Here is a 132,504-nt window from a genome sequence, read left to right on the forward strand (position 1 = left end):
CCCCTGCAGAGTTAGTTTAAACCCTCCCAAAGAGCACTAGCAAACCTCCCCCCAAGGATACTGGTGCCCCTCAGGTTCAGGTGTAGACCATCCTGTTTATAGAGGTCCCACCTTCCCCAGAAAGAACCCCAGTTGTCTAGAAACTGGAATCCCTCCCTCCTGCACCATCCCTGTAGCCACGCATTTAATTGTTCTCTCTCCCTATTCCTCGACTCTCTATCATGTGGCACGGGTAAAAAAACCAGAGACAACAACTCTGTTCGTTCTAGCTCTGAGCATCATTGAGTTCTGTATTCAAGTGCATGATGGAGACTAAAACCACTTTTCCAAAGTTGTTCCTAGACCTTTAACAGCAATATTTATTTATTTGTGTATACACACATTTATCAAGCAGTTTGTTCTATAGCTACAGCTTTCCTTGAGCACCACGTAAAAAAAAATTACTGGGATCAGTAGTTATTAGTTTTTAATTTTAATGAAGTAATATTTTATCAGTATTCCAGTAACACTCAATTGCTACCCAATATCATTGTCAATCAGATGTCAGGGAGAAGTAAAGCTAGTGTCATGACTCATTGGACTGGCAATCTGGAAATTACACCCTGCTCTACCTGGTGTCATCACAAAAGTTAAAGATTTTAAAATAAGGCCACAAAATTCTCTAATTCACCTGATTTCCAGACCCAGTTTAATAAGAGTATGGACCATGTTTCTGTTTTTAACAAAAATAATTAGTTATGTCAAGTACTATGTCAATTATCTATGTCAAGACTGCATCTACAAGTAAATAGATTTATAACACTCCAGATTAAAACTGGCCTTTATCCACTGCTCTTTTTTATTTTTCTATACACACACACATACACAAACAGTCAGGAAAGAATAGCTAATGTGCAGATGAAAACTTAGAGGCAATTCAGTGGTTCCCATTCACAGGTTACTGAGATTACCTTTATCATTGTTACGCTGGTCAGAACATTGCTTTTCAGTTGTTTTTATCCAGATATTTTCACTGATTTACACGAGACATCATGTGGTTGGCTCATTTATAAAAGGTATCTGCTTTATGAATTGAAAGCTGAAAATGTGTTGCTGGTTAAAGCACAGCAGGTCAGGCAGCATCCAAGGAACAGGAAATTCGACGTTTCAGGCAAATGCCCTTCATCAGGAAATCATGAATTATGAATTGAAGGTCACATCTTACAGCAACTGCTGAAGGAAAGATAAACTGGATTTTATTCAGTGTGTTTCGACTGCAGAGAACAGTCTGCTGCTGAGCTGGTGGAGATCAAATTCCTTCTCTCCGTATCTTGTTCCCAGTCCTAAACCATTCAGTTACCTGAGAACTACAGTTATTGGTAGGCAAAAGGGTTTTGTCATCAATAACTGGTCCTTTTTCATAGACCAGTCAACTTCCTACTGTTAACTAAAGCTATAGCTGTACAGAATCCCTTGGCTCTAGTTCACCTACAACCTAGACTTTACTGCTTGTTCAAACAGCTGTACAAACAAAATGTTTACAATAGTGTTTGATTATTTGATTTACAAAACATGCAGCAATCCTTTAAAACACTGATTTTAATTTTTATTTCTTTATAATCTCAATTTTTTTTTAGAAAAACACAAAAGTAAAGTCACAGAGTCATAGGACTCAAGAGCATGGAAACAAACCCTTCAGTCTCATTTGTCCAAGCTGACCAGATATCCTAAATGAACCTAGTCGCATTTGCCAGCACCTGGCCCATATCCCTCTAAATTCTTCCTATTTATACATCCATCCAGATACATTTTAAATGTTGTAATTGTACCCGCCTCCACTACTCCCTCTTGCAGCTCATTCCATACATGCACCAACTTCTGCGTGAAAAAGATGCTTCTTAGGTTCCTTTTAAATCTTCCCCCTCACCTTAAATTTATGTCCTCTAGTTTTGGACTCCCGAGGCTTGAATTGAACCTGGGATCCTGGTACTGTGAGGCAGCAGTGCTGACCACTGAGCCACCGTGCAGCCCAAGACTGGAGAATCTGGCTTTTAAAGGCATTGCTGGATGATATGATGTGACTCTTACTATCCCTCTTGCATTTAAAAAAATTGTTGTTTATTATCACCAGCCTTGCAAAATCCAGGATAGCAGCTGAGGATCACAAATTTAGATTCATGTTCAAGACCATACTTAAAAGATTCTCCTACCCAATCAGTGGAAGCATTGCTTGAGCATGTTGATTGTCTGTGGAATAATATTTTTGATCACAGCTAGTTGTATGTCAGCTCTGCAGCTATGTTCAATTTTCTGACAGGAGTCACATTTAAAGTGCATAGTCCTAATTGCTCATTAGTCAGTCTGTAAAATGACGGCTGATTAAGGTAGAAAATAACACAGGGAACTGACACAATATGAATAATGATGAAATTTGAGAATCCTCTCACTCCTCATGGAGGTCAGCAAGCAGGAAAATTGTGCTGGAAGTCATAGAAGCAGGTGCAAAGATGCTGGCACAGTGCCAATTGCCTGCTGCAAGTATAATGTCAGTGGTGAGGAAATAACAAGTAGCAACTCATTCTTTGTCCACTTAAGACTCTTAACTGTTGCTGGGCTAATGGGTAAGGCCCTAGGTGTACTGCCTCCAATTAGACACTTTGTCCAATCATGAAGGCCTTTTCTAAAATAGTTTATCTTTCTCAAAACCATGATTCTTTTTACCACCATCATGTCTCACTGGGGACTGCCAACTTTTCTTCAATAAGACTCCTGCTTATTTCACTCCCTGCTCCGTAGTTCCTCTTTCTTGCGGACGAACTGTAATGTCAACATTGGCCACTGTTGCAGAAGGGTGTTGTTGGGGCTAAAGATCTGGCAGCTATTTTATTGGCAAATAGCTCTTAGAGGTGGGACTGCCTCTGAGATTGCACCAGACATCCTGCCTCAATCCAGTTAATACACCAGTGGGCATTAAATCACTGTCAGACAATCTGTGTAAAAAAAACATTGTATACCCCAATTCTTCAGCAAGGAGTGAAATAGGCCATTTCACTTCCATGTAAAATTCCTCTGTGAATGTCAGGAAATCAGACATTGACCTGTATGATGCATTTGCTGCCTATGGACAAACAAGACATTGACGGAGTGAAATCTCTTTCTATTCAAGTAGGTACTGGCTGGTAATAGAAAGTACCCAAAGCAATATGGGTACACTCTATGGTACTTTGTATCTTTTCTGGTCTACATTTGGGCAAACCTATGAGTCTTTCACCCTGCTACTGTCCTTGGTAAAATAATATCATTTGTTTCTGATTTAGAATGTTTTGGTAGCCTCCCTAGAACAACAGTGAATGGCTTAGAAGGGAATCTCTTTGTTCTGTGATATAAATGCTAACAGCCATTATGATCTTGACAGCCACAGGTACTGCCATTCATGCCTCACCCTAGGTCTCAAGTTGTAGTTGCGAAAGGTGATACAATAGTGATAATGTCTGTGGTTCAGTGAAAGCACTTCCACTACTGCTTTTCACTAGCGGCTAAGCAGGATGAATGTCCCTCAAATAGCTGGCTTTACATTGTCCTTCTCCTCTCAGCTCTTGCTGCTTTGTCATATGAGGAGTACTTTGGTTGACTGGGTCCAAATCCTATATTCAGTGGAATTTAGAAGAACGAGTGAATCCTAATGATACATGTGAAGTTCTGACAGTGCTGGACAGACTGGATATATGGATGATGTTTCACCAAAACCAGGGATGATAGTCTCAGGATACACAGTAGACCATTTCAGATTGAGAGGAGGATAAATTTCTTCACACAGTGATGGCAAACCCGTGAAATTCTCTCCCACAGAAGACTATGGACATGAAGTTACTGAATATATTGAATAAACAAATAGATTTCTAGAAGCTAAAATTATCAAGCGTTATGGGAAGAGAGTGAGAGTTTGGTGCTCAGATTGAGGAAAACCATAATCATATTGAGTGGACTGGATGGCCTACTTCAGCTCCTATTGAGTGGATCGAATGGCCTACTTCAGCTCCTATTTTCTACGTTTCTAAATCTTTGTCACCTTTGCTGCACTTTTTCAACCTCCAACTGCAAAGGCATACCTGTCAGACCAAGCATGATTACAATAGAACTTTGGTGAACACAGTCCGTACCCTCAAAATGTCATTAGGAGATGTCATTAATCAATTGTAGAAAGCAGAAAATAGGCAAAATAATGTCTAAACTCACAGCCAACCAAAGGAACAACAGTAATGACCGTGTATGTAGTCAATGTCTCTTTTAAATCACAGTGCTAATGAAATTTTATTGCCTATCAATGACCTGAGTTGCTTAGTGAATTTACCATGCAGAAAATCAGGCACAAGGGGAAAATATATTTCACAAAATATCTTTGCCTCCAATGCAATCCCTCTCTTCCACCTGCCCTACTTCCTTCCCATCACATCTCATCCTTTATCAACTTTCCACGTTGTTCCTTACAATCCTCCTGCTGATCTCACTTTCACCCATGGTGTTCCTCCCATCAGGACTATCCACTCCTGGCCTTGCTGTTGCCTCAATGCTATTACTCCCTTCCAGAGTTTCATCATCCCCATTAAGTGATGTCTTTCTTTCTTCCAACTTTCCATGTCATTTCCATCCCATGCTGCACAAGTTTGTGCTCTGAAATCATTTTTCTCAGTGGATGCCCACAGCCCAGTCCGGAAAACTGGGAAGCAGTAACAGCTAAGGATCAATCGATAATAACTCAGGCCAGAGAGCAATGAGAATTGGAAACCTGTATAGAATCTTCATTGTAATTTAGGTTCACTTTTAAAAATACAAGCAAGTTTTAAATTCAAATGATTTCATTTGTTTCTGTTGATGGTAAAAACAGTTACAGTATATTTTAATTGTCTTCATGTAAAGTCAGTAAAATGGGATGAGGAAGCAGACAGATTATGTGTTCTTATTCTAATTTGCTCCCTTGTTAAACCAAACAAGGACATTTAATTTTGAAATTAGTTTTGGAGACATGTGAGAACTCAGTTGATGATTCGTGCTGGCCAAATGCAGATCAGAAGTGATTTCTCTTTCTGGGAAGGAGATGCTTATACAAACCTAACAGAAAGTAATGTGTAAACAGCGAGGAACCCACTGAATTTCTCATTATTCTTATCTCCACAGAAACCAAAGACAAGAAATATTCCCTGCATAGGGTAAAAAAGAGCCTGAACCTTCCAAATGATTTTTGAGCATTCCATTAAGTAGGTCACTGTGTACACACTTGTTTTTGTGAGGATAAGGGCAATTTAAAGTTAGATTTTGGGTTATGTCTTCAGAATAACAGTTATAACATGGTAAAGGGCAAAAGATGTCAGAATTCTGAAATTGGGCACTGGCTGAAAAATATTCTTTGAATGTGTAACATTTATTAACATGTAGGAAATTAAAGTTGTTTAGGCTAGACATCGGGCGGATGATGGTTGCAGTAAATCCATTCATTATCTGCCCAATAGCACTATTGACAGGACCAACTATTTTTATGGGGAGGCCTCTTTCCAATACTACTGGTTGGGGAATTTCAAGACTAGAGGGCACGTTTTTAAGGTGAGAGGAGAGAGATTTCAAAAAAGACATGAGAGGCAAATGTTTTACACAGAGGATGGTTCGTGTGTGTAATGAACCTTCTGAGGAAGTGTATATGCAGCTACAATTACAATGTTTAAAAGACATTTGGTAAGTACACACATAGGAAAGACTTGGAGGGATACGGGCGAGGAGCAGGCAGGTGTGACTAGTTTAGTTTGGGATTATGGTTAGCATGTACTGATTGGATCGAAGGGTCCGTTTCTGTGCTGTATGACTCTGTATAAGTGTCTATTGCCCAATTAGCACTGGGCAGGGGGAGCAGTGGTAATGAGACAGGGCATGGGTTTTTTAATATGGATTATTGTTCTTCAGACAGACTCCAGTCAGACTTCTAGGTTACTTTAAAGCAACATTTATGAATAAAATGCACATGATGGCAAAGTTACAAAGCTCCATGCTCTGAACAGTATAAGTCCAACTTTCTAGCAGAGTCTTGACACATCAGAAACAGACACATAGAATATTGGAGAAACTCCTAAATGAATTATTTCCATCAGTGTTTACCATTGAGAAAGACACAGACACTAGGGAACTTAGAAAAATAAACAGTGATATCTTTGTGGATGCTGCTGCTAAAACACAGATAGATTGCTAACTTGGCCAAACAGCAAGGAATGCTGGGTACATTGGCCAAGTAAAACTCTGAAACCACAAACCCACACACCAGACATAGTGCGAACACAGCACCCAGGTGCTAATGATATTAGCATAATGTAAAGGCAACAGTTATCCTGGCTATCCAACAACATAGCCACCAAACAAAGGAGAGCTCAGACAGAAAGGCACTGGGTCCAACCACACAAAGAAACTAACAGTGGCAATCCACCTAAATGATTAACACTATTTCAAATTATTAAGTGTATCTTCCTGATTGGCCAGAACTATAGAAAGTTGCAGAAAACTATCTTTAAGGTATAAAAATAGGGTTCACCTACAGACCTCTCTCCTGGAATTGTTTGGAACATTTCTTGGAATCTCCTGAGGCCTTGCAAGGAGACAAACATGGCAAGAGACAGAGGCCAGCTGACCATCCAGACTAAGAGAGGAAGAAAGTAGCTTTGCAGACCCAGACATAGAGCCACAGTCAGAGCAATTGCATAAATTTACAAGAGAGTCAGGAAGTATTGGAACCTTAAGGGGCCAAATAGGATGAGAGATAGTGTGTTTAGTATTAAAGGTTATTGTATCTTTGTTTCTAATAAAGTTGGGACTGTTTTGCATTGACATTGGCTCGTGTTTGTATTGATTTGACTGCATTACAATATCTGGGCAATCATTCATAACATTCCTGTTGAATCTGTCTAACTTATTTAAAGAGATACTAGACAACATTGTGAAGACAGTCCATATTACAAAAGAGGAGGTGCTAGAAGTCTTAAAATACATTAAGGTAGATAAATCCCCAGGACCTGATGAATTGTATCACAGTACTTTGTAAGAGGGTACGGAGGAAATTGCAGGGCTTCTAGCAGAGATATTTGTATCATAGACAACCACGGTTGAAGTGCCTGAAGATTGGAGGGTGGCTAACGTGCCATTATTTTTAATAGGCTGCGGAGAAAGCCTGGGAACTGCAGAAAGATGTGGTGGGTACATTGTCAGAGAGAAGTCTGAGAGATAGGATCTACTGGCATTTGGACAGGCAAGGACTCACTTTGGATAGTCAGCATGGCTTTACACATGGGAAATCGTGTCTCATGATCTTGATTGAGTTTTTTTGAAGGGTTGACCAATAAAGTAGATGAGGGCAGCATAGTAGATTTTAGCAAGACCTTTGACAAAGTACCACATGGTAAATTGTTGAGTAAGGTTAAAAGTCATGGGATCCAGGAAGAGCTAGTCAATTGGATACAAAATTGGCTTGATGGTAAAAGACAGAGGATGGTGGTAGAGTATTGTTTTTCACACTGGAGGCCTGACACAGTGTGCCACAGGGATTGGAGTTGGGTCCACTGTTGTCATTTATTTAAATAATTTGGATGAGAATTTAGGAGGTATAGTTGTTCACAGATCCAAATGTTGAGGGGTCTTCCTGACCTAATCATTTGAAATTGTATAGAAGAATGATGCCTGAAGGCTGGTCTGAAATTGTACTTTCAGCAACATAAACAAAAAGAGTATGATTAGTAACATCATCTTAACTCTCATAATGTCAATGGGCTACTCTATCAGCTACGTCTTTTCTAGGGCCTACAACTTCAGCTTGAGTAGATGCTAATTAGTCTGAGCAATTTTTCACAGCACCTTCCATCAAAGAGAAAAGCTTCACCATTAAAGAAAAGCTTAGCGATATCATCGGTAAATTGCAGTAGCAATATAATTACATTGAGATTCTGGTACACCATTCTCAACTTTAGGATGAAGAGAGTACTGAATCAATGGGAAACTGTAGAATACAGATTTACTTTTCAAATGACTCATACAGGATTGTGAATGATTAACAAAAATCTTGTCAGAGATTTACTGAGTGATTTACCATCAGGACTGTTGACACTGTGACTGTAGTACATTCTAGCTTAAAAACAATAAATGAAGAACTTTAACGTTGCTGCCGTGTCTGAAAATATGACTGGATCACTTGACAAAGAATTTTTTCTGACTTCCAGCATCCACAATTCTTTGTTTCTTTTGTTTAACAATAAAGCATTTACTGGACTCCCATAAAGAAGGAAAAGTTCATGCTGTAGTATTGATGATAAAATTTCACACTTCTCTGTTGTCTATAATATTGTGCAACTTCACCAGGTCCTGTATTTTTGGTTAGTTAAAAGATAATTGTGACACCTGCCCTAAGTTGTAAGTACTGGTATTTCCATCACATCTTCAAAGGAGATATGTAACTGTTGGTCATGGAAACTGGCATTATATAAGAGGTGAAGAATGAGGAAGACTTAATTGGACAGAAGTTTCCCAATTCAACAAGAGTTTGTTTTGGTTCTATAAGGCATCCATAGGTTTGTCAATACCTATATCACTGTAGATACATGTTGCTTCAAAATGACCTTTAACTATAACTGTGTAGCCTGAAGAAACCTGGATCTTGATTATTGATGGCTGAAGATGCATAGTACAATGCTGTTTTAAATAGTCAGGTGACACAGTAATGGCTGCCCCTGAATAATAAACAAAGTAATATTGTTAATAATCAATATTTTGAAATAATCCAGAAGTCTGGTCCGAGTTTGTATCAGAGCAGAAGTATCCTTACTTGAAAACCAGTCAGCCAGAATTGTCTCACTGAATCCTCACCCTGACCCATTTCTTGATTATGTGCTTACTTTTGGCTCAGTTCTAATTGAAAGTTTTTCCCTGTTGGAAAACTGTTGATCAGTGTTTATTGTGCATTGGAAACTCAGCAGAAGTAAGGGTGCTCTGGTTTCCTGCCACACTCCAAAAATGTGCAGATTAGGTGAATTGGCCATACTAAATAGCCCGTAGTGTTAGGTGAAGGGGTAAATGTATGGGAATGGGTCTGGGTAGGTTGCACTTCAGCGGGTCGGTGTGGACTTGTTGGGCCGAAGGGCCTGTTTCCACACTGTAAGTAATCTAATCTAATCTAATCAAAGAGGCCTCATGACACAATTCTTTACCATCAATGTTACTGACTAATCATCCTGGTCCAGATCATCATCTTTGTTAGATCAATACCTTAACTCCAGTGGCCATGCCATTAGTTTGTAAACCTTGCTATCCTGAGTTAATAAAAAGCTGTCAACAAAAATATTGAAACTTTCAAAAGACCCAGTGCCCACAGCCATAAGGTGTTAAGAATTCCCAATTTCCATTATTATTGATTTCACCACCAAGTTGCCTAGCTCTAATGTTAATGCAGCATTGCATTGGCAACAGGGAGACTGTTCTGTCATTCTGTAATCTGTGTAAATTTCCTCTGGCTGTTGGCTAGCTGAGATTTCAATGTTGTAAAGTATCAATAACTTGGGGCTAGGTTTCACCAGTATTTGGCTAAGTGTTAATTTTGGTGCGTTTAAAGGAAGGTTTCTCTATCATGAGGCCATGCAAGTTTTCTGAGGCTCATACTTCACTGTCTATGATTACCCATTCATTGTGTTGTCCTACTTACCACAGGTGGAAATACTCACCATTTCTGGGACCTTCCAGGATTCCTGGTGCCAGCACCATCTTTGAAACCAATAATGCACTGAGTCAAGTGTTGATAGTCCAGAGCCATCCTGCATGGTTCCTCTTAGTTAGCCCAGAGATGTTGGACACAGGAAATTTTGCAGCCGACTTTGCCAATAGGGACCTCAAAGTTGTGTTAAATGGGGTGGTGCAGACAGCAGCCATTCATATTGCCCAAGAACAGCACAGGAGACTATGACACCAGACATTGTGAATTTGGTCTAAGGTTGAAACCTGCTTCAGTACTAATGGCTCGGAGTAATGCCCACTCATGGTCTAGTATTTTATTGAATGTAATATCTTCCCTCACTCATTCTTACCCAATCACACCCCCCACTCTAGTAATAGTGTGTGGCCTCTATTCATCACACTCACTTCTTTGGGAGATCTCACCATCTTTCCACCACTTGCACCAACACTAGCAGCTGTGTAGACAACTTTCATCTCACTCAATCCCTCTCTTTTTCTTAGCTTAGAAGAAAGTAACCTACAAATTGGCTGGAGACAGCCAAGATGGGTAATGGGGTACCTGCCATTTGGCTCCTCATTTACTTAGAAGAGAGGATCCTGGGCCTGGCCAGTGAGGACAGTAACCAATCATGTGGTAAGGCCGAAATCTCCATCACCCAACAACTAGGAAAGAATTGATGTCTATTGCTGTGCTGCTCTCCCATTGGTGCCACATTGGATGTTTCCTTCATATGCCCAAACATACCACCCTTACACTCCATGCTTTCTCCGTTTTATCTCCTGCAGATATAAGTGGCAATTGCATGGCCAATGAAATACATCTCCTCCTCCACTCTGAGGGAGAAGCTACAGATCTCTCAGAAGATGCAGTTGCAATGCTGCCTCCTGCACCCTCTACCAACTCAGATACTGACACCTCGATGGACATTTTCTCTAGATCAGAGTCTGGAGAACATTCTGGTGAGCACGTCATTGCCATGTCTCTGCAGCTGACTGAGGAAGAAAAGACCCAGCTCACTGGCCCTCAGAGGGTTTGAATGAGCATGTAGGAGGCATGATTAGTAACTTTGTGGATGGCAGTGAAATTAATGGTATTGTGGACAGTGAAGAAGGTTATCTAAGATTTCAAAGAGATCTTGATAAATTAGGTCAATGGGCTGAGAAGTGGCCCATTGTTTAAATGTGAGGTATTGCATTTTGGTAAAACAAAGGAAGGACTTATACAATTAATGATAGGGTCCTGGGTAGTGTTGAAAATGTGTTGCTGGAAAAGCGCAGCAAGTCAGACAGCATCCAAGGAGCAGGAGATTCGACGTTTCGGGCATGAGCCCTTCTTCAGAAATGAGGAAAGTGTGTCCAGCAGGCTAAGATAAAAGGTAGGGAGGAGGGACTTGGGCGAGGGGCGTTGGAAATGCGATAGGTGGAAGGCGGTCAAGGTGAGGTTGATAGACCGGAGTGGGGGTGGGGGCGGAGAGGTCAGGAAGAAGATTGCAGATTAGGAAGGCAGTGCTGAGTTCGAGGGATTTGACTGAGACAAGGTGGGGGGAGGGGAAATGAGGAAACTAGAGAAATCTGAGTTCATCCCTTGTGGTTGGAGGGTTCCTATGTGGAAGATGAGGCGCTCTTCCTCCAGCCATCATATTGCTATGGTCTGGTGATAGAGGAGTCCAAGGATCTGCATGTCCTTGGTGGAGTGTGAGGGGGAGTTGAAGTGTTGAGCCACGGGGTGGTTGGGTTGGTTGGTCCAAGTGTCCCAGAGGTGTTCTCTGAAACATTCTGCAAGTAGGCAGCCTGTCTCCCCAATATAGAGTAGGCCACATCGGGTTCAGCGGATGCAGTAAATGATGCGTGTGGAGGTGCAGGTGAATTTGTGGCGGATATGGAAGGATCCCTTGGAGCCTTGGAGAGAAGTAAGGGGGGAGGTGTGGGAGCAAGTTTTGCATTTCTTGTGGTTGCAGGGGAAGGTGCCGGGAGTGGAGGTTGGGTTGGTGGGGGGTGTGGACCTGACGAGGGAGTCACGGAGGGAGTGGTCTTTTCGGAACACTGATAGGGGAGGGGAGAGAAATATATCCCTGGTGGTGGGGTCCGTTTGGAGGTGGCAGAAATGATGACGGATGATACGATGTATATGGAGGTTGGTGGGGTGGTAGGTGAGGACCAGTGGGGTTCTGTCCTAGTGGCGACTGGAGGGGCGGGGCTCAAGGGCGGATGAGTGGGAAGTGGAGGAGATGTGTTGGAGGGCATCATCGATCACGTCTGGGGGGAAATGGCGGTCTTTGAAGAAGGAGGCCATCTGGGTTGTACGGTATTGGAACTGGACCTCCTGGGAGCAGGTGCGGCAGAGACAAAAGGATTTGGGGGTATGGGATGGCGTTTTTACAGGGGGCAGGGTGGGAGGAGGTGTAGTCTAGGTAGCTGTGGGAGTCGGTCGGTTTATATCAAATGTCCGTGTTGATTCACCTGACATAGAAATGGAAAGGTCTAGGAAGGGGAGGGAGGAGTCTGAGATGGTCCAGATAAATTTGAGGTCGGGATGGAAGGTGTTGGTAAAATGGATGAACTGTTCAACCTCCTCGTGGGAGCACGAGGCAGCGCCGATACAGTCATCGATGTAGCAGAGGAAAAGGTGGGGGGTGGTGCCAGTGTAGCTGCGGAAGATAGACTATTCCACATATCCTACGAAGAGGCAGGCATAGCTGGAGCCCATGCGGGTGCCCTTGGAGGAAGAGGGAGGATTGGAAAGAGAAGTTGTTCAGGGTGAGGACCAGTTCAGTCAGTTGAAGGAGGGTGACAGTGGAAGGGTACTGGTTGGTACGGCAGGAAAGGAAGAAGCGGAGGGCTTTGAGTCCTTCGTGATGGGGGATGGAGGTGAACAGGGACTGAATGTCCATGGTGAAGATAAGGCGTTGGGGACCGGGGAAGCAAAAATCATGGAGGAGGTGGAGGGCGCAGGTGGTGTCCCGAACCTAGGTGGGGAGTTCTTGGATTAAGGGGGACAGGACCGTGTCGAGTTATGCAGAGATGAGTTCGGTGAGGCAGGAGCAGGTTGAGACAATGGGTCGGCCGGGGCAGTCAGGTTTGTGGATTTTGGGCAGGAGGTAGAAACGGGCGGTGCGGGGTTGTGGGACTATGAGATTGGAGGTGGTGTACACTTCAACTTCCCCTCCCACTCCACCAAGGACATGCAGGTCCTTGGACTCATCCATCGACACACCATAGCAACATGACGGCTGGAGGAAGCATGCCTCATCTTCTGCCTAGGAATACTCCAACCACAGGGGATGAACTCAAATTTCTCTAGTTTCCGCATTTCCCCTCCCCTCACCTTGTCTCAGTCAAATCCCTCGAAGTCAGAACCACCTTCCTAACCTGCAATCTTCTTCCTGACCTCTCCGCCCCCACCCCCACTCCTGCCTATCACCCTCACCTTGACCTCCTTCCACCTATCGCATTTCCAACACCTCTCCCCCAAGTCCCTCCTCCCTACCTTTTATCTTAGCCTGCTGGACACACTTTCCTCATTCCTGAAGAAGGGCTCATGCCTGAAACGTCGGCTCTCCTGTTCCTTGGATGCTGCCTGACCTGCTGCGCTTTTCCAGCTCTGATCTCCTGCATCTGCAGTCCTCACTTTCTCCTCCTGGATAGTGTTGTAGGGGTTCTTTGAAGTTTGCATTACAGGTGGTTAAGAAGTCATTCGTATGTTTGCCTTCATTGCTCAGAACTTTGAGGAAAGGTGCTGGGATGTCATGTTGAGGTTGTACATGATAGTAGTGAGGTCTCTTTTGGAGTACTGCATGCAGTTCTGGTCGCCGTGCTCTAAGAAGGATATTATTTAAATTGGAGAAGATTCAGAAAAGATTTACCAGGATGTTGCTGGGAATGGAGGGTTTGAGCTACGAAAATAGGCTGGATAGGCTGGGACCTTTTTCGCTGGAACCTAAGAGTTTGAGGGGAATCTTACAGAGATTTGTAAAATCATGTGTCTAGAGAAGGTGAACAGCAAGGGTCTTTTCCCTAGGATGGGGTTCAAAACCAGGGGGCTCCACCATTGTGTAGGTTTCTTCCATCTTGCTGTTGCACCAAGACATAATGGGAGGGAAAGAAAGAAAAGGTCCAACTGAAGGCACATAAATGGCACAAGTGAAACTGCACTGTGTATAAGTTCTTACATTTATAAACACATGTTCACTTCTTATCTTCAGCTGTGTGAACAAGTGTGTTTAATTAGCTGCAACTCAAGAATCAAGGTGCAGAGCCTATCATTTTAGCAACGTTTTATGGTCAAAGCTGTGAGGCAATGAAGTGCCAAAACATATAAGACTATTGGCCAAATGCTAAAAAATGGAATTAGAATATTTAGGTGGTTGCTTTTGACTCACACAGACACATTGGGCCAAAGAGCCTTCTTCTGTGCTGTAGTCCACTTAACTTTATGACTCTCAGTGTGCAAATTGGGCACCATGTACAGGTCATGGGATCTTTGAAGGTGTTTGCTACTTTGGCAACCAGGATCAAACTCTTCATGTTGCAATACATTGCTTGTGTCCTTTAGCCATTAGTGGGATTGATTTTTGATACTACATGATGTTGTCAACAGTGCTTGGGAGCCAGGGTTTTGACTCCACACAGTAAATCAATGCTTAAGGGTCACATGCAACATTGAGAGTTTGCAGGTGTCTTTCACCTGTACTGTGTGTCTGTTTACTACTATTACTGCCTTTTGAAGTGCCTCACATCACACAGAAATGGAGCCCTGTTCCTTAAAGAAACAAATACTTAACCTGCCCACCCTGCATGTGGTGGCAGTGATTTTCATCCTCATTGTGTACTTGTTATTTACATTACGATGGAAAAAAATACTCTGGAGGTGTTTCATGCAGTGAGTATTGGCATTGATGTTCCTCAAGTTCCCACTTTACTCATTTATTTCACTGCTATAGGCATATTGGCTCATCATTGCCAGACTGCGGTACTGTATTGTCCCCCATTGAAGCCAAGGTGGAGCTAATGATAACCCTCCCTCCTGCCTTACACTCTTCTCTCGATGCTCTATTTTCTCCACTGTGTTTCTTGAGTAGCCCCCACCACCTCCACCCATTTCAAAGTTATCCCCTCTGCTGCATCTTAGCATGCTGCCACGTTTCCCCCAATGAGTTCCCAGCTTCCCTCCTGTCCCAGTGGCCCCTAAATAACTCCCTTGACTGAAAAGTCTGTCCCATGAGTTGACTGAAAACTACTCACTTCAAATTTTAGAGACATGGCCATTTGTTGTTTGCAATGTATTTGGTGCAAATGCTGCCAGCACATGGTGCAGGTATGGGACTGATGTAGCAATAATGATGTGCAGAAATGTGTGTTTTAGATCTGCTCTAATTGGCATGGCAACACAGAATTACTGTGAGCCTTTAGGACCTGGCTGATGGGGCAAAGCAGAAAAGAGACAAGGCAAGAGATGCAAAGCAGACGTGCATGGAGCATGCACGCACACTGATTGAACATTAAAATAGCAAGCAAGAAGCCTGAGATGGAGCCTGGTTGAATCCATCTGAATGCAGTGTCCTGGTAACAGCATTCTAAGAAGTGCTGTTGTAATCCAAAATGCATGATTACAGTGTAGTGGGCCCAGACATGTACCTTGATAATGCACTGACAATGGTACTTGTCTGATAGCCAACATCTTCTAAGATGTTGTTGACCGATGTCTAAGGCTGAAGGTTCAAGCAGCTGGGTAACCGGTCTGACTTACATGTTGGGAGTTATTGCCATCTAGTTTCTATCTGGTGGGTGGAAGAATGGAAACTGCATATAAATAGGCTAAGAATAACTAATAATAAGATGCTAATACATACAAGTAGGCCCCTTGCCACTCAGCATTTAATAATTGGTTGGAAAATGAGACCATTGCTGAACTCATACAATTTTTACAACTAGTCCACTATAACCCATGTCATTCAGTCAATAGGAAGATTGTGCTCCTAATTTATTTTCCAAAACTTTTATTTACTTATCTGATATATGAGTGCATTGCCTCAAGAAATATTCAGTTCTTTAGGTAACTGTTGCAATGTATGGATCAACAAAGGAGTGCACAATTAGTATTTCACTTCATAAATTTATTTGTGGAAGTTTCTTCAATAAATGGTGTCTAGAAATGTGCAGAAGCCCCTCAGTCGATATTCTATAACCACCTGTATGGACCTTCAAGACTACATTGGATGATTTTGTTTTCTAGTTTCCACGTTCTCTGTGTAGCTATGCTTAGCAATTGATTGGCAGGTTGACAAGAATTCTGCACTATGTAATTCACATTTTATAATTTACTATATTACTCAACTTCATGGCAGTGGCCAGGAACAAAAGTAAAAACATGCCTGCCTCTCAGCCTACAGTTGGTCTTTGATCTTTCAGTGTCACCTGGCCTCAATTGTTAGCAATTTTGTCTCAGGGTTAAGCGAAGAGCTAAAAACCCACTCTGGAAGTTAGGCATATGAGTTCCCCAGTATCAACATCCTGGGGGTTACCATTAACCAAATGCAACGCTAAGGCATATAAGGCTATGGGCCAAGAGCTGGAAAAATGGGAATAGAATAGTTAGAGTCGTCAAGTCATAGAGATGTACAGCATGGAAACAGACCCTTCGGTCCAACCTGTCCATGCCGACCAGATATCCCAAGCCAATCTAGTCCCACCTGCCAGCAGCCGGCCCATATCACTCCAAACCCTTCCTATTCATATACCCATCCAAATGCCTCTTAAATGTTGCAATTGTACCAGCCTCCACCACATCCTCTGGCAGCTCATTTCACACACATACCACCCTCTGCATGAAAAAGTTGCCCCTTAAGTCTCTTTTATATCTTTCCCCTCTCACCCTTAACCTATGCCCTCTAGTTCTGGACTCCCCGATTCCAGGGAAAAGACTTTGTCTATTTATCCTATCCATGCCCCTCATAATTTTGTAAACCTCCATAAGGTCACCCCTCAGCCTCCGATATTCCAGGGAAAACAGCCCCAGCCTGTTCAGCCTCTCTCTATAGCTCAAATTCTCCAACCCTGACAACATCCTTATAAATCTTTTCTGAACCCTTTCAAGTTTCACAACATCTTTCTGATAGGAAGGAGACCAGAACTGCATGCAATATTCCAACAGTGGCCTAACCAATGTCCTGTACAGCCACAAAATGACCTCCCAACTCCTGTACTCAATACTCTAACCTAAGAAAGCATACCAAACGCCTTCTTCACTATCCTATCTACCTGCGACTCCACTTCCAAGGAGCTATGAGCCTGCACTCCAAGGTCTCTTTTTTTCAACAATACTCCCTAGGACCTTACCATGAAGTGTATAAGTCCTGCTAAGATTTGCTTTCCCAAAATGCAGCACCTCGCATTTATCTGAATTAATCTCCATCTGCCACTTCTGAGCCCATTGGCCCATCTGGTCCAGATCCTGTTGTAATCTGACATAACCCTCTTCGCTGTCCACTACACCTCCAATTTTGGTGTCACCTGCAAACTTACTAACTGTACCTCTTATGCTCGCATCCAAATCATTTATGTAAATGACAAAAAGTAGAGGACCCAGCACCGATCCTTGTGGCACTCCACTGGTCACAGGCCTCCAGTCTGAAAAACAACCCTCCACCAACACCCTCTGTCTTCTACCTTTGAGCCAGTTCTGTATCTAAATGGCTAGTTCTCCCTTGATTCCATGAGATTTAACCTTGCTAATCAGTCTCCCACGGGGAACCTTGTCAAATGCTTTACTGAAGTCCATATATATCACATCTACTGCTCTACTCTCATCAATCCTCTTTGTTCCTTCTTCAAAACACTCAATCAAGTTTGTGAGACATGATTTCCCATGCACAAAGCCATGTTGACTATCCCTAATCAATCCTTGCCTTTCCAAATACATGTACATCCTGTCCCTCAGGATTCCCTCCAACAACTTGCCCACCACTGAGGTCAGGCTCACTGTTCTATAGTTCCCTGGCTTGTCTTTACCTCCTTTCTTAAACAGTGGCAATACGTTTGCCAACTTCCAGTCTTCCGGCACCTCACCTGTGACTATCGATGATACAAATATCTCAGCAAGAGGCCCAGCAATCACTTCTCTAGCTTCCCACAGAGTTCTCGGGTACACCTGTTCAGGTCCTGAGGATTTATCCACCTTTAACCGTTTCAAGACATCCAGCACTTCCTCCTCTGTAATCTGGACATTTTGCAAGATGTCACTATCTATTTCCCTATAGTCTATATCTTCCATATCCTTTTCCACAGTAAATACTGATGCAAAATATTCATTTAGTATCTCCCCCATTTTCTGTGGCTCCACACAAAGGCTGCCTTGCTGATCTTTGATGGGCTCTATTTTCTCCCTAGTTACCCTTTTGTCCTTAATATATTTGTAAAAACCCTTTGGATTCTCCTTAATTCTATTTGCTAAAGTTATCTCATGTCCCCTTTTTGTCCTCCTGATTTCTCTCTTAAGTATACCCCTACTTTCTTTATACTCCTCTAAAGAATTCACTTGATCTATCCTGTATATGCCTGACATATGCTTCCTTCTTTTTCTTAACCAAACCCTCAACTTCTTTCGTCATCCAGCATTCCCTATACCTAGCAGCCTTCCCTTTCACCCTGACAGGAATGTACTTTCTCTGGATTCTTGTTATCTCATTTCTGAAGGCTTCCCATTTTCCAGCCTTCCTTTACCTGTGAACATCTGCCTCCAATCCGCTTTCGAAAGTTCTTGCCTAATACCGTCAAAATTGGCCTTTCTCCAATTTAGAACTTCAACTTTTAGATCTGGTCTATCCTTTTCCATCACAATTTTAAAACAAATAGAATTATGGTCGCTGGCCCCAAAGTGCTCTCCCACTGATACCTCGGTCACCTGCCCTACTGTATTTCCCAAGAGTCGGTCAAGTTTTGCACCTTCTCTGGTAGGTAAATCCACATGCTGAATCAGAAAATTGTCTTGTACACACTTAAGAAATTCCTCTCCATCTAAACCTTTAACACTATGGCAGTCCCAGTCGATGTTTGGAAACTTAAAATCCCCTACCATAACCACCCTATTATTCTTACAGACAGCTGAGATCTGCTTACAAGTTTGTTTCTCAATTTCTCTCACTACTATTAGGGGGTCTATTGTTTTCACCATTGCAAACTTCATGCGTCAAGGAGCCTTTCTCTGTGTTGGAGACCTCTATGACCCTCTGCCACAAATATGTTTCATGGGTTTATATGTCAAGGATACATTCTGCATGAAGTTACACAATCTTCTGTGTTGCGGGGAATTCTCTCATGAATTGGCTTTCAGAGCATATGCTGTAGGGAGTGTAGAGCTTATCAAGTTTACTGTTGCTTTCTGGTTGCTCATTATTTTGAGAAAGCTGTAAAGTCAATAAAAATAACAATAGAGGATTTAGCATTTGGTATTTTCCACCAGGCTTGGATGAAAAAGAAGTAATTTAAAAATGCTCAAAGATGCACTAATTTTAAAAAAAGCTTCTGGAAGAAATCTCATAAATAATATTCTGTGTGTTCACTTCTAGAATTACCAGTGTGACTGAAAATATACTGTCAACAGGATGACTTGTTGAGAGATATATTTGTGCCTTGTTTGCTTTACTTGCAAAGTGGATTCAAGACATAAGAGATGAGTTTGTTCAGCTGATGGCATTACCACTTATGGGCTGTATGTGAGTGATAGTTGGAATACGCAGTGATGATTAACAGGTGGGGATCCAAATTTCTAATATACGCTCCAAGATCATGAAATCATGTGATGTCTGCAAGGATGCCTCAATTTAGCAGTTTTGGACGAAAAATGTTATGCTCGAAAGTGATTCAAAAACACAGTAAAACATCTAGAAATTAAAGGGTAATTCATCAATTAATACATTTACGATATTTTCTTTTGTGACAAATTGGTAGTATAATTAGACCTTATTAATATGACATCTTCGTATAACATTTTCCATGCCTTGCCAGACAATACATGTTAATAAATTAATTATTCATAATAGCTTGGAACTTAAGTAAAAAAATTATAATGATTATATCTACTCAAACTATGAAAATTGGATGAGCATTGTTTTTTATAAAGTAGTAATTAAAAAAGTTCATTTGCTAAGCTGTGAATCATACATTAAGCAATAATGGTAATTTTACATCACAGCCAGAATAGCTAAAAGAGTAATGTGCCACAAAATCAAAGGCAAGAAGAGTAATATTTCTAACAAATTACTTTGCAAGACTTTGCATCAATATATTCATACTGAATGCTGGTGATTTAGCTTCAGGCAAGCCCCCATTAACTGTTTCGATATACTTATTAGTTTGCATGCTACTATTCTGCCATTATTGTTGGCCTTGCAGTCACTTTCATCAATTTCAGAATTTCATGCTATAACAAAAATCCCTGAAGAAGGAGGTTAAAGAGAAAATAAATGTAATTGCAATAATTGCAATTCCACTTTTTCCTTAAACTTGCATTCCTCCAACTGATTGGTAGCGAACTGTTCAGACTATAAGTAGGCTGTAGCAGCATCAACAACTAATGACAGATTACTCCCAAAACATAAACATAAAAATTGAAATTAAAGAAACAGGTAGAAAATAGTGGAGAACATATAAGATGCAAGTAAAGTGATGTTTACTGTCTACTGGTTGGGGAGTTTATTGCCACCAATTCTTGGTTCTCTCTGTTGAGTCAAAAGCATGCCTAATTATCAGTAGTAGAGGACAGGCCATTGGTAAGCCTAAATGGAAGAGGTACTTGTCTTGTAAAACAAGGTAGTTTATTACATGATAGCAATAAGTACAATGCAGTATTGCTGAAAAAAAGTTTTTTTTCAAAAATTTACATCTTTCACTCATTAAGATATTCAGAAAAGTAACATAAGGTAGAATGATATTAATACCCTCAGAAGAGAGTGCTGATTGGTAGGTAGAGGTGTTGCCATGGAAAATGCACCAAATAAATGATGGCTGACAGTTAATTGCTAATCTGTGTTTAAATATAAACCAGGCACATTAACCCTGGTTGGTCAAGGCATTACCCTGAGGACCTAATCAGAGATTGTCACCAATTGTGTTGAATTGAAACAGGCACAATGCGTATACATATTTTTTATGTCTGAAAAGACCCATGCCTGTGAGTTAATATAAGCATCTTCCAGTATATGAATGTGTGCCACTGTACAAGTCGGACTGACAATTCAATTGGTTGCCAGTATAATTATCTGTATGTGGTACACATTGAACAATCACAAAATCACATCTAATGTTGGACACTGTGTTTTATGTTTCACTCGTTGAATATGATTAATACCTTGCCTGTTGTGAACAACCAATGGGACACACTGTTTGATATTGTTCACCAATCTTTGATGAATATATATCCAGCCTCCATATCCAGCATCACATAGTCTCTGTACAATAAAGTGCCACTCATGCCAAATGCCCACACAGGGTTTTCCTTTTCTTCGCACTTTTGTTCAGGTCCAGTCCTGGGCCTGCAGCAGAGGTGAAGGGAGCTGGTCTGAGTGGAGCCTGTTGGTCTTAAAGGATTGCATTGATGATCTCCAGGGGTATTTGTGGTTTGAGGGCTCAGACATGCTCAGAGTGTCCCGCCCAGATTCAGATTCACCTTCCTCAGTTGCAACTGAATAGAGTTGGGGTCACTGGCAGAGTAGAGATGTAGGAACAAAGTGTCTCTAAAATTTCCTGAGAAGACACTTTTCAGGGGCCTTTCTGTGGTTCCTCCGCAGCCCTGGTGCCTACTACTCCAGCCTGTCTCCTTGAGAGGAAAGGACGCCTTTCAAATGTCAAAGGCCCTCATTCTCCTGTCACCCTGACATTGATGCTGAAATCTAATGGTTAAAGCAATGAACTGTAAGTTATCATGCATTAACAGCAGCTGGACCTTGTTCTCATTGTTCATGCAGACAAGTGTGACTGAGTTACCATAGTAATAATAATGTTGGTGAGGCACTCCGATGTTTCAGTTTGCTGAGTGTCTCCAAAAAACCTATCTGATGCTCCTGTGTTTGTTAGCGTTTTGCACAATGTTAATAATCATTGACACCATGGGGCCATCTTCTTCCTGGAGCTGAGCAAGTGCCTGGTCTGCAGCTGTGTCCTCTGAGTGTCAGTGTCCTAGAGAATTTCTTCCCCTTCTAGCTGCAATGATGTGCTCACTAAAATACCTCATACAGTCATAGCGTTTTACAGTAAGTAAAGAGACCCTTCGGCTCATGTGTCTATGTCAGTCATCAAACACCTATCTTTTCCACCACTCAGCCCTTGTCTGCTATGGTGCTTTGAGTGATCATCTAAATACATACTAAATTAAGTGATGGTTCCTGCCCTTATCACCTTTTAGGCAGTGAGTTTGAGATACCGCACTCTGGGTGAAAAAAATACTCTTCCTTAAATCCCCTTTAAATTTCTCCAATTCTTTACTTTAAACATATAGTCCCTGTTATTGATCACCCTATTAACAGGGAAAAGTTTCTTCCTATCTACACTCCTCATAATTTGTTATACTTCACTCAGGTCATTCCTCAGCATTTTCTGCTGTGAGCAAAACAACCCCAGCCTAAGTCTCTCTTCATAGCTGAAATGGTCCAGCCCAAGCAACAATCTGGTGAACTTCTTCTGCACCATCTTAAGTGCAGTCACATCCTTCCTATAGTGAGGAGACCAGAACAGCTCATAGTACCCCAGCTGTGGTCTAACTAATGTCTTATACTCCATTAGAATCTCCTTGTTCTTGTGTTCAATGCATTGATTCAGAAAGACAAGTGTCCCATAAGCCTTTTTGACCACCTTATCCACCTGTCCTGCTGTCTTCAAGAATCTCACAGAAATCATTTTGATCTGCTGTACTTCCTATGGTCATACCATTCAGTATAATCCCATGCCTTGTTAGTCCTTCTCCAATGCATCACTCACACTTTTCAGGAGTAAATTCCATTAGCTAGTATTCGGTCCATCTGACCAACCTGTCCATATCGTCCTGTGGTCTAAGGCTTTCCTCTTCACTATTTCCAACACCATCAATTTTTGTGTCATTTTCAAACTTACTGATCAAACCTCCTATACCCGTGTCTATATCATTAATGTACACCACAAACAGTAAGGGTCCCAGCACCAAACCCTGTGGTACAGCACTGGACACAGCCATAGTCGCAAAATAACATTGGACTATCGCCTTCTTCCTTTTGCCACTAAATGAATTTTGGATTCAATTTGCAAAATTACCCTGCACCCCATGCGGTCTTATCTTCTTGACTAGTCTCTCATGTGAGACTTTGTGAAAAATCTTACAAAATCCATGCAGACTACATTCAATGCACTACCCTCACCCATACATCTATTCACTTCCTCAAAAAACGCAAACAAAGCTGGCAGATGTGATCTCCCTTTGATGGTCCCTGATTAATCCTGCCTCTTCAAGTGGAGATTAATTCTGATTCTCAGATTTTTCCCAATGGTTTGCCTTTCCCTGATGTTAGGCAAATGTGAGGACTGCAGATGCTGGAAATTACAGTCTACATCAGAGTGGTGCTGGAAAAGTACTGCTGGCCAGGTAACATCCAAGGAGCAGGAAAATCAATATTTCGGACAAAAGCCCTTCATCAGGACTTGCTTTTCCTGCTCCTCTGATACTGCCTGACCAGCTGTGCTTTTCCAGCACCACTCTAATCTAGACTCTCCCCTGGTATGTATATGTGTGCTAGGTCCTGCTCCCTCATCACTCCCATCTATCAATTTGTTTTCTTTGTTGGTTTAAACTCATTTCATGTGTACGTAACTTTCTACAGCTTTACATTCCTCACATATTCTCTGGCCCACTGACCAGTGCCTCTTGTACATCCAACTTTTCCTTTGTTTTACCATTGGAGATTGCAACTTCAGACATCTTGGTTCTATGTACTTGTTTTCTGCCCGTTCACTTAGACTTCTTTAAGTGTTCTTTGAAATTCATCTCTTGACTCAGTTAAAAGCAAAAATACTTCTAAATGAGAGCAAAAAAGAGCAAACATTCATAAACACTGAAGATCTAAAGTGTGAAAGACAGAAAGTGTTCAAAAATCTCAGCAGGTATGCCAGGAAGAGTTGTTGGTCTTGGACCATCAAATCTGTTTTCACTCTACAGATGCCTGTCAGACCTGTTGAGTTTCTGCAATAATTCTATTTTTATCTCTGACTCAGCTATGGATTATCTTCTTAAACTTACAATAATTTTGTATTAAACTTCCAACTTTGGAGTAGGTGTCTTTTTTTAAAAAATGTGTTGCATGAGTGTGACCCGCATGAGTTGAATAACAGCTATAATACAAATTGCCTCACTATTTTCAACATGGGCCAGCTTAGTTAACGTATGGAATGGTGTTTTGTTTTTAAATGAATAAATGTATGCATTTATATATCATTTTTTCTGAAATCAAGATAACCAAAAGTGTGTTGCAGCCAATTACAGTATATACTCGAGTAACAGTCAAATTCTTTTGACTACTTTTTAAGGTCAAATTTATGGGGTTGACTATTACATGGATACTATTTTTGAGGGACTGAAATTCATGCCTGTCAAAATTCATACTGTATCATTAGCAGAAGCCCAATTGATTTCCAAACGAGAAGAAAAAAACAACTAATTATGCTAATTCTGAAAACTTGGAACATAACAGCCAGTTGACTTGAAGACCAGGAGTGGGGAGGGAGGGCAGGTCTGAAGACCTACTCGTGGGTCTGCTCCTGGGCCTGGCCAAACTGGCCATAAACAGGTCCAAGCAGCTGGCAGTGCCTGCTCTTCTTCCACGGTTACGTTAGAGCCCGGATGTCCTTGGAGAAGGAGCACGTGGCGTCCACCAACATCCTGGAGTTGTTCAGGGAGAGGTGGGTGCCGCAGGGAGTGGAGTGCATTATTTCCCCCTCCAACTCTATTTTGATTTAGTCCCTGCCCTCCCCTTCACGGTTTGGATCACACACAGCATTGCCCTTTGACGTGAAGGGCACTTCTCGTCACTGGCCACTCGGGTGTTTTCCTATCTTCCTGGTGGTGGAAATTGAATAAAGATTTGTGCACTTTGTGTCTCTCACTGTATCGCACAACTGCACACACACACCATGGGTGCTGGGGAAAAATAAGCACTATCGCAGTTAGGCAGTAGTTTGGGGGTTAATAAAAAAAAACAGGAGTGTCAACATGACGTTCTGGCTTAGTAAAAAAAAAGGGAGAGTCCCCTTCACCGTTTGATCACACAGCATTGCCTTTTGTGAAGGGCACTGCTTGTCACAAGACAAAAAGAAAGAAATAAAAGACCAGGAGTGGGGAGGGAGGGCAGGTCTGAAGACCTCCTCGTGGGTCTTTCATTACACTAGAGCACACGGTGTCCACCACTGGAGTTGTTCAGGGAGAGCTGGGTGCCACAGGGAGTGGAGTGCATTATTTCCCCCTCCAACTCTATTTTGATTTAATCCCTGACCTTCACTGTTTGATCACACAGCATTGTGCTTTGATGTGAAGGGCACTGATTGTCACTGGTCACTCAGGTGTTTCCTTTAGATTACTTAGTGTAGAGACAGGCCCTTCAGCCCAACAAGTCCACAAGCGCAACCCACCCATACCCCTACATATACCCCTTACCTAACACTAGGTGCCAATTCACCTGAACCCACACATCTTTGTGACTGTGGGAGGAAACCCACACAGACACGGAGACAACGTGCAAACTCCGCACAGTCAGTCGCTTGAGGCATGAATTGAACCCAGGTCCCTGGCGCTGTGAGGCAGCAGTGCTAACCACTGTGCCGCCCTTTCTTCCTGGTGGATGGAAATTTGAATACAGATTCGTGCACAAAAAAAGACCTGGAGCGGAGCAGACCAACCGGCAGAGTGGAAAGCTTGACTCATAAAAATTGACCTTTACACGAGATATACGGAAAATTCCAGATTAATTGATCTAACACGAGACCAAAAATGACTTTTACATGAGATTGACTATTACTACACCATGTGTACTTTTGAGATATAGGCACTGTAAAACTGCAAGAAATTGAACAAGCAAGGTGCACAAAGCAGATGACGGGTTTTTTTAATGGAAGGGTGGGATGGAACATTCTTAAAACCAGATGTGTTCTGAAGGAGAGTCACTGGGCCGAAACACTAATTCTGCTTTTCCTCCACAGATGCTGTCAGACCTGCTGAGTTCTCCCAGCAATTACTGTTTTCGTTGCTAAATCTGACGTCTGATTAATCAAGATACGGTTTGCCACGCTGTGACCCTTCAACAAAAAATAAATCACGGGAGGACTTTTTTATATATCGGCCGACCGGTGATTTATTTCACGCCTCAAAAACAACAGCACTGTTCACGATATTTCAGAGAAACTTGGGCGGGGGTGCTGAACGTTGAGGTTCTTACAGAGGTCAGCATCAACAAGTTATAATCCCTGGTGATTAATGATGACCGTGCTTCCTCAGAGGAAACAAACCTGATTATTGTGTAATTATTTCTGACTCATGTCATTCCAATTTGAGCAGCAAAACACCGCCGCCGATTAACATCCACCGCCTACTGCAAACGCTGGGCGCAGTCGCGAACGTGATCAGTGCGCGTACCCGCCGCCCGTCCTCGTGCAACGACCGAAAACGCGCCCAAATGAGTAGCCCGGCCCAAGCCCCGCCCCGCCGAGCCGAGCCGGAGCGTGCCATCAACTGACGGTTGGTGATGCCCGGCGGTGGCGTGCGCTCGCACTCTCGCGCTCAGTTTCAGGCGGCCTCGGCTTGCGCGTGCTCCCGCCGAATGGGCGGTGGCGCGCTCTCGCGATGCTTGGCCGCCGCTCCCGCGAGCCGGAGGGTACGACGGAGCCGCAGGATGGAGATCGTGATGATCGGTCACGTTACCCCGGAGCCTGAGACACTGCCCCTGCCAGGTAAGGAACACGGGGGAGGAGAAACCATTAATGAACCCGACCGGGGATACCAGCACTGGGTGGAGGCACTGCACCTTCAGGGTATGGAGCAGGGGCATGATTTGTCATTGGACAGATGGAGCAGGGGCACGGTCTGTCCTGGGGCAGATGGAGCAGGGGCACGGTCTGTCGTGGGGCTGATGGAGCAGGGGCACGGTCTGTCGTGGGGCTGATGGAGCAGGGGCACGGTCTGTCGTGGGGCTGATGGAGCAGGGGCACGGTCTGTCATTGGGCAGATGGAGCAGGGGCATGGTCTGTCATTGGGCAGATGGAGCAGGGGCATGGTCTGTCCTGGGGCAGATGGAGTAGGGGCAGGGTCTGTCCTGGGGCAGATGGAGTAGGGGCAGGGTCTGTCCTGGGGCAGATGGAGCAGGGGCATGGTCTGTCCTGGTGCGGATAGAGCTGGGGCACGGTTTGTCCTGGAGCCGATGGAGAAAGAACACAGTCTTTTCTGGGGCAGATGGAGCAGGGTCACGGTCTGTCATTGGGCAGATGGAGCAGGGGCATGGTCTGTCCTGGTGCGGATAGAGCTGGGGCACGGTTTGTCCTGGAGCCGATGGAGAAAGAACACAGTCTTTTCTGGGGCAGATGGAGCAGGGTCACGGTCTGTCATTGGGCAGATGGAGCTGGGGTACAGTCTGTCGTGGGGTAAATGGAGCAGGGGAATGGTCTGTCTGGGGGCAGATGGAGCAGAAGCAATGTCATTTATTGTATCTGTTGCTCCCGATGCGGTCTCAACATTGGGGAGACTGGACGTCTCCTCACAGAGCACTTCAGGGAACATCTCCGGGACACCCACATCAATCAACCCCCCAACCCAGTGGCCCAACATTTCAACTCCCCCTCCCACTCTGCCGAGGTAAATGGAGCAGGGGCACGGTCTATCTGGGGACAGAAGGAGCAGGAACATGGTCAGTCGTGGAGTAAATAGAGCAAGGGCATGTTCTGGTCTGGGGCAGATCGAGCAGGGGCATGGTCTGTCATTGGGCAGATGGAATATAGGCAGGGAATAGAGAAGGTTGAGCAGTTAAGGTTGTACCTGACCTTAAGTTCACCTGGACGATCTCTGACATCTCCCTCCCCTTCCTGGACCTCTCCATCGCCATTAATGACGACCGACTTGACACTGACATTTTTTACAAACCCAACAACTCCCACAGCTACCTGGATTACACCTCTTCCCATCCTATCTCCTGCAAAATGTCATCCTGTATTCCCAGTTCCTCTGCCTCCGCCGTATCTGCTCCCAGGAGGACCAGTTCCACCACAGACCATCAGATGGCCTCCTTTTATAGACGTCGCAATTTCCCTTCCCACGTGGTTGAAGATGCCCTCCAGTGCATCTCATCCACATCCCGCACCTCCGCCCTCAAACCCCACCCCTCCAACCGTAACAAGGACAGAACTCCTCGGCCCTCACTTTCCACCCTACCAACCTTCGCATTAAATGTATCATCCGCCGACATTTCTGCCACTTCCAAACGGACCCCACCACCAGGGATATATTTCTCTCCCCACCCCTTTCCGCAAAGACCGTTCCCTCCATGATTACCTGGTCAGGGCCACGCCCCCCTACAACCCACTCTCCCGTCCTGGCACCTTGCCCTGCCACAGCAGGAATCGCAAAACCTGCGGCCACACCTCTTCCCTCATCACCATCCAATGCTCCAAAGGAGCCTTCCACATCCAAAGTTTTACCTGCACATCCACCAATGTCATTTATTGTATCTGTTGCTCCTGATGCGGTCTCCTCAACATTGGGGAGACTGGACGTCTCCTCACAGAGCATTTCAGGGAACATCTCCGGGACACCCGCACCAATCAACCCCGCCACCCCGTGCCCCAACATTTCAACTCCCCCTCCCACTCTGCCGAGTACGTGCAGGTCCTGGGCCTCCTCCACCACCACTCCCTCACCACCTGCCACCTGGAGGAAGAACGCCTAATCTTCAGCCTTGGAGCACTTCAACCCTAAGGCATCATTGTGGACTTCACCAGTTTCCTCATTTCCCCACCTTCCAACTTTCCAGCTTAGCACTGTCCTCACGACCTATCCTACCTGCCAATCTCCCTTCTCACCTATCTGATCTACCCTCCCCATTAACCTATCACCTCCATCCCCATCCCCATTCACCTATTGTACTCTTTGCTACCTTCTCCCCAGCACAACCCCCCAATTATCTCTCCACCCTGCAGGTCCTCTGACTCTTTTCCTGTTAAGAGCTTTTGTCCAAAACGTAGATTTTCCTGCTTCCCAGATTCTGCCTGACCTGCTGTGCTTTTCCAGCACCGCTCTGATCTAAACTCTGGTTTCCAGTTTCTGCAGTCCTTACTTTTGCCTATGGGACAAATGAAGCAAGAACACGGTCTGTCCGGGGGCCGATGGAGCAGGGGCACGGTCTGTCCTGGTGGGGCCGATGGAGCAGGGGCACGGTCTGTCCTGGTGGGGCCGATGGAGCAGGGGCACGGTCTGTCCTGGTGGGGCCGATGGAGCAGGGGCACGGTCTGTCCTGGTGGGGCCGATGGAGCAGGGGCACGGTCTGTCCTGGTGGGGCCGATGGAGCAGGGGCACGGTCTGTCCTGGTGGGGCCGATGGAGCAGGGGCACGGTCTGTCCTGGTGGGGCCGATGGAGCAGGGGCACGGTCTGTCCTGGTGGGGCCGATGGAGCAGGGGCACGGTCTGTCCTGGTGGGGCCGATGGAGCAGGGGCACGGTCTGTCCTGGTGGGGCCGATGGAGCAGGGGCACGGTCTGTCCTGGTGGGGCCGATGGAGCAGGGGCACGGTCTGTCCTGGTGGGGCCGATGGAGCAGGGACACGGTCTGTCCTGGTGGGGCCGATGGAGCAGGGGCACGGTCTGTGCAGGACGGGATGTGGGTGGTCTATTGGAGCATTGGTGTTGGTGTAAATGGAACTGATGCATGCAGTGGGGAAATATCTCGACATTGTGAATTTTTGATATCTGTAAGTTTACATGGGAAAGCTCGTATGGAAGCAATGTTTGGCCAAGTTGGTACGTAAGACAGAGTGCAAAGTTGGTGTCTATCTAGGATAATTTCATCATTGGGGTGATGAAAGATCTAGTATGTGGGGGAAGAGAAGCATACATTCCTCTAATGGGTCCTGTCTGGGGATTTGCAATGAACTAGATATAGGTTTCCTCTTGGAAAGCTTTGACTTAAATGGCTGTGTACCTGACATAATGAAAAGAATCAATACATATTGAGGAGAAGATTCCAAATGATGGAATCTGTTTATTATTTAAAGGATTTGCAATCAGGAATAGGCCAGAGATGGTACCTTCTTGGATGAGTCTGTTTTAAGGTTTTGGTTGGCATGGATAAGGAGGACTGATGAGCCCAAATGTCAGCTCAAGTTATGTACCGAACTATGTTGAGTGTGTTTCTAACTAGGCAACCTAGCAGATCCCCAGGTTCAGTTTTCTTATTGCTCTGAATGCTTCAATCCAGTTTGTATTCTTGTCTGTGTAGTTGAATCTTTGGTACGAGCCGAGGGGTTGCTTCTTACCATTGAATTGAACATTGTATGTTATATGAGTATCCCAAATTGTACTGAGTTCTTTGTTTTCAAATCCACCTGCGGACAAATATTTAAATCACTGTAAATGGAATAGCATATGATTTTTGTTTGCACTATTTGTGGTATGTGACGAATGGTCGAATGAATGCAGATGAACAAGATCAATATCTGGAGAGATGTAAGAAATCCTTTGGCAAAACTTAGGAAGGAAACATTGGTAGCAGTCTTTTAAAGACTAATGTAATAGTCTGTGTAATTATTCTCCTTTTCCTCTTTTCTGTGCATACTGAAAGATTGGGAAAAAATTACAAACTTTTGAATCAGACAAGGACCATAGAGTCTTTGTCTGAAAATTCCAGGCCAAAACATCTTCAGCTGCTACATTGGTTTCCCTCGATGATAAGTTCAGAAGTGGGGATGTGCAATCATCGGCAATGTATATACCGCTTGCGGCTCCTCGGGAACTGAGGCAGTCCATGTACAAATGCAGTGAGATCTGGACAATATCGAAGCTCGAGCTGACAAGTGTCAAGTAACATTTATGCCGCATAAATGCCAGGCTAAGACCATCTCCGGGAAGAGAATTTAACCACTGTCTCTTGATATTCAGTGGCGTTATGATAATTGAATATTCCACTATCAATATTCTGTGGGTTACTATTGACCAGAAACTCAGTTGGACAAGGCATGTAAATACTTTAGCTACAACAGTAGGTCAGAGGCTAGGAAGAGTGTAATGAGTAACTTGCTTCTTGATTCCCCAAAGCCTGTCCATCATCAAAGCACAGTTCAGGAATGATGCGTGGATGGTTGCAGCTCCAACAACACTCAAGAAACTTGACACCATCCAAGACAAAACAGTCGGCTTGATTGGTACCATATCCACAAGCATCCACTCCATCCAGAGCTGACGTTCAGCAAGCACTGATGCTTCTTTCTACAAGATGCATTGTAGGAATTTGATAACTATCCTCAGACAGCAGCTTCCAGGCCCACAACCACCTCCACCTAGAAGGAAAAGGACCGCAAATATATGGGAACACCACTGTCTGCAAGTTCCCTTCAAGCTATTTGCCATCCTGACTTTGAAATATTTTCCTGTTCTTTCAATGCACTGGGTCACAATCCTGGAATTCCCTGCCTAAAGGCATTGGGTTACCTACAGCAAATAGACTGCAGCAGTTAAGACAACAGCTTACCACCACCTTCTCAGGTGCAATTGGGAGTAATCAATAAATGCTGGCCAGCCAGTGACACCCACGTCCCACAAATGACTAAAACAACCTGACTGGGCAGGGGTGAGGGATTGCTGGAGAAGATTTGTTTGATAAAAAAAGAAATATGTACTGAAGAAATGCTTGCATATACATATGTGGGAATTTTGATCTGGTGCGTATTAGTCTGTTTTTGGTGCTACTGAGAAACAAAACTTTGAATATCGTTAGATCATCTCTCGCTTCACTTGTTTCCATTGGGATTACCACAATGCTGGTTGATTACCCTTCTCCATCATCTTCTGTCAGCCACCTGTTCCTCAGCAGTCCACTGCTTTTGAGGCTCTTGTGACTATGACTTTCCATCTGGCCTTGGGCCATATTCTTGGCAGTCTCATCTCCAATACTCATCGTGCCATATTTCCTTTTTCTCCATACCATTTCAATCTTCACTCAATTGCTTTCTTCAATGCTCTGTCAATCTTCACTGACCCCATGATGTGCTGGGTCTGATTTTCTCTTTTCTAATTACTCCACAAATCCATCTCTGTCCTGTTGTACTACTTCCTGATGTTTTCCAAGTTTCATATGCTTTTTGTGCAATCTAATCAAAACTATTTAGGTTGCTGCAAGAAAAACAAATTTAATACAATGTTTGAGTAACATTTGTATTTATGCACTGTGATGAAACAGATTTTTGCCATCTGAAAGAATTGAGTTTGAATTTGCAGAAAGAATTCCTGTTTTTGGAAAGTGGTGAATTTATTGATGCAAGAAAAATAGTTCAAGGTTTCAAAGAGGAATGGTTTAAATCCCAGATGTAGATACTCAAACCAGCTTGTGCCATGTACAAACTGCCTCGGGCAACTGACTGTGTGGAGTTTCCACATTCTCCCAGTGTCTGTGTGGGTTTCCTGAGTGCTCTGGTTCCTTCCCACATTCCAAAGATGTGCAGGTTAGGTGAATTGGTCGCTAAATTGCCCATAGTGTTCAGGCATATGTAGGTTAGGTGCATTAGTCAGGGGTAAATATAGGATAATAGAGTAGGGAATAGGGTCTGGGTGGGTTACTCTTCAGAGGGTCATTGTGGACTTGTTGGGCCGAAGGACCTGTTTCCACACTGTAGAGATTCTATGATTCAATGATTCTTCTATGAACAATGTTATAGAAAATCGTGCAATATAAATAATGGGGCCTATGGGAAAAATGGGCTTGGGGCAAAACACCAAAAATATCAGTAAAAATCGAAAACAAATAGGAGCCTAACACGATCGATAGTACAGTCTAAATAAATCTTTAAATCATATATTTTAATGAAATAATACAGTAATTTTAACACATTAAATCACTGGCTACGGCAGTGTACCTTTCATGAAGCTCTTCACCAGAAAGCACACGAGCCAACTGACCACGTGATGCTGATGTGGAAGTCCAGTCCTCCTGAAGATTCTCCTTGGTTTGAAATAAAATTTGTTCTAAACGTAGACTACAATTCCCAGTTTCAAGCTAAATTTCAAGGCTTGCCGAGCTGATTACGTTCCTGTTTTTAACTGAACACACTGAATTTGCATTTTGAAGACAGAGGACCCTGAGGCTGGGTTTTGCTGTGCAGCTAGTGCTGGGGATAGAATTGTGTAACAGTGAATGGGAGTTCGCTTTAATAATAAAAAGTCCGTAATTCACAAATTGTGTTACCACAAAATTGTGTTTTGTAAATGTGTGTTATAGGAGAGCTACCTGTAGTTTAAAATTGTTGCCATTATGCATTTTTCAATGTTATTACTTCAAACCAGCTTTCAGTTCAAAGGATAAAGTTAGCAATGAAAACAACTTGTTCCATTTGATATTGTTACTTCATGCAGTGTAAATTCAAATGAGAATTGAGACTGCTGTTTCGGTGAGAAGCTACAGGTTGGTGACTTAGCAAGGGAATGAATAGATTGCGTAAAACATTTTGAATTTAAAAGAAAATAGTCTCATGAATTGATTTCAGTAAATATTGAATCTATGCAAATCAAAATTACAGTTGATTTGCAGGCTGGACTTTTAATGTTATTTTCAGAAAAATGTATTGTTGACTTTGAAAGTTTTAAAGTGCCTAATTTAGTGTAATTGGTGAATTTAGGACTTTAGGTGCATGCTTTGTTAATTAGGTAACAGGTTTTGAAATACCAGTTAAGTAAGCAGAATCATTTTTGAAATTACTGAAACAAATAGCAATGATTAGTCATTAAGGAAAGTTGAATTTAGTTTTTGAACAATTTGAACTTTTGCTTAAGATTTGGCTTCACCTTTAGATTTTCATGTAGTTTTACACTTTTGTCATCAATACTGGATTTTTAAGTTCATTTACTGAAAAATAAATTGGTTATTGCATTGTGCAATCTAGTTATTGGAGTATTTTACAGTAAGGTTTTATAATATGGCTCATTGGAAAAAAAGTTTATTTAAAAATCATTTCTTGTGTTGATGAAAAATATCCATAACTCTTTCCTGATAACTTGACAAGTTTATGAAACATATAACTGAGCTACAGATGTTGTACTGGAAATTTGTATGTTTTATATCAGAGCATGCACATGAGATTAATGCAAGTTAATGTAAGGCATCTTTCATAGAAACATGTAACGTAGGAGTAGGCCACTCAGCCCTTCGATCATGGCTGATTTTTCAACTCAACAGTTAATTCCTGTATTTCCTCCATAGTCTTTTGATCTCTTTAACACTTAAGTGGAATATTCAACTCCTCCTTGAAATCATGTTTTGCCTCAACTGCTTTCAGTAATAGTGAGTTCCACTGGCTGGGTAAAGAAATTTATTCTCATCTCAGCCCTAAATGGTATACCCCATTATTCTTAGACTGTGATCCCTGGTTTCTGACTCCTCTGCTATTGGGAACATCTTTCCTGCATCAACCCTGTCTAGTTCTGTTGGAATTGTACTGGTTTCTATGAGATTTCCTACACCCCCCCCCTCCCCCCACAACTTATTCTTCTGAACTCCAGAATGTAAACCTAACTGATTCCAATTCTCTTCGTATGTTGGTCCTGCCATCCCAGGAATAAGTCTGATAAACCTTTGCTATAATCCTTTTATAGAAAGAAAGTCCTTCCTCAGATGAGGCCAAAATTGCATACAACATCAAAATGTGGTCTCTCAAGGGTCCTGGTTAATTGCAACAAGACATGCCTGCTCATATATTGTTTCCGGTAATCCAGAACGCAGGGTTCATTTCCTAGTAACATGGACTAGCTCAGTGGTGACCTTGTAATGACTTTTTGATTATTATAAAAACCGATTCAGCTCAGTGATGTCCTTTAGGGAAGGAAATCTGTCATCCTTACCTGGTCTGGCTTACATTCTAACTGTCTTCTGAGACAATAAGGATTGACACTAAATTCTGACCTAGCAAGCAATGAACGAATAATAATAAAAAAAATCAAACTGTCTAATGGAATATTGACTTTTTCTAACGAGAGGAATTGAATACAAGGGACTGTAGAGGTCATGTTTAAATCCTGCCTCAGATCACACCAACAGTATAGCAAGCAGTTCTGATTATAACAGCCTGCAATGAATATATTGTTCTTGAGAGTGCAGAGTAGATTCACTAGAAACAAGTTCCGGTTGCCGCACTTGGCTTTTAGTCTGTTTATATTGTTTCCTGTTTCTGACATCGTGTGTCTGTCTTGTTAGCTTTCATTTACCACCCCTCTTCTGAGTCTTTATTATGTCTGCTTTACTCTGCCTCACATCCAGACTCTGCTGGCCTGCACTCCTCCTAATCCCTTACCATCCTGTTGCTGCCTCCTGTTCACTGACCTTCTTTATGCCCTCACTATCGTGTTTATTGCACCTTGACTGAGCCCTGGTTGCTTCTGATTTCTGATCGATTCTTCTGAGCACATGCTTGGCCTGAGTGATGACTGGTTCGGAGTTGGGAGTGTCTGGTAAAATGAGTGTCAGCAAACAAGATTCACAACAATGGTGTGGAAGTGGAAGGAATCATGTGTGTACTGACAGGTGGATAGGGTGCATGTGGGCATGTGTAAATGATCTAGTGCAGCAACAGTGGAAAGGACAGCTTTACTGGAAGGATACCTGGATTCCAAACAATACATGAATAATGAAACAAACAGTACCAGTTAATAAAAAAAATCCCATAAAATCTGATTAGATGATTAGGTGTTCTGGTTTGTTCTTAAAGGGTAAACTCTTCTTCGAATAGTGCAACATTTACTGGAGATGGCAGTAGTTAGAGAATTACAGCAATCTTCACTCTTGAAATCGAAACAAAATTCTAGAAATACTTGGGCCAGGCATTGTTTGTGGAGTGAGAAGCCCAGTTCATGTTTTAGGTTAATGAACATCCATCAGAGGTTCCTTTTTTGTTCCTGAGTTGGGAAGCCAACTTACATTGCGTGAAATTAGTTAAGTGCAAATAACCGATGGGGGTAAATAGCTATCAGTAAAAGAGGGAATAAGATGAAACAGCAATTATTACCATTGATGTAGAAAGGAGAAGCAGTGCTTAGTACTCCAATTCATTTGAAGAACCGATTCTTGTACTCTAATCGTGTAGTTATGAAGCGGCAGAGTAGAATTGTCTTACTGTTCCAACAGTACTGTATGGTGTGAGGCTGGCAGGAGGTAAATAATGAATTGAGCAATGAAAAGTGTACATACCAGGATTTGAAGATTTACACATAGAGTAAAGTAGCAGAGGAATTTCTCCTGTCATTGCAGCATGCTTGAAGCAGCTATGGCTTCATTAAAACATGCCTACTGTAATAAAATAAAGTTTGTTCCCATGAATATGCTAGCTTCTTGTTCTTGAAATTTTGCAGGATTTAAGTTTGAATTGTCACTTGCAGACATATTTTAAACCACAATATTTTAAAAGATTATTACCTTTATTTAACAGAAAGTTTGCTGTGTATAACTAGTAATTAGTCTGAAAAATAATCTTTGTAATTTGCTATCTGTAAGATTGAGTATAAACGGTGAATTTGAGAGAGAATGTGTGATCCTGAGGTGAAGCATTAGAGGGAAAAAAAACCTTCTTTTGCGTTGATTTTATTTAGAGGGAAGAGGAGGATTCCATTCATAATTTTTTTGTTTCTCTAGAGTGAAGCTTCTGTCAGGTCATTCTTATTTCCAGGCTTAGATGTCTTTAACAAATCTGGGATCACTGAAAGTATAAAAGTATTAGTTACAAGTGCCTGGAAACACAATTCACTGTTTTATCCCTGTCTCATTCTTTCTTTGCTGAGAACCCTATCTTATGTTTTGTTGATTATGGACCTGGTTACAATTACAGTAGAACAATCATTGTGCTTTTCTGGTTCTGCACCAAAATGCTGATTGACAAAGCCAGGAGACCAAAACCAGTTTTTTGCTATTTGTATTTACCTTTTCCTTTTCTTGGAAAATAAATACTCTTAATATTTTCTGCTGTTTCTAATGATTTTCTTAAAAATTCCTAATTCAAATTTATCCGAAACAAAATCATGTTTTCTGTTCGCTTTGTATCATGCAGCAAACAAAAGGGACTTCAATGCTTGTAGAACATGGAGTAAAACGAAAAGGAGATTTGCACCATTTTGCTGCTTGTCATCTTCATAATCCTCTGCCTTAATTATTTGATACAATTCAACAAAATGGGAACTATTGATCAAGATAAGCAGCAATCTGCATTTTGGTTAGAAGCTCCATAAATCATTGTTACTCCTATTTGTAAGTTTTGTTGATCCATTTTTCCTGATTTAGGTTGTCATAGAGTCATAGAGATGTACAGCATGGAAACAGACTCTTCAGTCCAACCCATCCATGCCGACCAGATATCCCTACCCAATCTAGTCCCACCTGCCAGCACCCAGCCCATATCCCTCCAAACCCTTCCTATTCATATACCCATCCAAATGCCTCTTAAATGTTGCAATTGTACCAGCCTCCTTTGATGGGCTTGTGAAAATATATTCAGTAACCTATTAGCTTTGTTTAGAGGACATGTGACTTGTCTACTGATTTTCATTCTACTTGCCAAGAAACTAACTCCAGCTGCTCAAAGTGTAGACCAGAAATTTTAACTAACAATCTTGGCCTCTGATGTGGCTGATTGTTGCAAAAATCTGTGCAAAATGTATTTGTCATTGATGTTTAATCCTTTAGATTCGATTTCCAATTATTTTAAAACTTTTGAATATTAAGAATCCTGAATTTTCAAAGTGAAGTAGTGCAAATGCTGGAAATCCGAAATGAAAGCAGAAAATACTTGAAATATTCAGAATTTCAGGAATTATCTGGAGAGAATCATAGTTAACATTTTCAGGTTGAAGATCATATTTTAATGAAGGGTGATTAACCAGAGACATTAGCTTTTTCTCTTTCCACAGATGATGTCAGGTTTGTTGAGTAATTCCAAAACTTTTTGTAGTTTTAATTTTCAAATCAGGCAAAGGCCATGAATTCAATTTTTTTTTGTCAAAATAGTAGTGACTTCTCTGGATATTCCTTGGCCAGACAGTAGTAGTTAGAACATATTATTTCCAGACAGTGAAGTGAAAAGTTTGAACTATACATCATGTGATATGAGTTTGACAGGAAACATCCCATGCCCTTTTTTGCTGATTTTGTTAGCATCATGTTCCATCTACGTATAGTATTAACTGAAGTTTTTAAGAATATCTCACATAGAGGAGACATTACACCACTGTTAAAAGTTGTAAAGCGTTAGGAGGTAGTGTCTTGAAGCATGGTGTGGAATCTGGGCTCTGAAATTGGGGGTGGCGAGCTCACCAGAGGAATGGGAGGATATTTGGGAGAACGTAAGGAAAATTTCAATTTGCAGTAGGTGCAGACTATGCAATTGAAGGTACTCCATAGATTTATTTGGCACTGGAGCAGCTTGCAAAAGTTAAGACAGGAGCATCTCCAGTGTGTCCCAAATGTAAAATAGATATTGGTACTCTTATTCATTTCTTGAGCCACAAGCTTTATAGGTATTGGGTCGCTATATTGAGTGTTTTGAAAGGGGTCTTGGGATCCGAGGTCAAGGTAGATCCGGTGTCCCACCTCTTGGGTTTGCCGAATCTCCCCTCTTTGGACAGAAATTAGGGAAGGGTGGGATGGTGCACCAGAAAATGGAATTTTTTTAATAGGATGTGGCACAGACCTATTGGCTATATTGGTTAGGGCCTTTGTGTAGGAGCGCTGTGTCTGGTGCCCAGGGGCCCCTGGGAGGAAGAATTCTTAACAAATATGGATATGCCAACTGATGCTCCCGGTGATGGGGAGCTTTGATGGGATTGCACTGAGTGCTGTAACTTAACGTAATTTAATTTAATTTGCCTTGGTTTAACTCAGTTTAATTTAGTTTGTTTTTGTTTTGATTTAGTTATTTATTGAATTGTAGTTTGTGTAGAGTTTCCTTTCTCCTAGATTGTTTGTGGAATAGAGAAGTAGTTTATTTACGGTTATGGTTGTTATATTGCAAGGTTGTTCTATTATTTTGCTGTAATTTTATATTTTTGTAAAAAAATCAAAATCATCTTCTCAAAAAATATTTTAAAAATGTTGTAAAGCACATTGTGAAAGAAGGGGGGTGGTGTCATGCTTTCTTTTCAAGCAGGTGTTTCCCTGTTAAAACCATATTTTAATCTGCAAACAGCAATTAAACTTGTTGTTTCAAGTATTTTTTGCTTGAAGTCATTAAATGTTGTGTCTTCATACTTCTCTAATTTAGCATTATGGCCTGATGGTATAAAATATTGTTATCATAAGATAGTGTAACTCCATGTTAGGAATATGGAGCAAACAATGTTAAAATGTTTCTGTACCTACTTGAGTGTATGATAATGAAGTGATATCAAGACAGCTATCATAATGAAAGAGAAAAGAAAGAACTTTGCAAGAGCATCAAATGTGACATAATTTTAATTTTTGTTATGCTTATGATTGAGTTAGGAAAGATAACCAGTACCTAGGAGAGCTCCCTGTACACATGATTGATCTGTAGACCTGAGTAAGGAAATAGGGATATCGCTTCATCTGAAGGATCTAGTCATTTCGGATCTAATCTGTTATTAAATTGTTTGGTGAAAAATCAATGGCCATAATCCAAAATTTATTAGATGGTGGGTGGTTGGGAGCTGAAATGTTCTGCCTGAAAATTGTGGTGTGACAGATTAATTAATTCTGCATGAATGAATTGTTAAATTGTTTGTTTGAAGAAAAATATGCAGGTCTATGAGGGAAGGTGAGGGAATGGAACCAGGTGTGTTACTGCTGCAGAGTATTGTCATGAACACAATACAGTGAATGGCTTCTGTGCTATTACCATCAAACAATTCTATGGACACAGGAGTCGGGTGAAAGAACAAAGAGAAGGTTGTAAAATTGTGGAAACAGGAAAAATTAAACAATAAGAGATGGTGGTACAAGGGCAAAGGAAATGCTAATGGGATATCTTTTTAAAATTTCTTCATTCATGGGTGAGTGTGTTGCTGGCCTAGCCAGCATTTATTACCCATTCTTAATTGCCTAGTGGATAGTTCAGGGTCAACCACATTGCAGTGGGTCTGGAGTCACAAGTAGGCCAAACTGGTATGGATGGCAGTTTCCTTCCCTAAAGGACATTAAAGAACTATAATCCAATAATCAACATTGGATTATATGGTCATTGTTAGACTCTTAATTTTTATTGAATTCAGATTCCACCATCTGCTATGGCAGCATTTGAACCTGGGATCCCCAGAACATTGCCTAGGTTGTTGGATTAACATTCCAGCGGTAATAGCACTAGGCTATTGCCTGCCCCTTCCCATAGAAAGGAAACACAAGCCATAAAGTCCATAAAATAAAGGAAAACTCATAATCTTGTTGCTTGTGGAAGAAATTTTAAATTTAGGATGGAAGTGTTACTTCACTGTGGTTGAGTGTTTTATAAAAGGACATTTCCAGGAAAAAGGGTTGAATCCATCTGTTTGTTGTTTATGATGAACAGAAGGGATTTGGGTGATACTAAATGGTGGTTTCTACTGATTGGGGAATTAATAAAAAGTAGATTTGGAATTATTAAGGGAAAAATGACTGGGGAAGTTAAATACTTTCAGGTTTAGAAAGAAAAAGTTTTTTCCACAATTGGCTATTCAGGCAGAGACTGTAAGTTTAATTTGATTTTTTTTCAGTGATCAAAAATAGAGGCTGATATTGGGTAAATTGTATGTGATTTAGAACATGCTCAGTTGAAGAGTTAGCACTGATATGGGCAATAACACAGCAAATATCTTTTGTGTTATTATTCTAGAATGTGAGAAGTTGACTTCAAAGAGTTATAATGGATATAATGTATAAAGATATAGTGGGCAGCAAAGAAGGGGGATCTATTTGTAAGCTGTTGAGACATACGAGGTCAAGATGCTCTAAATGTTGGAGGTACAAAGCTACCATTCATCAGAGTAAGAAGAGTGTTTTCTTTATGACAAGGTAGGTGATTATAGAGATATAAAAAGGCTTTGTGGTGATTTCAATCAGCCGAATATAAAATTTATGAATGGTGCAATTGACTTGCATGGTAATGTATCCCCTTTTGCTTAGGGAGTCTTGAGTTGTGGCAATGTGCACTTTTTATATGCAATTGTAGCCTGGAACTATGGATAGGGATTGTAGTAATTCTAACATTCTGTTCATCACATAGTCATACAGCACGAAAACTGACCCATCGGTCCAACCAGTCCATGCTAAACTAGTCCCACCTGCTTGCACTTGCCCCATTTCCCTCCATGGCTGACAGGAATCCCTCTTGCATTCGACCTGCCACTGGCAGTTGTTGAAATGCTTTGTGGATTATTAATCTGTTTGGCCACATTTTGAGTGAACCTTCCTTTGTCATCAAGTGCTGGAGTGAGACGCAAATCCTAAGCTTCTGGCTTTGAAGCAGGCATGCCACCCACTCACCACAAGACTGCCCAAATTTACATAGTGCAGGCTATTCAAAATAACTCATGACTGTCTCTTTATCAAGAGATGTAAGGTTTTGTTTATGTGTATGTTCATAGTTTTTGCAATTGTTTTGAAGCCAAACACCATAGCATAATGCAATATCAACACTCTATTGTTTGCCCATTCAGTCACCATGCAAATCGCTACCTGATTTGAACTCTGGCTTTTCATTAGAACAGAAATGTACACTGCACTTATTTTTTGGCGTATTATTCTCAGTATTGTTGCATTGATCATATTAAAGTGCCTCTCTTTTACTTTTAAACTAGACATTTGTAACTGACTTTTAGCCTCTGGATATACCTGTCATGGACCCCTTTGTTGTAAAAATGAAAAGTAATTTGTGTCAGAAGCAAATATTTCCTGCCGAGACTGAACTGGGGAAAAAATGAGGGATTTTTAGCATACAACCCTGTGACACGTGTAAGTTTTCCATAGCAGTTAATAGGGTCTGAGTTCACTCGTGAATTTAAAATTCTTGTAAGAAATGTAAGTTCAGGCAGAGTCCATGTTGAATATTTATTGATTAGAAAGACTGTAAAAATGACTATTTTTGTAGAAGGCTGTAAAATAGCAGAATGTGTTACATTATCATTTGACAGTGTAGCAGATTCCATTTTTGGGTATGAAATAAATTGTAACTCTTCAGATTTTCAGCAGTTGTAATACTTCTAGATTCTGTTAAAAAATTATACTAATTCTTAGACTACTTTCTATTTAACTTGGCATGGTTAAAATTATCTGGAGCCTTCAAGCATGCCTTCTTTTTCTTGTTCAAATTAAGCAATCAACATTCTTAAACTTTCTCTGGTTCTACTTTATATTTTAAAAAAGGTTAGCCCTTCCAGCATTTTCTGTTTCTCATGAAATTATACATGACCAGAAGTTTAGCAATATGAGAGAGTGAGAGTGTGCATGTGGAAGCATTATCAATCTCTGCTCTTTGTAGTCATTCATAGAATGTGTTATTAAATTAGAATTAAAGAGACTCAAATTTCGGTCACCTTTGATCTGTTCAAATATAGAAATCTGTCATAATTTTATATCTAATTCAAGATCCAAATTCTGGGCTTTGAATTTACAAAATCTGTATGCACTTCACATAGTGAAAATTTGCGAAGGTCTTGTCTAGTCACAAATAAATGTTCTAAGACATTTTACCCCCTCCCATTTCAATTAAAACTTTTTAATTGTTGTATTGTTTATGTATTTTGCTGAAGCTTACATCATAGTAGTATTATTGAACTGATTAAAAAAAGTTATGGACAGAGAGTAGTTTGACACTGTTTGAATTTGGTGAGCTAGGAACTTTTGCATAAAGAGTGAGCTGAAACAGAGATCCAGACACAAGCAGTAGGTGGCTGAGAGATGAAGCCTAGAAGCATCCATTGCATAATTGTTGAACGTTAATCTTTTGCTCTGTAGTACTGTAAGCAGTAGCTTAAACAAACTGGAGATTACTGCTTGTAAGGGGTGTATAGTATTAGTATTTATTTGTAAAATATACTAATAACAATATGCTTTATTAATAGTACAAGGCTCAATTAATTAATACATTGATGGACTGCTCTAACCTCAGAGATGCACATCTTGTGCTACTGGGGTCTTTTTTTTCTCTCAAGGGCTCCTGTTGAGATGATCTCATGAGCTATTTTTGATTTTCAGGGGCTTTGTAATTTTCACTAACTCACTTATTAGATAATGCAGTCTCCTCCCCTCGGTCTGTATCCTCCTCCATCCCCTCTGTCTGTGGCTTGTTCGTAACTCCCCAAACCTCCTTCCAGAAGCTTTCTTCTCTGCTAAAGGTTGTCGCATGCGAGCATGCGCATGCACAATCCCCAACATTTGCATCCCATCCTGAGATACAGGCGAGGAGCCAGCAGTCATGGTCCACATTGGTATGAACAAATGAAGTGGGCATGCAAGTATCAGTATTACAACATTTAGGGAACAGTGATCATTATATTTTAATTTTGTTGGGCTAATTATAGAAAAGGATGGGGGACAATTCAGCATAAGAATATGAACTGGAGGGGAGCCAACTTTCATGGGGTAGGAACAGACCTGGGCCAAATAAATACAGAGTCAAAGGTTGGCAGTGTTATACCTATCTAGTTTATGGTCTGTATATAACCTAAAGCTCTGGGAATTAAAGTTTAACCATAAGGAATGGGATAAATGTAACATAAGTACCTGCAACTCTATTACACCTGAAAGCTTGGGGTCATGCCCGAAACATCGATTCTCCTGCTCCTTGGATGCTGCTTGACCTGCACTTTTCCAGCAACACATTTTCAGCTCTGATCTCCAGCATCTGCAGTCCTCACTTTCTCCTAGTCGAATTGTTTTGTCAGGATAACTGGAAAAGTGTATAATTAAAATGCTGGATTTTAACGATTGCTTGAAAACCTATAATAAATGGCATTTCAGAAGGTTGCCCATGTTTATTTATTAGTATCAGAATAGAAAAGATGGATTTGCAAAAACCATAGCGGGTTCGAGACTGGATTAGTACCCGGAGAAGTGTCTGCGAAGCTTGCTATAATGGCAGCTCAGTGTGTTTGAGGTACATTCGGTTAAAAACATTCATTAAACTCCAAAGGTATGTTAAGACAGCATGGAAGAGGCTCTGATATCATGGAGTTGGGTAGAGCTTATGAAGTTTCTCTGCTTTTGAGTTATCTGGATAGGATTTTGCTGGTAGATGTTTGTTGAAGTTTGGTATTGAGAGATAATGAAACGGAAAGACATATCTCCAGGCAGCATGTATGCTGCTGTAATAGACTCCAGATAGGGCTCAGCAAAGTGGGTGTGCTAGGGCAGGTTGGAGTATTAGGTCAGGTTGGAGAGGTTGTTGGGTTTGGGAGGGTAGGTGAAGTGAATTACTTGATGTGTGTCAGGAGAAATGTTAGCCTTCATTGCGTGAGGAATTGAATATTAAAATAAGGATTTCATTCTTCAGTATTACACAACATTGGTGAGACCACATTGCTCAAACTATGCCCAGTTTTGGTCTCCTTATTTAAGGAAGGATGCCATTGAATTGGAGGTGGTTCAGAGGAATCTTACTAGATTGATAGCTGGAATAAGCAGGTTGGAAAGATTGGCCAGACAGGATTTGAATATTTTGATATGAAAGTAGATAAATTATTGTTAGGCAAGGGAATCAAAAAGATTTGCAACACAGATAGATCAGCCATGATCTTAGTGTATGGCAGAGTAGGCTTGAAGGACCAAATGTCCTACTTCTAATTATAATTTGTATTTTTTGCATGAAAAAGGAGGGATAGGACTGCTTCAGTCTACAAAGAGGGATGACGTATGTTGGCAGAGCGTGTGGCTGAGGTATCAAATGAATGCTTTACATTAGTCAGTTTAGTCACAAAGATAATCTGCCCAGAAAATGATGAAAAAGGGAGTAATTTGCATGTCAGAAGGGTTCAAACTTGATAGGAAGTATTGGATAGTCTATACTTAAAGTTGACAAGTCATTGAAAGTTGAGAGCAGGGTAAATAAAACCTACAGTTTCCTAGGCTTTACAAAGGGTGTTAGGAATACAAGAGCAAGGAGCTTAAACTGAACTTTTTGGGGCACTAGTTCAGAGTCAGCTGGAGTGAATCATCTACTTCTGGGTGTCTCACTTGAGGGAGGATGTGAAGACACAAGTGGGAGTGCAGAAAAGATTTGTGAGGATGGCTCCAGAGATGAGAAGCTTCAGTGGTGACAATAGGTTGGAGAAGTTCCGGGTTCGATTCCACCCTCTGGCTGTGTGGAGTTTGCACATTCTCGCTGTGTTTGTGTGGGCTTCCTCCCATAGTCTGAAGATATTCAGGTTAGGTGGGTTAGCTATAGGAAATGCAGGGTTATGGCGATTAGGGTAGCGGTTGTATCTGGGTGGGATGCTCTTCAGATTGTTGTTGTGGACTTGATGGACAGAATGGCCTCCTTCCACATTGCAGGGTTTCTGTGATTCAAAGTTAGAGCAGTTTCCCTTGAGTAAAGAAATTGGAAAGGAGATTTGTTAAAATTTTCAAAATCACAAGGGCTCTGGACAGAATAGATGGAGAGAAACTGTTCCCGCTTGCGAAAAAATTGAGAATGAGAGGGCACAGATTTAATTAAGGTTATAAGCTTGATTGCTGAGCTGGAAGGTTTGTTCTCAGATGTTCCATCACCATGCTTGCTAACATCATCAGTGAGCCTCCATTGAAGGGCTGGTGTACTGTCCTTCATTCTATTTGTGTGTCTTGATTTGTTGTGGTTGGTGGCATCACTTCTGGTTCTTTCTCTGAGAGGTTGGAAAATGGGGTCCAAATTGATGTTTGTTAATGCTGTTCCGGTTTGAATGCCAAGCCTCTAGGAATTCCCATGTGTCTTTGTTTAGCCTGTCCCAGGATGGATGTGTTGTCTGTGTGTAAGGATACTAGAGATAGTTGATCTTGTCTTTTGGTCGCTAGTTTCCTGCCATTCTGTCCGATGTAATGTTTGTTGCAGTCCTTGCAGGGTATTTTGTATATGATGTTCGTTCTACTGGTTGCTGGTACTTTAGATTCATCAAGCATTGTTTGTGTTGGTACGTTTGTGGGCTAACATGATGCCACAGGGTTGGAGTAGTCTGGTCATCATCTCAGAGATGTCTTTAATACATGGTAGTGTGGCTAGAGTCTAGATGTGTTATGTCGTCTTGTTTAGATTTGTAGTGTAAAATTTGGTGGACTACTTATCCGGTGCTCATTGTTCTTGAATACATTGTATAGGTGTTTTTCTTCAGCATTTCATAGTTCCTGGGTGCTGCAGTGTGTTGTGGCTCATTTAAATAATGCCCTAATGCAGCTCTGTTTGCGGGTGTTCAGTTGATTACTCCTGTAATTGAGTATCTGGTCTGTGTGCGAAGCTTTCCTGTGGATGCTGGTCTGTAGCTCTCCATTGGCTTTTCGTTCTACTGTGACATTTAGGAAGGGAGTCTATTGTTGTTCTCCTTTCTTTGGTGACCTTTATACCAGTAAGGATGGTGTTTGGGGGTTTCTTCTAATTTGTTGTGTTTCATAATGATAAAGGTGTCATCCATATAGTGGATCCAAAGCTGATGCTGGATCGTGGGGAGGGCTGTTTTGCATTATTGTTTCTGCCAAGATTCCTGACGTTGGTGATCCCATTGGTTTGTTTGTAGGTCATGTTGTTTTGAAGGTGAAGTAATCTGCCCCCTTTGCATCATGGTAGCCCACAAACCTGCAACACATTGAAACAACTCTAGATGAATCTAAAGGACCCTGTAGCAACCAGCAGAATGAATGTCATATACAAAATACCCTGCAAGGACCTCAACACACATTACATCAGGCAGACTGGCAGGAAACTAGCCACCAGGATACACTAGCACCAACTAGCCACCAAAAGATACAACCAACTGTCACTTGTATCCTAATACATAAACAATGAGGGACAGCAGTTCAACTGGGACAATACATCCATCCTGGGGATAGAGACAAAGACATGCTTGGGAATTCCTAGAGGCCCAGCATTTAAACTAGGTCTTCTTCAACAAACATCGATTTGGACTCCATGTACCAACCCCTCAGAAAAAACCGAAAGTGATATCACTCAACACAACAGACCAAGACACACACATAGAAAGTAGGACAGTACAACAGCACTTCACCGGAGACTCACTGATGATGTTACTTAGCATGGTGACGACACGTCTGAGAACAAACCTTCAGCTCAGCAAGCAAACTTAACCTGAACCACAACCTGAGCAACAAATCTTCTGAAAAATCGCACACAGGTTAATGTAATCAGTAAAAGAAGCGGAATTGGGAAAACGTTTCTCATGCTGGCAGCGGTGAAGCGCTCAGTGTGTGGTGCAAGAAGGTTCAGTTGAAATTAGACTGCATATTTCAAAAGAAGAAAATGCAGGATTATGGGGGGGAAGATGAAGATTGTGCCTATACCATAGTGCCAATGATCTAAATTGTTTTTAAGGTCATTTCTGGTATTGTCTGTGTGCTTGTAAAATTCCGATCCTTCCTTTTCCTCCTGCTGTCGCTGTTTAGCTGGCCTTCCACTCCACTGGCTGTAACTGATGACCTATGTTGAATCATTCCTTTCCTGCTGCTATAAATGACAGCTTGGCATTATCCTCCTTGCTGCTGTAGATGATGGCTGGCTTGCTTCCATCACGAGTTTTCTGATCTGATTCAGGAGCCCAGTTTTTTGTTGCAGATTTCGCCAGCATTGTGGACTGCTTTATTCCTTTCCTGCAGTACTCTGCATCAATGGTAAGCAAAAGAAGAGAAAATAGAAAAGAAAAAACACTTGAAAAAGTGATAAGGAGAAGAAATACATTGAACCAAGATGGGGAATTGATGGTGTTGATATATATAAAGGAGTTTGTTTCTTATTTTGTAAATTTTTGGTGGGGTGAGTTGAAAAAGTGGCTTGATTTTACTGGGTTCTTTTAACTGGCGGTTGTAGATCCCTCTTTTTCTTGCATTTTTGCTTGATGAAAAGCAAGTTTATGTAATTTCCTGCCTCATCAAAAATTTTGATAATTTGATTTAAATCCCGAACCTCCTTTCTGACCTTGTTGCAGTAAAGGATTGCTAGCCTCCCATATCACATTTTTATGTTCACAGAAAGCATGAGTGCAGTGTCTGAAGCAGATGAAAAATTAAGAAAGGGGAAAGAGAGCTATGATATAGAAGTACAGGGGAAACTTGCGAAGAAGCTGAGTAGGAACCCAAAAAGGTGTGGGTAGGAATGGGGAAGGGAAATGCAAAGAACTAGCAGTCCCACATGTGAATTAAAGAAAACCATATGCAATAATGGGCAAATATGTTTTATCCTGGCGGTAAGATTTTTATATGCTGAAATACAGCTCAGCCAAATTTCAAACATAAATGCAAGATATAGAAATGTTATATAAGTTTAAACGAGGTAATTGGTGTGAGATGTTCATGAGTGAGTGGTGCTTCTGCTTCACCAGTCTGAATTATTTGGAAACATGCCAGATGTGTTTTCTTATGCTTAGGCAGAACTTGTATTCAAGAAGCAAACTTTTGGTGATGGTCATATTGCTTTTGAGGTAGCTTGTTCTTTGGAAGAATTGGCAATCTGATGGTTCAGTCATTTGCCATAGGCTTGAATAAGCACTTTTAAAGAGGGGTAGAAATGAAGTGACTAACTGGCAATGTTCTTTAGCATTCCACAGCAGTATGGAGATTAAGTAATTTGTCCTTAGTGTTCAAACACATTAGAGATTGCATAAAATGTGATGCCATTGCTGTAACTGCTGCTGGAAATGGCTACCATCTGTCTTATTGAAAAAATGTGGCACTGGAAAAAGTACAGCAGGTCAGGCAGCATCCGAGGAGTAAGAGATGTTTTGGGCATAAGCCTTTCATGGGGGCTGAGAGATAAATAGGGTGGGGCATGGGGGAAGGTCAGTGGGATAGCGATAGGTGGATGCAGATAGGAGGTTATTGTGATGTGTCAGTGGGGAGGATGGAGCAGATAGGTGGGAAGAAAAATGGACAGGCAGGTCAGGTCAAGGGGGCAGTGCCAAGTTGGTGGTTGGATCTGAGATGAGGTGGGGGTGGGGAGATTTGGAAACCGTTGAAGTCCATGTTGATGTTGTGTTGTCTCCTCACCTTATCCCAGTTCCAACTCTCCCACTCAGCACTGCTCTCTTGACCTAACCTACCTGTCCATCTTCCTTTCCACCAATCTGCTCAATTTGATACAATTCTTAACTTTCTTATTTAGCCTTAGCTCATGCAGATTTCTCAAAGTCTTGCGTTGTCACTAGGATTAATCTTTCCTGAAAATGATTAAATGTCTCGTTAAAAGTTTGTCACTGCAACTCTACTGTCCTATCTTTTAACTTAGTTTTTCAGTTCACTTCAGCCAGCTCTGCCTTCATACCCTGATAGTTACTTTTACTTAATTTTGAGACATCAGTCTTTGGTGCACATGCATTCACTTCAAACTGATATGCAATTCCATGTCGAGATCATTATCTCCTGATCGCTCTTGTCTCATTGTGCAATATAAGTTCTGGAATAATTGACTGCCTATTTGGCTGTAAGAAATCCTGAGTACAGTTTATGTTGTCATTTTCCAGATTACTTTTGTCAATCTGTCACTTGATGAGTAGATCACTAGTAATCAAAGCTCACTACTCCATTAGTTGTCACAAATGTATAAATGGTCAATTGAATCACCAGAATAGTTAATTTGCCTATCTTCTCGGACAAAATGTAAAGATCATATCTTTTTATTTTTCTGCATTTTGATTGTGAACTGAAATGAGAAAAGGACTGTTATAAAATCCACGGGTTATGGAAAGCATTGCTGCACTTAAGAACAGGTTAGTGACGTTCATTGTCACGACTTTTATATTGCTGCTTGTGGAGGAAGGTTAGTTACAAATGAGCTCCTGCCAGAGAATGTGTGTAAGTGAGACTTGGTTGGCAATAGGTACCTAATTGGTCTGTGAAATGGTGATTAGTAGTTGATAAGAGGGCTATATGATTGGCTTCTCGGTAGCTGAACAATTTGTGGATTTAAGCAGAAGCCTTCAGAGTTCTGAAAGGTGAGGTGATGTCTTTCAAGGAAAACAAGTCTGAAAAAAGCTAGTTTGTCCTCCCTCACAAGTTGCTGTGGTTTTTAACCAGTAGCTGAGACTTTACACATTGTGAAGTAATCACTCTGTGCATCCTGCAACCAGTTGGTACCTGGAGAAGAGAGCTTAATGGACAGCAATTCCTGGCAAGCAAAACATGCACAGCCTATGGATAGCAAACATGGCAGCAACGCTTTCTTTTCTATCTGTAGGGGGATTTTATAAGAGGTTAGAGTTTTAACTAGTAGAGTTATAGGCCAGTAGTTCATTGTTTACTCGTATCTAAGATCTATTATTTGTAATAAATAGTAATTCTTGTTACGTACAGAGTTGTCCATGCTTTCTGTCAACCTACATCGAAAAAGGCGGATGCATTGGGAAATTTTGCAAACTTTGATAAAATTTTTAACTTTGGTTATGACTCTGGAAATCAAGTGAAGCTTGATTTCCAGTCCACTATCCCTGTGGGCTGTGACAAAAAGAAATTCACATCAAGTTTTGTTAATAAACAAAGGAAAAATCTTATTTTAAAAACAAACTTGTGTTTTAACAAGTAGAAAAATCAGTTATTGACTGTAGTTATGCAAAGAAACAGGATCCCTTTAAATCCAAACACACACATTCATTCACAAATAAAACAGTTGATACAGCCAGCTCTGCAGAAATATCATGGGTGGAAAACATAGTCTAAAAGGAGTATTTATAAAAAAAAAAGTTGTTGCATACCTGTTCCCTTAAAGAGATGAAATGCCAATTTTAAATGTTGCATCAAAAGGCTGACAAGGCATAAAGCAGAAATAAAGTACGTTCGTTCACTTATTAATTCATTATGTGGGATTTATGCAATTTGTCATTTCAGTTTTCAAACTATTCCAGCAGCTTGATTCTTGAGGAAAGTTTCAGCGACTCTGATTTCTGCATGTATTATTACATTGACCTCTGTTTAGTCTTTGCTCTTGGCTAACTGCAATGTGAAAAAAACTTGGAATTTTTTTTCTGTAACTGTTTCAGTTCCTTAACCTTACTCAGATTTTCAGATGTTAGGTCAAGTTCTAAATTTCACTTCAGCCAATGCATCACCAAGAGTAAGTCAACTCATCCACAGATAATTTCTGAACAATTCCTACTATCAGGTTTTGCTTTCACCAAACCATGTGAAACTGCCTGATTATCTTTAACTTCTCCAACTACCCTATTGTAACTTCTTTAACACCAGCTTCTAACATTTTCCCTATGACAAATATTAAGCAAACTGATCTGTAGTTTTCTGCTTTCCATCTTCCCTGCCTTTTGAATAAAAAAATTAATTTGCTATCTTGAAATCCAATGGGACCATCCATGAAACTAGGGAGTTTTGGAAGATTAAAACTAATGCTTGTTACTTCTTTTAAGGTCCCAAGATGAAGTACATTAGCACCCAGGCATACATCAGCCCATAGCTCCAACAATTTACGCAGTGCCACTTCTCAGGTGATTATGATTTTCCCGAGTTCTTCCTTCCCTTCCATTTTCTGTTTTATCACGGTTTATGATGATACTTGCATTATGTGTAGTGAAGATTGATCCAGAATACCCGTTCAATTCATTGCCCATTTTCATTGTTAGTTCTTTAGTCTGACTTTCTATAGGACTAACACTCACTTTTTAAACTTTTTGAAATATTTGGAAAAACTCTTATTAACTTTTTTTATTTCTGGCTAACTTTTTCTTGCATTATAATTTTTACCTCTTTATTAATTTTCTGGTCCATCTTTGCTATTTCTTATTGAACTCAATCTTCTGACCTGACAATTACATTTGCTTTTTATTTTGGATTGATACTGTCTTTCACATTTCTACTTAACTCCCTCTTAACTTGCCTGTTTTTGTAGTTGATCAAGCTAAAGTCATCTTTCACTACTGTAGAAATAACATCCTTAATTAACAGACTACCCCCACTACCTTTCCTGAGTTTCATGTCTTTACAAAATGTCAGATATCATGCAGTGTTCAACTCCCAATAATAGTTGCCTTGTACATATCTCTTTTGTAATGGCTATCAGCTCAAGCCTATTCATTTCCATCTGTGCTAAACTCATCTATTTTGTTCTGAATACCGCATACACTTAGGTATAAAACCCTTCGACATTGAGTCTTACAGAAAGGAGAAAGATCCTTTGGCCCATCATACCCACACCTGTCATCAAGCACCAATCTGCCTTTATCCCATTTTCAGCCGTTGGCCCATGACCTTGCATGCTATGGCATTTCAGGTGTCCATCAAAATTGTTCTTAAATGTGAGAGTTCTCACCTCACTGCTTTTCAGGCAAATAATTTCCAAAAAATGTGGAGATCTTTAAATCCTCTCTGAAACACCTGCCTCTTAACTTAAATTTATGGCCCCTGTTGGTGACCCCTTTTCCAAGGAGAAGGGTTTCTTCTTATCTATGTCCCTCATAATTTTTTACATCGAGTCCCCTTCTTGGTTCTATGGAAAACAGCCTCAGCCTGTTTATTTTCTCTTCAAGACTGAAATGCTGCGGTACGGGAAATATCCTGGTAGGTCTCCTCTGTACCCTCTCCATTGCAGTTCCATCCTTCTTCTTATGAGGTGATCAGCACTATACATAGTAATATACTCCAGCTATGGTTAAAGTCCTTTTATTTTCCAGAGGGGTTGTAAACACTCCCATGCTGATTAGACAGGTTTGGTACAATTATTAAAAGGTATTGAGAGGTCTTTTGTTTTATATGTAAACAGATGAGACTTCAGCCCAAAGTGATATATTTTCGAAGTGACCTGTATAGTGAAAGGGGAGTGGTCAGCTTTCCAGCAGCAGTTTAGTTCAGAACTATTTGGGAATTCAACAGTGAGCTGTGTGGAAATTCTCCTCCTCCCCCTCCCCTTCTAACTTCAACCTGTAAGCGTCTGTTCCATTTTTTTTATTGGTCTTTAAGGATGTATGCATATTGGGACTGTTGTGCATATTTGGAACAGCATGACTAAATCTAGTTTTTAAATAGACTAAGTTCTGCAGGGGTTATTTATTCTGTTCTTTATGTTTCATTGTGTAATTTTCTGAATAAATGTTTTGTCTGTTTTTAAACCCTGGTGATCAACCTTGCTAGCTTACTCCAGATAACTTTCAATGTACACTTACCGAAACAAATTGCAAAGTTATGATCTGAGTAGCCTGCTCAAGAATGTTTTGAGCGGTCTGACCTAGTCCATAACAGATTGGGGGCTCTTTGCGGGATTTTAAACAGCGAGTGGTAGGTGCTAGTGTCTTTATTTCGGGTGTTGGTTTGGTTGGGTAGACAAAGCTTGGAATAGTAATGGCTCTTTTAGTTGCCAAAAGTTTTCTGGATGTGAATGTGGTGACTTTGGAAGTTTTGCAAAAGGTGACTAAATCCAAGCTGCAGGAATTAGCAGAGAAGCTGGAATTGGAGCTGCCTGCTTCTGTGAGGAAAGGAGTGATAATTACAGTAGTAGCTCAGCATTTAAACTTGCCAGAGAAACCGCCAGAATCTATAGAGATGGCAAGAATTCAATTACAAATGAAGCAGCTTGACTTAGAGGCGAGAGATAAGGAAAGGACAGCAGAAATGAAACAGTCTGAGTTATGATTAAAAGCAGAAGAGAGGGAAAAGGAGAGAGTTTTTGAACTTCAAAAACTGACATGTAAAAAGGAGAGGTAAAAACAATGACTGCAGATGCTGGAAACCAGATTCTGGATCAGTGGTGCTGGAAGAGCACAGCAGTTCAGGCAGCATCCAACGAGCAGCGAAATCGACGTTTCGGGCAAAAGCCCTTCATCAGGAATAAAGGCAGTGAGCTAGAAGCATGGAGAGATAAGCTAGAGGGGGGTGGGCTGGGGAGAGAATAGCATAGAGTACAGTGGGTGAGTGGGGGAGGAGAGGAAGGTGATAGGTCAGGGAGGAGAGGGTGGAGTGGAAAAGAAGATAGGCAGGTTGGACCAGTCCGGACAAGTCATGGTGACAGAGCTTCAGGGCAGAGGAAATGACCTGGGAGTTGCAGTGGGAGAGGGACTCCCTGAGATTCTTGTAGAGAGAGGAGGAGTCAGCTTAAAAGGCTGGAGATAATGGCTGAGGGTAGGCTTAGTGAGGATGAGAGTGACAATGAGCTGGTCCCTGGTAGTCAGAAGCCCAATGAGAAACTGTTTATGTATATTCAAGCATTGCCTAAATTTAATGAGAAGGATGTGGAAGCCTTTTTCACTCATTTAAAAAGGTGGCTAAACAAATGCAGTGGCAATGTGAGTTTTGTTGATCCAAACGAAATTTGTGGATAGGGCTAGTGAAGTATTTGCATTATTATCAAAGGAGGTATCTGGGGTGTATGAGGAAGTGAATAAGCCATTTTAAGTGCATATGAGCTTATACCAGAAGCCTATAGACAACGTCTCAGGAATCTAAGGAGGGACCCTGGTCAAACCTATATTGAATTTGAAAGGATCAAACAGAGTAGTTTTGATAGATGGATAAGAGCTTTAAAAATCAAGCAACTCATGATGCCCTTAGGAAGATAATTATTTTGGAGGAATTCAAACATTAATTGTCTGAAGAAATGCAAACTTATGGAAGAGTTAAAACTGTAAGGTTAGCAGCTGAAGTGACTGATAATTATGAGCTGGTTCATAAAACTCGGTTTGGCTTCCAGAATCAATTTCAGTCCATGAGGAATAGAAATTGGGACAAAGAGAAATCCTCACGTGGAAAGGGAAAGGTAGATCTCAATGAAGATCATAAGGATAATTTACCACAGGGATAAAAAAAACTCTTGAGGGGGACAAAGGAGTTATAAAGCTCCAGTGTTTTCGATAAAATAAAGTGGGCCACATGAAATCCGTGTTGGTGGGCTAGGGGAAAGCCAGATGTAGGCAAACCAGACAAGCCTGGGAGTTTTGTTGGGCTAGTAATAAAAAGCACAAGGAAAGTTAGAAAACTGCCTCAGAGTGTATAAGATGATCAGAGATTGATTGCTTAAAAAATATTATTGTAAGGGCAGGAGTAGCAAGTAAAGAGATTACAGTATTAAGGGACACAGGATTCTCTCAGTCTGTAATGCTGAAGGATGAGGAGGTATGTACTCCTGAGGGACTATTGCCAGAGAAGGTACTGGTAACAGGAATTCATGGTGAGACAAAAAGTGCTCACTTATGTAAACTGAGGCTCGAGAGTCCAAAGAAGAGTGGAGAATTTGTGATAGGAGTACTGGACAAACTCTCAGCTCCAGGAATACAATTTGTCCTTGTAAATGATATAGCTAATTCACCGGTAAGAGTGCTGCCTACTCTAGTTGAAAAGTCATTGGAGACGCAGGTAACTGAAGAAATGAAGAATTTTTTTTCAGGAATTTTTCTTGATTATGTGGTCACAAGATCACAGAGGCATACGTTGAAGCAAGAGAGCTCAAAAAGCAAAGAAAAGGAAGCTGTCATATCTTTATCCAATACTTCTTTGATCAGATAAGTGGCATAGAGCAGGAGCAAATAAGTTAACATGCAAGTATCTTTAGCTCTGCTATACTTATTGAGTTACAACAGAAAGATGAGAACTTAAAATAGTTATATCAAAAGGCATATACAGAGAAGGGGAGTGAATGCCTTCCTGTGTGTTATTATTTAACAAATGATGTCTTAATGAGGAAATGGAGACCATCATACATTCAAGCAGACGAGAAATGGGCAGAGATTCATCAAGTCATTTTGCCAGTAGGGCGTAGAAAGGAGGTGTTGCGAGTGGTGCATGAGCTACCACTTGGAGGACATTTAGGGGTGAGGAAAACACAGGCTAAAATACAAAGACATTTTTACTGGCCTGGACTATACAAGGATGTAGTTGAATTTTGCCAGATGTGTCACACGTCAGCCAATCGGAAAACCACAGGCAGTAATAAAACCTGCATTTTTACTACCTATTCCAGCATTTGCGGAACCTTTCACAACAGTATTGATTGATTGCATAGGTCCTCTACGTCAAACAAAAGTATGAATAAGTATTCATTAACAGTAATGGATATATCTACTAGATTTCCAGAGGCAATTCCGTTACACAGCATCACAGCTAAGAGGGTTATAGAAGAATTATTTAAATTGTTTTACTAGATACAGTCAAATCAACTTCATGAGCAAACTATTCAAGGAGGTTATGGATAACTTGGGAATAAAGCAATTTAAATGTACTCTGCACCACCCAGAATCGCAGGGCGCGCTGGAGAGATGGCATCAAACATAAGGACCATGTTGAGGGCTTATGGACGTGATTATACAGATGATTGAGATAAGGGAGTTCCATTTGTACTTTCTGCAATCAGAGATGCAGCAAATGAATCAACCAAATTCAGTCCATTTGAATTAAGTTTTGGGCATGAAGTAAGAGGACCATTAAAATTGATTAAGGTGCAATTAATACATCAGAATTCCGAGACCACCTATTTAAAATCTGTCAAATTTTAGAGAACGATTAAATAGAGCTGGAGAGTTGGCTAGACAGCATTTAAAAGTATCACAGCATAAAATGAAACAGGAAGTGGATTATAAATTGCAAATTTGCAATTGGGGATAAGGTATTGGTGTAACAGGTGAGCCTTTAAAAGCCAGGTTCAGTGGGCCTTATTAAATTGAGAGGACATTGAGTGAGGTGAACTACTTGATAAGGACTTCAGACAGGAAAAAATCTCCGAGTGTGTCATGCAAATATGCTCAAAAGGTATTTTGATAGGGAAGGAAAGCAAGAGGAGAAGTGTTAATGATCACAGCACAGAAGGAAGAACCAAGTTCAGAGGATTCTGAATTGGACATTGGTCAAATCAAATTGGACAATGAGGAAGTTGTCAAAAATTGGGATAAATTATTGAGTTACCTTCCACAAGAAAATCTAAATGACCTGAAAGAGTTATTACTATCATATGGGGAAATATGCAGAAATAAACTGGGAAGTACTAACCTAATTGTGCATGATATAGATATAGGAGATGCTGTTCCAATTAAGCAACATCATTATAGGCACAGGTTTAGAAGAAGATAGAGAGCGAATGCTCCAAGATGGCATAATCGAAGTGAATTACGCAACTCGAGCTCAGCCATAGTCATGGTACCAAAGCCAGATCGTATCCAACAGTTGTGTGGATAATCTCAAAGTCAACACTGTTATAAGGACTGATGCATATCCAATTCCATGGTTGGAGGACTGGGTCAAAAAATTGGTACGAGCAACTTAAATTTCTAAGTTGGACTTGCTCAGAGGCTACTGACAAGTACCTCTATCAGAGAAAGCAAAGGCAATTTTGGCATTCGTAACGCCAGAAGTTCTATACCAGTTCAAAGTCATGCCATTTGGTATGAAAAATGCACCAGCCACATTTCGGAGACTGACTAATAAGATCAGTGCAGGGTTACCCAATTGTGTGGTATGTATTGATGACCTGTTGATTTTTAGTGACTCATGAAAGTAACATCTTCAGCATTTATTGGACTTGTTTGATCGACTTCGGAAGGCAGGCTTGGTGGTAAACCTAGCTAAAAGTGAATTTGCCAAAGCTTAAGTCACCTTTCTGGGCCATGTTATTGGACGTGAAAATGAAAGTAATTGGGCAATTTCCCACACTGTTGATGAAGAAAGCAGTACTGTGGTTCCTGGGATTGAGTGGATTTTCCTGAAAGTTTGTGCTGAACTTTCGCAGTGTGGCTGCTCCACTCACTGAATTGTTTAAAAAGGGCAAGATGTTTCAGTGGATAGCGTACTGTCAAAAGGCATTTGACAGCCTAAAACCTGTGTTAACCACTGCCCCAGCATTCGCCACACTGGATTACACAAAGCCTTTCATGGTGGCTATCGATGCCAGTGATGTGGGTGTTGGTACAGTGCTCCTGCAGGCAGATGACGAGGAGATAGAAAGACCCATCGGATATTTTTCAGCAAATTGAACATTCATCAACAGAAATATTCAACGGTGGAGAAAGAGACTTTAAGCTTAGTGTTGGCATTGCAATATTTCAATGTTTATTTTACAAACAGTGCATCTGAGATAATCTTATACACTGATCCTAACCCATTGACATTTATGGAAACATTTACGGACAAAAATGCCAGACTGTTTAGATGGAGCTTGTTGTTCAGCCATTCAATTTGACAATTGTTCATGTGGCAGGTTTCAAAGTCGTGATTTTCGATGTGTTATTGAGGCTCGAATGAGATACGGAGGTGTTTAGTGGCGGGTGTGCCGCGGCCTGAACTTGCGTGTGGTTGTGCATGTTTATAGTTCGTATGGTGTATATGTGTGTTTATACTACTAACCAAGCTTTTGAAGGGTTTCAAAAATGAAGCCAATGGCTAAATGGTAGGAAGGAGAAGGCAATAGTGGAAGGATGCCTGTCCGACTAGAGGCCGGTGACTAGTGGAGTGCCTCGGGGTCAGTGCTCTGCCAATTGCTTTTTATTATCAATAATTTGGATGAGAATGTAAGAATATGATTAGTAAGTTTGCAGATGGCATTAAAATAGGCAGTATTGTGGACACTGAGAAAGATTATCAACAATTGTAGCAGGACCTTGATCAGCTGGAGAAGTGGGACACAATATGGCAAATGGAGTTTAATCCAGATAAGTGTGAGGTCTTGCATTATGAAAAGTCAAAATAAGGTAGGAGTTTCATGGTGAATGGTAGGGCCTTAAGGAGTGGAGTGGAACAAAGGGACCTTGGAGTTCAGGTACACATTTCTCTGAAAGTGGAGTCACAGGTAGATAGGGTAGTGAAGAAGGTTTTTGTCACATTGGCCTTCATCAGTCAGATCATTGAGTATTGAAGTTGGGAAGCTATGTTGCAGTTGTACGTAGATGTGATCTATATGGACTTCAGTAAGGCGTTTGACAAGGTTCCCCAGGGAGACTGATTAGCAAGGTTAGATCTCATGAAATATAGGGAGAACTAGCCATTTGGATACAGAACTGGCTCAAAGGTAGAAGACAGAGGGTGATGGTGGAGGGTTGTTTTTCAGACTGGAGGCCTGTGACCAGTGGAGTGCCACAAGGTTCTCTACTTTTTGTCATTTACAGAAATGATTTGGATGCGAGCATAAGAGGTACAGTTAGTAAGTTTGCAGGTGACACCAAAATTGGAGGTGTAGTGGACAGCAAAGAGGGTTACCTCAGATTACAACAGGATCTGGACCAGATAGGCCAATGGGCTGAGAAGTGGCAGATGGAGTTTAATTCAGATAAATGCGAGGTGCTGCATTTTGGGAAAGCAAATCTTAGCGGGACTTATACACTTCATGGTAAGGTCCTAGGGAGTGATGCTGAACAAAGAGACCTTGGAGTGCAAGTTCATAGCTCCTTGAAAGTGGTGTCGCAGGTAGATAGGATAGTGAAGAAGGCATTTGGTATGCTTTCCTTTATTGGCCCGAGTATTGAGTACAGGAGTTGGGAGGTCATGTTGCAGCTGTACAGGACATTGGTTAGGCCACTGTTGGAATATTGCATGCAATTCTGGTCTCCTTCCTATCAGAAAGATGTTGTGAAACTTGAAAGGGTTCAGAAAAGATTTACAAGGATGTTGCCAGAGTTGGAGGATCTGAGCTTTAGGGAGAGGCTGAACAGGCTGGGGCTGTTTTCCCTGGAGCGTCGGAAGCTGAGGAGTGACCTTATAGAGGTTTATAAAGTTATGAGGGGCAGGGTTAGGACAAATGGGCAAAGTCTTTTCCCTGGGGTTGGGGAGTCCAGAACTAGAGGGCATAGGTTAAGGGTGAGAGGGGAAAGATATAAAAGAGACCTAAGGGGCAACCTTTTCATGCAGAGGGTGGTACGTGTAGGAATGAGCTGCCAGAGGAAGTGGTGGAGGCTGGTAGAATTGCAACATTTAAGAGGCATTTGGATGGGTACATGAATAGGAAGGGTTTGGAGGGATATGGGCCAGGTGCTGGCATTTGGGATTAGATTGGATTGGAACATCTGGTCGGCTTGGATGGTTTGGACCGAAGGCTCTGTTTCCATGCTGTACATCTCTGTGACTGTACAGGATGTTGGTGAGGCTGTAGTTGGCCTACTGCTATAGGAAGGATGTTATTAACCTAGAAAGAGTGCAGAAGAAGTTTCCAAGGATGTTGTTAGGACTCAGTGGTCTGAGTTCTAAGGAGAGGTTGGATAAACTATGACCTTTTTCTTTAGAGCATAGGAGACTGATGGGGGATCTTACAGATGTGTATAAAATAAGAAGCATGGATAGCGTGAATTCACTCAGTCCTTTTCCCAGGGGAATTGAAGACCAGGTGGCATCAGTTTAAGGTTCAAGGGGAGAGAATAAAAAGGAACCTGAGAGGCAACTTTTTTTTAGTCAAAGGGTGTGGTGCTGGAAAAGCACAGCCGGTCACACGCCTCTGAGGAGCAGGAGAATCGATGTTTCAGGCATAAGCCCTTCATCTGGAATTCTCCTGCTCCTCTGGTGCTGCCTGACTGACTGTGCTTTTCCAGCACCACACTCTTTGATTCTGATCTCCAGCAACAGCAGTCCTCACTTTCACCTAGGCAACTTTTTACACAATTGTATGAGTACGGAATAAGCTTCCCAGCGGAAGTGGTTGAAATGGGTACATTAACAATATTTAAAAGACATTTGGAAAAATACATGGATAGGGAAGGATTTAAAGGGTATCTGTCAAGTGCCAGGAAATGGGATTAGCGAGGATGGACATTTTGATCAGCTTGGACCAGTTTGAAGCAAAGGGCCTGTCTCCATGCTGTAGGACTGAGTCTAATCCCTATGCAGAAACTCTTTCCTAATCCTATACATTGATTCATAGACACACAGAGCATTGGAACTAGATCTGTTCCCTTCTCCTGAGGTTTCTTTCCATCACTGAGCAGATGGTCCATCCCTTGGCAACATGGCCGTCTGTATTTTCACTCTTGTCTCCTGTGTCTTAACACCCAACGAAATTATTCTCACATGCCAGTTACCGTTCTACTAATACCCAAAACTTGCACAATTTTCTGTATCATGATACCACGATCAACTCACTCGTCCACCTTGCAGCCCCCTCTCTCATCCACAAAAGCTGCATGAGCCTCAAACCTGTTAGTTGGCTGAGAAAGCTGAGAATCTTCCACTATCATCTTAATCTCCTCACCTTCATTTGCAGTCATATCTTCCTGTGCCTGACCATACAACAATTCAGACAACCCTGTCCCAAATGGTGACTGTGTTTTGGAAGAAAACATGCTGGTAAGTTCTCTCTTTCCTTGATCCCTTATGGTGTCTAGCTCAGCCTCCAGCTTCATGGCTGAACCAAAGGCTTTTAAACCACACTTTTGGAGGGGTTTAGATTAGAGTGGTGCTGGAAAAGCACAGCAGTTCTGGCAGCATCTGAGGAGCAGTAAAATTGATATTACGTGCAAAAGCCCTTCATCAGGAATACAGGCAGAGTGCCTGAAGGGTGGAGAGGTAAATGAGAGGAGGGTGGGGGTGGGGAGGAAGTCACATAGAGTACAATAGGTGAGTGGGGGAGGGGATGCAGGTGGTAGGTCAGGGAGGAGGGTGGAGTGGATAGGTGGAAAGGAAGATAGGCAGGTAAGACAAGTCATGGGGACAGTGCTGAGCTGGAAGTTTGGAACTGGGGTGAAGTGGGGGAAGGGGAAATGAGGAAATTGTGAAGTCCACATTGATGCCTTGGGGTTGAAGTGTTCCGAGGTGGAAGATGAGGCATTCTTCCTCCAGGCGTCAGGTGGTGAGGGAGCAGCAATGAAGGAGGCCCAGGACCTCCATGTCCTAGGCTGAGTGGGAGGGGGAGTTGAAAAGTTGGGCCACAGGGCGGTGTGGTTGATTGGTGCGGGTGTCCCGGAGATGTTCCCTAAAGCGCTCTGCTGGAAGCCGTCCAGTCTCCGCAATGTAGAGGAGACCGCATCGGGAGCAATGGATACAATAAATGATATTGGTGGATATGCAGGTAAAACTTTGGATGTGGAAGGCTCCTTTGGGGCCTTGGGTGGAGGTGAGGGAGGAGGTGTGGGTGCAGGATTTGCACTTCCTGCGGTGGCAGGGGAAGGTGCCAAGACGGGACGGTGGGTTGTAGGTGGGCGTGGACCTGACCAGGTAGTCACGGAGGGAACGGTCTTTGCGGAAAGCGGAAAGGGGTCGGGAGGAAAATATATCCCTGGTAGTGGGGTCCGTTTGGAGGTGGCGGAAATGTCGGTGGATGATTTGGTTTATGCGAAGGTTGGTAGGGTGCAAGGTGAGCACCAGGGGTGTTCTGTCCTTGTTATAGTTGGAGGGTTGGGGTTTGAGGGCGGAGGTGCGGGATGTGGACGAGATGCGTTGGAGGGCATCTTTAACCACGTAGGAAGGGAAATTGCGGTTTCTAAAGAAGGAGGCCATCTGGTGTGTTTTATGGTGGAACTGGTCCTCCTGGGAACAGATACGGCGGAGGCGGAGGAATTGGGAATTGGGAATAGGGTATGGCATTTTTGCAGGAGGTAGGGTGGGAAGAGGTGTAATCCAGGTAGCTGTGGGAGTTGGTGGGTTTGTAAAAAATGTCGGTGTCAAGTTGGTCGTCATTAATGGCGAGAGAGGTCCAAGAAGGGGAGAGAGGTGTCAGAGATGGTCCAGGTAAATTTAAGGTCAGGGTGGAATGTATTGAAGTTGATGAATTGCTCAACCTCCTCGCGGGAGCACAAGGTGGGGCCAATGCTGTCATCAATGTAGCGGAGGAAGAGGTGGAGAGTGGTGCTGGTGTAATTACGGAAGATTGACTATTCTACGTAGCCAACAAAGAGACAGGCATAGCTGGGGCCCATACGGGTGCCCATGGCTACCCCTTTGGTCTGGAGGAAGCAGGAGGGTTTGAAGGAGAAATTAAGGGTGAGGACGAATGAGTGTCGGTGGAAGGTTACTGTTGGGGACGTTGGGAGAGGAAGAAACGGAGGGCTTGGAGGCCCTGGTCATGGCGGATGGAGGTGTAGAGGGACTGGCTGCATGTGTGGTTCCCTTTGACCTCATTGGTATTTGTTGATTTTCACTTACTGCATCCACAACATGCCACTTTTTTCTGTGTCCTTTACTATATATCATTGATATTTGATTTGTCTAGTTATGGCTGCTACACAGATTGTCAACTGTTTAATTGCTTTGTTTGAAGCCTAATCAGAGGTAAGTTAGCAGTGCTAGCTTTACGTACAAGGGCAAAATATTGCTGATGCTGGAAATCTGAAATTAAAAGTGAAAATGTTCAAAATAGAAGACCAGACAGCATCTGTGGAGAAAGAAACAGTGTTAACAATTTCAAATTGATGGGCTTTTAATGGAATTAATGAAAAACTGGAACATTAACTCTTTCTTTTTTCCATAGATGCTGCGTGACCTGCGGAAAAACTGAGTAAATCTGAAGTTATTTCTAAATATTTTACAAAGGAGTCTGTGTTGGCAAGGTACAAAATTTAAGAATCTGTGTAGAACATAAGTAATAATTAAATAGTTAATATGCATATCATGTTCGAGTGAATTATTAAGTAAGGGATCACCCTGAACTTGCAGAATAGAAAAGCATCTTGAGGAAGAATGCCTCATCTCCCACCTCTGGATCCTCCAACCTCATGGCATCAATGTGGATTTCACCAGTTTCCTTGTTTTCCCCTCACCCCATGTTTATCCCAGATCCAACGTTCCAACTTGGCACCGTCCTCATGACCTGTCCTACCTGTCCATCTTCCTTCCTTCCTGTCTGCTCCATCCTCCCCTCTGACCTATCACCTTCACCCCCACCTTCATCTACCTATCGCACTCTCGGCACAATCAGTTCACATTACTCAAATGTATTTAGGACTGCATTTAAAATATGATTTCCCAAGCAAAAATCAACTGAAAAGAATAAAAACACCTACCTGCTGTATAATAATCTCAGATTAGGTAATGCAGCACAGAAGTACTAACTTGTTCATGGCTAGAATTAAATGATGATCAGTTGTTGTGCATTTAGCTGCCCCTGTATGTAGGCTGCATTCGGGTTTCAATTTTCACTCCTGTGGGGAAAAGTAGTATTAATCTGTATGTATGTTGTTTACCAACATAAACTGAAGCTTTGTTATATATGCAAGTGTCTATATGCAAATGAACATAGGTACATTTTTGCTTTAGGTTTAATTATAAATCAGTTAATCAATGGTGTTTTTGTGTCAGATATTCGAGCTGGCTCGTTAATATTGCAAATTTATGCAACAAGAATTTTGTAAGCATGGTTAAATTCCTTTTGAATGCAGGAATATTACTATTCCAGAAAATTGGGTCACATAAATTTAATGGCTTCCTTATTAGTGGTTGTAACATTTCATCTCTAATTATGGATATCATTTTATGCAAATTAGAAATTTTGTAAGGTAACTTTAATATAGATTAACCCACTTAATCCCTGACTATTTCAAGAATATGAATTATTTTGTGTTATTTGTTGAATTATGTTTATATTGATTGGGGAAAGTTATTAGTTAAATGAAAATTAGGGGTTTACATTTCATATTTTGAATTGTTTGAAAATAATAGTTATCTTTTTGATTTCCAATATGATAGAAATATCAAGTTTGTTTTAAGCATTATATCAGGTGCTTTCTGTAGAAATGCTAATGTAAGTTAGCATATCTCATGTGTTTGATTTTCCTATTTTAAAAATTTATTTTTACTTGTCGAGGGATCAAACTTTATGCTTGTATTAATATATACACTACTGACATGGTGCTGATTGTCAGTTGAATGTATTTTAATTGTCTTTTGAAAAACAATTTCTATCAAGACCTGCGTTTGTAAAAAAAAAGGAACTGCCCAAATTAGTAGTACATAATCAGTTTTTGCCTTTCACCACAATTGATAACAAATAATTGTTGTCCTGCTCCATGGAACTGTCTTAGCTCAGCTATTCCAATGACCCTAGCTAGCATATCACTGACAAAAGTGTATCTAACTTAATTTCACAACTCCACAACTCTATAACTGCATTTCTGCAGTCACGTTACAACTCCATATACAGGATATGTTTGACCCCCTCTTCTTGCTTGTCCATGTGTTGCATTATGCTTCTGTGTGTATAATAAATTAAACAACTCCTTTGCACCCTTGATTTGCCTTGTTGCCTTTCGATGCTGACATGTAATCTTTGATGAATCATAACTTTCCACAGATTAACATCAAGACAAAAGCTATCAGTTTTAGCTTCACTCACAACCTTTTGCTCTGTTGCCACTGATCTTTCCTCCCCTCGTAGTTTTAAGTTCAATCAGAATTACAAACTTGATCTGTGTAAGAGCTGTATCACTGTCATCTCCATAATGCATTGCTCTCGTTTCTTTTGCTGAACTCCTTTTTGTCATCCATGAACTCAAACTTGTATAAATAGCTATAAAATGCATCCTGTTGCACCCTAAGTTTTCCCTGCTCATCAATGCTGTTTTCACTGACCTAGGATGCCTCCTCACCTTGCAGCATATTGAAGATATATCCTTTAAATCTCCTTTTGCATTCACATTCCTCCCCCATCCAAAAAAACGCCATCACCATTCCTCCTCACCCCACGTTGATCACCTTAACACATTTCAAAATCTGCCACTTCTGCCATGATTTTGCTCACTCCTAATTTTTAACTTTATTAGTATGTGTTCTTTTTCCTTGAATCTACCTGTGAAGTATCATTGCTGTTCTTTAAACGCATTATGTAGATCTACTTGTAAGAACTGAAGGAAAGCCTGACTTTGTTCCAAGACAAAGGTGTGCTAAGACCCTAATCAAAGAATTGCTGTATGTTGATACTTTTGTGCTAGCATTTTACACGGAAAAGCACCTTCAGCAACAAATGGACAGCTCAGTATTTGTAAAGAGATTGGTTTGACCATTAACATTGGGAAGATAAAAGCCCTGATTCAGTTTTGTCACCATCTGAGATTGCCACCATGTATCATCATCAATAATTTGACCCTTGAAGTTGTAGATAGCTGTGCATATCTAGGTGCTACAATCAACAGTAATCTGCCAGATGATAATGAAATCAATACATCCATTGCAAAAACTGCAGCTGTTGCTCTCCGACTGAATAAGTGTGTGTGGAACAACAGTAACTTGACAGATAACATCAAACAGAGAGCATAGCAAGCAGTTGTCCTCTGCACACTCTGAGTGTTGAGACAGGACAACATATGCTAGGCATGTGAAAGACTGATTAGTTTCCATGTTGTTCATCTCAGAAATATGTTTGGCATCTCTTGTCAGCACGAGATCATCAACTCAAGTACTAGAGCTAATTTCATCAGTGTACATGTGTTGCTAAGCCAATAACATCTGCACTAAAGAACCAACAGTTTCACTGTGGGATGTTCTCTGTTTAAAATGGTAGGATATGCGTAAATGCAAAATAGGAGCACATGTTTAGGAATTCTTGGAAAACAGTTATGTATTTTGTGTTCAATACAACTAAATTGAATCTCTTTTATTCTAAGTTTTAACTTTTCCTTTTAATTTTATTGGACATGAGGTCTATAGCAATGATAAATCCTCAGCTTTGAAGTCGAAACAAAATTAAAGTTAAAATATAAACAAATAGTGGAGTGATTTCATTGGCTTTCTTTTTATTGGTATATGTTGCTGATTGCTCATGCATGATTTGACATTTTCATATGTCATTAAGATTTGGTTATTGTAGATTTTCTCCTTGCCTTTGTCTAGAAAGTAGGATTTGTTACCCTTAGGTTCTGTAATTAGTGTTTTGCTTGTAATTTACTTTTTCATGATTTAAATATTTTGACCAATTGAATACAAGTGTAAAACATATTTTGCAAGCAAATTCTCAGCCATGCTACATAGATGCTGAGTTCTTAATATAACTAGTTTCTATTTCATGACTTTACATCAATGTTGAAAATGTGTTGCTGGAAAAGCGCAGCAGGTCAGGCAGCATCCAAGGAGCAGGAGAATCGACGTTTTGGGCATGAGCCTTTGCATTAATGTTGCAAGGAAGTAACAGGGATTGGAGATGAGGTGTTGAAAGTGAAAGCTAGAAATCTCATCCTGATAATGGCAGAGCAAGAAGTTGTGTGTTCTAAAATTGCTTTTGAGTTATCCATAATTGAGTAAATAGCATAATGTATTTTCATACAGTTTTCACTGTGTGGATGCAGGAATTTAAAATAGAAAAGTTATGATCTGAAAATGTGACAATTGAGTTTAAATCATCCAGACAGCAGTCTTATCCAGATGCAAATGATAAATATGTAAGTTTAATCGATAATGATGGATAGCTAATGTAATTTATACAATTTGTTGAATATTCATGTCACACTGCTGTTGGCACAGTTGCAGGTCACCTTTTTTGCTTTTAGCTGGAGTCCATATACTTATTATTAAACGTGTTCAAGTGACTTGTTACAGTTTTAAATAAACACACAAGTGTATATGAAGTATGATAGTTATCATTATTGTTTTTCTGCAGAGAGGTGGTTCTAATGTCCCATGCCAGCGTTTTGCTTAACTTGGGAGTTGATTAATTGAACAATTAGGAACCTGACTTAAAACAAAACAAAAATGAATCACTCTAAAATAATACCATAAAAGGTTTTGCCCAAGAACAGCGGTGATAGCTGCTAAATATTCAGTTGATTTTAATACTCAGTGCAGTTTTTAAAAATAGAAGCAATTAACCACATTCTCCTGTGACATCTTTAAGAAGGTCCATTTAATTAGAGAGCAATTTAAAAATGCCTTGGGAAGCTAGTACTTGCACTTCTTCGAGTTTACACTCAAGGCAGTTTTGTCGGATAAGCTTTGCTGAATTTGAAATGTGAGCAATAAAATCTCTTACAATCATTCTTTATTTTCACATTGCAATTTGTTCACTTCACTCTCTGATTTTAGTAGAATATTAGTATTTGTGGGGGAAAGAAGTTTTAGGGGAATGATTTGATTTTTTTTAGTTGCTTAAAAAGGGTTTTAAGCCTTTTTTTCTAAATTAACAAAATTGGAAATTGCTGTATAAATTCAGCAGGTCAGGCAGCATCTATGGAGAGAAAGCAAAGTTAACATTTCGGGTCCAGCAAACTTTCTTTACAACTGCTCAGTTTTATCAGCAATTTCTGATTTTGTTTCTGATTTCCAACATCTGCAGTTCATTGTCTGAAGTTGCTCTTGAGCTCAGTTGTCCCTCAAAACATAGTCTTCCCTTTATCTCTAGCTTCAGGCCCCATGATTTGCAACTCTGTTTTTCCCATCTGCAGCCCATCCATTCTATCTGTCTGACTTTGTCTGAACCAGCTTGGATTCAGTGTTCTTTAACAGCCTCTCCAGTTTAAATATTTCATCTCCATTTTCTTGACAGTTGGTCTTATGGAAAAAAAAGTAATTAAGATATTGAATTAAATGATAAGGATCTCACAGGCATTTGAGCCATACAAAACAGAAAATAGTGCGGTAAGATTGGGGGTTTGGGGAGGTGAGAAAAGAAGGAGCAGCAAGTAAACACAGAAGGATGTCAGAAGTCATCGCTGGAATACTAAAACAGTGGAGCACATTTTTCTCAATGGATTCTATTGTACTTCTGCTGCATGAAATGGAGCAGTCTGACACTGGCAGATCAAATCTCAATGAACTGACAGAGTGATCAGACCAGACTACAATTACAATTATATTTACCCATTATCTTTGCAAAATATAGGAAGGGGCAAATGAGATTGAAAATCAATCATGGTGTTATTGAATGGCAGAACAGGTTGAAAGGACCAAATAGCCTACTTCATCTCTGTTTTCTAGGCAATAGGAACAGGAATAGGCCATTCAGTCCTTCAAGTCTGCTTCCACCATTCAATACGATCATGGCTGAACTGACGTTTCTCACATCCTCTTTCCTGTCCTTTCTACAAAACCCTCGACTCTCCTTCTGCTCAAGAATCTAGCTATCTGTGCCTTAAATATATGCAAGAACTCTCCCACCATAGCTATCTGTGGCAAGGAGTTCCAAAGACACTCGACCCTCTGCAAAAAGGAACTCCCCCTTATCTCAGACTTAAATTGATGTCCCTTAATTCTGAGACTATACCCTCTGAACCAATAAACCCCCATGAAGGAAAACCTCCTCTCAGCGTTTACTCTGTCAAGCCCTTAAAAATGCTGTATGTTTCAATGAGGTCACCCCTCATTCTTCTAAATTGCAATGACTAGTCCCAATCTGTTTTACCTTTGCTCATAAGATCATCCCTCCATTCAAAGTTTATGAGAAGATTTGTAGCTCGGGTGCTCGTTATGGTTCTGTTCGCCGAGCTGGGAATTTGTATTGCAGACGTTTTGTCCCCTGTCTAGGTGACCTCCTCAGTGCTTAGGAGCCTTCTGTGAAGCGCTTCTGTGATATTTCCTCCGGCATTTATAGTGGTTTGTCTCTGCCGCTTCCGATTGTCAGTTCCAGCTGACCATTGCAGTGGTCGGTATATTGGGTCCAGGTCGGTGTGCTTATTGATTGAATCTGTGGATGAGTGCCATGCCTGTAGGAATTCCCTGGCTGTTCTCTGTTTGGCTTGTCCTATAATATCACAGAAGCGCTTCACAGGAGGCTCCCAAGCACTGAGGATGTCACCTAGACAGGAGACGAAACGTCTGCAACACAAATTCCCAGCTTGGCGAACAGAACCACAACATCATCCCTCCATAGTGGAGATCATCCCAATGAACCTTCACTGAACAGCCTCCAGTGAAATAATGCTTTTTCTTAAATAAAGGGACTAGAACTATTTAGTATGTTCCAAATATGGTCTCACCTCACCATTGACAATTGCAGTAAGAATTTGCTGCAAACCCCTTGAAATAAGGGTCAACATTGCATTTTTCTTTCGTTAACCTATTTTTCTAATCAGTCTGTTCAGAGATTTTTTTTTCACACCTGTGGAGCAAGTGGGATTTGAACCCAGTTCTCCCAGTCTAGGGTCAGGGACACTGCCACTTTGCCACAAGAGGGCCGACTACACTTGGCCTGGGAATACTATCTCCTAAGCAGGTACTAACGAGCTATGAATCTGCTTAGCTTCAGAGATCAGACGAGATTGGGTATTTTCAGATCAGTATGGCTGGAGGCCAAACAGTCACCTGGGATTTGAACCCTGGTCCCTAGTGCTGCGAGGCAGCAGTGCTAGCCACGGTGCCGGGCACTGCAAAAATTCCATTAGCCTTCCTGATTTCCTGCTGCTTGTGTGTTAGTTGTCTGTGTTTCATGCAGAAGTACCCCCGAGTTCTTTTTGGCATGCAGCTTTCTGCATTTAATTAATACTGTTATTTTGTTCTCCCTTCCCTTGAGGCAGCATGTGGCTCAGTGGTCAGTGTTGCTGCCTCACAGTCCAGGGACCTGGGTTTGATTCCACCCTCTGTGTGGAGTTTGTACGTTCACCCCATGCCTGCATGGGTTTCCTTCCACAGTCCAGAAATGTGCAGATTAAGTGGATTGGCCATGCTAAATCGACTAGTGTTCAAGGATGTGCAGGCTAGGTGAGTTGGTCATGGGAATGTAGGGTTACATGGATATGGTAGGGAGTGGGTCTTGCTGTTCAGAGGATTGGTGTACACTCTAACTTCCACAACTGTAAGAATTATATGATTCTATAAAAATGAACAGTTTCACATTTTCCCAAATTACACTGTCATTTTCAGTCAAATTTTGGTGGTGCGTGGATGGCTGTTAAGATCGATTCTAAGTCTGCAATATTCTGCACTGAGGAAGGGACTCCTTTAAAAAAGTGAAATTTAATGGAAATAAGTGAATTTTAGTTTAAATGTATCTTTTTTAATGAAGAAATTATGACTTTGGTTTATGGTAAGGATGGTTTCAAACTGCAAACCATAAGAGCAATCCACGAGTATTTACAGAATTTTTGTTACCAGCACCTTATTTCTGCTGTCCTATTCAATTCCACAGTGATAGTGTGGTTTGTTATTGGGTAGCACAGTTTAGACAAAGGGCTTCCCAAAAGTCCTTAGCATTCCTAGGTCCCCATACATACAAAACAAAAATAAACTCTCTTCAGCATGAGCAAACAATACACCAAAAGGTGTTACATGTACGTAGGATGAAAAGATTTGTTTTGCTGGTTGATCTATGCTCACCTCTGATGTATACTTCAGTGAACCAAGATTTGCTCTGGAAGTTGGTCACGTTTTACAGACTATGAGACCAGGCTGGGAGTAGAAAAATCTTTTGTCTGTGTAAGTTGTTTTTCAGGGAAGGACTTTATCAATTCATGATATTAATTTTAGATGTGTAGTGACTTCATTTTCTCTCTGCCACTATTCATTCTGGTGTTCAGTAGCTCTGTGGAAACTGCAAAAGCCACACTTGAAAATGCAATCAAATTGCATTGTATTTTAGATTCCAATTTAAACCCACACAGTGTGACAATTTCCCACGTCAGTATATTCTTTGGCGGAATCATAATGACAATATAGGAAATATGCTTCTTCTATTTTAAAAAAACGTATTCTAACTATAAGCAAAAGTAACCTTTTGGCTGCTCCCATCTACACTAATAAAATTATACAAATTCCTGAATACCCTTTGAAAATCTGCTCTAGTAGACCTGTAGAAAAAGATAAAGGACATTAGAATGTTCTTTTTTGTCACTAATCCTTCTGGATTAATGGATTTAGTTTGAGTAATCTCTCTCAATTTTTAGAAAGCTCTTGCAGCCAGCTTTCCTGTTGGCTCAGTGTATCAGTCTATTGAGTGATTGCTCCAAACGGCAGTAAAAGCTCCAAGTTTTGTCTCCTCTCTGGGCTGATTTAGTTTCTTCAGAGTGTCCAGGATAGTTTTCTGCAACAGTGGTCTCAGAATTGGGAAGGTGGCAGATCCTACTAAATTTAGTATTGATTAATGATCCAGATTTAGTGAACCTATTGATGTGTTAACTTTTGTTTTACCTAATATTAATTGCTGTATGAGGTAATTAAATGAAGGGAGTAATGTGGTATGGTTTTGAATATTCGAGAAGTAGGTATGAGTTGTTTCAAAGAGATAAGACAGTGATTATTCACAGAGAATTGAGTTAATTAGTTAATAGGTAAAATGTTAGAATGTTACTCGGAGATGTTCAAAAAAACATTTAAACTGATACAGAGCCTAAAAGTTCAAGTGCTTTACTTGTCAGAAATTATCATTATTGATAACTGAAGAGATAAGACATTCCAACATAACATATAAAAATACAAAAAAAAGCACAAATCCAGATGAATGGGGAATATACAAAGGATGAGCAAACAGATTGTAAGAGCTACAAAAGAGAGTGCTAAAGGAAACTGATAAGATATATCTAAATGTATTTTTGTGACCTTATACAAGAACAAAAAGGTGGACCAGGGGTGATGTGGATCTCCTAAAAACTAGTGATCGTAATATTGTCAATGAAAATAAGAAAATGGCAGGCATGCTAAATAATTAGTTTATGATCAATATTTACACTACAAGGAGAGTCAGTATGCCATAAATTTGAAGAAAACCATCAGAATCAGGGACTCATCAAAACGAATGTAAATGAACTAATATTAATGAAGAAAATAATTACACAGAAGACTGATGCAAGTATTGTAATCGCTATAATTGCAGGCATAAGATAATAGATTTTAATAGATGAAGGGTGCAAAACTGTGACAAGTGTGATGTCATCCATTTTGTTACATTCGAGTTCTAAAGAAACCTGAGGGTCTTGGTACACATGATCATTAAATTGTTATGACCACGTACTTAATGTAACCAAAAATGATGAATGGAATTCTGGCTTTTGCAGATGCTGGCCTAAAATAATGGGGTTGTAGAAGTAGTGGGTGCACCTACTGGATGCAGGTTAGATTGCATTTACAGCGAACATTACTGGGTACCCACTTTAGGAAGAATGTATAGATCTTGAAGGAAGTGAAATGTATGTTTACGAAAAGCGTTAATTAAGTACAAATAAAATAGGGCTGTAAACCTTGGCATTTAGAAGATTAAGTGATTTTATGCTTCATCCATAGTGGGATTCCTGTTAACATCCTTTTTTAATGTTGTGATTTGGATCAGAACATTTTAAAGATATGGATAGTGGAGCCAAGAGGATATTGATGCAAGTGAGAGTAAATGAGAGGAAAACAAACAGAGTATTTTAGATTTTTGGTGTGATGTAATATTATCACATATACTGAGGTACAGTGAAAAGTATTGTTTTGCATTATTGTTATCCAGGCAAATCATACCTTGCATAAATATATCAAGGTAATAGAATAGATTGTAGAATATTGTGTTACAGCTACTGAGAAGGTGCAGAGAAAGATCAACGCTAATGTGAAAGCTCCATTCAAAAGTCTGATAACAGCAGGGAAGAAGCTACTCTTGAATCTGTAGGTACATGTTTTCAAAATTTTGTATTTTCTGCCTGATGGAAGAGGGTGGAAGAGAGTATAACTGGATGGGAGGATTTTTTTTTATTGTGTTGACTGCTTTTCTGAGGTAGTGGGAAATATAGACAGAGTCAGTGGAAGGAAGGTTGGGTTTTATGATACATTCAACCCTCTTAATTTCTTGAGGTCTTAGGCAGAGCAGCCATATCACACTGTGATCCTTCCATAAAGGATGCTTTCTTTGGCACATCTATAAAATTTGGTAAGATTCATTGTAGACATGCCAAATTTCCTAAGCCTTCTGAGGAAGTAGAGGCATTGGTGTGCTTTGTTGACTGCAGCGTTGATGTGGATGGACCAGGAGAGATTGTTGGTGATATTTACGCCTTGGAACTTGAAGGTCTCATTCATCTCCACCTCAGCACCATTGATCCAGACAGGAGCATGTCCTCTCTTCCTGAGGTTAATGACCAGCTGCTTTATTTTGCTGACATTAAGGGAGAAATGTTTGTCTTTGCATAAGGCTACAGAACACTTTATCTTTTTCCTGTACACTGTCTTGTCACTGTTCAAGATCTGACCCACTATAATGGTGTCATCAACAAATTTGTAAATTGAGTTAGAGCTGAATTTGGCTCCAGTTATAAGTATATAAGGACTTAGTAGGGGCTGAGTATGTAGCCTTGCGGGTCACTGATGTTGAGGATTATTGTGGAGGAATTGTTGTCACTTATTCTTACTGATTGCATATTTCAGAGAATTTTGCATTTTTGTTGCCTGTCCTGCATATGTTTGACTTTGTCTGTACATATTAATTAAATATGAAAAACCATGTGTATTTCTTTTCAAAAGAATAGGGTTATTATTTATTTCAATGTGAATTTGGCTGTTGGTGTTGGCTTGGTTTTATAACTCTAATGAAATTTGGACAAAACGAAGATTTAAGGTGATACTACACTTGCCGATTAAAACAGATGTGGATTCACCGGGTTAGACCATAATTCCGTACCTGTTCCTCGCAACATCCTTCAGTCTAGCTTCCATCTTGTTTCCAACATATATTGCCCAAATCAAATTCACCAGTTCACCTTTTCTGATTGTATGCAATGAGCAACTGCTGCTGTAAAGCCACCCAACCTTCATTTCTTGATGTTTTTGGCTTTGATGTGCTTTGGGAGGATTTATTTCGTTAAAGATGGAACAACATTGTAGTAGAAGCATTCCGAGGTATGGCAGTCGCATTGATTTATATTGCCATACGAATGTGATATGAGAGTGCTTATTCTGTAAAAATCTGATAGACAAGCAGTTTCAGAAGTATGAAAGGAAATTCTACAAGCTATTTGAGCCTGCTATATTGTAAACATGTTATTTGAACATATTGACAGTCAAAAGATAATGAAGCAACATTCTTTATTCCATTGGTATCAATTAGTTACAAGCATGAAAGGACATTAATGTTAATCAAAGAAGTATTGACAGTTTGAAATTAAACCTATTGTTTACATTGGTTTGAGGAATCCATTGTTGTCTGTCTGTCTTCCTCCTTCCAATCAGGTCTCCTTCCCTCAAAGCATGTTTTTTTTCCCCAGAGAGAGTCTATGTAACTTCTCCAGCTGCTCTTATACCCTGATGTGACTTGCTGCTCAAAATCCCACCACAACAGATGGTGCTTTCCTGCCCCAGTGATACACACTCACTGTCGCCACCTGCTGCTAGAAGTTCTATTACATCCTAAAAAATTTTTGGATTGCAGAAGACAATAAGAAATAGAAATAGGTACATGGAGCATAGGAGTAGGCCATTCAGAACGTTGAACCACCTCCTCAATTCAATAGGATTGTGGCTGACCTGATATTTGTCAAATCCACTTTCCTGAATTTTCCAATAACCTTAGGTTCTTGATCAGTAAGGGAATCAATTAATCTAAGCCTGAATCTCACACAAGGACTTCTTTCCCCTAAAGCTCTCTGTGGTAAAGAGGGAAGTTTCTCCTCGACTCAGTCTTAAATTAGTGCCCCTTTATTCTGAGACTATAACCCTTGTGGTCGAGGATGCAGATATTTTCTGTTATTGTTTGTAGTACATGAAAGTAATTAAGCAAAAATAAACCTGAGATTAATGCCAGAAAAAATGCTATGCAGAGTTGTGTGTGGGGGAAATGACAAGTTTGTTCAGTATTATAATCTTTCCCATGACTGAACCACCCACTGTTCATACTTACACAGGGGGAATAGTCCTTTTTTAATGCACTGTACTAAACAGTCTTTTAACTGGAAAGGAGAATATTGGAATTTTAAAAATCTTGTCAATTGAGATATCATCAGAATTATAATCATGAATATATTAATGACATTGATACTTAACTATATTTTTAAAAATAATTTTCGAGAAGAAGTTTCTAAATGTCCATTGACTGTGCATTATTTTGGGCGTGCTAATAAAGAACTGAAGACATTTCTGCATCATGGCAATAATTCAAATTGATTAAATCTTCATCAGACTTAGGGTTTTTTTGCACAATCTGTTAGTAGGAAATGAGGAACACTGAACATCAGTTGCCCTGTTTCCTAGGCAACAGATTAATTTTCAGACAATTAACTTTGTGACTGACTGATTTTCTGTTGGATAATTGATTGTTTGGTGCTGTAGTCTTCTGAGCTATATCTGCAGTTTGATTAGGTGTGGCATCTGCTTACTGTGTGGAAGAATCCAGAGATTGCATGCTGTACAGATACTTTGTTATTGATTACAGTGCATGCAAGATACGACTAAAATGAGAGGATAATTGATGCTGAAAAGGAAACAATTAATTTAGCTAGAATTTTGCTCTGAGATCAATGAGGTGAACTGATATGAAATGCAATGATTCAGGAGGTAGCAAGTTTAGAAATTACTTGAAAGCAAAATACTGTGGATGCTGGATATCTGAAATAAAGCCAGCAAGTGCTGCAAGCACATAACAGGTCAGGCCATATCTAGCAAAGAGAAGTTATTGTTTGAAGGCTGACGATCTTTCAATACCATTATAGAAATTTACCAACCAAGTTAGTATGAAGGAAGCAATTTACAGCAACCACTGAAATGGAGGTTTATAATTGTTCCGAAAGAAGCTTGCACAGATTCTAGTTTATCAAATTTATGGAAAAATTACTTTTATGGAAATCTGGATAATTGATATAAAACAAAGATGTTGCTCTGGTGGGAGTTAATTATGAGTTGAGCTTGACAGTTACCTATTCTGGTTTCTCTGTCATTCTATCAATGATAGAATCTTGCAGAACAGAAGGAATCCATTCAGCTCATTGTGCCTGTGCATTGATGAGCTAGGAAACTAATTGGAATGGTAAGAAATTTGCTGATAACACCTTTAGTTTTCAGACCATGTTTCACATGAACAATGACTGCTTAGGTGAAATAAATGGATTTCCCATACAATAGAGCTCAATGTCAACCCATTTTGGTTTGATTAATACTAAATTGCTTGTTTTACTTAGACCACAAATAACTTGTTTTGTTAAAGCTTCCTTCCCCTTGAAATTAGTGACCCATAGAACAATTTGAATGGTATCTTTTTATGAAATGCTAGATAAGAATGAATAAAGTGTCTACCTTCTCATGAAAATAAAGACGAGGGATTAATTTTTTACATGAAATTGAATGTAAGATGTAATTATTCAATAACTGTGTTTATAGACCATCACATTGTTACAAACACTTTAATTTAAAAGCACAAACTCATTCAAGGAAATATTTGGAAATAAAAACCGCAAGAATTGTGGGTGCTGTAAATCAGAAACAAAAACAGAAGTTGCTGGAAAAACTCAGCATGTCTGACAGCATCTGTGAAGAGAAATCAGTGTTAATGTTTCGGGTTCAGGTCCAGACTAGAAATGTTAACTTTGATTTCTCTTCACAGATGCTGCCTGATCACATATTTGGGAATGTTTGATCAGAATTAACTTTGGGGAACATATTAAAGGAGCTAAGAAAGATCAAAAGGCAGACTGTTTGTAGAAGGAATTCTAAAGTATGGGATCCAGTTGATTGAAGTTACAACTGCTCATGATGAGAAAGAGGAGCTATGAGAAGGCACAGCATCAGCTGAGTTAGGAGTAATGTTTTGTTATAATGCTGTGGATGGTTACAGAGATGGAAATGAGGAATCTAAATACAAGAATGAGAATATTAAGTTTGTGTGTTAAGGGCCAAAAACTAACTATGTATGCAACAGTAGGGATGATGAATATAATGAAAAGTGCAGTTTTGGAGAAGCTGCAGTTTTGAAGTTTATGGGGCTGGAGTAAAGGTATTTGGATACATCAGCACCTGAACGTTTTGAATCTGGAGATGTACACTTGACTGGGGATACTAGTGGTAGTTAGCCCCATGTAAGTGTGGTAGCAGATGATAGATAAGGCATATAAGATAATCAGAGGGTTAGATAGGTTGGACAGTGAGAGCCTTTTTCCTTGGGTGGCGATGGCTAGCATGAAGAGATCTAACTTTAAATTGAGTGGTGATAGATATACAACCGATGTCAGAAGTAGTTTCTTTACTCAGAGTAGTAGGGGCATGGAACACGCTGCCTGCAACAGTAGGAGACTCGCCAACTTTTTGGGCATTTAAATGGTCATTGGATAGGCATATGGACAAGAATAAAACAGTGTAGGTTAGATGGACTTCAGATGGGTTCCACAAGTTGGCGCAAAATCAAGGGCTGAAGGGCTGTACTGCGCTCCGTTAGGTAATTGAAAAATCTAATTGGGTTTAATAGAATGTTATAGTTGATTGACTCTATTTATTCTTTCAGCAGATGTAGATGTTGCTAGCTGAGCTGGTATTCATTGCCTATTCCGAATGTCTTTGATAAAGTGGTGATTAGCATTTATCTTGAACTGCAGCAGTCCATTCAGTTGTTAAGCACATCCACAGTGCTGTTAGGCAGAGTCCCAAGATTTTGACCTAAGATAGTGAGGGAATGACAATATGTTTCAAAGTCAGGATATGTGTGGCTTGGAGGTGAATTTTGAGGTGATGGTGTTCCCATGTTCTTCTAGGTAGTAGAGTTTACTTATTTGAATGATGCTGTTGAAGTTTAATGAGTTGCTGCTGTACATTTTGTCAAGGGATGCACTACTGCTGCTGTGATTAATTCATAGACTAAGTAAGTATTGAAGCTGAGGGACAAGGTTGATGTTGAGCTTCATAAGTGTTATTGGAGTTGCACTCATTTAGCCAGGCAATGAGTATTCTATCACACTCCTGATTTGTGTCTTGATGATAGTTTTGAGGAATGTGGTTTACCGAGTGTGGAATGAGGTAAGTGGCAAGATCATTGAATTAATGGTTTGGCTGAAAACAATTACTTTGGTTTTCCCAATGAGAAAATCTGTGTAACGCCTTTCAGACCAATGTTGGTTCCTTGCCTGACTGACCTACTAACACATTAAGATTGCAACAAGAAATGTATACAGGGAGAAAGAATTTTCAAACTTTCTAACAGAATATCAATGTTTCAAAAAGGGACCATAAGCTGTGAAAATGCCTCCAAGTACTCTGCATGTTAAAGCTTTGTCAGCTTTTTGATGCATTAAGGATTGTAAATAGTGGACTAGGATTATATTCAAAGAGTGACTTTCACAACCTCATTGTGGTAATGCTCTTTACAACCAACAAAGTTCTTTTGCAGTGTAGTTAGTGTTCCCATTTGGGTTAAGCTGGTGTCAAACATAGAAACATAGAAGATAGGAGCAGGAGGAGACCATTTGGCCTTTCGAGCCTGCTCCGTCATTCATCACAATCATGGCTGAATTTCCGCCTCTGCTGTATCTGCTCCCAGGAGGACCAAGTCCACCACAGAACACACCAGATGGCCTCCTTCTTTAAAGACAGCAATTTACCCTCCCATGTGGTTGAAAGTACCCTCCAATGCATCTCATCCACATCCTGTACCTCTGCCCTCAGACCCCACCCCTCCAACCCTAACAAGGACAAAACCCCCCTGGTGCTCACCTTCCACCCTACCAACCTTCGCTTAAACCACATCATCCGCCGACATTTCTGCCACCTCCAAACGGACCCCACCACCATAGATATATTTCCCTCCCTACCCCTTTCCACTTTCTGCAAAGACCGTTCCCTCTGTGATTACCTGGTCAGGTCCACGTCCCCCCAACAACCCACTCTCCCTTCCTGGCACCTTCCCCTGCCACCGCAGCAATTGTAAAACCTGCGCCCATACTCTCCCTCCCCTCCATTGAAGGTGTCTTCCACATCTGTCAAAGTTTCACCTGCACATCCACTAATGTCATTTATTGTATCTGTCGCTCCCGATGCGGTCTCCTCTACCCTGGGGAGACTGGACGCCTTCTTGCAGAGCACAATAGGGAACATCTTTGGGCCACCCACACCAATCAACCCCACTGCCCCGTTGCCCAAAATTCCAACCCCCCCCCCCCCCCCCACCACTCTGCCGAGAACATGCAGGTCCTGGGCCTCCTCCACTGCCATTCCCTCGTCACCCGATGCCTGGAGGAAGAATGCCTCATCTTCCACCTCAGAACACTTCAACTCCAGGGCATCAATGTGGACTTCACCAGTTTCCTCAATTCCCCTTCCCCCACTTCACCCCAGCTCCAAACTTGCAGGTCAGCACCATCTTCATGACTGGTCCTACCTGACAATCTTCCTTCCCAACTATCTGCTCCACCCTCCTCTCTGACCTATCACCTTCATCCCCACCCCCATCCACCTATTGTACTCTTTGCTACCTTCTCCCCAGCCCCACCCACCCTCCCTCCTATTTACCTTTTCACCCTGGAGGCGTCCTGATGAAGGGCTTTTGCCCGAAAGGTCGATTTTCCTGCTCTTCGGATGCTGCCTGACTGGTTGTGCTTTTCCAGCACCGCTCTAATCTCAACTCAATGGCCTCATACTGTATTCTTCCCATAACCTTTGACCCTATTTGCCCCTTGCTATATCTAGTGGCCTGTTGAATACATTCAATGTTTTGGCATCAACTACTTCTTGTAATGAATTCCACAGGCTCACCACTCTTTGGGTGAAGAAATGCCTCCTCATCTCTGTCCTTAATGGTTCACCCTGAATCCTCAGACTGTGACCCTTGGTTCTGGACACACCTACCATCGGGAACATCCTCCCTGCATCTATACTGCTACAGAAATGCAGGCAAGCAGGGAAGATCCCAAAAGGATTACGGATCACGAACCCACTCAAGTCAACTTACAACACAGACTACACAGGGAAATCTTGCCAACGCACCTCCCGCAAACTCCTCAATTATCTCGTGCACCAACTCTACAGCAGGCGCCACATCCTTGAAATTCAGATGGAGTCCACACACTCAGCCTGCTCAGGATACGGCAGTACAATTACGCGACATTGCCAAACAGACATGGCAACAAAACTACACCACTTACATGCACACCAAGAACAAAAAACTGGAGAAACTTGGCATTCTCACCTGTAATAGCAAAGCCCACCCTGGCACCACAGTGGATAACATTTTCACTGCAGGGAAGTCCATTATCAACTTATCGGGCACAACCTTTGATCGGAAGAGTTTGAAGTCCTGACAGGGATCTCAACTTCTGGCCCATCACCAAAATGGGCCCGTTGGTTTTTGCAGCAGACACGGAGGAGTTCATCAGACGAATGAGACTCTGGGAATTCTTTCAAGCTGCCAGCAGCGATCCCAATGAGCGCACTGATGAACTGGAACAGTCATTACAGGGATCTGTAGAGGAGCGACCAAAGAAGGTGTCCAAGGCCGCTGCCCTGGGTTTGACATGTATGCTCAAACCGTCAGGAAATATATAAATGCCAGATTCATCGGCCATATCCACAAGGCAGAGCAAAACATCACTCGTTCACAACGCAATGCCATCCAGGTTCTCAAAACTAATCACAACATTGTCATCAAATCAGCAGATAAAAGAGGAGCCATTGTCATTCAGAATAGAACAGATTACTGCAAGGAAGTGTACCAACGTCTGAATAACCAGTAACATTACAGGCAACTATCAGCTGATCCGACCAAAGAACACACCTGTGAATTAAACACGTTGATCAGTACTTTGGATCCAGTCCTTCAGAGTTTCCTACGTGTCCTCATCCCATGTACTTCTCGTGTAGGCAAGTTCTACTGCCTTCCAAAGGTACACAAAGCCAACACACCAGGACGCCTCATCATATCAGGCAATGGGACCCTGTGTGAGAATCTCTCTGGCTATGTTGAAGGCATCTTGAAACCTTTGTACAGGGGATCCCCAGCTTCTGTCACGAAACTACGGATTTCTTAGAGAAACTCAGCACCACGGACCAGTCGAACCTGGAACATTCCTCGTCACAATGGATGTTTCCGCACTCTACACCAGCATCCCCCACAATGATGGCATCACGGCAACAGCCTCAGTACTCAACACCAACAACTGCCAATGTCCAAACACCATTCTACAACTCATCCACTTTATCCTCTATCGCACCGTCTTCACCTTTGATAACCAGTTCTTCATCCATGGAACAGCCATGGGGACCAAGTTTGCACCTCAATATGCCAACATCTTCATGCACAGGTTCGAACAAGACATCTTCTCTATGCAGGATCTCCAGCCAACATTATACACCAGGTACGTTGATGACATTTTCTTCCTCTGGACCCATGGCGAGGAGTCACTGATAAAACTACACAGTGATATCACTAAGTTTCATTCCACCATCAAACTCATCATGGACTACTCTCGACTATCTGTCTCATTCTTGGACACATGCATCTTCATCAAGTATGGACACCTCAGCACCACACTCTACCACAAACCCACTAACAACCTCACAATGCTGTACTTCTCTAGCTTCCACCTAAAACATATTAAAACAGCCATTCCCTATGGACAAGCCCTATGCGTACACCGGATCTGCTCAGATGAGAAGGAATGTGACGGGCACCTCATAAGAACGGGATACGATACTCAACTCATCGATCGCCAGTTCTGACTCGCCACAGCGAGGAATCGTAATGACCTCCTCAGGAGACAGACACGTGTACCCTTCGTTGTCCAGTACTTCTCAGGAAAGCTGAAAAACTATGCCATGTTCTTCGTGATCTGCAACACATTATCAATGAGGATGAGCACCTCACCAAGACCTTGCCCACACCTCCGCTGCTTACCTTTAAACAACCGCTAAACCTCAAACAGATCATTGTTTGTAGCAAGCTGCCCAGCTTTCAGGACAACTCCATACAACCCTGTCATGGTAGGTGCTGCAAGACATGTTAGAGTGTGGACATGGATGCCACCATTACACATGGGGACACCAGCCACCATGTACATGGCAGGTACTCATGTGACTCAGCCAACGTTGTCTCTCTTATACTTTTGCAAGAAAGGATGCCCTGAGGGAACATTGGGGAAACCGAGCAAAGGCTACGGCAACGAATGAATGGGCACCACACAACTATCAACAGACAGGAGTGTTCCCTTCCAGTTTGGGAATACTCCAGCAGTCCAGGACATTCGACCTCAGACCTTCGGGTGACCATCCTCCAAGGCGGACTTCGGGACAGGCAGCAGCGAAAAGTGGTCGAGCAGAGGCTGATAGCAAAGTTCCATACCCATAGGGAGGGCCTCAACCGGGACCTTGGGTTCATGTCACACTATGGATTAGAATTAATCTAAACATCATGGCACAGGCAGAGAACACGGGGCTAACACCTTCAACATATTGTCTAGCTAACATCAGTTGTTATAGATAACCTGAGAATGCAACTTTTAAAAAAAAGTTTGTGATTTACACGTAAAAGATGCCAGAGGATGTGGTCGAGGCTGGTACAATTGCAACATTTAAGAGGCATTTGGATGGGTATATGAATAGGAAGGGTTTGGAGGGATATGGACCGGGTGCTGGCAGGTGGAACTAGATTGGGTTGGGATATCTGGTTGGTATGGATGGGTTGGATCGAAGGGTCTGTTTCCATGCTGTACATCTCTATGACTCTAAGAAGTGAAACTATCATGGTATTCTGACTGATGAATGACTCAATAGACAATCAAGATATTTTTCAATGTATAATTTCAGTTACTTCACACTGGTAAATTTTTGCTATAAATTCTGTGCCTTACAATTGTGGCCTCCACAACCACCTGATGAAGAAGAGGCACTCTGAAAGCTAGTGCTTCCAATTAAACCTGTTGGACTATAACCTGGTGTTGTGTGATTTTTAACTTTATTCCTGTTGGAATTTTATAAGTCTTATTAGAACCTCCCTCTCGCTTGTTTGAACTCCAGCGAAAACAATCCTAACCTTGTCTCTCCTCATATGTCAATACCGCCATCCCTGGAATCAGTCAAACTGTTTTCCATGTTTCAAGTCTACTGTATGAAATGGAAGAATTTCTTTAAGCTATAACAACATTGAAAACCAAGCCAGTAATGTAGATATGTCAAACTCAGAAAAGAGTTGCTGTATTGTTACTGATTACACTAGAGAGCATTCCACTGCTTGTCCAGATTTTTATTGAGTCAGTAGAAAGAATCCCATTTCTCCGAGGTTCCATTATTAAGCGGTATTTAGCATGAGCAGTGCCTTGGTGAGCAGATTGTTTTGTTAAACCACCTTGCATGAAGAATAGGATCAAGCAATGTGAGGGGATTGATCTGGTTATGGCATTTGACTTTGATATCTGAAACATTGCAGTGGCAGACTGGTCTAGCTACATCTTCCTTCATGTTAAACCATATTACCCATTATACTGTGTAAAAAGAAACTTTCAACCTTGTACGATAGTTGAAGGAAGTGTTGCTTGCAAGAAGTCTAGAGAATATATGCTAATATATATTTAAGACATTCTGACTTTACCAGGTTTAGGATGTAGAGAAGCTGATGGAGCCACTATTTCATGAGGTATGTTGTGTGTCCATGGTGTACTCAGAATGGTAACAATACTTATGTATATTTTGTGATAAAGTGTGCCATTAATAAAAAGTTATCCGCTGTTTAGTCAGGGACAAATTGAAGGTTATTAATTGTCTAATGTCTATTCTCTTGAGAGAAGAGTCGATTGGTGGTAAAGTGAGTAAGACAGACAGGGTTTTTGGTTCATGTAGTCTCAAGAAAATATCTTGGCAATGGAGGTAAATCAAACTTATGTAAAAGGTTTGTAACTCGGGTGCTGGTTCCAGTTGTTGTGAGTATGTTCTCTGAGCTTGAATTTGGTTTGCTGGCGAATTGTCTCCTTTCTCGGTGACATTATCAGTGTTGTAGAGCCTCCTGTGAAGCGCTGCTGTACTATCAGTTAGAATTTATTTGGATTCCTTCCTGCTGCTTCTGGTCAACAGTTCTGGTTGTTCTTTGCAGTGGTCAGTGTTTTGGCTGTTAGGTTAATGTGTTTATATAGGACAACCAGGCAGACAGTGCATTCAGGAACATCAACTAGCCCCTAAATACCATGACTAGCTGTCCCTAATAGCTATACACCTAGAAGACAAGGACAACAAAATTGACTGGGACAACATAATAATAGGACAAGCCAAACAGAGGGCAAAAAGAGAATTTCTAGAAACGTGGCACTCATCCGCAAAATCCATCAGTAAACACATTGAGCTAGATCCAATATACCGACCACTGTAATGAACAACCGGAAGCAGTGGGAATGAAACCAAACATTCCAACTGACACAGTATAGCATTGAGGGTGCACAGCACTGAGAATGTCACCTAGAAAGGGGACAAAACACCTGCAAACCAAATTCACAGCTTGGCAAACATAGCCACAGTAATTTGCAACTTATGTGACTATTTAATAGTCTAATGTTGAAGTGATAAAACGTCGCAGTACAGTGTTCATGCTTAATGCAGTTACTAATAGAACTTAGTGGTGGAATAGAATTCTTTCTCCTTGGCTCCAGAACCTTTGGGCAAGCATTTCTCCAGACTTTTCTATGAGTAGACTGTGGAATTTTAGTTGTGTTTAGTATCCAAGACCCTGGGCCTTGGATATGGTCAACCTGTCCTTAAGCTGTCTGAAGTTGAATAAATAGAACACTTTCCTGTAGCAAATGTGTGAGCATTTCATTTTGCGGCGCAAGTAAGTTCTACTGAATTGTTTGGTTGCCTGGTTTATAGACTTTTAGTGAGGAGTACAGGTAAATATCACCCAGCTGAGTCCTACAAAAAGATCAAAATGAAAGAGAGGAAAGCAACTTGGTGCATGGAAAAACTGAAATAACTGCAGATGCAGGAAAATAGAAACAAAAAAAACAATTGCTGGAAAAGCTCTGCAGATCTGGCAGCATCAGTGGAGAGAAAAGAGTTAATGTTTCAAGACCAGTGACCCTTCTCCAGAATGTGAGCCTCCTGTAAATGGCGCAGAAATGTGTCTTGAGGATTCTTAAAGGCTGACATATGTTGGATGCCCCTTGCACATGGGGTGAGTGTGGCTTGTGCCCAAGGAACGTGCCTGAGGATGTTGGTACCCAGTGTTCAAAGTATTCAACATGGAGGTACTTCTAGGTAAGGCATCCTTGGCATTTTAGCTTGATTTGTGTGTTTTGTGAGATGGGAAGCTGAACATTAATTAGGGCAAGTTGGGTTGATTTAAAAATAAGTGTGTAAACAGCAATGATACCCCTTAATTGCTGACTTACCTTCCCACTTTGCAGATATGTAATAGATGTAATGAGCTGCTGCTGATGTCATGATACCCCTTGATAAATTTCTACAAATCTCACAATAGTCTACATCACTCAGGCTTATATAAAATTCCATCCAGTGAATAAGAGCTGGAGTCTGTGTTCATACAGGTTTTAGTTAAAGTGTAGAAGGAAAATATGAATTAAGACAGCAATAGTGTTTGGTGTTTATTCACAATGGACAGAGTAAGACAGGTGACCAGGACAACAGCTAGCAATGTTGGATGGTTACAGCTATTGCATGATGGCTGAAAATTTGGAAAAATAGTTTGTTTGCCATTAGAAATTGCATGTGCTATTTGAGTTAAAAAAAAAACTTGGTCAGGTCTTTAGATGTGAGCTAACTTGTGTTCAATCAAATATTTAATAGGATATTGAAAATTTGATTTTTTTCATTTGCATAGTTTAGATTACTTCGATTACTTCCAGTGTGGAAACAGGCCCTTTGGCCCAACAAGTCCACATTGACCTGCCGAAGCGCAACCCACCCATACCCCACATTTACCCCTTACCTAACACTACGGGCAATTTAGCATGGCCAATTCACCTGACCCGCACATCTTTGGACTGTGGGAGGAAACCGGAGCACCCGGAGGAAACCCACGCAGACACGGGGAGAACATGCAAACTCCACACAGTCGGGAATTGAACCTGGGTCTCAGGTGCTGTGAGGCAGCAGTGCTAACCACTGTGCCACCGTGCCGCCCACAATTTATTTATTATGTTTATTAGTCAGAATGAATGAGGTTAATTTTTGAGTGAGCTGAAATAAGCCACCCAACAAGCATGTAGGCTGTAGAATCTCTTGTATGTTACATAAATGTGGCATCACCCTGCTGCTGTTGTAATTTCTGTCCTGCTGCACCCATGGTGATGACAAAACATCTGCGCTCTTTCTAAAGCTAAGTATAAGGCTCAGTACTCATTTTCATCAGTTCATTATTGTAATGTTTCCAATTGTATAAAAGGTTTTCTGCTTAGAAACTCTGACCATTTCTGATTTGAAATGACTGCATAATATCTTTTTCATATGACAGTAACGTGGCAAAGAACAAAATGACTAGCTGCTTGGAAGTTGTTTATCATTTAAGACATAAGATATTAATAAATGAATCCAGGAATAGACCATGTAGTTCCTCGTTCCTGTTCCACTGTTCAATAAGACCATAACCAAGATGATTGAAGTCTTAGCTTCACTTTCCTGCCTGTCCCTCCATTGTTGATCAAAATCTGACTAACTCAGCCTTCAACATATTCAATGACCCAACCTTTACTGCATGCTAGGTAAGATAATTCTGAACACTGATAAATTTAGGTCACCTCTCATTTTGTGAGCCTCTAATTAACAAAGGCTAATCTACTCAACTGTTTCTCAAGCTTTAGTCCCAGGAATCCTTCTCGGCAATCTCTCACTGACACCAGCGCAGCTATGTCCCACCTTAAGTGAAGTGACAAAAACTGAATTTATTCTAAGTTCTTCTTTCCCTACACTGCACTTTTCACTTACCTGGATTTCTTGCTTTGTGAATATCCTGAAACATGCTGGATTTGCTCCATTTGCATTGACAGCTATCCTAAATACTCGATATGGTAAATTGTGACCCAGAGGTAGGGACACTGTTATTGTGCCACAAGAGCCCTTTTCATTGTATGAATATGGGCACTGAGTTGGCAGGTTACTTGACTCTGAAAAATAGCACAGCTGCATGCAATGCTGTCTGTACTCTGTAATGTAGAAGCTAATTATAATAAACAAACTACTTTAGAGGTGTGTTAACTTTGCATTCAATGAAGATTAGACACTGATATTTTCTGGAATTGTGTGGTAGTGCCTTTGAACTCTAAGCCATTGGGGAGCCTTGAAAATAATCTTGAGACATTTCAGTTCTCTTTATTCTGTTACTCTTTAGTAATTTATAGTGTTTTTAAATGTTAACTATTAATAGGCTACTTAGACCAGGATTCCGTGCTGGCAACATGATGTGAAAAAGGACACTCCAAGGTTTCTGAACTGCTTCAACATTTTAAAAGAAGATAGATTGGAATATAAATCTATTCAATTGGGTCACAGCTTCAATACTATTCGACAGAGATACACAGAAACAATAGAACTGTACATAGATCTGCAAACATTTAAGAGTGTAAATATTTTTGATAGGGCAGGCCATCAGCCAGCTTGCCAAATATTAGCTGGTCAGCAATTTGGAAGCAAAATCAGTATGAACCGCTCTCCTCAGCCTTATGTGGTATGGTTCCACTGTTCCTGTCTTTCTACACTCTACACTGTATTTGGAATCACTGCTATTTGCACCTTGAGTGACATTAAGGAGAGAGAGGCTTTGGTTCAGTTCATTAGTGTCTGAACTTGGGTAGAATTGGGACACTGCTCAGGAAAGAAGGCGAATATGGGTAAAAGCAGGACTCAACACTTTGGAATGGAGAGGAGTGAGTTTTGGAGAAAGGGACAGAAGTGTGCCAGGATGAATTTGTGCAATGGCAAAATTGTCAGTGTGAACTTTGAGGAGGAAGTGATGGGTTAAGAATATCTGTCTGAAGTTCATTTTCGGTAGATGAAAGAGGAGTGCCAGTACAACTGGGAAGACTGGGAAAGAAAACAGTTGAATGTGGTAAGTTGATTGTGAACTAGGTCTGAAGTAGTTCTGAGTGTTTGATTCTGTTGTTCTGTTAAAAATCAATTCTGTCAGTTTGACATTATAAGATTATCAATCAACACGTCACAATTAACATTTTTAATAAGAATCCATCTTTTTCTAGTGTAAAAGCTTGTGCCATTTGAGTGAATATCTGTTTGCACATTCTCCTCTTGTAATTCTTTGAAGAGGTGACAAGTAGGTTAGACCAGGGAAACCCAGTGGATGTGGTCTATCTATACTTCCAAAAAGCCTTTGATAAGGTGCCACACAGGAGGCTGCTGAGCAAGGTGAGGGCCCATGGTGTTCGAGGTGAGCTACTAGTATGGATTGAGGATTGGCTGTCTGACAAAAGGCAGAGAGTTGGGATATAAGGTTCTTTTTCGGAATGGCAGCGGTGACAAGCGGTGTCCCGCAGGGTTCAGTGTTGGGGCCGCAGCTGTTCACATTATATATTAATGATCTGGATGAAGAGACTGGGGGCATTCTAGCGAAGTTTACCGATGATATAAAGTTAGGTGGACAGGCAGGTAGTACTGAGGAAGTGGGGAGGCTGCAGAAGGATCTAGACAGTTTGGGAGAGTGGCCCAGGAAATGGCTGATGGAATTCAATGTGAGCAAATGCAAGGTCTTGCACTTTGGAAAAAAGAATTAAAGCATAGACTACTTTCTAAACGGTGAGAAAATTCGTAAAGCCAAAGTACAAAGGGATCTGGGAGTGCTAGTCGAAGATTCTCTAAAGGTAAACATGCAGGTTGAGTCTGTGATTAAGAAAGCAAATGCAGTGTTGTCATTTATCTCAAGAGGGTTGGAATATAAAAGCACCGTTGTGCTACTGAGACTTTATAAATCTCTGGTTAGGGCCCATTTGGAGTACTGTGTCCAGTTTTGGTCCCCACACCTCAGGAAGGACATACTGGCACTGGAGCGTGTCCAGCGGAGATTCACACGGATGATCCGTGGAATGGTAGGTCTAACATACGAGGAACGGCTGAGGATCCTGGAATTGTATTCACCGGAGTTTAGAAGATTAAGGGGAGATTTAATAGAAACTTATAATACATGGGTTGGAAAGGGTGGACGCTAGGAAATTGTTTCCGATAGGCGAGGAGACTAGGACCCGTGGACACAGCCTTAGAATTAGAGGGTGTCAATTCAGAACAGAAATGCGGAGACATTTCTTCAGCCAGAGAGTGGTGGGCCTGTGGAATTCATTGCCGCAGAGTGCAGTGGAAGCTGGGACGCTAAATGTCTTCAAAGCAGAGATTGATAAATTCTTGATGTCACAAGGAATTAAGGGCTACGGGGAGAATGCTGGTAAGTGGAGTTGAAATGCCCATCAGCCATGATTGAATGGCAGAGTGGACTCGATGGGCCGAATGGCCTTACTTTCACTCCTATGTCTTATGGTTTTGTGTCTCCAGGTTTCCTCAGGATGCTTTGTTTCCTCCTATAATCCAAAGGTGTGCAGCTTAGGTGGATTGGCCATGCTAAATTGCCCATAGTGTCCACAGGCTAGGTGGATTAGCCAAAGGAAGTGTAGGGATAGGTAAGAGGGGTGTGTTTGAACTGGTGTGGATGGGCAGAATGGCCTGCTTCCACACAATAGGAATTCTATGATTTGTACTTTCTGTGACTTTGGATACAAGGGAGAATGTTAATTGGGATTATCGATTTCATGAAATTTTCTTGGTGTTGCAATGAAAGTATTAATTGCTTATCTTTTAGTGAAGTGTTGACTGTCTGCGTAATTCAAAATCATTCACAGAAGATATGTACCACACCATTGCCTGGCATTCTCCGTATTAGCCATTTCATGAAAAAATGCACATTAAAGTGATTTCCATAACTTAGGAAGGAATTCCATAGTTTAGGCTACAAGTATGAGGCTTTTTTCCTCAGGATGGAGGTGTCAATTAATAGGGATATCGGTTCAAGGTGTGGAGGGAGAAGGGGGTTTTAAATGAGATGTACGAGGCAAGTATTTTGCGCATAGGGTGCTGAGTGCCTGGAATGTGCTGCCAGAGGTGGTAGTGGAAGCAGACATAATAGCAGAATTCAAGAAACACCTGAATGAATTCATGAATAGAAAGGGAATAGAGGGATATGAACCCTGTAAGTGAAGACAGTTTTAGTATGAAAGGACAAAATGTGTCAGCTCAGGCTTGGAGGGCCAAAGGCCCTGTTCCTTTGCTGTATTGTTCTTGTTACAAGCAGCTGAAGATCTTGCCACCAGGTGGACTGATTAAAACCAGAATGTACAAGAAGTCAGATTTTGAGGAACACAGATCTCAGAATATATTAGTGCTGGAGAAGGGTGTGGAGGTATGTGACTGAAACAAGGATTGAAATTTTAAAATCAAAGCATTGCTGGACTGTTAGCACAGAATTGACTAGATGAGGTAGGACATAGTCAGCAGATTTTTGGATGAACTTATGTATATGGAGGCTGGCAGGAAAAATGAAAGATTCATGAGGTTACAATGACATGGAGGAATTTTTGAGCAGCTGTATTAGAATTGAGGCAGGGTTGGCGATTGGACTGTTACAGAGATGGAAGTGGGTAATTTTGATTGATTGGATATGTTGTCAGAAGCTTATTTTGGGGAATAAATAGTTTGTTGAGGTTGTGCATAGTATTATTCATCCTCAGTGCTCAAGAAGAGGGATATCATTAGTTGTTTGGGAATTAGGTTTTTGTTGGAAACAAAAACTGCCGTTGATCATTTCAGTATTAGGAGGAGATGTATTCTGCTCAAATTACTATCTCTTGGACAATTTTCTTTATTCTTCCATTGGATGTAAGCATTGCTGATGAGGTAAGCATTTGTGTCCATCTGTTCTTGTCTTCGAATGCTACTGAATAGTTTTCTAGGCCATTTCAGAGAAGCACTTGAGTCTTCCACATTTCATATCCTAGACTAGATAAAGATTGCAGATTTTCCTTTGCTAAAGGATATTAGTGAACCAAATTGGTTTTTCTAACAATTTGGTGAATTATACATGGTTGTCAGTACTGAGATTAATTTTTACTTTTCATTAATTGAATTTAAATTAAAGCAGCTGCTGTGGTGGGATTTGAGCCATTGCCCTCTGAGTATCAATCTCAGCCTCTGGATAACTAGCCTAGTGATGGTCTCACTTTGCTAATGCAGTGACAGATGAGAAAATGGTTAAGTGTGGTAAGGTAGAGCTGATTATTGTCACTGTATATATGGTACCTTGTCCTAGAAGGTGATGGCAATAAGGGGCAGAATGTAGATGAGAAATAGGAAGGAGATAACAGTAATTCTTCTGCGCCTCTCGATGTAACTATATGGGATTGAGAGAAAAGTCAATGGAAGTGATTTTCTGTGTGATGACTGGACATCTAACACTGGAACCAGATGAGTAAAATCTGAAGCAGCTGGACAATGGAGAAAGGCACAAAGGAGGATGGTGTGACTAATTGTATCAAAAGTTGAAGATAGGTTGAGAAGGATGAAGTGGCACAGTTGTGCCATATTTGTTGTCACATAGCTTGTCAATTATGACTTTAGTAGGAGCCTATTTCTGTGCTTTAAAATGTTGAATATTTAGTTGGAGGTGTTTACAGTAGAGCTGAGAGAACGATGGTGCAGCAAAATGTTTAACGACTTTGGAGTTGTATTTTATAAGAACACAAGCAGGAAAAGGCTATGTAGACTGTCAAGCCTCCTCAGCCAAGGAACCAACTTCTCAGTGCTAACCCTGTTAAGCCCATTCAGAATCTTGAATCTTATTCATCTAAAGTTTGCAGAGCGTCTCAATGTTGGACAACCACCTCATCCCATGAAGCAATCTCGTGACCTTTAGCTGTACTACCTACAAAGTTAATTATATTCTTCCTTCAATATAGAGACCCCCAAAACTCTACACAATGCTTCAGGTGTGATTTCAGCAAAGTCTCATAACAAATGAAAGAAAATTTCTTTATGCTTGTACTACAGTTTGCATTCCTAATTTGCAGTTGCATGATGGATAATGTCTCAACACTTTTTCTAAATATCACCATTTGCAACTTGCACATCCTTTTTTCAAAAAAAAGTCCACTTTTCTGGTCTTAGATGCACAATTTCTTACTCCCCTGCATTATCCACCATCTGCCACATTATTTCCCTACCACTTGACTTTCTGCAACCTGTTTTGTGTCTTCCTCACAGCTTATAATTTGACATACAGAGGAACCTCTATTATCCAAAAGACAGTCCTCATTCCCATCCCTTGCCCTGTCCCCTTACTCATATTCCTCCTCTTACTCAAATTCCCCCTCTTACTTGAAAACCCTCTCCTTCATTGACCCTCACTGGCCCCCTACTGACCCTTCTTTCCCCCGCCCCCCCCAGACTGCCATCCCCCTCTCTCTGCCCCCCAACCCCACCTACCCTGCAATGCTTCACTTCCCCAGCTCCAACCCCAACTCAGTGAGGATTAGAAGTAGGTTAACTCTGTTTCTCTCAGCACAAATGCTGCCAACATGCTGAGTTCTCCAGGCTCTGTAGTACTTAGTCTTTATTTAAAAATGAAATTCTAGAATAGTCCAGTACACATGTAGGAAATAAACATAGAGTCCATGTTGTGAAACTTGAAAGAGTTCAGAGAAGATTTACAAGGATGTTGCCGGGGTTGGAGGGTTTGAGCTATAGGGAGAGGCTGAAAGGCATGGGCTATTGTCCCTGGAGTGTCAGAGGCTGAGGCTTGACCTTGTAGAGGTTTATAAAATCATATGAGGGTGATGGATAGGATAAATGGGTCTTTTCCCTAGGATGGGGGAATCCAGAACTAGAGAGCATAGATTCAGGGTGAGAGGGGAAAGATATATAAAAGAGATCTAAGGGGCAACCTTTTCACACAGTTGATGGTGTGTGTATGGAATGAGCTGCCAGAGGAAGTGGTGGAGGCTGGTCCAATTACAGCATTTAAAAGGCATCTGGATGGATATATAAATAGGAAGGGTTTAGAGGGATATGGGCCAAGCGCTGGCAGGTGGGGCTAGATTTGTTCAAGATATCTGGTCATCATGGACAAGTTGGACTGAAGGAACTGTTTCGTGTTGCACATTTCCATGACTATGACTTTATGACACATGCAGGGAGTATTTTGTTCGCTTAATCAAATTCCAGATAATTGAATGCTGGATAACATAGTTTAGCCAAGTATTGGGACCTTGCGATTTTGCCGGATGATCCGAAATTCGGATAAGCGAATGCTAGATAATCAAGGTTCTTCTATAGTTTGCTATTGATTAGCAAGCTTGAGTACATAACACAATGTCTCTTTGCTTAAGTGGAAGAGTATGGTGCTGGAAAAGCACAGCAGGTCAGGCAGCATTCAAGGAGCAGGAGAATCTATGTTTCGAGCATAAGCTCTTCATCAGGAATGATGAAGAGCTTATGCTTGAAACGTCAATTCTCCTGCTCCTTGGATGTTGCCTGATCAGCTGTGCTTTTCCAGCACCACACTCTTTGACTCTGATCTCCAGCATCTGCAGTGCTTACTTTCTCCCATTGTCTTTGTTTAAGTCAGTCATATATAGTGAAGCTGAGGCCTCAGCATTAAGCAACTCAGCAGGTTTCACAGCATCCCTGTAGAGAAACAGAGTCAACACTTCAAATCCAAAAACAACTCTTCCTTGGAATCTCAATCATCATGGCAGATGGTGGAATTGAATTCAATAAATATCTGGAATTAAAGAGTCTAATGATGACCACAAATCCATTTTTGATTGTTGGAAAAATCTATCTGGACTTTCCTGACATCTAAAATATTAGAATGAATCCCGGGCTCAGGCTGCAACAAATACATAGCCAGAATGATTTCAGCCTTGTACCATTGTTCAACCCGGAATTCCAATTTACACTTCCACTCGAAGAGAACAATTGACCAAACCTAACACTCTGAAACTTTTACACCTTGGGTCACACAGCTCAGACAGTATGTGGCCTAGTTAGATACTAAACACTCAACTTCAACCAAAATACATTCACAGAGATACTGAACATTCAACTTCAATTGAAATCCGTTCATACGTGCTCATAACTATCGGGAAACCAATTAACTTAAAGGGGACACCAGAAACACAGTGGCAAGCACAGATTTGACACGAAGATAAGAGGCCCACAATCAGTATAATTGCAGGCCCTGACCTCACCTAAGGCAACCATCCCCTCACCTAAGGCAACCATCCCCAGGAGACATTCCAAGCAGCTACTCCAGAGAGGATTCCAAAGGGAGTGATCCCCACCACTGTCCCCAGGTGGTGTTTTCCACAGCTATTCCCCAGCAGTGATCCCCAGAAGAATTCTAACAGGTAATACCAGAGGCTATTTCTAAGAGATATGTCCAAAATGGGAATCCCAACAGCAATTCTGAGAACTACCAATACAGGCATATTCCGAACCGGGGAGTCAATGACAACCGATCACCACTAGCAGACCTAAGAACTGATAACGTCCAAGAACCATCGAGCCCACTGACAAGCCCTCATACACATCCTGAGGTGAGACCTGGGCCCACAAAGCCACCAGAAAGTAAGGAAGACCAAATACTTACCCGACAGATCCAATATGCATCGTGGAGGAAGTGAGGACTACAGATGCTGGCAATCAGTTGTGTGTGTAGCTGGTTTGGCGATGAAGGAGACCCAGCACCTGCATGTCCATGGCAGTGTGGGAGGGGGAATTGAAGTGCTTGGCCATGGGGCAATCCCACCGCTAAACCCCAACCATCCAACGCCTGGAGGAAGGACACCTAATCTTACTGGAGACCCTTGAGCCACACAGGATCAATGTGATTTCACCAGTTTCCTCATTTCTCCAAAACCACTTATCCCAAATCCAACCATCCAACTCGGTACCACTCTCATGAACTGTCCTACCTGTCCATCTTCCATCCCACCTATCTGCTCTGCCCTTCTCTTTGACCTATCACTATTATCCCCACTTTCACCTATCTATCACAGTCTCAGCTAACTTCCCATTCCCATTTATCTCTCCACCCTTTGGCTCACAAGCCTCATTCCTGATGGAGGGCTTTTGCCCAAAACATTGATTCTTCTGCTTCTCGGATGCTGCCTGACCTGCTGTGCTTTTCCAGCACCACACTCCTGACAATATGCATCCTACCATACCAGCAAACTCAACCCAGACTGAAGGCCTATGCAGTCCGAAGTCTTCATTCAGGCAGCAGGTACAGCAAGCAGGAACGGCCAGCTGTCTTTCAAAATCACCTTCCTCATAGTGAGCTTAAACTCCTGAGACTCGCAAGTTGTCCACTGTGGCAAGGAGTTTCAAAGACACAGTATTCAGCAGGGAGGGGAAGGCAGATGTTGACAGTGCCTGGGACCCGATGGGTAGAAAGCCTGACTAAAGTTTCTGGGTGATTAAAACTGGTTGTAAAAATGTTTAATCTGTGTTTAATAGTCTGTTTAATCACTATCCTCTGTTCTGAATTGGATGGTTGGATTTGTGATAAGTGGTTTTGGAGAGGGTGGGGGAGAAATGAGGAAACTGGTGAAATCCACATTGATCCTGTGCAGCTCAAGAGTCCCAAGGTGGAAGATTAGGTGTCCTTCCTCTAGGTGTCGGGTGGTTAAGGTTTGGCAATGGGGTTACTCCATGGACGAACACTTCAACTCCCCCTCCCACTCTGCCAAGTACATGCAGGTGTTGGGTCTACTCCATCTCCAAACCCTGGCCACCTGATGCCTGGAGGAATAATGCCTCATCTTCTGCCTTGGGACCAACAAACCACATGGGATCAATGTGGATTTTACCAGTTTCCTCAATTCCCCTCCATTCCCCTCCCCCCACCTTATGCTAGATTCAACCTTCCAACTCAGCACCGCCCTCAACTTGTCCTATCTGTCCATCTTCCTTCCCACCTATGTACTCTGTCCTCAGTAGAATTGATAGTGTTAATTTCACTGTTTATTGCATTTAACTTTATTTATTGTGTTATACTTACCTATTTGTAGTTAAATAAACGGGGAGATGTTTTTGCCCTGTCCACTGTCTAGAATCAGGGGTCTGTAGGAGATTTGAGCAACCTTAAATCAGCAAATTACTGATTGCAAACCAAAAACCTACACCAAGTATACTTTAATTACTGGTTACCCGTTATATACCTTAGTGTTATATCCTCAAAATTTCCTTTCATGTTATCAGACAGAGTCAACATGACTTTGATTTTGTAGCTGCGTTGTGAAGACGAATATCATTTGCCTAATAAATGTTAAGGTTAACTAGATGTAGACCTCTGTTTGCTATTCAAGAAAGGAAGGAAAGACAAATGTTACATTAACTAAGTTCTAATCTCTGGAATTTAGGGCATTTTGGAAAATCATATCTAATACATTCATGACACCTCAAGGTACCTCTTTTAGTACCTGAGTATAGAGGTCATCCGGTCAGGTGAATTCCCATCTTCACAATGGTGTATCCTCTATTGTTTTATGTGACACTACCGTTGTGCTGAATGGGCTAGATTTTGGACAGATTTAGCAGCTGTTGCAGTCTCTAAAATCTAGTAACTTTTCAAGAAAAAAACTAAATTGGCAGTTATAAACTGAAAAGGCTATTTAACAGGATTTTACATTTTTAAAAGGGGGGAGCATCAGACAAAATAGTGCTATTAAATTAATGATTTATCTTGTAAGCAGTTGTTGTTGAAACTAAAAACGCGAAGCATCATGCTTTGTGTTCTACTTTAAATTCTTTACTGAAATTATATTTTTTTAAACTCAGTTTTGTAGTTATTTGAAGTTATTCAATTCTGGAACCAAGCCCAGAAGTGCATCAGTTCTCCATTCTCTTGAATTCCCCTTAAATTTCCAATTTTCTTCTGAGGAGATTGTTTTTTTTTGAGGGTGGGGGTTTTCTTCCACTAGCATCCACAGCTAGGTAAATGCTCCCCGCCCTATTTCTGTACCTCTCAATTTAGATCTTCAGAGGCTGAGCATGAACTTCACTTGTATCCCTGTGCAGTGACTTCAGATTAAAAAAGCAATAATCCTGCTACCTGATAACACTCTGCTGATTCTCCTGGCTACTGCCAGGTGCTCTCACTGCGTTCTCCAGGCTTTGCTGTGCCCAGACTGACAACCTTCTTTATCCCCACAACTAAATACAGCAGAGACATGGTAAACAAAATAATTTTTCTCCCTAATTCCATCTCCATATTAATGTGGCATGAATGGTCTTTCTTCAGAGAGAAATGCAAATTCATTGTCATTAAGCTTAAAATGATCTGTGATCTGAAAAGCACATGGATACTTTAAAAGCTCTGTTTGTCCGTTAGCCTCCAATCGTCACTGATCTTGGATAGTACGAACTCTGGCAAGCAGACTATCTCAAGATAGCTAAAATCTTAATTGTTTAACTTTTAACACCTTCACAACTGGGGAGGTGATGGCCTACTGGTATTATTGTTGGATTGTTAATCTAGAAACCCAGATAATGTTCTGGGAACCCAGGTTCGAATCCCACTATGAGAGATGCTGGAATTTGAATTCATTAAAAATATGAAATTAAGAATCTAATCATGACTATGAATTAATTGTTGATTGTCAGAAAAATCTATCTGACTTCACTAATGTCCTTTAAGGATGGAAACTGCCATCCTTACCAGTCTGGCCTACATGTGGCTTCAGACCCACAGCAATGTGGATGACTCTTAACTGCCCCGAACGATTCGAGATGGGCAATTAATGCTAGCCTAGACAGTGATGGCTGCATCCTGTGAATGAATAAAAAATAATATGGCTTTATTAATAGAACATGGGTCTCTGATTTATATGCAGTTTCTCAGGCTTGTCTGCCAGCACCAGAGAAAATTTTTTTTAATCCATTTTACATTTAAAAATTTCCAATTTTCAAACTAAAAATATCACTTGGAACATAACTAAAAATTTGAGGAAATATGGATCATTGTAGCAATGGCAGAATTATATTGCAACACACTTTCTGATCTTGTGGGCTGGATAATGCTCATTTTACAATTACTCTAAAGCCAGGGATAAACTCTGGTTCAATGAAACGATTATGCCTGGGCCGCAACCAGGCAAATCTAAAAATTAGGTGATAACTTGGTGCAGTTGTAGCGCAGAACAGCATGCATATTAAATATTGGAGCAGAATACTGTAAGAAGAGGTAAAAACAATGACTGCAGATGCTGGAAACCAGATTCTGGATCAGTGATGCTGGAAGAGCACAGCAGTTCAGGCAGTATCCGAGGAGCAGTGAAATCGACGTTTCGGTCAAGAGCCCCAGCAGAACTCAGTGATCCTGTAGCCAATGGGATCAAACAAAAGCTCTGCAATTCTGTCACATCTATCACATATAGCTATCAGCAATTAAACAACGGTAATGATGCTGAAGCCCCATGAATATCATATCTACTCTCATTAATTGAGTCCAACACATGAGTATAAATGCCAAGGCAGAAGAATTTGCAATCATCTTCAAAAGGTAGCTGAGGACACTGGATACAAAAGCTGTGGGTCTCAACACATCTCATCAAAGTTTGTGAAGACTTGCATTTCAAAAGACTAACAACGTCCACGGCAAAACATCGTTCTTGAATTGTGGTCCATGGCTGTAAATATTTACTGCTGTCACCAGTAAACTACATCCAATATGCTTAACCAAAAAAACCTGCAACCTGCCAAGGCGTCTTTGACAGCACTTCCCAAACCACAACCATTAGCATTAGAAGAATAAGGTGTACCATAATTTGCAAAATCTCCTCCCATTTCGCATGTCATCCTGTCACAGGAAAATCATGGGAGTCCCTTCCTAACAATTTAAGGGAGTATCTCCTTCACATGGATTGCAATAGTTACAGAATGTGGCTTACCAAATCTTCTCCGAGGCAAGTCGAGACAGGCAAGTAATCTTGATATTGTCAGTAACACTATCATGCTGCGGCTGAATGTTAAAATATTTTCTATTTTTTAAAAAAATGCTGTTAATTTATTTGTTTTAAAGTGAGCACAATCATAAATCATCTCATTGTCATTGATATTTAAATCTGAGTTCTCACTTGTGATTTCTATTCCTTCACACTGACGGTATTTTGTAGTTTAATAAGTAAAGATTTGGGTGCTGGTAGGAATCCAATGTCAAATAACTTTAATTCTTATACAGCTTACCCATGGATGATGCAACAGAATGATTTGGTTCATGCAGCACAAATCAATACCTTTAGGAGATGGAAAGAGAAATTATTGGAATAAAGAATAAATTATTGTAGCCTCACTGAACTGACAAACTAAAACACATTAAACCATCAATTGTGTATAAGCTTTGTTAGATTATTTTAAAAATGTTTTGAAATGAACTGTTTAGTCTCTGTGCATAAAGAAAGATAATGACTGGTCTCAAGCAATATGTGCTTGGAAAGTTTGGCAGTTGCCTAATTACCTTAGCATCATACAGATGAGTAAACGTTTAAGAACCACACCTTGAAGTGGAATGTGATGAGGCAAAAAGTGGGAATACAGCAAAAAAACCCCACAAATTGCTTCTTATCTCAGTGTCCAGGAAATTAAGAAATTGCTGTATCACACAGACTATGAAGAAACTAATGTCCCAAGCAACCCATCTGTACCTTGGATGCTATTTCACTCAAGGAAGTGTTTATAATCTGTTTTTGTGGTGCGTTCCCCAAAGCACTCAATTGTAGCTCTCAACAGTGAGCACAACAGCATATATATATGAAATGCCTTTTTGTCCTCTGAGGGGATCAGGTGTATGAACCAAACACTTCAAACAACCCCAATGGAAATATTTGATGGGTAAAATGTCACTTTTTAAAACTCTTTCTGTAATAACTACCCATGCTTGACATAAATTAAACATGAATTAACAGCTCAGTGTAGTTTATTATAATATATATTAAATAACCGGTACAACTGAGCCAATTCTCTCAAATTTGTTTGCCCATCCAGTCAACAACGTCATATATCTCAGTTCCAGAGTCTTTCAAATAATTTAAGAATGCTAGTCAGAGATGGATTTTTAATCAATAAAAGAATCAAGATTTATGAGGAAAAGTCAGGAAAGTGGGATGAATAAGTAAATACCAGACTGGCAATGATCTTGTTGAACGACAGAGTAGACACGATAGGCTGAATGGTATATTTCTGCTCCTGGTCTGATGATCTTGTAGCTTCTCCACTTCCAGCATTTAGACTGATTTTGCCAACGGCAGACACAACATGCTGTGTTCCTTGGGCACGGTCTTTGAAACTAAACAAGTCTGCAGAATGACCTCAACTATCCCTTGATGGCGTAGATCCACTAATATCTTCAACTAACAGGAAAAGCTGCAGCAACTGCTCCCACCTCCTGGATCCATTCTCCATCATTGTCAATCTGCTGACTCGGATCATTGTCTGAGCTTGGATTGCTCAGTTGTTTTTTTTTCTAATTCCACCCAGTTTATTTCTCCTGGAGTTTGGATTGCAGTCTCTGTTTTGCTAGCAGTCCGAAGGTTCACTTTGCGCTATCCATTCACTTAAGGTGAGTATCTCAAAGAATATAAACTTTGAAACCAGGGATTTCGTTGCAACAATGAATATCTGAAGAGACTTCAAGAAACATTTCCAGATAATCTAAACACATATGAAGCAGTTAAGCTAAAGCTTGGTTCGTCTTTTAAGATGTCTTACCAGTTGAAAAAAAAGGCAGACAAGTACAGGGAAGGAACATCAGAGCTTAGAATGTAGTCTGTTAAAGGTAAGGCCAACCGTGTTGAAGTAGGTAAGATCAGGGGTGCTCAAGGGATGGGGATTAGATGGGCACCAATATATTAGGGGGTCATAGTGCTGGAGGTGTTTAAAGGGTTAGGCAGCGCTGATGCTTAAGGGAAGGTTTGAAAGCAAGGAGAAGTTTAAAACAAGTATTGCTTGACCAGAGCTAATGTAGATCATGAACACATTTATTCATTTGTGGCTGCAGTTCCTTTAATTTGTTCATTTGTTCATGTGCCTTTCTATTGCTTTAAATGATTTATTACTGTGCCTGTTCTGTAAACTTAACTGCTATTTAAAAAAATGACTTTTTGATTCTGTGTATTTTTCTATTAAATTTTCAAGTATGGATAAATTTTAAGACCAAGATATTTTTGTTTGAATAGTGGATTTGTAATTCACTGTTCTAAGGATTTTGATTTTCCACGACTGTAGACTGAAACCAGTATACTGTGCCTTAGGTGATGTCAGACCTTTTATTCAGTATGTGATTAATTGACAGCTTAATTGAGAAATTTTCTGACCACTGTATATCACAGCAACAAAATTTAAATTTGTCTGATTCAAATACGCATTGAAAAAACATGAAATTGAATAGCCCCAGGAAATAAATTCTGTGCTTCTGCTATGCTCTCTCTCTCTCTCTCTCAGGATGACGTCAGAACTCATGAATACAAGCAGCTCTTCTGAGTTATGGGCCTTTCCCATCAGTGGAAGAATCTAAGTAATGCAGCATTACTACTGCAATTTCCTGTTCTGTGAAGGGAGAAGGATGTTGATCGTGAATTGAGTGGTGCAGATGTGGGATTGCTGCTTGTACGTAGTTTTATAGCTACGGCAATAATGCTGTCAATTTATGTGGAACCTTAGTATATTCTTGCATATTTTGTCTGAAGCACATTGTAGAAAATTGCTAATCTGATGTACATCTGAAGACTCCACATGAATACAAGCAGATATTATTGGTGTTTTTACAGTGCAAGATACTATGATTCGTTTTAAACCAAGAAGCCAGTGTACAACACCTTACTTAATTTGTAAGTAGGTTAATAATTTCTGGAAATTTTAAATGAAATTGTTTTGTATTGCATTTGTAATAATTTGTCTGAGGTTGAACCATAGTATGTTCACTTCTCAATGTCGCTAATTTGAGTATGTATCTATCTTTGATTTTAATGCTTGAAATTAAATGACCATTCTTGATATGGTAAAACAATCAGAACAGCTACAAGAATATTTCTTGGTCTTTATGTATTTATTTATATCAATTTGAGACATATGTGAATGAGCAGAAATATAAAATATGCATTGACATAGTTCTGAGGTTTGATGTTGGGCGTAGCTGAGTAGTTCAGTGGAATGGTTTTTTAAAATAGTTATTATTCTTGTCCTAGTGTAGAGGATTTGAGAATAATTTGTTTGGCAATGTTGATATTACTGCCATGAACAGCTGCATGAAGTTATGCAACCTGTGCTTATAATTTAACCCATGAATCCCTTTTGAGGTACAGTATTGTAAGTGACTTTTTTTTGGACTCGTAATCAGTGGACTGAACTAATGATCCAAAGACATGCATTCAACACTTACAATGTCAGCTGTCACATTTAAATTTGGTTAATTAAATAAAATCTGGAATAAAATATTAGCATTAGTAATGGAAATAATGACATTGTAAGATTGCTATATCACTGATTTCTGCTCTCAGCTGAAGCAGTAATTGGCTTGCTAAAGTTATAAACACATACACATTTATGATTTCTGTTTCTTGGGCTTGTACTGAGTTGTGTTTTTGCTTTATGTACTGGACATGCTAATAGGCCAAGGACCAGGATGAAATCACATCATAGCCAACTACTACGTGCAATTTGACAGAGGCATGTTAGAAATAGGTTACATACAAAGTAATCCGTAGCAACATATTTATTTAACAGTTCAGAATGCAATCTGAGATTTTCAACTAAACTGAAGCCATGCTACTTAATCTGTTACTTGTCAGTAACACAATAAGTAATAAACATGGTAGCAGTGGTGAGATTTTTCTTAAACAAAAACTGTGATGTGTGCCTGGAAATTCCAAAAGCCTCAGACAAGACTCAAAGCAGCATCTACACAGGAACTTCAGAAAGAGTTCCATCTGAATTTAGGCTCCTCAAATAACAATGGAACTGTGCTTTTTAGACTTAGCTGTTGCAGAACTTCTGTCCGCCTTTCTTTATTCCCTTTTGATTTTCTTTTTTTCTTCTTCCTTTCTCGCTGGGAGTGGTCTCCTTTCTGAGGGAGGTTGGCGATGGAGGAAGCTGTGCCCTTCCCGGGATGGGCGACAAGAACGGTCCAGTTCCTGGGGTGTTGATGACAGTGGGTTCCTTCAATGAAATGTCGGTCTTGGGAGGCGGCAGTAGCAACTATGTAAGTCAGAATGAGACACTGGCTGAATTAGCGCAGTGGGCCCTGCATCAAGTTTGAGCACTCTTTGGGACCCAGTAGCTTTAGCGGAAGCTGCACTGCTGGGATCAATTCAGCATGGGCTCATGGTGACGACTAGTGGAGACAAGGTACTGAAGAATGATAACATGGTTCCAGCGACATTGGCATGGCTCCAGGATATGGCTGGGTCTGGATACCTGATAGTAGAGATGGTGCCATTCCAGTTGTGGTGCCACGTGGGACTTTAGGGCACCTGAGTGTCCACAGACTGAGGGATGAACTTTGTAGCGTTGTTTATCTGGCAGCAAGGACCAGTGGTGGAGGTGGGGGAGTGATCCGGGCCTTTCCTTTTCTTTTGGTTGCTCTTTTAATCCTACATTTTGAATTCTAAGATGGTACTGAAGAATAGTGACTTTGTACACTTTTCACTGTACTTAAGTATGCGTGACCATAAAAATCTAAATCTAAATAAGGGAGCTGTGAAAATAAAGATAGCTACTGGAAATAAGGGTTTCACAGAGTCAACACTTCAAAATGACGAGGGAGATCTGGGTAAGCTATGGGAAATGCTGGTAAATTAGCTTTGTGTAAATTGGAATTCAGTGCCTAAAGCTGATGTCTTGCTGGCAACAATCATAGGATCAATTGATCTGCTTGTCAGTAGTGTCATGATAAGGTCAAGGACTGTGATTTTTACAGGTTGAGCTGCCTGGGTGGATAATAGGTAATGAAGCTTTAAATACATCTTTCATACCATTTCAGAAAGACCGCTCTATGAGAAAGAACATTTGTGACATCAGCACATTGCTTAAAGATGGAGGAAAATATTGTAGTCTGATAACAGCATCTGCAAGCATGAGGTCTAGTTATCAGTAGCTGAGAGACGGAAAGCAGGTTATGGAGTAAGTACAGTCTGTTCTATATGCCTTCAAATCATCCTGCATTCCAAGATCTTTGCATGCTGAGGCAAGAAAGGACAATTGCAAGAAAGCTGAGTCCAAAGGTATAACCAGAGGCTACAACTGAATGTGGCCAAACCAAAAATATGTAGCAAGTTGGAATGCAGCTGAAATCTGCATAAACACCAGATATTATGATCCCAGCAGATGATACTATTCGACAAGTCAGATTGCAGAATGAAACCTGACTTGATAGACTATATGTTTAATTATTTTTGTTTTGTTAGTGTGGTTAGTTTAAGAACAGCTTCTTCCCTGCTGTTATCAGACTTATGAATGGATCTCTCATACATTAAAGTTGATCTTTCCTCACACCTTCCCATTTTCCTGCATTTGGTCCATATCCTTTTAAACATTTACTATCCATGTACTTGTCCAAATGTCTCTTGAATGTTGTATTGTACCCACCTCTACCACTTCCTCTGGCAGTTTAATGACATCCTTCCTATTAGCAAGGTGACCAAAATCGCATGCAGTACACCAGATGTGGTCTTACTAATGTCTTGTACAGCTGTAACTTGAAGTTACAACTCCTGGTTCTCAATACTTTGACCGATGAGGACAAGCGTCTTCACCACTCTGTCTACTTGTGACGCCACTTTCAAGGAACTATGTACCTGCACCCTTAGGTCTCTCTGTTCTACAACATTCCCCATGATCCAATCAGTAACTGTGTAAGTCCTGCCCTCGTTTGTGTTAAGAAAATGCAACACGTCACATATATCCAAATTTAACTCCATCGGTTATTCCTCAGCTCACTGGTCCAGTTGTTCAGTAACCTGTTGTTGTACTCTTAGATAACCACCTTGACTGTGAGAAATACCGTCAATTGTGCTGTCACTGAAACATATTTGCATGAGGCTGTAGTTGTTGTTTAACAACAGAACATAATTTTTTTGTTGAGAGAAAACAAACCACTTAAACAGTTAAAAAAATTTTAATACAGACATTAACACAAAGTTTCAACTTGTTTCCCAGCACAATCTGTTAGATAGTCTCATTCAGAGCAATTATACTCTTATTTCAACTGTAAGTTTCTTGTTAATTGATTCCTTCCATTTTGTTTCTTGAAACGTAGAGATTTTTATGATTCCTCTACAATTCTGATGGCTTAAATAATTCAACTCTAACATTCTGAAGATTTTTATCCCAGACACACTTGGCTTTGGCTTCAGACTCAAAAGAAAGTACTGTTGCTACAGTGGCTGGTTTCCTCTGCTCGGAGGGAAATTAAAAGTCTTGTTTCTGAACTTGATTCTTAATTCTTCTCAACTAAAATGCTGGTGATTTCTGCTCTGAAATTTAAAAAGAAGGTATTAGTTTAATGTGTTTCCAGTGCCTGCCATAAACCCAAAAGTGTAGTCATCTTATTCTATTAATTCATGGTCAGGATTCTCCCATGCCTTTAATTGCAGTTACATGTCTTCTAAGAACTTGTGCACTTAGGTCACTGTTCCAGAATCGATAAAATATGGGGTTGAATAAAGCACAGCATCCTGATGAAGGGTCCTGCCTGAAACATTGATTCTCCTCCTCCACTGATGCTGCTTGATCTGCTGTGCTTTTTCCAGCTCCACGTGCTATCGAATTTGACTTTCTAACATCTGCAATTCTCACTATCTTCAAGTCACTGTTCCAGAATAACTTCCTAACATTAACACACTTTTTAAAAAAAAACTCAAGAATCAAAAACAATAATATGTTTTACATGCCTGTCATCACAAAGCACCTTTATAAGGTTAGCAGCTAAATGTACCAAGGTGAAGATTCAGAGTGAAAAAACCTTCAACCAGAAGGCAAATAGGCAATCTACATTCTGAATGCAATACATTGTACAGATAAGAATCAAACAGCTTCAAGTCTTTTTTTGTCACTTATAACATTACATACAAAGTGAAATTGCCAAACAGAGGCCAAAGTTGATATCGGAGCTATTGCCAAATTCTGCTCGTCCAGTTAGAATCATGGAGTCATAGAAGTGTACAGCACAGAAACAGACCCTTCGGTCCAACTTGTCCATGCCAACCAGATATCCCAACCCTCTCTCTGAAAACGTTGTTCCTTAGGTCTCTTTTATATCTTCCCCCACCTCACCCCTAACCTATGCCTTCTTTCCTAAAGGATGTGTACTTGGATCATTGGAGGTCGATTATACAAGCTACGAAGGCAAAACTTAACTGCATATTATGGGGCTTGTATTGCTTGGGTTGGTACATTGATGATGAAATGTAGGTATGATAATTGTGCATGGCGATCACAAATATTTTACTTGGACATGAATGACCAGCACTAACAGGATTCCTTGCGTGCTCTGATGAGGTTAGGTGGATTCGTCATGGTAAAATGCCCTGCAGTTTCCAGGAATATACAGGTTAACTGGATTAGCCATGGTAAATGTGGGGTTACAGGGATAGGGTGGTGTCTGGGTCTCAGGATACTCTTTGGAGGGTTGGTGCAGACCTGATGGGCTGAATGGCCTCTTTCTGCACTTCAGAGATTCTATTCTGTGATCTTAATTTCGTGACTACTCATGAAATCACTAAGATGCAAATTGCTGCAGAAGAAAAGCAAGCATAGTCTCACTGAGTCAGTTCAAAATGTAATACAGTTGTACCAGGATAAATTCAGTGGCATAGTGAAGCTGTGTTGCATCTCAGAAGGTGCAATTCCATTTGACCCTCTCAAAGTGCAGAGTTCACCTACAAGAGAGGCTTAAGAGTGAGCTGGGTGATATGGAAGGTAATGGCATAAACTACCACGTGCATAAAATTGCAACAGTCTGTGTGTTGTGTGCATGCTTAAGAAAGATGCTATAGTGTCACATCTGGATTGGCTTTATTCAGTAATCAAGTAGGGAAACTGCAATATTTTATATGTTCAGAATCAAATATACTTAGCAAAAATACAATACTCAGTTTTCATTTTATACCTTTTTAAATGCAGAGACAGGCTGTCACAGTTTAAAGCAGTGGTTCTCAATTTCTCTTGGTTGAAGAGTCCCTCTTCCTGATGACTTAGTAATGTATTTTCTTTCCAGGAATATGGAAGTTGTACATGTAAATAATGTTTTGATAATGTTTTAAAGATGACAGTTTTTTTAGATACAGCCATCTGTGAGGTGGGTGTGTGTGCTGTTCATTGCAGTATCTGTGTGTTTTCACTTGATGTTTGACAATGACACCTGTAAACTGATGAAACGTTCTGACCTGAAATATCGACCCTCCTCCTTCTCTGATGCTGCTTGGTCTGCTGTGCTTATTCCAGCTCCACTCTTTTGTCCACTCCACTTGAAAATTATTCACCTGCTGCCAAAGAGGCCTGTACTATGCTTTCATTGCTGCCATAACCATGAAATGATGTTTCACAAATCTACATTGTTTGGCCATTCTGGATACTTTGCAACAATGGGTGACCAAAGTGGGGTCATAGATTTATGAAACTCATTTTGGTGAGTAGGTTCACCAGCTCTTGTAATGTTTTTCCTCTAGGCAAGAAGCTGGCATAGCAAATGTGAAGAACTGTTCTCAAACAGAATTGTGTATATAACAGGTTTATATGAACACTGCAATACTGTGCCCATGTTGCAAAATGAAAAAAAAAAGTCCTTTCTTTCCAACATTCGACTGTCTGTCTGCATCCAGAAACTCATTAATGGCAAGAACCCATTTCAATCTTCATTTCTCAGCTGACGACTTCAACTCTTAATTTTCTTAACTGTTGTGAGCTGGTTACTTAGTTTGAATATGATTATGTTGTTCCCTCATATTGATAAGTTTTGTGTATTTAACAGGTTAAAAATGTTAGCAAGGCATGTAGGTTTTGCAATACATAATTGGTCAGATAATATACTGAAAGACATCTCAGAATTACAGAGCTCGGTGGCTTGACTATGCTACAAGATAGCCAATGTTCTTTTGTATAAAACAACATTTTTTAAAATGTTCTACACAAGTTTCTGAGCATAGCTGCCAACAGTTGCAAATTCACGAGCCTTGATTTACAAAATTCCCAGCTGTGACAGCTGCATTTAACACAGCATGTAATTTTGGTAGCATTCTTTTTGAACCAAAGGCTTAGCAATGTGACATACAGTGTTAGAATTGAGGTTTCTGCTGTTATTCTTGCAATAGCAACACTCCTAATGCCTAGTGCAGTAGCTGAAATTATATGCAAATAGTAACAAGATTGTCTCATTTAAGTCATTTGGATTCCATGAAATATTCGCTCTCTTTTTATTGATTAGATTATCTACAGTTTGGAAATAGGCCATTCAGCCTAACAAGTCCACACGGATCCTCCGAAGAGTAACCCACCCAGACTCATTTCCCTTTGACTAATGCACCTAACACTACGGACAACTTAGAATGGATAATTCACCTAACCTGCACATCTTTGGATTGTGGGAAGAAACCGGAGCACCCGGAGGAAGCCCATGCCCACACTGGGAGAATGTGTGAACTCCACACAGGCACCTGAGGCGGGAATCAAACCTGCGTCCCTGGGGCTGTGAGGCAGCAGTGCTAACCAATGAGCCACTGTGCCACCCCTTTTTCTAAGCGAGAGGTTTTGCTCGTGCCTGATTTAAAAAAAAACTTCTAAAAAAATTTTGCTTTGGGAAAACTAACAATTAAAAGCTAATAAATGTGTTACGTGATCAGCATTAGTTATTCCACTGAAGTGAATTGCAAGCTGCTCATGTTTAAGAAGCTTTTCTGTGAATTGACATTTATCTGAGCATTGTTTGTGAGGTATGACTCTGTTAGAAGTACTTGTGTTTCTTGATTTAGAAGATTGATTTCAAGTAAAGTCATAAGATGGACATTGAGCCCATCATCTCTTTGTGAACTATCTGCAAAAGCAGCTAGTTTCACTTCTTTTTCCAGATGCTACATATTTTTCCCCTCAGCAATTATTCAGTTCTATTTCAAAAGCCACCACGTTCTTAGACAGTGCATTCCAGATCCTAACCATTTCTAATTTGAAAGAATCTACTTCATGTTTCTTTTGGTTCTAGATATTTTCCTAGTAAATTTCTTCAGAGATGTTATTACATACCCCTGGATCAGGTGGGACTTGAACTCAGGTCTCCTGACTCAGAGTCAAAGGCATTACTACTCCACAACAAGAGCCCTTTACCTTTCGTTTTGTTGCCAGTCAACTTAATTGGTATCATCTGGCTCTCGACTTTTCCACCAATGGGACCAATTTATCTATTTATTCTGCCTGGACACCTCTTGTTTTCAAGCACCCCTTCTCCTTTCAGTTTGTGAATCATGATATAACTGATCATATAGGTACATGGGAATAGGAGTAGGCCTTTCAGCTCCTTGAGCCTGTTCCACCTTTCAATGAGATCATGGCTGATCTGTGGCCTGAATCTGTATACCTGCCTTTGATCCATATCCCTGAATGCCTTTGCTGAAAAAAAATGTATCTATCTCAAATTTAAAATTGCTAGCTGATCTTGCATCCACTGCAGCATGTGGAAGAGAGTTCCAAATCTCTATCACCATGTCTGTGTGTAGAAGTGCTTTTTAATATCTGTTCTGAACATTCAGTTTCTAATTCTCAGGCTATGTACCCTAGTTGTAGAATCCTCCAATTGGTTGAAGTAGTTTACCTTTCTCTACTCCCTGGAATCAGTTATTTGAGAAAGCAGCAGCCTAGAATGGGCATTTGAAGAGACTGGTCTGAGATACAAATTACTGTATTTGACAATTTACTGTGTGCAGAAGTAAATAAAGAAGTGTAACAGTACGTAAGGAAATGTCAAATTCTGCATAGAGATAAGGGGAAAGCAGTTACAGGAACACTATATGTGCAGGTACTCACAGCCTGAGAAATTTCAGACCGCTAACAGTACTGGCTTAAAGCACATCACCCCTTGAATCATTCGTGTAAATCTTTCCTGCACCCACTCTAATACGTCGCATCCTTTCTGCTAGTGAAGTCTGGAATTGGAGACAAACTCCAGTTTAGACCAAGTCAGCTTTTTATAAATATTCTTCATAATCTTGTTTTGTCAGTTTGCTTCTAGACCCTTTTAGAATTATATTCTTTGGTTTTATGTTGCTTCGTCATTCATTTCACCAAAATGTCACTGAACACTTTGCATTAAATGCAAGTATCTGTCCATTTCATCAATCTTTGTTCTGTTTTTTGTCACATTTCCTAATACTTCCAATTTTTGTGGTGTCCTCAAGTTTTAAAATTGTGCGCTATGCACCCAAGTCTGGGTGATGAATATATAGTCCAGCAGTGATCGTAATATTAACTTATGGGTAACTCCACCGTATACCTTTCTTTACTATCTCTGTTTTCTGTCACTCAGCTGACTTTTGTTGATTGACTTGCACTATCTTTCTAAATCCATGACCTTTAAACTTGCTCTCCTCATGTTTTCTGTTCTTCATTTACTACTTCCTGTTGGTCTCAGAGCTACTCATGGCTTCAAAGCACTACTTGGCTAAAAAAACGTATTGCATTGTCTGGTGATCATGATGTGTTATATAAATGCAAACTTTTCTGAAAGATTCTGGAAGTACTTGCAGTGGCCAGATTAGTTAGTTTTGTATATTTTTCTGTTTTAAAATAATTGACTCATACACTCAGTGTATGTCAAAGCTGCAATGAAAACCTGGCCTTCCCATGGAAGGCTAACTCATGTTCCCTTTTAAGATGACCAGGAGCACCATTTCATTTTACTGCAAATTCCCCAGATGCACAAAAGCAATTTCAGCTCTCACACACAGTTTCACTGTACCTAGTCCAGAGACTAAGGCTCACTGAAGTTTAGAACCTCTAGGTTATCTAAACATTTTGAATCATGTTCTAGTTTAAATGTTATAGATAATCTAGATGTTCTAAATTGTGTTCTAAAGTGCAGTTTTTTTTAAAATCAGCTGCTGTAACCAAATCTTATCATTTATTTCCTTTGGCCACCATCCAGGCAATAGGAAATTGTGTAGGACTGAATTCAAGTTAGTTGCATGTGACTGGAAAGTTCGCTTGATCTTGTTTCTTTGATGGATGTTGTGTAGCCTCTGGATGAAGATTATGCCAGTCATTAGCTGTCCTTTGTAATCTGAGATGTCCCAGTATGAGTGATGATATGTTTATAAGAGCAAAGGCAATCACTACAATAGCACTTTAACCCATAGACCAGGGGTGGGGAACCTGCGGCCTTCTAGGCCATTGTGTGTGGCCTTTTGAATTAATCCAAATTTTGCAGAACAAATCTTATTTTTTTATTAATGTTTTTTTTTGTCCTTTATTATTTTTATTTTAATTTGCAGGAATGTCGATTTAAGGTTACAAATAGGTCAGCCATCTAGAGGATCAGTTAAAACTGCAGACCTCCATGCTGCAACCAAATATTCAAATACTTTCCTACCGAAAGCAGTCACAACAAAGTCATTAAAAGGTTAGTTAACTTTAGAATTAACATTTTTTTGAGTTAGTTAGTATATAGTAGTTAGATTTTTACAAAATAATGTGAATTTTGAAGAATATATAATTGAAGTTTCTTGGATGCGGCCTTATTAGATTACAACTAACATAATTCAGCCTTCCAACATGAAAAGGTTCCCCACCTCTGCCATAGACACTCCAATGTGCTGTTGAAGACTGCCCCTATTTCACAGACCTTGGGAGAGTCTCCGCAGATTTGCTTTGCAAAATACTTGCTTGTTTACAGCTCGAAGTCTTAGATCAATTTTTAGATTTCTTATAGATTCAGATTTCTATCATGTGCAGTATTTTGGTCTTATTAGATTTTTTTTACATCAGTTCTGTTTCCAATTGTCCATTTCAATTAATCTATTGGGGAATGGCTTATTCTTGCATGAACATGTGTTATGTTATATATAGTATGCTACTTAGTGTATTTAATCTCCAAAGGAGATGTGCTCTTTGCTTTCAATTTGAAGTGGAACAACATGGTAGTATTTTTGATTAACATTTTGATGTAGAAGGAACCTCTCATTAAGAGGAATTGTATCAGCTGCTACTTTCACCTATTGTAATACTTCTAGCTCAGGCCTCAGACACAGATGGATGAAAATATTATTTACCTGTATATCTTTCAGTTTTGATGCGCTTGCAGTGCCGTCTCCTTCGTATTAGAAAGATGGAACTGTAACTGCGACCTGCGACCCAGTCCCAGGCTCTACTGCAATGCTCTGACCTTTTGCTTCTACATTTTCCAGTAAGGGTCACTGTACGCCTTGGGGACAGCACCTTGGCTTTCTACTTGAATGAAGTAGAAATGAAGCCCCTACTGCTGCAACATTTACACAATTTCATATCTTAACCCAGGATGCTATTTTCTGGCAGCACCTGTTGGTTTTTGGGATAGGTTCACCAACGCTTCTGCTGTCTGGGGATTTGAGTGTAATGTGGCCTGATGCTTAGGGTAGGAATTTCTCTATTGATACATGCTAGAGGATAGGTCACCTATGCCTTTTGTTGTAATGTATCTTTAAAGCGTTTTAATTTCACCACACTAACTGGAAAAATTTCTAGTTCTTATATTCACTTTCATTCTGACTTCTGTCTTTGTGGCTGCTTTTTTGTTATGCTACAGATTATTAATTAACCTTCTATTCACATGGATTGAAAATGCTTTCTTCTTGATGCTAGAGTTGTGGTGCCTTAATACTGTCTCAGTGGAACTTTTTTTTGGACTTAAGATAATTCTTGATCTTCCTTACTTTAGCACTTAAAGTCATTAATAAATGTGATTTTAATTGTTCTTGATTAGTTGTTCTTTATCCTTTCTTGCAAAAGAAAATAATAGAAACATGTCTCCATTAATTGATAGGAAATAGACATTAAAGGAAATATGTTCTGAAATGTTAGGACTCAAAATAGGAACACAATTCCTGATCAAATCAGCGGAGCGATTTATCTTTTTTCAGAATTTTTTCTGAACTGCAGTTTTTCACTTTTCCTCGAGGTAACTATTCTAGTTATGGTTTTGATGATACTAACCTCCTTCATTTTTTGTTTTAAAATCATGATCCAACACCAAGTAAATGCTTTAATTAGTAGAAACCTAGAAAATATACAGCACTGAAGTAGGCCTTTCTGGCCATCATAGTTGTCAGTTGGAAATAGTAAAGGTCCAGTTCTTTCTGTATCGTGAAATATGTTTATCGAACTGTCTCTGAATTCCTGACACTGTGGAACACTTTTAATCACCAGGAATGTTTCAACTTCAAGTGAAAAATTAACCAGTCTTTGGATCCTCTCGAGGAAGTCCCCTTCTCCTGAGCTAGAGTTAGAGACTTCAGTGTGTTCTAACTTAACTGCATAATGAGTAAAGTTCAGAGAAATTAAAACTTGCTGTGCATACTGATTAACTATGAATCTGAACCCCTTCTCATCACTGGACCTCCAATTGCTCTCATCACCTCACACCCATCACTCTCCTATCTCACTGAACACTCAAAATAGGGATTCTAACCCAGATGGGAAGATTTAGGCCATAAAGTCTAATCCCACTTTACGGCTATTGGTCTGTAGATTTGTAGATTTCAGTTTTTCAAGTGCATTTCAAAGCACTTTTGAAGTGGTAAGAGTTTTTGCTTCTAACATCCTTTTGGGGGATAAGTTCTCAAACCCCAACACCCTCTGGGTGAAAATAATTTTCTGCAACTTTTCTCTAATACTGCTTTTGAAATTCATTAAATCCATGCCCCATTTATTGATCTCCCTGCTAAAGGAAATGTGCCCTTTCTATCCATTTTACCAAAGCCTCTCAATTTGATAAACTTCTGGTCTTTCTTCAGAGTGGTTTGTTACAAAGAAAATAATTCCAGCCTATTTAATCTTTCCTGAGAGCTAAAATACTCCTTTCAATCCGATGTCATCTTAAATCTCTATATCGTCTTTGGCACAATCATATCCTTCCTGTAATGCGATGATCAGAAATATACACATTACATGATTCACAATATAGTGGTCTAACAGTGGTTTATACAGTTCTGGCATAATCTCCTTGATCTTTCTTCCCTTTTCGCAGAGACATGTAATATATATTGTAAATCATCTTAACCATTTTACTAACCTTTTAGTTGTGGAGATCTTTGGTATGCATTCAAGCCCAGGTTTCTGTACACTTCTCATTATTTATTTTGCATTCCCTAGCATTGTTTGTCCTCAAGTGGGTTATGTCTCACTATTCTGGGTTGAAATCCATTTGCTGCTTTAATGCCTTATGATGAAATAGTTATGTGCAACTTCAAGAACATGTGTGGTTGTGTTTCCATGTACATGGTGTCCAAGTTTTTCTAGTCATTTCATTTTTGACCTAAGCAATGCAAATTGCAGGTTCAAAACTTTTATGAATTGAAATGTGTTGTAAAGATAGTACAGCTTTGCAGTATACCTGTTGAGAGTATGGATGGAATGCCATAACAGTCTTACCTTTTCCTGGAAGATGTCAAGCTTCTATTGCAGGTTTTAATTGACTTTAGTGATTGAGAGGGTCCACTTATTTATGTGATTGTGTGAAGGTTAAGGCAAAAACCTAATTACAGTAAAATGTGAAAATGTTGATGTAAAAAGATTAACATCAATCATTTAAGCAAAGAATAAAAGATTTATTATTCTGGTTTGCATTAGTTTGGTGCTAAGAAAGGAGAGGAAATCTGATTGAAGGGATTAAGCTGGAGATAATGCACACAGATTTATCTAGTGACACTATATTCCTATATTCTGGAGAAGAATAAATTATAGATAACCTAACTAGCAAGGACAGATGGAATAAGTGTGTGCTGATTATTTTTGAAAGGTGATGATGCTGGTAAATAGAGTGCAGGATAGAAATAGAACACAATTCTGGTTGTAGGTTTGCTCGCTGAGCTGGGAGGTTCATTTCCAGACGTTTTGTCACCCTACTAGGTCACATCCTCAGTGGGCCTCAGGTGAAGCAGTGTACATGGTTCCTGCTTTCTATTTATATGATTGGGTTTCTTTGGATCGGTGATGCCATTTTCTGTGGTGATGTCATTTCCTGTAGTGATGTCATAGAACGCAGTATATTTAATAAGCTGTAACAGTGCTTCAGTTCAGAAATCAGTTGTCCAGTTTTGTTTTCTTAAATTGTACTTTTACCACAAGTGTTTGAAAATCTCAGCCATGAAAGCAGTTATTTTTCTCCAATGCCTCACTTCATATATGAACTTAGACAATGAGTGTGCGAAAGTGATGGAAACCAAAACTGGCTCCCTCCTGTGCACCCCCCCCCCCACACCACACACACACACACACACACACACACACACACACACACACACACACACACCAAGTCTTGATGCCCAGCAAGATCATTAGTTGGCTGATTTTCTTTCATATTTGGTTCAGTTTGGAAACATTGCGGCAAAATTGTGTTTACAAATCAGCATTCCAGGTAGAATTGCTGAACATGACATGGATTAAATTTGAAATCTTCCTGATCTCTTGTATATTTTTACATTAGGCACCCCAATTAGTAACAATCATTGAGAGAGCCATCTTTGGAATGTGTTTTGCAATGTAATTCTTTGCTCCTCTTCATTTGAGAATTTGCTGTCTGTTTTCATGACAGATGACAGGTTCCTGAGACATTTTCTGGATCTGTTCAAAACCAAGAATATGGGTACCACTGTGCTGATAAACTCAGGATTTTGTTCAGGTCCGTTTAGATTGTTTGGTGATCTAGTTGACTGATGACTATGATTTATTTTACTAAGCTTACTCGTATTTTGCCTACTAGAGACATTGTGATATAGTTTAAAAAAACCATAATCTTGGTACATACACAAAAATTGAAAACTAAAGGAATTATAGAATTCAGCTGTTTTAATCATTACTAAAGGCTGACATTTTCTTTGTGATAAGATTTCACAATTGTCTTGAACTTTGTTTTTGATGGCATTACTTAATAAATTGATCAGTTTAAAGATAAAATCTTTTCATGTTCCTTATATGTGAGACTCAGTGCTGACAGAAGTTTCCTTCAACTTCACACAGAAATACCATTCATTTCATATATTTTCATGGTTTGCTGCAAGATTCTGTGTTCACACTCAACAATTCTTCAAAAATTCAATATACTTACTTTGATCATATAGTCGAAAACTACTTTGCCAAATTTGCCAATCATACAAAGATAGGCATGATTGTAAGCAATTAAAATTGTGAATATATATTACAGTGTACATAATATATACACAATATGTATAACATTATATACTGGATTAAGATAAAACTGCAACATTGATTTCAGTGTAAGTAAATAGGAGTTATCCATTTCAGTGGTGAGAACCTAGAAACTGATGGTCCATAGTTGGTGGGAGGGTTGAAGCCAGAAAATATGAGTGGTATGTTCCAGGTACATTGTTTTCTGTACCTGTTCATGATATCTTAATAATCTAAGTTGTGAAAGGAATGTTAGTCTTTAAATCTAGAAGAATGTAATCAAAGCGATAGGAGTCATGTTTCAGTTATACAAAGTTCTGGTTAAATTGCACCTGGTGTATTATGAACGTTTCTGGGCACTACAGTTGAGGGAGAAAAGTTTGACCTCGAGGGGTGTGCATTTTAGGTTTACTAGCATACATCTTAATGCAAAAAGTTAAATCAAGAATTGTGCTTCCTGGATGTGGATGTTTAAGTGGTGATTTGATTGGAATTTTCATGATGTTAAGAAGAATGGTTAAGATAAATAAGGAGAGCTGCCTCCACTGTTCAGGAGTAAGGGTTAATTGTATAAAAATGAGAACAAATGCTTTCAGGAGTGAAATTAGAAAATAGACTGTATGGAAAGGTGCATGAGTTGGGAATTCTCCTCTGCAGGCACTAATTTGTACTTGATCAGTTGTAAATTTTGAAATGGTGATTATTAAATTTTTGTCCATAGGCATAAAGTCATTAGCCAAGTATAAGTTGCTTGGTGGCAAATCAGTCATGACATTGTTAGATAATAGAAAAGGCTTGACAGGTTAGTTGAGCTTTCTACTCCAATGTTTCCAAGGGGGTGGTGGAAATAGCTTTAGTCATAACATAGACATGTCATTAGTCGCTCATCTCCTTTGCCAGGTAGAGGGATGAAGTTGGTGGTTAGGGATTGAAGACAATGGCTACAGTCTTTCCAATAATTGTGTTAATTTTCTGCTCTTCGAGTAGTGAACGGCTGCCAGGCTATCTGACAGTTTAGACACAATTAAAGAGGTGGTCATGAGAGTCAGTGAGTGAAACAGTACGGTCAACTTGTATGTAAACTGATACCGTATTTTCAGTTGTCACTGTGGACGGCACGGTGGCACAGTGGTTAGCACTGCTACCTCACAGCACCTGAGACCCGGGTTCAATTTCCACCTCAGGCGACTGACTGTCTGGAGTTTGCACATTCTCCCCGTGTCTGCGTGGTTTCTTCTGGGTGTTCCGGTTTCCTCCCACAGTCCAAAGCTGTGCAGGTCAGGTGAATTGATCATGCTAAGTTGCCTATAGTGTTAGGTAAAGGGGTAAATGTGGGTGTATGGGTGGGTTGCGCTTCGGCGGGTCGGTGTGGACTTGTTTCCACACTGTAAGTAATCTAATCTAATCTGAATGTCAGTTTGTAAATGGAAAAAAAAACCAGATGAAATAAAAGATAGATGCTTGGGGGGACATTGAAGGTGGTAATGCAGTGACGGGAAGAGAAGCCAAGGTAGGTGTTTGTTTCTTCTTTTTAGAGATTTCTAGAACATTGGTTTCCTCAACTCCAATATCTCCTTGTGTCACATATTTACAGGGGATTTGTGATATTCAGCAGCAGTGCAGAATAACCAACTCATTAGCTCAATGAAACATTCTCTGTCGGTATTGCAGGAAGCAAAAAATATAGATTTTAGTTAACGTCTTAATGATTTTGTATAAAAAGTGGAATTCACACGGACTTAGCATGAAATTGAAGTATTGTGAACTTGAAAAACAAATCTTTAAATGCTGTTCTGCAAAAATAAGATTTTATACTTGCAAAAAATAGTTTTTTAGGGGCAGTGATTGGTTAGCAACAACTCTAAATTTGTTTGCCATTCAAGAGGAAAACATACTTGATTAAGATTTGTTCAATGTTTTCATTGCTTTTTTTTGCTGCAAAAAATAGTCTGTAAAATGTTGATACCATATCAGTGATTGTGATGATTTGCTTCTGTAAAGATTGCAACAGTGCTTCCTGTAGCAGAGCAGGGTATAATTAATGACAATTCCCGGAGTCCCCTATTTAACCACCGCTATGTTGATGCTAGATGTTGCTATCAGTTTTACACAGTAATGATGGTGAACACTGATGGTTTCACTGTCATTGCAAGTGCTACTTCTGGACCAGAGATATTATTACCGAATGTGTTATTGTGTGAATATTGCTATGAGGAAAGTAAAATATTGAATAAAACTGTTAGCATCCACTTACTTTCACTAGTGACATGGTAACAGGCTTGCGCTGGAGTAATAGTTTATCAGAGTAAATGTTAAAACTGCAGATTTATAGGTGAACCCTTTTGAAATTAACTGGTCTTACATAAAAACTTTCCTCACTATCAAGTCATGAAATGCAAGCTGTTTATAGGAGAATTGAGCTGTATTGAAATGCAATTACAAAACGTGTGACTCAACTGAAGTAATATTTCACAATGTTGTGGTTCTGTTCGCCGAGCTGGAAGTTTTTGTTGCAAACGTTTCGTCCCCTGGCTAGGCGACATCATCAGTGCTTTGGAGCCTCCTGCGAAGCGCTTCTTTGATGTTTCTTCCGGTATTTATAGTGGTCTGTCCTTGCCGCTTCCGGTTGTCAGTTTCAGCTGTCCGCTGTAGTGGTTGGTATATTGGGTCCAGGTCGATGTGTTTGTTGATGGAGTTTGTGGATGAGTGCCATGCCTCTAGGAATTGCCTGGCTGTTTTCTGTCTGGCTTGCCCTATGATAGTAGTGTTGTCCCAGTCGAATTCATGTTGCTTGTTGTCTGCGTGTGTGGCTACTAGGGATAGCTGGTCGTGTCGTTTCGTGGCCAGTTGATGTTCATGTATGCGGATTGTTAGCTGTCTTCCTGTTTGTCCTATATAGTGTTTTGTGCAGTCCTTGCATGGTATTTTGTACACTACATTAATTTTGCTCATGTTGGGTATCGGGTCTTTCGTTCTAGTAAGTTGTTGTCTGAGCGTGGCTGTTGTGTTTGATGATGTGTAGTGAGGCACTTTACATTCAACAACCAGATATACGAACAAATCAACGGAACACCCATGGGATCACCAATCTCAGGACTCATAGCAGAGGCAGTTATGCAAAGGTTAGAACAAACAGTCCTACCACAAATTCAACCCAAACTCTGGGTCAGATATGTCGATGACACGTTTGTAATCATCAAAAACACGAAAATAGAAAAAACACACCGGATCATCAACGCCACACTCACAGGAATCCGATTCACGAGAGAAGAAGAAAAGGACAGCCAACTCCCATTCCTAGACGTGATAGTACTGAGAACACCGAACGGAGAATTCACCACAAGGGTATACAGGAAAGCAACACACACAGACCAAGTCCTAAACTACGAAAGTAACCACCCCAACACACACAAACGAAGCTGCATCAGGACACTATTCAAAAGGGCCACAACACACTGCAGTACGCCAGAACTGCAAAAAGAGGAAGAGGATCACCTATACAAGGTATTCGCCAAAAACAGATACCCGCGCAACTTCATCAACAGATGCCTAAGAGAAAGACCACGGAACGAGGACATGCCACAACCAAAAGGACTAGCCACACTACCATACATCGGGAGCGTTTCAGAACTGACAGCCAGACTACTGCGATCCTCAGGACTCATAACGGCACACAAACCAACAGCCACGCTCAGACAACAACTTACTAGAACGAAAGACCCGATACCCAACATGAGCAAAATTAATGTAGTGTACAAAATACCATGCAAGGACTGCACAAAATACTATATAGGACAAACAGGAAGACAGCTAACAATCCGCATACATGAACACCAACTAGACACGAAACGACACGACCAGCTATCCCTAGTAGCCACACACGCAGACAACAAGCAACATGAATTCGACTGGGACAACACTACTATCATAGGGCAAGCCAGACAGAAAACAGCCAGGGAATTCCTAGAGGCATGGCACTCATCCACAAACTCCATCAACAAAAACATCGACCTGGACCCAATATACCAACCACTACAGCGGACAGCTGAAACTGACAACCGGAAGCGGCAAGGACAGACCACTATAAATACCAGAAGAGACATCAAAGAAGCGCTTCGCAGGAGGCTCCAAAGCACTGATGATGTCGCCTAGCCAGGGGACGAAACATTTGCAACAAAAACTTCCAGCTCGGCGAACAGAACCATAACAACGAGTACCCGAGCTACAAATCTTCGCACAAACTTTGAATATTTCACTATGTTATCAGAATTATTTAGATATAGATTGGTGTATTTTGTGCTTAATATCAGTATAAAGACAGCTGCTTTATCTTTTTGAAGTATCATAAGAGAGCCCAGCATACTTTACCTTGCCACTCTTCATACACTCAAAGTCACTGCTCTTTTAGTTATGTTATTTGGGTAATGTAAAATGTGCTTTATATTGGACAGCTTTTTGCATTTTTATTGCTACTTATTCTTTTGGAATAGTGTTGCTCTTGATTTTTACAACTATTTGAATTTATTACATAAAAGGCAAATATATTTTGTATAAATCTGATTTCTACAAATATTGTTTTTCAGTTTAATATGGAAGTGAATGAACTCTTCCTCAGCAGTCTTAGGTTATAGAATGGTACAGAGTGGGGCCAGTCAGGTTGTACTGGCTCTGTGATGGAGTTATCTATTCAGTTTTACTCCCATGGTTTTTCAGCAGACCCCTGTATTTCTTTCTTGTTTGCATCCAATTTTTTTCTGAATGTTAATATTGAATCTGCTTCCACCACTTTTAGGGCAGTGTATTTCAGAACATAATTCATTGTGCTTGAAAATCAAATTTCTCAGAATTGTGGAATAATACAGTGTAGAAGTGTTGAGTTGGCATTAGTTTTTCTTTTGAAGGACTATCTAATTAACTCTACTTTTCCCCATATGTAAATTTTACTTCCATGTATTCATCCAATTCCCTTTGAAAGCTGCAACTGAATATCTTTACATTTTATCATAAAGCATAGCATTCGAAATCTTAAACCAGGCATGTTTTAAAAAAGACAACTCTATATAGCATCCTTTTCTTTTTGCCAATCAACTTAAATTGTGCCCTCTGATTATTGGTTGGTATTGGAAACAATTCTATGTTACCATAAAATAAGGCAGCCAGAGTTGTTTGAAATCAACTGGATAAAGTTCTGAGTTAGAAAATTGAATTAAGTTTTTTTTCTTAATATTGTTGATCTGTTATGCTGTTCAGCTTTCTTTGATTTCCACTTCCTTCCAGTCATTGTCCTCATCAGAAACTGGTCTGTTCCATTCTGCAGTATAACTGGTATTTGTAGTTTTAAAGAGCTGAAGTTGGACAATAAAAGTGACAAATTCAGCACTTCACCTGTGATAACTATTCCTTCTTACTTTAAAGATATTCGTTTGCTTTTATGAAAAGACAGTACTCGGATGATCTAGATCTGTAATGACCTCGGTAAAATTTGCATGTTTTCAGAGGACTGATATAACAAATGTTTCAATGGGAAAGAGAGTTAGATAACTGTGTGCTATCTCATTGATGGTACTAGTAATCTAACAGAGGCAGCACCCCACTCACTGAAGCTAGCCTTTTCTTTCCTGAACACTGACCAATATATTTTGTATGATTGTAGAGCAGGATGATGTACATAGCTAGGTGAAAGTGAGGACTGTAGATGCTGGGGATCAGAGTCAAGATTTAGAATGGTGCTGGTAAAGCACAGCAGGTCAGGCAGCATCCAAGGAGCAGGAACGTCGACATTCCGGGCAAAAGCCCTTCATCGAGAATTCCTGATGAAGGGCTTTTGCCCGAAATGTCGATTTTCCTGCTCCTCGGATGCTGCTGGACCTGCTGTGTTTTTCCAGCACTCTAATCTTGACTCTGATGTAAATTTGCATTGACTTTTAAAGGAAATTCTTGTTACACCCATTCTTCCATTTCTTACATCATATGCATACAATTTTTTGTTTTTCAAGTATTTATTGAATTCCCTTATAGGTAAAACGGAATCTGTATGTCATCTTATTAGGCAGTACAGCCCAAGTCCAAACTTCTGAATGCATGAGGAATATTTTCCTCATTTCAGCTCTGAATCTTTTGCTAACCAACCTAAAACTGTGCTTTCAATTGTCAATCCTTGATTCAACCATTACTTTTTTTTTACGCACTCAAAACTCTTAATAATTTTGAACACTTCTGTCAAACTTCCTCTTGGCCATTTCTATTCCAAAGAGAAAAACTCCAGCTTTATCATTCTATCCTCAGAACAAATCTTCGAAGCTTAGAGATATCCTGGTATATCTCTTGTGCATCTTTTCCAAAATCTTCCTGTCATTCTTTAAATAAGGACTCTAGATATGGATGCAATACTTCTTTGGGTATTGTATTTTTCTCTTAACTCCTACTATTCCCTTATCTGTTGAAGCAGATTTTCTTTGAAAATATTAGTTTTGGAGTTATTCCCAGCAGCAACAAGGGCATACTGTATCAAGTTTAATATTTGTGCTTTTAAGAGGGTCCTGCTTGTGAAATATTATAAAATGTGTATAACATCAGATGTTCATTGTTGCATTTTTGTACATTTCAGAAGTTTTGAGGTCTTAAAGACATTCACATAAAAAATTTGATTTGAAATTTTTTGGTGTCCTTGGTTATGCCAGACCTGACAGGGTCCAAAGATCCTGCATTTATCCAGCAGAATATACTGAGCAATATTTTATAAATGCTTAAGCAGCAAACATAACAGTACTGAAGTCCTCAATGATACTTTGCTCTTGTATACCCTATCAGTTCACTAAGCTGGTTAGTCCAAGTAAACCCATGTTATTTGGGTATTTGATCAGCTGAATAGAAGAATTCAACAATCTTCCCCCACACAGGTATTTCTATAAGTGTTGCTTTCTCCTTTTTCATAAAACCCCTTCTCAAAATATTGCATTCTGTAATTGTGGTTTCTGGTTCTTTCAGATTTCCGTAATTCTTTTTGAATATCAGTCAATCTCTGCATTAGGTTTCTGCAATTATGCAAGATTAGCTTGTTTTGTATAATGTTTAAGACACTCTGTGAATTGTTACCTTCATATTGTTTACAGAGAAAGATGAAATTATAGTAGGAGTATTTGAGGGAGATGTGAAAGAAGAGCCAATGAAGATGTGTATTAAAGATAAAACTATTTTAAAAGCTGGTGGTGGATGTGAAAGTATTAGTCATAGTTCTAAATGCTATTTGCATCAATACTAATAGAGCTTGAGGACAAGAAGTGGAGACATTGATGTAAATTTTGAACATTATTAGAAATGAAAATTGTGACAAATATAACATCTCTGTTCCTGTGCAATCAAGAAAGTTATGGACCAGTTAATCTAACCTGGTTATATGTAGACATCTAAAATCCTTAAAACACAATTAAATATTTTAACATTCATAAAGACCTTATTTAATCCTAGGCTGTCATCAGGTTGTGTTTGATACATGTGAGGATAGATAAAGGGAATGCGGTGGACTTTATAAAAGTAGAGGTTTTGGAAGTTCTGTGTATGGGACTTGAGTTATGAAGAGGCAGCATCTAGACTGGGAAGTATAAATTAGTTTGAAATTGTGTACCAAAAGCAAAAATAAAAAGGGGAAATGAAAGAAAGGATTAATACAGAAAAAGGTAAGACATAGTTAGAAAAAAGTAAACTTTTTGAAATCCTCCAACAATGTTGGCATTCTAAAATAATTGGATGGCATATTTGTAAATTTTCAGGGCTAGGGAATTTGTTTCCAAGAATAAGCACAATCTTTTCAAAACAAAAAAAATTCCTAATGGCACTACCTAACTATTTCTGGCATGTTTGTTGAGTAACTAGGAGGTAGGCACTTAAATGCTGTAAAATGCATTTCAATATGAGGTCTGTGGGCAGGATACTGTTATGCACATTCACAGACTGTATTATAACAATCTGGACTGCGACATCCAAATTCCTGTGTTAAGTATGTACATACATGACAGTCACTGTCCAATTTACTACATAATCACAAAGAACTGTTAGCTTTATTGTTATTCTTATGTCACAAGTAATGCTTCCTCTAACTTGTGTGGCTTTGATGTCAACACATTGATCACAGCATTGACTTCAAGTTCTAGGAATTGCTTGGGCCTGAGACGTTTGCACAGCTGATACGAAAATTAGAAGAAATACTGATCAGAAGTATCTTGTCTTATCTTGTAATGTAATGATTACTTTACCCTTACAATGATCTATGATGACAACACAAATGCAAGATGAATCAGTAATTTTGTATCCCTAGTTTACAGTAAACATTTTAATTTTAACAGCAACAATTTTGTTGCTGTTATCAAACACTTGCATTCAATGCCGCATCACTGTAATTCATTCAAATATCCATTGTACTTATTCAAACCATGAATATAAAATTAGCTTAATATAGCCATTCTTATGTTTTCAAAAGGAAAATTGAATATCATTAATGTACTTTTAATATTGAATCTGATTTGTGTTTGAACTGCAAAGTAGGCTATTGATAATAAATGGATTTGTTTCCCTGGCATCTTCATAAATTCGTAACCACTATTTATACGTGTAGAAAATATGTTTTTGTCTGCTTCCCTTATCTCAGCCTAGGTTGCTTTTGGGTCACAATTAGCATTTATTGAAATGTTTTCCAGTCTAGGTAGTAGAAGGTAGCTGGTATTCACATAGAATAAAACCAGCATGATACCTGATTGTTACCATGGTGCCAGACTTGGCACAGGAAGTACCAGCTTTTTGCAATGCATCTACTAATTTATACCAGAAAAAATTGCCACACAATCAATCAAAATAAGTCTGCAAAGAATTGTTTGACACAGGCATAAGACCAAACATCTGTTATGTTGGACAAAAGAGTACAACTTAATTAGCAGTTTCTCCTCACTCGTATGAAAATTTAAGCACAAATTGCTCTTGTAATCTTGCTTAGGTGATTATTTTCTCAGCATATCAAAAGGATGTATTCTGATATAGAGCTGGTGATTATTTTTAAAAGCAATGTTGTGCATTAGTTTTATTGTACTGTAGTACCAAATAGTTTTTCTGTGATTTGACAAACAGTATCACAAAGTAGATCAGTATTAGCTATCAGTGTAACATCACCAGTGCTGCTGTACTTAGTGGATTTTTCATCTTGGTCTTCTCCTGAAGTTCCCAGCATCACAGATGTTAGTCTTCACCTAATGTGATACTTTCCACATGATACTGGGGACTGGCTGAAGGCAGGGGATACTGCATCAGCTATGAACCAGGCAATGGTACTGAAAATATATTCTCCAGAAGTAGCCATACTCCTAACCAAATTGTTTTAGTGCTGATATAACATTGGCATCTGCCTGACAATGTGGCTGACTATGTAGAAAATTGACTATGTATGCCCTGTCCATAACAAGCAGGACAAAATCAACAGTCAGTTGCCTACCAATCTGTTTGTGACAATCAGCGAACTGAATGAAGGGGTCATCAAGTAGTACTTGCAAAGGAAGTACCTGCCTACTGATGCTCAATTTGTGTTTCACCTTGACTTCTGACCTCATTACAGCCAATATGACCTGGACTCGAGATAAGAGAATGATAGCCTTGAGATCCAAGTAGAATTTGACCAAAAATGGCATAAAGGAGCCCTAACAAAACTGGAATCACTGGGAATCGGAGAAAACACTCTGGCTGGAGTCATGCCTAGCACAAAGGAAGTGTTATTGGTTGTTGTCAGTCAATTACCTTAGCTCCAGGGCAACATTGCACACATTGCCCAGGGTAGTGTTATAGAACCAGCCATTTTTAGCAGCTTCATAAATTACCCTCCTTCCACCATAAAGGTCAGAGATGGGAATACACTCGGATTCTGTACATAATGTCCATGTGTAACAAGACCTGTGCAAATTCCAGTTTTGGGCTGATAAGTGGCAAATAATATTTGTACCACACAAGTGCCAGACTATGACCATCTCCTATGAGAGAATTTAATCATTGTTTTTGTTATTCAATACTGGTATTGAATTTATCACTACCAAAGTAGTACTTGCGGGGAGGCAATGGCCTAGTGACATTATTGCTGGATGAGTAAACTGGGGACTCGAGTAATGTTCTGGAGACCTCGGTTTGAATCACACCATGGCAGATGGTGGAATTTGTACTCAATAAAAATCTGGAATTAGAACATCTAATGATGACTATGAAGCCATTGATGATTGTTGTAAAAACCCATCTGTTAGATTAATGTATTTTAAGAAAGGCAACTACTGTCCTGAACTGCTCCGGCCTATATATGAATCTAGACCCTTGACCATTGACTTGTAACTTTCCTGTTATTTGGCCTGGCAATCCATTCAGTTGTATCATCCAATAGAAAAAGAAGGAACTATGCCAGATGGACCACTGGCGCTGACTAAAGTAAACAAAAACACAAGTAGCAAATTCAGCCCTGTTAACTCTGCAAAGGTTTCCTTACAAATTTCTGGGACTACTGCTTGAAGCTCGATTTTCCTGTTTCTCTGATTCTCCCTGACCTGCTGTGCTTTTCCAGTACCACACTCTTGACCCTAGCTAAGCTGTTCTAGTACAGCTACAAAACTGAATCTACCTAACCATGTTGAAAATTGCCTAGGTGTAACTTCTGCACACAAAGCAGAACAAATCCAACCCAGCCAATTTATATCTTGTCAAAATATTCTCAGTAGTTGGTAAAGTGATGGAAGGAGTCAACATCAGTGCTGTGAGGCAATCCTTGTTTAATGATAACCTGCTCTCTGACACCTGGTTAGTCTGCCGGGACTCATATACATGGACAAAAAAACTACGTTCTAGAGGTGAGGTGAGTGACTGGCTTTGACATTAAGGTTATATTTGACTGAGTGTGGCATCAAGGAACCTTAGCAAAACTTAAGTCAATTAGAATCAAGTGGGAATGACATTGGTTATACAATGTTAAGTACCATTGCTATGACACAGATACTGAAGCAGTTCATACTCAAATGCAGCAAGACCTGGATAATATCCAGGCTTGGGCTGGCAGATGACAAATAACATAATCATAACCTAACACTGCTGTGGTGACAATCTCCAATAAGAGAGAATATAACCATTGCCTTTGACATTCAGTGGCATTGCCATAGCTGAATAGCCAGTGTCACCATTCTGGGCATTACCATTGACTGGAAAGTGAAATGGACAAGTGAAACACAGTGGCTACAAGAGCAGATCAAAGGCTAGGACTCCTGCAACGAGTAACTCACTTCCTGACTCCTCAAAGTCTACCCACTGTCTACAAGGCACAAGTAAGGAGTTTGATGGAATATTCCCCACTTGGCTGGATCACTGCAGCTTCAAGATTTAAGAATCTTGACATCAACCAGGAAAAAGCCCATTTAATTGGCACCAAATCCACAAATATCCACCTCCTTCAGCACAGTTGTTCAGTGGTATTATCTACATCATGCACTACAGAAATTCACCAAAGGTCCTCAGACACTAAGAGCAACACATACACGGGACTACCAACACCTGCTAGCTCTCCATCAGTCCACTTAACATGCCGACTCAGAAGTATATGGCCGTTCCTTCAGAGTTGCTGGGTCGAAATCCTGGAACACATACCCTCACAGCTTTGGAAGTGTATCTATACCAAATAGATTGCTGGGGTTCAAGAAGGCAGCTCACCATCATCTTTTGGAGGGCAACAGGGGATGGGCAATAAATGATAGCATCCATATCCTGAGAGTAAATAAAACCTGAGAGCAACTCTGAGGTTACTGTGAGCTAGAAACTGAAGTGGACCAGCAGCACCCAAACTGTGACAACAGAAACAGGTCAGAGACTCTCTATTTTGCTACACACAATTCATTTTCTGTCAACCCTTCACCTAGCCATGATCTACATTTCCTAGAATGGTGCCAAACCACTTATGCTTAAAAAGCTGAACATCATCTTGGGTATAGCAGCTCACTTCGTTGATGCCCTTACCCAACCTTCAACATTTGTTATATTCAGCTTTTTATACCATCCTTGAGCATAAGAGTTGGCAGGTCATGTTAAAATTGTACAAGACGTTGGTTCGGCCGCATTTAGAATACTGTGTACAGTTCTGGTTGCCACATAACCAAAAGAATGTGGATGCTTTGGAGGGTGCAGAGAAGGTTTACGAGGATGTTGCCTGGTATGGAAGTTGCTAACTATGAAGAGATGTTGAGTAGGTTAGAATTGTTTTCATTAGTTAAAAGGAGATTGAGGGGGGACCTGATTGAGGTCTACAAAATCATGAAGGATATAGACAGAGTAGATAGAGAGAAGTTTTCTCCCAGGGTGAAGAATTCAATAACGGGAGGTCATGCTTTCAAGGTGAGAGATGAAACTTTTAAGGGGGATACATGTGGCAAGTACTTTACACAGAGGGTGGTAGGTGCCTGTGACGCGTTGTCAGCAGAGGTAGTAGAGGCAGGCACAGTAGATTCATTTAAAATGTGTCTGGACAGATGCATGAGTAGGTGGGGAGCAGAGGGATACAGATGCTTAGGGATTGGGCGACAGGTTTAGACCATGGATTTGGATCAGCTCAGGCTTGGAGGGCCGAAGGGCCTGTTCCTGGGCTGTAAATTCTTTTTTTGATCTTCTTTGTTCTTTGTATCCACAAGATGCTCCTCCGTAACACAACAAGGCTCCTTCGACAGCACCTTCCACAGCACCTTCCAATCTTACGACGCTTAGCACCTAGCAAATTTGGGAGTATATCACCAGCAAGTTCTTCAAGCTCCACTTTGCTGTGACTTGGAGCTATATTGCAGTTCTTTTAAAGTTGCAAGGTCAAAGTCATAGAACTCCTTCCCTGACAGCATTTTAGGTGCAGTTCAAGAATGCCAGTCATCATCATCACCTCTTGAGCAATTAGGATTGGCAATAATTGCTGGTCTGTCCAGTGGTACCCACTTCCCAGTGACTAAAATAAATAGTAGTAATGTTACAAATGTCACTCTAATGGCCATGGTTAAAGAACAGGGCCAGAGATACTTCAGTGTACCTATAGATTTGTGCAAGCTCTATGCCTTGAATGTAACAGTGCTTGTGATATTTATTAATGCCTTAGATACAGTCACATAGATGGGTTATCTCCAGGAAAGGTAAAAGAGGTAGGCAGGTAGTGCAGGAGTCTTCTATGGCTCTCCCCATTTCAAAAAACGTATGCTGTTTTGGAAAATGTAGGGAGTGATGGATTTTCAGGGGGATGTAGCACAAACCGCCAAGTTTCTGGTACCGAGACTGGCTGTCATACAATGAGGGGTACGTCAGGTTCCAAGAGATCAATTGTGTTCGGGGACTCTCCAGTCCGAGGCACAGACAGATGTTTCTGTGGCCAGCAGTGAAACATCAGTATGGTGTGTTGCCTCCTTGGTACCAGGATCAAAGATGTCTCGGAGAGGGTACAGAATGTTCTCAAGGAGGAGAGAGCCCAGCAGGAGGCTATTGTTCACATTGGAACCAACAGCATAGGAAAGGAAAAGGATGAGATTCTGAAGGGAGAATATAGAAAGTTAGTTAGAAATTTAAAAAGGAGGTCCTCGAGGGTAGTAATATCTGGATTACTCCCGGTGCTATGAGGTAGTGAGGATAGGAATAGGAGGATAGAGCAGATGAATGCATGGCGGAGGAACTGGTGTACGGGAGAAGGATTCACATTTTTGGATCATTGGAATCTCTGTGGGATGAAAGTGACCTGTACAAGAAGGACGCACTGCACCTGAATTGGAAGGGGACTAATATACTGGCAGGGAGATTTGCTAGTGCTGCTTGGAAGGATTTAAACTAGTAAGGTGGGGGGTGGAACCCACAGAGATTGTGAGGAAAGAGGTCAATCTGAGACTGGTACAGTTGGGAACAGAAGCAAGTCAAACAGTCAAGGCAGGCACAGACAATGCAGAGAACAAGGTAGGACTGATAAATGAAACTGCATTTATTTCAATGCAAGAGGCCCTAACAGGGAAGGCAGATGAACTCGGGGCATAGTTAGGAACATGGGACTGGGATATCATAGCAATTGTAGAAACGTGGCTCAGGGATGGACAGGACTGGCAGCTTAATGTTCCAGAATACAAATGCTACAGGAAGGACAGAAGGGAGGCAAGATACAAAGGGGAGTAGCATTTTTGATAAGAGATAGCATTACAGCTGTACTGATGGAGGATATTTCTAGAAATACATCCAGGGAAGTTATTTGGGTAGGATTGAGAAATAAGAAAGGGATGATCACCTCGTTGGGATTCTATTATAGACCCCCTAATAGTCAGAGGGAAATTGAGAAGCAAATTTGGGACTCCAAATTCCCTCTGCACAACCACAATATCAAGAATCTTTCCATTGACCCAGTACTCTGCCTTCCTGTTATTCTTCCAAAGTGCATCACCTCACATTTAGCTGCATTGAACTCCATTTGCCACCTCTCAGTCCAAATCTGCAGTTTATCCAGGTCCCCCTGCAACCTGTAACATTCTTCCAAACTGTCCACTACTCCACTGACTTTAGTGTCCTCTGCAAATTTACTAATCCATCCATCTATGCCTGCATCTTAAGTCATTTATAAAAATGACAAACACCAGTGGTCTCAAAACAGAATCTGCCTAGTACATTCACATTTGGCAGTGTGTTTCAGTAACTCACTCGTACCATCTGTATTTTTGAACCATTAAGCACCCTATCCATTTCTTCACCCATTGTCGACCAGAAGGTTTGAGTTATAAGGAAAGGCTTGAGAAAACTGAGACTTTTTTTCACTGGTGCGCAGGAGGTTGAGAGATGACCTGATATAAATTTATAAAGTAATGAGAGGTATGGATAAGGTTAATGGCAGTTATCTTATCCCTAGAATAAGGAATTTCAGGACTAGGGGGCACGTTTTTAAGGTGAGAGGAAAAGGTTTTAAAGCACAATGGACAATTTGTTTACACAGAGTGATTCATGTTTGGAATGAACCTCCTGAGGAAGTGGTGGAAGTGGGCACAATTACAAAGTTTGAGACATTTGGATAAGTACATGAATAAGAGAGGTTTGGAAGCAGGCAGGTGGGACTAGTTTAGTTTGGAATTATGTTTGGAGTTGACTGGTTAAAGTGAAGGATCTGTTTTCGTGCTGTATGACTCATATGTAAGGAAGAATTGATAGTTTATTTACTTAAATAAGTAAGGAGCATAAGTGTTTCGTAAGAAAATCTACCTCCTAAAGTATTGGAAGGTTTGTAAGCTATCAGTCGAGGAAAGAACTGGTCAGTTGGTGGAGTTGTAGAATTTATACCAGTTG

At 40.5% G+C, this 132,504-nt stretch overlaps 1 long non-coding RNA gene across 1 annotated transcript; it reads left to right on the forward strand.

The window, feature by feature from the left end:
* Positions 1-26,607: 26,607 nt before the first annotated feature.
* LOC132824183 (uncharacterized) lies at positions 26,608-102,467 on the forward strand. Its single transcript, XR_009645644.1, has 3 exons — positions 26,608-26,685; positions 63,443-63,521; positions 102,250-102,467. It is a non-coding gene; the product is annotated as an uncharacterized LOC132824183 (long non-coding RNA).
* Positions 102,468-132,504: the final 30,037 nt, after the last annotated feature.

This window comes from Hemiscyllium ocellatum, chromosome 18, assembly GCF_020745735.1.
Source record: "Hemiscyllium ocellatum isolate sHemOce1 chromosome 18, sHemOce1.pat.X.cur, whole genome shotgun sequence".
Classification (NCBI taxonomy): domain Eukaryota; kingdom Metazoa; phylum Chordata; class Chondrichthyes; order Orectolobiformes; family Hemiscylliidae; genus Hemiscyllium; species Hemiscyllium ocellatum.